At 40.4% G+C, this 144,179-nt stretch overlaps 1 protein-coding gene across 2 annotated transcripts; it reads right to left on the bottom strand.

Annotated features, from left to right (window-relative positions):
- Positions 1-2,774: 2,774 nt before the first annotated feature.
- LOC138595604 (cadherin-7-like) lies at positions 2,775-115,816 on the bottom strand. 2 transcript variants are annotated; one of them, XM_069666928.1, is made up of 11 exons: positions 115,577-115,816; positions 70,693-70,987; positions 59,694-59,813; positions 43,007-43,174; positions 40,968-41,155; positions 38,031-38,284; positions 36,667-36,803; positions 32,910-33,031; positions 18,818-18,935; positions 15,180-15,428; positions 2,775-4,235 (listed from the first exon to the last, which is right to left on the bottom strand). In XM_069666928.1, exons 1-11 carry the CDS (start codon positions 115,814-115,816, stop codon positions 3,721-3,723), a joined length of 2,406 nt encoding a protein of 801 aa, XP_069523029.1. In that variant the 3' UTR covers positions 2,775-3,720. The 2 variants fall into 2 exon arrangements, with proteins under 2 accessions (XP_069523029.1, XP_069523030.1); XM_069666929.1 differs by lacking the exons at positions 59,694-59,813; positions 115,577-115,816 and having other exon boundaries at positions 70,693-70,720.
- Positions 115,817-144,179: the final 28,363 nt, after the last annotated feature.

The following is a 144,179-nucleotide window of genomic DNA, read 5'->3' on the forward strand; positions in this document are numbered from 1 at the left end:
AGGATGACTGTGATTAGACTCTGGAGTTGGTGAGTATTAAAGTCAATAGTAAGTTTAGAGATATAAAGAAAAACTATTAACAGTTATGTTGTCAATACCGCCTTACATAATGCAGGTCATGGCTCAATCTGACCTCACAGATGGCACAATGTCAACACGAACCACAATGCAAACAAAAGGATATGAAGGTTATTAGATTTTTTTGGTGATTTTTTTCTATGTTCTTCCAATTTACAATGTCCAATGCACTGGTGATCATGCAAAGGACAATATCCCTCACTATTTTATTTAAGTATACCTACAAGAAAACTATCGTGTAGCATAACTTTTGTCCATGTAAAGAATAATATGAAATGATGTTCTGGGAGACAAAAAAATAAAGGGTTTTGTGGCGGTGCACTGCAGGACCATAGACTGTATAAAAAGATGGACGATGTCATAAACCCCGCCTCCTCCATGTCAACAGATGGGACATGAGTGCAACTATAAAATCAAAATACAGCCCAAATAAATGTTTCTCAAACATGGTTTCAGTCATTATAGTTAGTTCTTATCACGCTGATTTACGTCCAAGTGTTCATTTTTCTGACAAGTTTAGTTTTAATTAGTTATTAGATGCTGTAAAAAGGGTCTAACATTATGATTGACAGCTCGGGAGACAAATCCGGCTCCTGCAGCCGATCTGTTCTGGATTAGCAGAGTAGAGAAGGAACGGTGAGAGGAGACGTAACTAAAACAATCACTACAGTCATTGAAGTTTCAACATCTGTGAACGTCTGCTTCAGACCGACACAAGAAGCTGTTCTACTGTTAAACACGCCAACGTGGGTTATAGTGAAGTGTGTGTTTTGGTTAGCAGAAGGCGCGGGACATCGTAACTGCGGCTCCACTCCACTGCACAGAATCACATCACCAGGGCAAGATGGCAGCGCACGCCTCGGGGGTATTTTGACTTCCAATATTTACAATGAGAGCGCATGGCTTTTTTTTTTTTTACCTTTTATGCCTTTATTGACAGAGAGCAGCGGATAGAGTCAGAAACAGGGGAAGAGAGAGTGGGGGATGACGCGCAGCAAAGGGCCAAGGGCGGGAGTTGAACCCAGAGCTGCCGCATCGACGACTATAGCCTCTGTACATGGTCGCCGATGGTAACCATTGAGCTAAACCGGCACCCGACATCAGTTTTTAACAAGAAAAACAAAAAAGGCTACAGCCCTGGTTCAAGATTTGGTCGGGCCAACACTGAGAATGTTCTCTACACGATTAGTTTCATGCAGGTATATAATGCAGATGTAATTAGTAAAAAATAAAATAATTTTAAGACAAAACATGCAAAACAGAGGGAGTTGCATGTGGTTGCAGGGTTTGAGGGATTTTAACGTCATGAGGAAGCGTTCACATTTTGTAATGATAAACAAATTATGTTTTTAAGGATGAATCAAATGTCTGTAGATGTCATTCTTAAATGTATGTGAGCTGTGTGTGATGTGTTTAGGCACAAAGAGAACATTTTAAACATCATGTATCTTTCTGTAAGGAGATAAAGTTCATGGAAAATATAATTAAACTGTTAAATAAATAAATAAACAGGAATGTTAAGGCTTGCAGTAAAGACATTGAGATGTCAATGATGTCCTGGGTGTTTTTATGGGGTTTGGGGGATTCTAATTACATGCAGAGCTGTTTGCATTCTGCAGTGCCAATTTACTGTCGTGTTGTACATTAATTAATGCTTATTCATCTATGTTTAGGATCATTATTCTAACATTAAGCTGTTTAAATAGGCCGTATTGGTGGGTAGTTAAACTTTGTTCAGGAAGACGTTTCTGAAATCCGGGCTGGCCCTGGTTCTGCTCAAAGAAATGTACTCTGGCAAATGAAGATAGTGTTTTCACACCATACATGCACGCTATGTACACGTCTTTCTCTCTCCTCATAAGATGAAGCGTTTGAACGCACCTTTAATGAAACTTCTTTTAACTCCACGAGAGGCAGGCCTGGCTAGCTTGCAAAAGACTCCTCAGATGGCCGACGGTGAGGCTCCGAGTCATCACACATGCCTCTGTAGAGCGTTGACGCTCCGTCTCTATCGGGCCTTTCAACTACAAAAGCCTCATCAAAAAGAGATATAAAGAAAAAAATCTTTCCCCTCCTCCCTCTCAGACTCCCTCTCTGGTTCCCGGAGCTCCCCAAATGCACAGAGTGAAGCATCATTTTTTAAGAATCATTGATTATTGTCGTTAGATGATGGTTCTAGTTCGGCATCAGAAAGAATCTCTGTTTACCGACTTGTTTATGTTCGGATTGACTGAAAGAAGTCCCTTCAGTCTTTTAAGGAACTGAATGTCAATTTTATTTTCAGCAAAAGGATAAAAACATCATTTGCACAATTCTGCCTCTTCAAAATAAATAATAACACACATTGGTTGTACATGTCGACACCCAATCGTAACAGAATTTGTTTAAGCTGGAGAAACATAATCGGCACAATGCGGCGCATGATTATATCATACAGTGTGTCCTTTCACCATCAATGAACAAACCGTGGACATCATTTCTGAATAACAATATATGCTGGACTCTGCAAACTACAGAAGCAAATTTTATTTACTTACAAACTGCGACTTCACTCCCTCTCCAGTTCAGAAAAAAACTCTTTTTTTTAAGAGTCTTGTTGACGTGAAGTTCGCCATCAAACACAACAAGAACCGACCGTCCTACGACAAAGCTTCCTCGCGGAGCAGACGTTCCCACCCCCCCACCCTGACCACGTACAAAAGCAGAACTGAATTTTAGAGCTCAGAAATCAAACATTTGACTTGGAAATAGAAAGGCGGAAGATAAAACAGACTCAGACAAACACTACATTGCAACAGCTGCAAAATGTATTGTTAGGAGAAGAAGAGAAATGATACGCTTTCCTGTTTCGCCCAGTGGAGACATCAAACTGACGAGAGTGTCACTCTTTTTTTTTTATTATTTGCACAACTTATGTCTTCACATCACTTCCTCGGCACATCAACTACTTGTTTATACTGTATGTGTGCAGCTGCACGTCTCATATAGTGTTGAGAGGTATGACAGAGTCCATGAATAATGTGGCTCTGCGTTAAAATGTTTATGAAAAACAGCTTCTCATCAACCTGCTCCCAAACCGCCACCCCCCCGAAAAACAGAGACGGAGAACAAAACAACCCATAGAAAACGCTGTCAAATTTTATATGAACAGTCAAGTGACTACTGATTAGCCTCCAGGGACACAGCATTTCATGTGAAACGTTTCTGTTTTTTTTAGCACAAAGATAGCAAAGGAATGCATCAAAGCAAAGAGTGCTGGGCCCGTGCCCATCGCTGGAATGAAAGGAAAGGTTCCTCCCCGTAGAAATGCTCCAACATGTATGCATTCTGCAGTCAATGGTTGGACTGGACCCCAAACTCTGAAACCTTTAATGTCTTTTGCACACAAGGTTTCCTCCTCAGTCAAGTCACTTTTGAAGTCTGTGTCAAAACTCACCATGGCACGCTTTTGAAAATCCATACAAGGAGGTAAACAAACCGAAAAGCTTTGAAGTCAAAGCGTTTTTCTTTCAATCTCTCCTGTGTTGTCTTTGAATCCCTTCCTCCAGTTGCACTAAGGCAGACAAAATCATTTTCTCTGACAATAAATTACTTGTATTTTTTTTTTTCAGTCCAAGAAATGTTAAGAGAAACATTAAGGGGCTATGAGAAGACACTGGTGCTGTCGCTGTTGCCGTAGAGGTCGGCCAGCTTTTTGAAGCGTGGTCCCCAGTTGCTCAGATAGTCATAGTTCTGATCTGAATCTGTACTTAGTGACTCCAGTGAACTTAGCGACTCTGCTACAGAGCCGCTGCCTTCAAAAGCATATGTCTGCAGAGAGTCGTACGGGGGAGCTGACGGGTCCACATCGGCATCCTTAAGACGCTCCCAAATGAACTCTCGAAACACCACGTTGTCCGGCAGGGATTTATAGGCCGGGCGAGTGGTGGATGGGTAATGAAAGAAGGTAGGAGTATCTGGTGTGACATCTCGCCGCACGTTGGGGTCTCTGATGACGTTAAGGTTGCGGAGGGTGACCATGTCGAAGGCCTCGGTGTCCTCCTCTCCGCCGCCCTCGTCGTCGTAGCGGACAATGTTCTCCCTGATGTCCCTCTCCTCCTCCAGAATCAGGGGCTCCTTCCTCCTCCGACGCATCGTCACAATTAGCAGAACCATCACTGCAGAGAGAGGGAGATGTCTGCGTCAATACTGAGTGACAAGGTGCATATTGTCAGCGCCAGTAAGCTGAAAATATGCAGGGATGTGCGGCTTTAAAACACTATGACAGTAGGCTACTTGCAATCCAGGTGATATATGCTGGGATTGTAGGGTGTAGAGCAGCTCAATTAGTTGCATGGTGACTATAACTAATCGTATATAAGTAATACATATTACACACACATATATAGACAGTTCAAAGTGTTAGCTAAAAGTACTGAATTGCTGACGAGATGTAAAACTTGAGAAAAAACCCAGGTACAATTGTTAGCAGGAAGTAAAGGATTTACAGTTGAAACAGAGTGATGAATGGTTTAAACTTTTGGCTAAACCTATTAGCTAAATAGTTAAAAATTGTAAGCTAAAAGCTTTGGATAAATACTGAAAATTGTTAGCTAAAAGTATGCATGAATGTTAAAATAGGTTGCCTTAAGTACTGAATAAATACTTGGGTGTTTTTAGCTAAAATTACAGAATAAACAGCTGAAATAGCTAGCTAATGCTAATGAATGAAAAAGCTATTTAAGTACTGGATAAATAAATGAAAGATTTAGCTAAAGGTTTTGGATAAATAGTTGAAATGTTTAGCTATAGGTAATAGCTGTAACAGTTCAACTAGTTAGCTAAAATATAGGCAAAAACAGTCGAAACAGTTAGCTAAAACTACTAGAGAACCAGTTGAAAGTGTTAGCGAAAAGTAAACTTTTCGCTAAAGCTAATGGCTAAACTGTTCAAAGAGCTATTAAAGTATAAGATAAACAGTTGAATGATTTAGCTAAAGGTTTTGGATAAATAGTTGAAACGTTTAGCTAAAGGTAATAGCTAAACAGTTCAACTAGTTAGCTAAAATTAATTAATAAACACTGAAATAGCTCGCTAAAGCTAATGGCTAAACTCTTGAAACAGCTGTTTAACTGCTGGATAAATTGTTGAAAGATTTTGCCAAACGTTTGGATTAAAGATTAATAGTTGAAATGTTTAGCTAAAGGTAATAGCTATACAATTCAACTAGTTAGCTAAAAGTAAAGCAAAAATAGTTGAAACAGCTAAAAAAATAAAACAATTTGAGAACCAGTTGTAAGTGTAGTAACGGATGAATGTTGAAATTGTTAGCTGAAATTAATAAAAGTAAAAATTGCAGTAGTTTGCTTAACATTCAATTAAAATCTTTGACTGAATAATTTTACTGAAACATTGATGTCGAAAAATCACCTATAAAATTCACAGTGTTAATCGCATCCTGTTTGAAATCAATTCAAATGAACACATCAGAGACACGTACAGGGGTACCTGAGTTTATCTAGGCCTGTGTGGCAAAAAGTTTGGGAAGCACTGTGCCATGAATCCAATCAGTGTTTACACAACTAAACCTGTAATGTAATATCTTGTGCCCCGCTGTGGTTTCAACCACCTACGTTTAGCTTCAAGACCTGCACGAAACTCCACCAAACAGGAATCTTTGGCCCGGTGAGATCTTACCAGAAGTCCTCCTGGAGCCCCTGCTCCCGCTCCCATACATTATTGCTGAAAATAACTCTACGCCCAAGCAAACTGGCAAATGTCTAATGATCCTCTATCCATCAATGTCAAGCTGGTGCCAGTGAAATATCGTTCCGTGGGCCCATATTTCTTTTTCTTTCTCTGAGTCGAGCTACTGCAGGCAGCCGAGAAAAGAGGGCCCAGGAACCAAACTCAAACACCACTTCACACCCTCTAATAAGGGAGTAAATGGAAGAGATGGAAGGGAGGAAAGTGTCACATGGAAAGGCTGAAAGAGATGAATGGGCAGCTTTCGGTTGGCCATTTGCTGACTGCTGATACCCTACTACAGCAGCACTTTTACAGTCTTTGTGAAATACAAGTCCCTCCAGTCTTATAACCACAACTAATATCTATGACACTTCTTTTAGTGCTACATGCAGAACTGCAAACATTTCTGTGGAAGATTGTTTCCTCTGATTTGGGGAACTCGAGTCATTCTAAATTCTATTCGATTCAGTAGGGCTTCTCCAAAGTGAATTACAAAGTGGCACATTGAAATATAATATTCTCAGTGCTTTCCAGCAAAGCTCTTTAGGGTTTAATGCCTAGCAGGCAGGCACGATGCGTCACAGACTGGAAGCTGGCCAACATCCAATCACGTCCCACTAGGATGAGCAGGTGGACGGCCCGAGCATACAAAGTCGGTTTCTGTCAGGTACCAGGGGTCCTGTAAGAAAAGATTTCCAGCCCGGACAGTTTAGCAAACACAGCCGTGATTCCACAGGAGCTCCACTCTTCATAACAGATTTAGTGATGATGTACACTAAACGAAAAACAGGGATCAATTTAGCGTAACAAAGGCTTATGCTGTAATTGGGTTGTTTAAATGATCCACACGGTGCAATCGATAGCAAACAAGGTGAGTTTTCTGTGCTGCCCTTTTCTTACCAGCATGCATCATTGAATGAATTCTCATTAGAGCATTTTTGTCCACGTGCAGAGAGATTCTGGTGAACCTGGGACAGATTATTCACTCAGTTTTTCACCCACACAGTTCCTAAGTGTCTGTGCAGTGCAGTTTCTAGGAGAGGTATCAATCTATAACTGTGACTGTCAATAAAAGGAGCCTTTTTGTTCATACTAATTCAATTGTCATGCTTTTAGTCGTATGTTGAAACTATAAATGTTTAAAAGCCCTGAAAACTTTTTCTCTCAAGTAGTGTCTGACTAAAAGCTTCATGAATGCAAACCTTTATGCAAAAGTTGGAGCCGTTTTTGGTGATATTATTCGGTGACTTTTTGTACTTTTTCTCTAGGCATTTCTAAGGTTGTAAGTGGGCGGGGCTTAGTGAGTGCAACGTGATGTCACATACCTCCAAGCACCAATCAGGAACAAGCAACATTCATATCAACTAAAAGCTGACTTTTGTATTGTTGTTCCTGATGATGGGGGCCACTGTCAATCAATCAAATTGTTCAGTGAAATCTTAAAGGGGACTAATTGTAATTAATCAATTATTGTAATGTGTTTTTGAATCACGTTGGTAAAGTTTGTTTCCTTTTAAAAACTGTATACATATTTTAATTTAATTATTTTTCGGAGCCTCTCCTTCCTCCTGAAACGATCAAACCGTTTTTTTCCATTCAAAGGTCAGACCTCAGCCACGATTGGCTGACAGTATTTGGAGTCACTGCGTAGCCCCTCCCCCTTGTGTCCGATTCCACATGGGGGAGCGGTCGCTCTGCACTGTCACTCCAAAGTTGTAGAAAACATGGCTGCTCTAGGATCGGTTATTCGGCCTTATGTGTACGAGCCAGAATCACCAGGAGGTATCGGAATGGTAAACTGAAATCTTGACTTGACTACAAGCTCGTGCGAGAAGGCAGCCTGAAGGTGAATGACGATTGGTCGATTGCAGCAAAAGTGAGGTTCTATGTAGAAACCTGCAGCTGTTCTGAACGGCCCGTTTCAGAGGCGACCTTTTTAAAAATGTCATTCTGGAAAAACACGGAATTATGCGGTTTTCACTTTTTTCACTGTGAACAATAAACACCCAAAAGTGTGAAACCCATGCAGAATATGAGAGTATACACCCAAAAGATACGGCCCCTTTAACAAACTTTTTTTTACATAAAAACAGCTAAAAAACAGAGCAAGTAAAAAAACTTTTTATGGACTCTCAAACATACAACGGCTGCCGAAGTCGAACAGAATGTCCCGCAATTCATTAGTACATCAGTAGCAGCCAAACTGCATTGAATGGCAGATGTCTTGGCTGAGGCGAAATGAATCCTGAATCGAACTGACATTAAATTGAATAGAATTACAGTGGTACAGTGGATTGTTCCTGTGAGGCCATTTTCACCTCTTCATCTGCCGCCGCAGCTCAGGTTCTGATTGAAAGCTTGGTTTGATGGGAGATTAATTCAGCAGCTGTTCGGTGTCTGCTGGACGCATTACAGCAGAATGGGATACTTTTCATGGCCAACATGGACACAAAGCCAGGCAGAATCCTTTCACATATGGTGCTTGGGATTTATAGAAATTCTGGAATCGATTTTTGGGAAACCACTTTTATTATTTATTTACTGTAGAAATAAGATTGTTTGTGTAAGTTATACTAAAAATAACTCACAATGTGTAGACAAAATCCAGTCTTTTTACATACGTACACTAAATTTCTATCCTTGTTGTCATTGTTAAGGTGTTTCTTGTAACACAAGAATGATGCTGAATGTCCACATTTCTCCAAACATAAACTCCTCTTCCTCCCCCACAAATTCAAATAAATATAATTCCTCTGACTTGATATGTCAGTATTGTTCTTCCCTTTTTAACCATGTGTCATGGTTGATTCGCGAAGCACTAAAAAGTGAAATCTCCACTTAATTTCAGTCTTCTGACAACACTTCAAATCTTCAGAACATCACACATTTTCTCTCTCTTTCCAAACAATTTTTTTTTAGCTACTGGGGCTGCAAAAAAAAGATTATTGTGATTAACGTTCCAAAATGTTTTTCAGTTTTGTCATGCCTTTGTGGTCTGCAAAATGTGACAAAATAGTGAAGTACACGAGGTTTTCAAATTGCTTGTTTTGTGCAATCAACAGGCCGAAGCACAGCTCACAGATATTCAGTTTGGAAAATGACTTCTCTCCATAACGGCGATCACTTTTTCTGGATATCATTTAAGCTGTATTTTATTCTATTTTCAAAGCGCTGTAATAAGGAATTTCCTGAGTGTAACCGAGCTACATGAACAGAGAACATGCACACACTGAAAGGGGAAAATAAAGGTGTTGGAAAAGATATGACAGATATCACGCCTACACCGACAACACTGTGCGTCACAACTCGATAAAGTGCATGGAAACAATCAGAATCATCCATTATCTATACCGCTTATCCTGTTCGGGGTCGTGAGGCGGGGCTGGAGCCTTTCCTGGCTGTCATTGGGCGAGAGGCCGGGTACACCCTGGACTGATCGCCAGTCAATCACAGGGCTGACACACAGAGACAGACAACCTTTCACGCTCACACTCACCAATGAACCTAACGAGCATGTCTTTGGACTGTGGGAGGAGGCCGGAGTACAACACAACTCCTCACAGAAAGGCCCACTTCATCCAAACTGGGAATCGAACCAGGAACCCAGCTAGAAATGTTTTGTTCTAAAAACGACAGTTCTGGTAACGTTTTGAGCGGGAGGTTTTTATTTGGTTCCCAGAATGTTCCTTTTAATAGTCGGAGAACGTTCTCTGAGAACAGTTTCAGAAAGTTGCACATTTCAAGAACGTTTTATAAATCACTTTCTGATAGTTCAGGCCGAAATTAACATCCTGAAAAGATCCTCAGAATGTTGCAGTGAGCATGTTCTACCTTTGTTTTTATGTAACGTTGAGCAAATGTTTTAGAAAAGGCGTTCTGACATCCGAGGCCTCAATAACATCCTGAAAATATCTTCAGGATGTGGACGGTAAAACATTTTGTCTTAGTTTAAATCTACACGTCACAAGAACTTTATTTGAAATGATAAACATCCTTAAAACGTTCTTTGAATATTAGATTAAAACGTTTTCTTTCAAATGTAATTAGAACTTGTAGGTAATGTTAGACATGTTATAGGAACGTTCCCTGCTAGCTGGAAACCTTGTCGCTCTGAGGTGATGGCGCTAACCACACAAACAAACATGTGATTGGCTAAAGTGACTAAATTATCCTGCTGTGTGTTTGCTGCATGATTAAAATAGCTTTAAACGGCAGCTGATGTCTGTTATAATGTCTGCAGTTTACTGTCTATCAACATTTCTGTTTTTATTTAGTTCTAAGTATCTCTGTGCAATTGTTCCGTGTTCCTTTTTCCCTCTTAACTCCCTTACAAGAAGTCTTTTTAGCTCTTGTCAGGCTTTCTTTATGAAGACAATCTTCTCTTAATTGCTCAATTCAAAAAAGAGCTGAGTTTCTTTTCCTCTTTTTTTCTCTTTTAAGTGAACTAGTGATAGCAAACAATTACACAGATTACACACACAGTTGCGATGCAGCGGCTCGCAGGTTACGCCGCGCGCGGTCGAGCTGAAAGATCATATCTGATGAAGAGATTGTCTGCCGTCTGGGCGCAGACACATAAATAGAGACGCAGACAGCGGGCTAAAACAGGAGACGGACAGAAAATTAAGAGACAGATGAACGGACATGAAGATTTATAGAATGAGTCTGATACGCCGTGTGCAGACAGAAATAACTGTCTGGAGGATTGGAGTGCTACGTAATGTCCTAATTGGGCCTCTGGAGGATTGAGCCATACCTGACCTGGACTGGGGAAGAAAGGCTCGGGTTCGTAACAAGATAATGATCCTCTCCGTAGTTTGGATCCAAAAGTGAGTGTATCATTAAAAAAGGTTTTATGTGACATTTACAAAAAAACAAAGTTGCGCTCGAGCTTTTTCAGGAATATTACCGCGAGGAGAAGAGGACGAGCTCGGTAATTAAATCTAAAAATATCAACCTATGATTAATGAGCACTTAGCTTATGAGCACGTGGAGACAAAGGTAATGTGCACGCAGCTGTGTCTGCTTTAAAAGCAGCCAGGTAGAAAGCGCACATTTACATTGGGATTGAAGTTTCTCACACACTGATGAATCCTTGGAGGAGGAGGAGGAGGAGGAGGAGTGGTCGCTCTGAAGAGCTCTCCACACGCAACACGCATTGTAGTTATTAGGCTCGGTCATGACGACAGATGACTAGAATCTGTGTGTTCTTCTCACCTGATGAGAAAGAAAGAGATTGATGGAGGAGAGAAAAAAGAAACTGACAGCAGCCAGACGCGGCTCTCGTCCTTTTTTCCAATCGCGCCTCATCCGAAACAATACAATCACACGCAATCACGGCCTCGATTGCTACCCAGGAGATTGAAAGAGGTCTTGATGGAAGGCCATCAAGGAAGATCAGAATAAAGGATTGGGCCGAGTGGTCGCGCATGAGCTGTTAATACAAGAAGAAGGCGGGGGATATGCACAAAGAGGACACAGAGAAAAGAAGGGAAGAGGATGATCCAATTGAGCCAAGCAGACTGATGGGGACAGCTTAGGACACACACTCACACAAACACAGAGACAACATTGAGGTATATTAAACTGGAGGCCATTAGTTCTAAGCCTGTGGCCCGAGGCCATGCTGTGCAGAATAGACCCAGCTTTCATTAGCGATGCCGGGTTCAGGCTTGTGCGGCCACGTATTTCCCCCTGTTGCTCTTTTGAAGTTTTCATTTATCACACAGAAAGTATTCTCTGTTGCAATAAAAGAGGAAAAACTTCAAGGGGACTGGAATAAAAAGCAAAGTCTGACCCCATCAAAGATCTCATTTCAGTTATTGTATGTGCTGTGCGGATCCTCCTCGGCTTTCAATGAAGATCACCTGAGCGTTAAACTATGACTCCTGATGCGATCACGCTTTGTCTGCGGCCTTTATGAGCAATAACGCAGCCAGGAGGTGACGGCTCACAGCTGCAATATCTTTAAGCTTATGTTAATGAATTCTCATTTACAAGTGTCTGTACTAACATCTTAGCATATGGTGTTGCATTAGAAAACAGAGCGCCCGTCCTTGACTCGCAGATCTCCATACAGTACTCATCTCGATGACCTTCAGGAGATATTATAATGAAGTTTATAAAATACACTGACACGTATCTGAGGGAGGCCATCATGAGAGCCTCCTTTAGAGGGGAAAACCTCATCAGTGACTCAGGCTGCCTTCAGGCACTGTTTTCTCTTGATAAAATGCACATTATTACACTTTATTTTTTCAATATTGTGTGCTCAGAAGCTGCCAAATTAATAACAGATAATAATATGAGGCAAAATGAGGTTTAAAGAAGCTTCTGGGGAGTCAGAAAACAAGTATAAAAAGCTTGAAAATAAATAAAATAAGCACGTTTTTTTGCCTGATGTTAAATTAAATATTTAAAGTGATTTATACACGAATGCCGTCACAGCTGCCGCATCTGTCGTCGTATTGTTTTTTTCTTTTTTAAAAAGTTGGACAAAAACAATTAAATATTCGAGATAACGTCGAGGTAACAGCCGCAGGTGTCCGCATACTCCATCAGTTCTCCACTGAGTTTAGCAAACAACTCACAGAATGAATTTCACCACCTGCCGGGTCCGGCTAAACACTCCGGCTAAATAAAAAATACTCCAAAAGTTCCCCCCAAAACCCAGTATACAGACTCTACTACTTAATTGATCCTGTTGGCAGGATTTCAGTAAACATCCTGGCTGCTATTCAGAGCCGGCTGACCTAGGTCACATGTATTTACCGAAGAGGAAATATGAGGGGAAGATAACTCCCCCCAGGTTTGACATGTGCAAGACCTCAAGATGTAACTGTGTTTTAGCAAAAGCTCCTCTCACACATCCGACAGCCTGGAGAATGAATAATAGCACAGATAACTTGGAGATGGGTTGCACACACTGAGGTAAGTAGTGTTTTGTAGCGCAGCGCTGTAGATGCACTTTAAATCCACTTAAATCTGAACTTAAATCTGAACTGCAAAGGCTGTTAGCTGGAATTTATTCCCACTGCAACTTAACAAACAAAGCTAGTTCAAGCAGGCAGCTCCAAAGTGATGCTATGCTAGCGTCTGTTTAAGGTGGTAATGCCCTGCCGGCGCTTTCGCGTTACTAAGGGGCCGTGCAAAATTATTATAAGGTGAGTTCGGGTCAAAACAGAGGGAGGGTTTTATTCCATTTTGTTTAGCTTGAAGGAGTTTTTTTTTTTTGGACAGAAGGGAAAAGGTTAATTTTTAACTTGTGAGATTTATCGTTAAAAAAGAAGAAGAAGAAGTATTAAAAGACAAAAATGTTACATCACTGAGAAACTTTTCTGATCTAAAACAAATCAAACAATAGAATCTGATTTCATGAATTTCTTTAAAATAATATTTTTGTATAAAATATAAAATGTAGAAAATAATTATCCCTGTGGAGGGTCTTGTTTTTTGTTAATAAAATGTAATATAAGATTCACCTCCCTCTACCCATCCGACAATTTTCATACAGTCCCTGATGTGATGCTCATTTACTCTCTGTAACTCTGCTGAAAAAGCCTCCTGCTATTACCCCCGCTGCTTGTTACGCCACCTCGCCTGCATGTATACATGTATAAAATATGTTTATGTAGTGCTCTCTTTTGATTTATGTTTTTCCTGTTGTCCCTCAGATAAGCAGTTACAGCTAATTGGCTCGGCCACACACACATTTCAAGCCAAAAGTGTAGTTTTCCTGCTCGGTAGTTTGATGACTGCAGTGACTCTCTACAAGTCTGTATTTGCTGCTTGCGCTGATGGACAGTCGATGTCTCGGCTCTTTTGGTTGTCGATCTGCTTTGGGGAACGTCTTAGCTTTTGCTTTGTGTTAACTTGTCATCTACTCTTGTGCTGTTAGTGCTCAATGATAATTATATTTGACAATAACTACAAATTAAGACATTTATAATAAGGTGAGGTCGTTTTTTTTGTTTTTGCTTACCATAAAATTTGGTGTATAAGGCGCAGTTTTTCATCTAAAAAGTGTCCTATGTACCGGTGCGACCAAACAACCAGTATAAATGCAGAGAGATGTATTTTATTGTGTTGTGTGCAGCCGCCATCCTCACAACAACAGCAAACTATCAAAAGCCAGAAAGGCATCAACCTTTGTGAATATTTAACTGAATAACTTAAACATCTTTGATTTGTTTACATTTAGTTTTTTTGTTCAAACTTTATTAAATATTACTTCAATATATGAACATTTGTTTACATTTAGCGGGGGGTTGGACGATCACATTTTTATATGTCACCAAGTTGGCTATGAACTCTGGGTAACGACCAAAGGAAAGTCTGCACGTATACGGACTCGTTTGTAGGACCTGTCGTTTTGACAGTGGCACTCACACGCTTACCGGGAATGCGCCTCAAAGTCTGTGAGTCGTCAAGTGTGGAAACTGGGATTTAGCCAGTCAAACGTTACCATAGGCTGAGCTCAGCTAGCGCACCGGTAGCTAGCAGGATTGAAAACTCGACATGGAGAAACCAGATGGTAGGCTGTAATTTGTGTGTGTTTATATGTGTTTCAAATAAATAAAATGAGTGTTGAAATAACGTTTGTACACTTTTTTTTTTTAATAAATAGCTATAGAAAACCTTTTCCCCCTCTGGGATACCACCCAAAACACACTGCAACTTATATTCCAGATTTGACGGTAATTGTGAAATACTTAAGACCAATGAGCTGGGATGGGATGTAACATGTGAGGTTTGAATATATTATTTTATATTCCTTTTTAATTAGAGATAAATATTAGGGATAGACAGATAGATTATCGGCCGGGCCGATTATCGGTTATCGGCCTTCTTGACTACTAATAATCGGTATCAGTATCGGCCCTGAAAAAACCCGATCGGTCTATCTCTAATAAATATTGTTCTTTTTATCCACTTTATAATAAATATATGTGTACGTGTTAATTATAATTAACAACCAAACTATGTATAAAAACAACTACAACAGTAAATTCCCAAAGCATCAGTAAAATAAACCTATATTAGACTTTTTAAACTCATTATGATGATAATTCTTTACTTTAACATAAGTACATTTATGAAAACAATTTGTAATGGACCTTTCTTCTCCATTATGGTATTGTTATGTTTAAAAAAATAAAGGTTTTGAATACTTCCACGACTGCCAGTGAAGAAAGAACAGCAATATGATCAAACAAGTTGTGAAGAAATCTCAGTCTATTTAACTGGTGAATCAATGTCTTTATATCTGACAGAAAAAGTGGCCCCAGCTACAAATAAAATCCCGTCTACAGTGTTGATCATTCTGAGCTTCAAACCGAGCTCTCCCTCTGACACTGAGTTCAAATCAAACTTACACAGGAGGGTGATGATGCAGCCTAAAATAGCCATGAGGGCGCCGGTGCTCAGGCCAGTCGCGGTGTAGGCCACGGCTCCACAAGACAAGGCCACGCCGTCAGAGTCGCAGTCGCACACACGCACCGACAGTGTGTTTGTGCTGCTGAGGGCAGGACTTCCACTGTCCACAATCAACACGGGCAGACGGTACACAGGCTGCTCCCGTCTCCTGAATCCACCTCGCTTCGTCAAAATAGATGCCGTGTTGTCTGAAAAACAAAGTAAAATAAGGTCAAACTTGTTGGAAAAAAACCTGGAAAGCCGCCTTTTGGCTTCAAATGAACAATGATCTGCATGTATATGATGAGCAGGAGGCTTCACTTGCATTCGGTAATGATTGTCGCGCTCTGCTTGTGCAGTTTGAAATTGTTTTACAGTATTAAAAGCAGGAATGCCAACAGATGGTGTCATTAACACAATTCATTACATGACACACTGTGGCGTCTCTCCCTGATCTTGACCACCTGTTGGCTAATAACAGCTTCGGTTTGATGATAAAATCTTATATGAAATCTGGCTGTATGAGAGAGACGGAGCCAGCCAGAGGAGAACAATATGCCATTACAGCAGCTAAAAAAAGCCCCTTCATGACAACTGTTTCAATAGATTTAAAGGCACTTTCAAACTGAGCAGTCACAATTGAAATGTAGATTTTGCCTTGAAGGACATCTCTTTTGTTTTTCAGAGCGATATTCAGATTACTCTTAGCTTTGCGCTGCCTTAGAACAAGGTACAAATGAACATAGAGATGGCTTCTCTTGTAAGTGGCACATTAGTCAAATCAGCAAAATGTTCTTACAGCTGCAAAAAAACCACAAAGTTGGTTTGTAACAACTGTCACGAGTTGAAAATAAAACGGTTATATTGTTGGATAAATATGTTCCGGTGCTAAATGGGACAGATTTGGTCATGAATATTTCTGTCCTCGAGGGAAATCTGCATTCAGCAGGGCAGAGTGAGATAAGACTTTAAGGCATTTAGCTGCATGGCAAAAGTACGTAAGCGCCCGAATGTAACTCTTATGTGACTGCTAAATAATTCATTACAAAACCATGGGCTGCAACAACAGCCTCCTCAATTCTGGTTTCCACAAGACAGTGGAACCTGGCTGCGGGGATTTGCTCCAGTTTAACTTTAGGACTGTTCGTGAGGTCACTTGTATTGGCGGTAAGGCCTGGCTCCGGGTCTTCGTTCCGGTTCATCCCAAACATATTGGATGCTGGGAGTTGAGGTCAGGGATCAGGTCAGTCAAATCTCCCATAGCAAACTTGGAAAATCATTGCTTTATGTAGGTGGCTTTGCTCTGGGGCATTGTTATGTTAAAACGGGAAAAGGCCGAGCATCCAAAGGAATTGCGTTCCAATGAGAGGGAAAACTGTGCCCTTTGTGTGGCAAAGTGAGAAGGGCAAAGGTGTGTCGACTTCCAGAGTTTGCCTCATATCAGTGACCAGTAATTAACCAATCGTACTGCTTCTACTATGTATACTTAGCACATTGGAAGCAGTTAACACCGTATGTTCTGTCTTTAAAAACCGTCTTCCTGCCAATTTGCTTTTAATCTTCTGAGAGGTTACCTCAAACATGCAGTGCATCGTGGAACACAGGTCCGCACTCACTCTTATTACTGTTGCACAACCTGGCTGCTTCCTCCTGAAATGTAACATGGCAACCTGAGCTGAGCACCCACACGTGTGAACAAAACACTCAACAAAGGGCATTGCCTCAGAGAGTGTATGAGCTCAGCACATGTTTTTAAAGAAGCAGGATTTCATCTCAATAACTGATGATGGAGTCAGGCACAATTCTGTCTTTAAAGCTATATGCAAATGAACGCTTAAGTTTTCCTGTAGGGAAAGCTAATTTTGTTCTTTCGCCCACTACTTTGCGTGTAGGTGGTGAGCAGATCATAATGATAGAAAGGCATTTTCAGTATTTGCGTTAAGGTTAAAGTTATTCTGTGATCTAGTACAGAGACCTTGTGCTAAGCGGGACAAGGTTGTGGCACGAAAGGAATTATCAATGACGTGCTCCAGTTGCAGCGGAAAGTTTGTTTTTGCATTCAGTTTTGATGAACAATTATACAAAAGGGCAGCGAGGGCAATGTCATGGCAGAATTATGGCTTCATCTGGCACGGCTGGGCACGCCGCGAGGCACCGGTTACTCTCTACTTCTTCTCCTGAGTCAGATTGCAGAGTAGATTGTGTCCAGATGGGGGGCAGATACAGAGCTGGAGTGAGCAATAGCCGAAGTGTCAATTGCACTGCTGCAAGGCTCAATCTGAAGAAAGTAAGCAGCAAATAGACCGCACCTAACTTGACCAACACCTTTTACAGACTCTAAAGGCCAGTGGCAGAGAGTTTTTGATGAGGCAGCTGCATGTGACAGGATTGATATAGCACTGGAGCTCTGATGAAGTCTTAAACTGTAATTTACTAAAGAGTTTCCGAAATTAAATTAATGTCTGTCTCATAATCACACTGCACATAAAGAAAGACAGAAAATCAAAAAAAGGCCTAGACTGACGTACTATCATTTCTTGATATTTCCTAGCAGTTTATATCAATCACTTCTTATGCAATTATTTGAGGACAGATTCATTTAATAAGTCTGTCCTAATACAAAAGTGCCCATATAAACATCAAAACATTTTTTTATCTGTAAATTAGGGGTGCACGATATTATCGGCACGTTATTGGTATCGGCCGATATTGGCTTAAAAATCAACTATCGGATATCGGCCAACACGTCGATATCCGCCGATATAATTAACCGATAAAATAATGGGCTGCTGCATACTTGATTAAATGCCCGACCTCGGCGCGAAGAAGACCTGCGCGGTGCAGCGTGATGAGGTCACGTGTGTCTACCTGCAGCATGAGAGAGTTAGAAGCCAAAATGTCCGTGGTGTGGAAGTTTTTCAAAGTGTCCAAAATAGAGAGCAAAACTGCTATTTGCAATGACTGCTCAGCTTCGGTGATGCGAGGAGGAGCCAAGGCAAAGTCTTTCAACACTACAAACTTGATTAACCATCTCAAGACCCGTCACCCCGACCGTTGTAACAAATGTGGTAAGAGTATCACCATTATACTGTACGCTAATTCCAATACAGAAGAGAGTTGATGTTGATGATATCGGTATCGGTAATCGGCTAAATGAGTTGTAAAATATCGGCATATCGGATATCGGCAAAAAATACAATACTGTGCATCCCTACTGTAAATATGTCCTCTGTTCATATCACCCATTAAAAGATCTCTTCCCAATGAGGTTTCAATTTAAGCGATGTGAGGACAAAATGGACAGTCCTCATTTTGTACATAAACGAGTTTGAGTGTGTAAAAAAGTTTGTTCAAAGGTTATATGGGGACTATGCATTTTTTTTTACATCATCGCTTTAAAAGGACGTGTCATAAAGGAACATTTTAATGGCTATTTATTTGAAGGCCTTTTTGAAAGAAACTGATTTCAATACTTTTCACTTTACCTAGTATGTTTTGTATGAATTATTCTACCAGAGAGGGAAAAATGAACACAATATAAGGAAAGACAGTTGCATAACAATGGTTAGACGACCAAAACAACAGATATTTGCTGCACCTTTGTTATCTCGTAAAGTGAAGTTCAGATTGCCAGCAACAGCTGCAGCCAGGGCGAAGTAAAAGCGATGGCCGCTCAAAGGTTCGTCCTTATCCACCGCGCTGATGGTCTGGATCACCTAAAGGCAACAGGGCGTACAAACAGAAAAACAGACATTTAAGATTAGTTACCATGCTGATCTTTATCCAATCTCACTGGCTGATTAGGTGTGAACTCAAGCTGTTAATTGTGTAATGCGTGCGCGCAGTAAGAGCCATGGTATTACTTTAAGGACAGCGTTGTCGTCAAGCCTTTGTATAGGCATCACTTGGTCGTCTGTCATAGATTTATGTAAATTGAGACATAAATCTTTCTTAAAAGGCCACCAACAGTGTGAGCGACTGGGAGAAAATCAACTTGATCCTGATTGATGGCAAAGATTTGTTTTATGATGTTTGGCTGTGCTTTAGTGTCATTTATCTCATGAAGTACAGTTAAGTGCTTATTTGGCAAGAGCTTGGCACCATCTTAGGGATGAAGTGTTTTCTTTTGGGAAGTGATTTCTCCTGAGCAAATCATGTCCGGCGACTAACATCCATAGTTTCTTTTGGGAACGAACAATAATAATGTTTCTGTTGATGTCTCCATAGTTGTTAAATTATGGACCTCTGCCAGACAGTAGTAACAGTGTGTAGGGATGTCCCATTACAGTAGACATATAGAAATAAAGCAATGTACATGTTACATACAACATTTTAAAGAGGAATTAATTAAAGATACCCATCCAAAAAATATTATTACTACTTTTTATTACTACTGTACTACTATAACTATTTGAATTACAGTTCAGTCTTCATAAATCTGAGTCATTCTTGCCAATCTACAGGGCCGATCCTCAGCACTAAAGCTTTTTTAGCCATGTATTCTCTTCTTTTGCTTTTCTAAAAGCCACTTTTGGCTTGTTTAATGAAGCATCTCTGCTACACCTTAATTTGGACACACTCTCAGGGCAGTACTTGCATCGCCAACGGCAGTCTTACTGATGACCGTCGCTGTTAAAAACTATTATTGTGCGTTAAATATTGAATCATTATCAGTATCACTCAGGATTTCTTTTTTTAAAGATTAGCTTTTTTATATCGGAAAGCTGAAGAGAGACAGGAAATACAGGGAGAAGAGAGTTGGGAAAGACAGGCAGCAAAGGGCCGAAGGCGGGAGTCCACCAACAGCCTCTGTTCATGGGGCACCTGCTCTACCCACTGAGCTGAACTCAGGATTAACCTCATGAATTACTAAAAGTGTTATTTTCATGTACCTTCAGTGGAAAAGTCCCAAATAAATCCTGTCATACTAACTTCACAAATATTACGAAAAGCGTATTAATAATGACAGTTTCTAAAAAACATTGTATTATATGAACATTTTCGGTTTTTGGAACATTAAAACATGTTATAACAATTCTACCTTAACCGTTAATGGACATTTATAAATACTGATGATGAATCTGATTAAAACTAGAGTCAGAAATTTAAACTCTGAACAGGTCTGGTTGTGAAAAGTGCTTTTAAATGTAACGTACTTCAACCAAGTGCTAGGAATGTGCAATCGTGTCGAGTTCAGTAGAACCAACTTTTCAACGAAATATTCCATCTGAAAATGTTCGCTGTTAAAGGTTGAGAAGATTAAAAAATCATGAATTATTACAAATTATTACAAAATCAGTCTTCTCACTGTAATATCTGCAGCCCTGGTTCACAACTGGTGGGTCGGGACCCAAAAGTGGGTCGCAGAGCTATTTTCAGTGGGATGTGTGCTTGAAAAAAAAAAAGTTGTGGCAAAAATTCGATGCTGCACTTTTATTTTGAAGGACATGTGTTTCCTATGACGTGCGAGCAGTAGTAGTGTTGTTTAATCACACTCCATGTATCCACTGATTGGTGTTCCCAGCTACAGTCACATTTACATTCTTGAAACTTGATGAGCCCTGCGGTAGTTTCATTTGTGTTGCACTTTTTTTAGTCGATTTCTGTTGAAAAAAGGCGGCTAATTAAATAAATTCTAGAGGGAATATGTTCTTGCACTGCCGCCTTCTTGTCACTTTGACTATTATACTGTTGTGCTTTGTGATGGCATCCTGTGATGTTTCGTTCCGTCTCAGGTCCAAAAAATTGGTGGTTAAAAAGATGTGCGATTCGTCATTAAGGAGGTGGTTGTGGGTCCTGAGGCGAGAGCAGAACCACTGAGTAGCAGCACAGTCGGATTCACCTGCCCACACTGATCACCATATAGTAAATATATTCAATGTCAGGTCAGTACGTCGAATGTAGTCACACTAATGCTTTCAAAATAAATGCATATGTTCTGCAGTCAGGCATTCCCACTTCATTAGAAGTATGAGAATGACTCATGATAAGAACTGCTCTTGCTCGAGGCTATGCAAGACAAGCAGTCATTTCCAAGAGTTAAACAAGTGAACGCTATTTGTTTCGGCCCACTTTATTCTGCCTGTGAACCCAAGACTAAACAGACTCTTACTCCCTTTCATTATATACCAGTGTTGACAACTATAAATAATGCAAGAAATCAAATTACCAAATAAACCAATTTATTTACACCCACCAGCATGAGCTGTAATGACTTTTTTATTCATACAAACGTGTTATCTGCAAATCAAGTTATCCCTTTTAAGCAAAAAAAAAAAACACTAAGCTTTAATTTCAGCGCCGTCTGTGCAGCAGCACTTAGCTGCAGCGAGAGAAAAAAGAGAAAGAAATCAGTCGGTACATGCTGTACAGGAGAAGCATATCACACACAAACATGCCATATGGACGACAAATGATAGCCACCGCGACGACCATCAAAGTGAGTGTTACTGCAGCAGTGTCCTTATAAATTTACATCAAACCTGCAGGATCCTTTGTAGGCAATCTAGAAACTCAACCTTGTGACAACTCACACCCGTGGACGGGATCCAACAGATTCTTAAAAGCAATTCACACTAAATTATCACATCTCCCAGCCCTAAACATCTCGGTGTCTCACATCAAGACAAAAAAAAAATTAAAGAAATAAATAATAAAAAAGGGCGAGGAAGAAGAAAAAAATAAAAGCCACTGATCCATCAGTGCCGAGACATGGATTATCAGTTGTCAGCTGTGATTAAATGCTGCTGGTTACAAGCTGTCAGGTATTAGGGGTTGGTGTAGGTGGTAAACGACATCCTGCCAATTATTAGAGCTGGCAGGCGGGGTGAAAATTCATGAATATTTTACTCTGTGTCTAAACAAAATTAAAATAGTTCCTCTTTCATCAGCAAAAGTAATCACAAAGTATGCTTTTTTGGTTGTTTACTGTTTGGTATTACAGCGCAAGGGAAATTTATGTGCGAAGCAGAAACGCACAAAGGTTATCTGCTCCAGTTGGAGCCCATCTGGGATATCTGTAAATACAGACACAAGTGATGTTTGTGTCAGCGACACATCAGTGACAGGTAGACGACACTACTGAGCAGCCAGACATGCAGCGTGTGCATGCTCGGGTGCATATCATGAAAGCTGCCATTGATTCTGGGATCATAATAACTCACAAGCCTCTCACTCTGTTATGGAAATTTCACATCTGATAGAAAGCTTTCTTTGTGGTTCTTACAGCGACACCTCCTATACACAATTTGAACCCTTTGATGTCCTTTGAATATTGCAGATGGATCCAGAGCTTATCTCGAGGAAGGTTTCTGTTCCTCACTGCAGAGGGAAAGGACTGTAAATCATCCTTAAATCAAACACTTTGTAATGTATAATGCCTTTCATTAGTGTGGCTCTGATGCAAGGCGTTCCAGCGAACCTTTGGTGGGGAATTCTCTAATGGGTTGAGTAGCAGACAGGAGGGGAGAGGCATGGTTGAGGCATAAATTCTCGCTGAAAGACATTACCAGCAGCAGCAGACTGGTGCCTGTCGCGCTGCAAGACTGAGGAGGCCCATGAATCAGAGAATTAAAGGTTTTCGGAGTTTACACAAGGCTGCACGTCAGATCAAAAAGGGATATAAAAGGACAAAGGTGTCTGTATTTGTCGCTTCAGAGGAGGACGAGCAGGAGGATGTGCAAACAACAGAGGCAGGCACAGACACAGATCCATACACATTCACTGGTGCTAAAACTGTGAGGATATTTGTCAGCTTGCAAGTACCTGCTTTCAATATTCAACTTTAATCTAAAACAGAAGGTTGTCTGCTGTCTCTTCAAAACATTTGGACGTGAAGTACAGGCAAAAAAGCCGAACAATATCAAATGGAAATGGGAATCTATCAATGCATATTTGATGCATATTGGACATTTTGATGTGGATCTCTTGTATTTCATTATTTATTCGACTGTGACCAAGATGCATACTGAGCAGCACATTTTACACTGTTTTTAAATGTCCTAAAGGCATTTTATTTACTGTCACTTTTTAAAATACTGCAATAAGTCTTTTAGTCTGCAATAAGCCTATTTCACCTCGGAAGATTCTGACAGTCTAACTCAAATGTCCACCTACAAACCCTCATCCTAAGTTGTATACTTGTACTTAAACTGACAATCTCGAAGATTTTCAATTTGTTCTCTTTGGCGCCCCCTAATGGTGATATACGGTAGTTTCGGTTAACCAGACATCCACGGTTGGCTCCGGTTGTAACTCTTGATTTTCCTGGCTGACGGTCGCTTTCCTTTTTAGACTGTTTGCCTTCATCTGAGCATTGTATTTGTTTCTTCTTCTTTGGATTTTCACTTATTTTTGGTATTGTATAATTTTTTTTTGGCTCAGTCGGAAGGTTGGCGGTTCAATCCCTGACCGAAGACATGGGCTGTGTCCGAAACCGCATGCTAACAAACCGCCTACTACATACTCAAAAAGTATGTACTACCCACTAACCTGACTATTCGGATGCCGTTCGCATCATACTCAGAACCGTCTTCTCCGTATCACGTGACTTAATCGTTAACGTATGTCCGGTCTGATCTCCGGTCTATCTCCGCCATAGTAGAAGCTGAATAGCCGCAATGCATTTTGGGGCGGTTTAGCACATCCAGTGAGCTCCCATCTCATACTCAAATATCCGGGCCGATCTAGTATACACCCGGGCATTTCTCGCATACACAATATTGCATACCATGAGATGGGAACGCATGACATACTCAATTTTACGTCACGGTTACTATGATTAGTATGATTAGTATGATAGTATGCGGTTTCGGACACACCCATGGTCATCGGGTTTGGATGTGTGGGAATGGTTTGCTGATTGTAGATTGGCACTTTACGCAGCAGCGTCCCACCAGTGTTTGACCGTATTTGTGAATGGGTGAATGTAACATGTATATAAGTGCAGCCCATTAAACATTTAAATTAAGAACTGGGACAAGGAATTTGAAGGATGTTTAATTTAGGAGGCTGGGAACTATTATGTTGCATCATGGGAAATGTAGGATCCAGTGTTTTTTTAATCCTTGACCAATGTTAGGGACTAAGAGTTTGTGTCTTAACTCGGGTTTGCCAATTTTTTTCCCCAAATACCTTTCTTTTTGTCGGCCCTAACTAAGTTGCCCAAATATCCCTTTAGAGGTTTAAGTGAAGTATTTAAACCAAAAAAGATTTAGAAACAGTAAAATAGGTTATTAATGTTGTTAACGCGTTAACTTTGACAGCCCTAGTAAAAATAGACTCGATACATTCAGTAATAATTAAACAGTGTGAGTGATAACAGTCAAACAGAAGGAAATCCAGAACTCTCTGCAGACTTGAACAGCAGCAGAGGTGACAGACCTTGCAGTGTCGCACGTCAAGTTGCCTCATCTTTGTTGTCATCTACTGATAAATAAATCACAGCTTCCAACGAGGTGATAAAGTAAGAAGGTGCTGGCGTCGCCAAAACGTATAGATGACACACTGACAAACAGTGATTCACACTTTGCATTAGCAGTCTAATTATGGCGAATGCCCCGTTTTAACCCTGTAGGACTCGTCACTATACAGATGCTACACGATCATTAGAAAGGAACGTTAGAGATATGAGCAGGCTGGGCATCAAACATCAAATCTATCAGAGTCAGTGTATCTGTACCAGCATCTATTATTAAATAGTGATTTTAGGTCTTCTTTATCAATTATTCATGAAGATGTTTTCCTGATCTGAAACATCGAAAACTTTTAACCTGGTCTGTATCTTAGGTTGTTAGATGCTTAGTTTGCTATATTTTATGTATTGAAAAAAGAGTTAGGAGTCAGTTCTCAATACTTTTTGATTACCAGATGAAATGTGTAACAATGAGTATTAGAAAATGTGTCAAATTAGATGCCTACTTCTTTTTTATATACCTGTATTTTTAAATTTTTTGTGTTCTATGAACATAGAACAATTGAGGGGACTAGGACTAGACTAGATGTCCACTGCTTGTACAGATATTTGGTATTGTTTATTTATAGTTTGATCAGACACTTTTTTTGTTAAAGATTTTTTTGGGCCTTTTATGTCTTTATTTAAAGAGAGGACAGCGGATAGCGTTGGGAACAGGGGAAGAAAGAGGCAGAGGCTGGGAGATGAAGCCCGGGGCTGCTGCATCGAGGACTCCAGCCTCTGTACATGGGCCTCCAATTTAACCGCTGAACTAAACCGACGCTGAACAGACACTTGAAAATAAATCAAACTAAACTATTTAGCTTTTTGGCTAAAGAGAAAGAGAGAGTTACGACATCGCAATGGCGGATCATGGAGCATATTGGACCTCCGCTGACGCGACTCTCTCTCTATGCAGCTCTGGATACTTTGTTCAGGGAGTAGGCGGGGCTGCGCCTCCGCTGCTCGTCCGCTGTCCTCACCTACGTCCGCAGCGCAACACGTTGTCGGCCTCATAAGGACAGTCCTTGTAACATATTGCACACAAAAGCGCACATTGACCCAATGCAGTGAGCCTCATACTAGGCTTTGACCTAGCCTTGTTTCAACATTAATGCAGTTGTTGTAGCGTAAATGAGCATAAATTGTAATAAATGGAAAAAGGTTGAATGTCAAAAATACTAGAATTTTTTAAAATATTAGATGGAAAAAAATCTTTGTTTTTTCTTTCAGTAAATATTTCCTGTAATAAGAAGGATAATGAAATATTATCTAATGGTATTTTATACAGGCAAAGCTTGACACTGATGCAATGATGATTAAGCACGTACTGTGTATTTTATTATTTATTGTATCTGGGGACGGTGTTTTAAACCTTTCGCATGCTTTTATTTGTAAAGCACTTTGTGACTTAAGTCTGTGAAAAGCGCTACATAAGTACATTTTACTTATTTACACTTATTTCCCCTCCCCCACCCCTCCCTTTTGTTTTTTTATTTCTACTTTTGTTGTTATTTTTGGTTCCTTTTTTTTTTTGTGCCTTTTTGCTTGTTTCTTAATTGAGAATTTGGACTTTAAACGTTAGTATGAACTGTACATTTGAAAAGACATGAAAATAATCTTAAAAAATACTTATTTCTTACATATAATCTTCACACTCAGGATTTGGTAGAAAACTTACCAAAATGTTTCCAAAGATACCCAGCTCTTGAAATAAGCTTCAGCCATCATCAAAAAAAGAATTCTGTCTTTAATCTGAATCCAAACACTTTAAGACTTTTCTCCAGACATCACAGCACCTGGACGATTGAGCCGAACCTCCACAGACCAAACGACGACTGCTCACTGAGTGCTCGCAGTATTTCCACAAATAACATCCTGCCAGCTGAAATATGTCTGTTCTCACCGGTTTGCACTTCAAGCAGTCAAGATTTAAGTCTCCTAAACACCTGAATTATGTTAGTGAACTACAATGACCATAATTCACTGCAGCTATAACAAGCAGCATCTGTGCTGCTGTGTCTGCACCGACTGTAGCTGCACAGACGGATAGAAATGTGGCCTCTGTAATGAGGGAAGTTATATCATCTAATGTAGCATGGCTAGACTCTGAGACTGGAGAGAAATCAGGAGGATAATGAGGTTGAATAACATTTTCTCCTCTTTTACACACATTTCTCTCCTCTTCTAGAGTAAACACTGCAGTCGAAAATCTCCTTATTTTGCCTTAAAAGTGCGGTTATCAGAGAGTCGAGCAGATGAGTCATGCGATAAGATCCAGCCAGCCACTTGAAAGTTGAACTAAGTGTATAAATAAGCCCCGCATCGAATAGGTGGCACTTGTTGCTATAGCGATAAGACAGCTGTCACCAGGGGTTGTGTTGACGTAGGAAGTGGTGGTCCTGCAGTTTTCACACCCCTTGCTCTACGCTGCACCGCCGCAGCTTCTGATGACACAGACGCCCCAAAACATCACCCACATGTGACACCCGCAGCTTCGCAGACAGATCAACACCCCCCGCCCCGCTCACCTGCTCACCCGTGCCACAAACACACACACACACACAGATCCATTTCAATCAACACATAACATTCAGCATCTCTCAGTCGCTTCTTCTCGTCGTTTGACTACCCGGATCATTTGCTGGGATTAAACTCGACACAAGCATGTTTGTCTCCATGATCCTGACGTAAAGTGACGTCTTGGAGAGATCCGAGATGATTCCATGTTTCCTCTTTTTATAGAGCAGCAACGCTAGATGTTTTCCACGTTCCTTGCACCTTGACATGTTTGTTTTTATCTCCCGCCTCGATGCAACACCTCTAATAAACTGATAATTTGAATGACGAGCGAGAGGTTTTTTTTTGTTGTTTGTGCGATTGATGCGACAGCTGAGGTGGTATGAAGAAGTCAGTGAGGTTATGTGATCTGAATAGTTTAGTCCTGATTTGTTCTTGACCAGACATTTTTTATAGTCTGATACTGTCGGCCTCTCCTCAGACAAAACTGAGGTCAAATAAATTCATATGAACTGATGAAGTGAAGCATTCCAGGGGTTTAAGAATATAATTTTCAATATTTATACTCTAATAAAGTGTCTTTGCCTTAGTTTAATCTTCCTTAATTATTCTTAATTCATTGATAATAAGACTCTAAGTTTTAGCACTATTGTTCCTGTAAATTTTTGGGTAACAGGAAGTCAAACATTGCTATGGAGTCAGGTAGCTAGCTGTGGGCTACAACTTGATTTTTTGTATCCATATTTGTTTACATTTTGGCACCATTAAAAGTATGCCCAATTAGCTTTAAACATCCCGTGTCCAGTGTGTTTATGGATGTTCAGACAACTGTTGCTGGATTATGTGATTTGAACAAGACTTAGGGTGCTTTCACACCTGACAGCTTTGGTCCGGTTCGCTTGGACAGGTGTGAACACGCGTTCAAACCCTGGTGCGGACAAGACACCACGGTCCGGTTCGTTTCAGGTGAGAACATAATCAGACTTAACGTTGGACTTAATACAGGAAGCATGCCAAAAAGCTGTGCATTGTGGGTTTTTCAGCGGATGTTGACACCAGCCAGGCAGCAAGATGAGTAGAGGCCAGACGTGGGGGAGCGACGAGGAAATAGAAATATGGATTGAGCTGTTAAACACTGTCGGTTACATTAAAGTCTGCGATTGTGTTGAGTGTGATTGAGGAGTGTGCTCTCTCTTCTTGGAGTTTATCACATGGAAATTCTGACCAATCAGAAAATAGTTTCCTTGCACATCAAAACTTTTGGTCCGCTGGTTTTGGTCTTTTGATTCAGATCAAACACGCTAACTTTAGCTGTGAAAGCACCTTTAAATACTTGATGATTCTCAAGCAAGGTTCTGTATTAAAAGGAGCAACTATTTTTCTATCATTTACAAGCTAATTTATGTCATTTTTTTGCATGAAAGTAAGCATGTAAGTCAAACCAAATTTGAAAATATATGTATCATATTTATTTCTAGTTCTAATTCGGCTGAGGTATGACCCCTAGAAGGAGCGCAATGTTTGGCGCAAATTACAGCGATCGGGTACAAAAGGTTTCGCACCTCAATTGCCTTATGAGCTGTGTGTTACGGTCAGTAACTAACTTCCAGTTGTTAGAACATCTAAATAATATCTCTTTCGTCTCGCACAGTATTTAAAAATCCCTCTTCTTGTCTGTCCAACTTTGTCAAATCTCTAAAGGATACTTGAGCCTCCTCTGGGACCTTGCAGGCCTGCAGGGAGGGGCAGAGGAGCAGATTGGGGGCAGCAGAATGCCAAGGCTACTCATGTATGTAATGGTTACACTGAAGTGATTGTACAACCTGACCCCCTACCATCCCCACTGACTGTGCCCCCTCCACCCCATCATAATATCAATTAATATTACGGCAGAAGACAGACGCACCGATGATCCGTAACAAGTGGCATCTCCGGAGAGAGCCAGTGCCACGAGACTGCCTTAATTAGGCCTGAAAAATGGCAGGTTATTCCATCCCTGCACTCCCTGTTAATCTGTGCTACAGAGCCGCAGAGTCAACCCTGGCCCCGACTGGCAAATGTTATGATTTCATCTTTGTCGCAGCTGTGAATAAGCCAATGGGCGTGACAGCCAGTGGGCGGCCTAAGATCCTTAACAAAGCTTTGCAGGGATGCAGACACAGTCAGTGCAGCCAACTGTTCCCTGCTGCAGCCGGACATGCAGTACACAACAGGAGCATTTTAATTAATTAGAAATCAGGAGGTTGGTGGAGCGCACATCTGACAGGTTACGAGTCCACCCAGTCTGTCTGCTAACAGACAGCCGACACCTAGTTGTAATTCAAACAGGGTGTTGCATTCAAATGTCAACCTCTCTCCTTCCCTTTGCTCTGGATGTGTTTTTGGGTGTAAATTTCATCATGAAATTTCCATTTTGCCTGCCTTCATTATTCAGTCTGGAGGTGCGATCCCAGTGGAACAGCTCAGTGTTTCCTAAGCAGAAGGCTTTATTTGAATGGGATTGAAAGGAGATTTAGATTAGTGGAACACATAAATGAGAACAAGCACTTCTCATCTGTAGTGGTCACTCACTCTAAGAGGAAAGTCCAGAGGAGAAAAAGTGAATGTAATATGGGAATGTTTTTGGATATTTCTCATTAATATTTCTAATTTTTCAGATCATTCACAGGTGAAAGCGAAGAACTCCTTTAACAACTTGTCATATATTATTATAAACAAACCACAGTGCATGCTTACATTAAGACAACATGGAACATGTGTCTTTGTCTTTATTGTAAAAATAATCAATGTTTTTATCACTTTTGCATGCAAAATATTGTGAAATTTGAAAAAACTTTATCACTTTAGAAAACATTATCTTGATTGATTTTTAAGTTTTTTAAAGACAAAAGGTGATAAACAAGAGCAGTTTATTAGACAATATTCTTCTTTTCCCTAACCAAATTTTTTACCCATTCCTCTTTATATTAACGTAATACAAGACTGTGTTAAATACTTGATTCTGATTGGTTAATAACAGCATTCCGAGGTCTGTTATTTCTCGATAACAGACCGTTACTATGAAGAACAGACCGTTGCTAGGCATGCGGCTCTAATCACACAATGCGGAGGACTAACTGTCATCATATCAATATCCGGGATACGGCGGAGTTTAAAGTTGGTGAATGGAAAAGAAAACAGACTCTGAAAGTGACGAGACAGGTGCTGCGCTACTTCCTGTGGTCCGGTTCAACTTGTCTTACTTCACTTTAATGTGAGTAATAACAGCTAGCTTCGCTCATTTTAATGTGAGTAATAACAGCTAGCTTAGCTCACTTTAATGTGAGTAATAACAGCTAGCTTAGCTCACTTTAATGTGAGTAATATCAGCTAGCTTCGTTCATTTTAATGTGAGTAATAGCAGCTCGGTTAGCTAATTTTAAGAAGGCTACAGAGTTAACCGTTGCTATGGATGCAGCTCTCCCCTTCTGTCGGGGTTCCATTATGTGATAACAACCTGTTCACTACATTATCCCTTACTTATATCATTGGCATACATTTGCATGAATACATGCAAATTGCATGAATCAGATATTAGTAATACGATGTATAAAATCCAATGTAAAAACAGTTTCATGTTACATCATGTTTAAAACACATTTTGTGATGAGGGATCTTTTAAGAATTTAACATGTTGAAATGGTTAATATAATTTCAAATATGAAGTACTGTTCATTTCCCACATAAAGTCATCAACTTCACCTTTGATTCACCTTCACCTTTTCTGTTTTTCCTCCATCTAATATAAACAACAACATACGAGAGGGACTTTAAAACCCTGTGGGCCATTAACAAGCGAACTAGCTAGCAAAACAGCATGCTAACTAAATGCCTGCATCCACATCTTCGGGCAAGAGCGGCAAGTAATGTTTCTAAATTCATCAGTATTCACTGCAACAGTTCACTTCTGTTGAATATAAAGGAGGTAAACGTTTCCACACACATACGCGCTCACAGACACACTCACACAAATATGAACTACTTTAAATGTTGCCCGTGTCTTGACTATTAGCGTGTTAAAACTAGCTTGTAGCTATATCAGCTATTTTTATGACTGCACCAGGCTGAATCTGAATGCAGCACTTCCTCTCGCTGGGTGAACGAGGACAGAGGCCTCCGTCACCAGCAGACTCTCGCTTTACAGCAGAGTAGCTCTTAGCTACACCTAAGGGGGGACCTCACAGCTCAGCTATCACCGGCATTGAGTAAGCAATCTGTCTGCTTCAGCTGAGTAATTACAGATCTGCTGTACCTTTTCCTGCTGATGATGCTGTCATGGGCCACGGCTGTTGCTATGTCCTGGGGCCCGGTTTGATTGTCGGGGAATGACTTTGTTTCAGCATTGTCATAGAGTCTATACCATAATTTATCAGGCGCTGGTGGGAAAAATGAACAAATGATGTGTTGTATTTGAAAGTCAGGGCGTATTGATGGGTGATAGATAGCGTTAGAGTGTCTCTAAATTTGTTATCACTGAGCGACAACAATAATCTCAGGATAAGTGGCAGCATCATTAACCAAAAATAGACATTCAGCTCTGGTAGAATGCGTCTTCAATAATGATGGCATCTTATGTAGAGGGAGCGTTTATTCCAGCAAATACTCCACACCCCAAGGCGAAGATATGATTAATTAAATTTTGATTCAGCAATACTTTAAAATAGCTCAAGGTAGGTTGATTTGTACGCACTGAACTTTAGTTCTTTTAGTTGTGATTTTAAGTCTGAACAAAGCAAATAGGACACAGAAATACTTCTAAACCCTCCACATGTATGGCTGCTGTAACCTCATTTAAACAGAGCCATATTGCGGTCAAGCATCATGCACACAGGAAGAAAACGCACACATGAAATATGGTCTCTCATATTTGCAAATGAAATCATTTGCTATTTTAGTTCACCCTCCTGTGAGCACGGTGACAAACAGCTCCCAAATATGAATGCAAATAACATATTTAAAAGGGGCCTAATAGCCATTTCCAATACAATGCATCATTCTGATCAATTGTACTTATTCAGGTCTACACGCCTCCTTTACCCTTCGCCTCTGATTGTATTTTCCAAATGCCAAGAGCAGACGAATCGCCGCCGCAGACACACAAGTCATTTAGCAACAATGAGGCCAAATGCTAAACACAGAGGGAATGCGATGCACGGCTACAGCTTCCTTCCCCGGACTAAATCTCCAAGCTCCGAAATCTCTCCAGGTTCCTTCTGTTGTTTGATATCATGATGCATTCTCTGCCCCGCTACCCTCCGTGGTGATCATCTAATTACACCAGGTCTTCAGAACGGGAAGTCAAACCGCGGCGGAGAACCACTCCATAGCAGCATGAGATATCACATTACCCCACGATGTTATTGCGGATTAGGACCACAGGCAGAGCTGAGCGCTGACTCATTAATTAGGTTGCTTTTGACAGTATGGAATGAATTGCACCTACAATACCTGCTATTAAATCTTAAGGATGTGTCTCGTACTAATGATTCCGACTGCCTGGAATGACCGCAAGCTGCGAGGCCGATATGTGCACAGCGAACTTATTTTGAGAAACAAGAAAGAGTTTTAATGGCTTTGGGAGTCAGCGGGCCGCCTTTGTGAGTCAAACCTCCAGCGAGCGTGGAGAGAGCAAAGGGAAAGGGGAAGCTGGACCGACTGTAGAGACGCTGTCGGGTCTTACCTGTCCTGGCATGGCGTTTTCACAGAGGATGGTTTCATAGTCGATGGCAAACACCGGGGCATTGTCGTTTATGTCCAGCACTGTGATGAGAGCGACGCCTTTCCCAATCTGGGCTGGATCCTCTGAAAGAGAAAGAGAGAAGAAAGTCCCCCGTGTTCATGTCAGCCAACTTTCTTTAAACACTTTAATTCTGCCTTAACTCTGCGTTGATGCACTTGGCCAAATTATGGAATATTGATCTTTCTCATGTGTTTTAATTAATCACAAAGTGCTGCTGTAATGAAATATGCAGCGTGCTTCCAACAGCTGGCTCTGCTGTGGATCAGCCAAAGTGATTACGCTTGTTGTCGGGGAAGGCTGCGCGTGCGGGGCGAGCCATCCTGCTCTGTGGGCTTCACGCCTCTGTCCGCCTGACACACACTGATGGCTAAATGGCCGCGTCTGAGTGCAAGATGATGATTCAGCCTGGCGTGGCTGCCACGCCGGCCACAGATGACGCGCTGACATTCGGGCCGGCTGATTTGATGGTGATAAAAAGGACGCGCGGAGCCTCGGGCCGCAGACTTCTTGTCATTGGCGTGGTCAGGGGCACAGCGGATGAAATGTGAGTGACTGCAGCTCAAATGCACAACATCCCTCAACCGACGAGTCCCTGCTCTTTTTTCAGTTACAAAGAAGCCATTTACTATAAATACTGTCATAAGGCACACGGGGCAGTAGATTTTGTTGCCAGTGTGTGAACTCAAAGATGTTTTCAGCTGGAAACAAGGCCAGAGTGTCACTGTGTGTCACAAGCCAGCACCTCATGCATGAAGCACCGTAGTGACATTTCATATGGCTATTATTATGCTGCCTTTTCTTTGTTGCTATATCAGGCAGGCGCTCTCACTCGGGAATCATAGGGAGTGCGTCTGTGTGCCGTTAGATGTAAATAAAAACACATCTTTGAAGCTAAGAGTGATAAAAGGTTCTGAAAAAAACTGCATATCCTTTTTTCGCACAGTGTTCAGTCTGAAGATGTGAGGCAGAGGAACTGCCGCGCTGACAGGCTGGTTGTCTTTTTTAACTTATACTGATGTGACGCAGCTGTCTAGAGCGCTCTGCGAGATTGTGTGCCGATGATTGTTGCCCGTTGCGTTCTCGATGATAGCAGAGGAATGAAAGGAGCGCGAGGAACAGAGAAAAAAGAGGCACTGGTGTCCTTTGAGTCATCGAGAGATAAACAAAAAGGCAGGCGGCACTTTTTCACATCACATTAACATAGATCACCCGTGGGTGAGATGGCCCACCCTTAGTCAGCATCTTGTCCCCACAGCTCGGGGACGCGTGGAGGTCAAAATGACCGTCCTGTACGTGAATTAACATTCCCCCGGCAGCCCTACAACAACCCCAACGACTGCATTGTTCACAGCTCTGAAGGTCATGGGATATTATGAAGAGGATAACAGGACAGATTAGATCTCAGGGTCCGCATACTTTCTAACAGTGACACCAACAAGTAAACTGATGTTTTGCTTTGATTTGATCTTCAAAACTCTTGCTAATTCTTTTAATGGGTCTTTGACTTCCAGTAGAGGACAACAAAAACAGTCAGCATCAAATTTCTAGCCAGAAACCATCGATTTTTCAGGCTAAAATGACAGCTGTTGCTAGCAGCTAGCTAATATAAGCTAACATTAGCTCCATTAGCTAATTAAAAGCACTGTCATCCGGCATACTGTAATTTTTTAAGCTTGACTTCAAGTGAGAATCTTATATAAGGAGTAAAGACCACTTTAAGGAGGCTACATACAGTATTGAGCTAGAGCAAAAAAATGCTAAGGCTAAAAGTTAGTATCCTCACCAGCTGATGATTCATGTAGAAAACATCACTGACAGCACAATGTAGTATTTAATGGTTAAACAAGAATCCAACGCCCACCAATCAGGAGATCTGTGGTTCGATCCGCAGCTCCTCTAGTCCAAGCGTCCTTGGGCAAGATACTTAACTACAAATTGCTCCCAAATGCATCGCCATTGGTTTGGACGTGTGAAAGTGAGTGTATGAAAGTGTGTGTGAATGGCACCCTGTAGACTGGAAAGGCCATATAACAGCAGCTATTTAATCCATCCAAACATAGCTCTGTTTTGTTGCTTATGGCTCATATTTTCAAAGTGGACAGTTTGTTTTCACGTATTAAGACTTGGCTTTAAACAGTTAAAGAAGCATATAATATATCAAAGGTGAGTCTCGTTAAGCTCCCACTAAAATTTAAGTAAAAACAAAATGTTATAATAGTTGAAAACCTGGAACAAAAGCAGCTTATATTGCTGTCTAGGTAATTCGACAAAACTGCGTTGGCGTTACATGTTGGCAGACATCTGCCTCGTTCTATGTGACGATGAGAACAGTGAAGCTCTTTGTGTTTGAGCCGTCCGAGTAAGAATCAGAACAGTGTTGGAGTAATTTTTCTACATAATATCTTCCTTGTGTGACCTTCACTTTAACTCCCAGATAAGTTGTTTTTTTTCACCACCGGCATGTATAAAGACACGCTCAAAGGGAGACTTTTTACTTCTGCTTATGACTCTGTTGTGTGCAGCTGTCCCCGTGCAAAGGTTGTGATAAAACTCACAAAGACAAACTCCTCTCTTGTAGCGTGCTTCATTTGATATTCAGATTTCCACCACAGCGGGAAGCCGAAGCTCTGCTGAAAATATTATCACTGAAAATAGTATTTCTGTTCACATTACCCTCATTCATGTCATAAGCGCTAACGCGAGGTGTCTTGAAGTAGTGAGTCAAAATTGGAGGGAAATCTGTTTAGTGCCTCGTATATTTGTAAGTTAAAATATCAATATTTGGCGGCAGCCTATTGATAATTGTATTGCAGGAGTCAGGACGACGGTACATTGCTGTATCATTATTTGGTCCAACCGCTACACTTAACCTTAGCTAAGATGCCCCTTTTTGTTTTGTTTGCTACGAATGCAATGCTAACTGATGCCGCCGTACCGTTAGCTAGTGCTATTTTATTAAGGAGCCGTATTTCCCAGCACAAAAAAACTGCAGCTGACAAAAGACCATCAACGTATCTCACTAAACTCCAAGAGTCAAAAATAGTAAACCAGGGTCGAAACTCAACACCTGTGGCTGCCATTAAAATCGGCCCTTGGACGATGCTAAAGCTAGTGGTACACAGCTAACTAGCTGCCGTGCGACTTTTCCTATTGACAATGACAATATGTCGAATTAGACTGAAACTAATTTCTAAGACTTTAAGATGCTCACTATTATGTACATAAGACCCTATATCACATGGTAAGAAGGCTATTGTGGATTTATATCTTGTAACTATATCTTGTGTACCATTAGCTGTGGATTTTGGAGGTCCTCAAATCCAATGAATTACAGCATACTAGATTTGCTAACATTGAAGTAAACTCTGACAGTGTCCACCATGTTTTAGACACGTGCATGTTTTAAAAGTAACTGTAACCCCACAAATTACAGTAGCAACTTAATGAAATGCCCTTTGGCCTTGGGAGTAAATTACTCATGTAGGTTGTAAGCTGGTTAGCCAGACATGCTAACAAATGTAGCATATATTACAGCAAATAAACACACTGTTTAATCCACAACTAACACTTTTGCGTGGTCTTAAAAGGAGAATTACTTTTTCTAAAATCCACATGGAGAAATACAAAGTGTTTTTTTAGTAACAGCTAATAAGATATGAATGGAGAGTTGCTGTTCAGGGGAAGGTTTTCAACTTACGGCTCTCGATGGCGAAGATGGTGAGGTTGTGGACTGAGTTGGCCTCTCTGTCCAGAGGCTTGGCTGTGCTGATGACCCCGCTTAAAGCGTCCACATTAAAGAAGCGCTCCAAGTCTGTGTTTCTGTCAATGGAGTACCTGCACAAAAATACACAACAAAACACACGATCGACATTCCTCTTAAAAATTGCTTTCGGGAGGTGGTATTGATTTGACATTTTGATGTTTCTTCTACTTGTAAGAAAGGATTATGATGGTTTTCTTCCAGCAAAGTGAGCAACAAAACACACTGAAGATTTTCAGTTGATCCAGAGATTACTTCAATCAATAATCAATTAATTTTGTTCACAGTTTAACACGTGAGAGTGCAGGGACACAAGTTCAAAGAGGACTTGAAATCAAAACTTTTTCTGTATTATGAGTGAAACAAAAGCCTTTTAAATTCTGTTCAAATCGAAGGCTGTCTTCTTGTCCCTCAGCACACAACGCTGATCAAACCCGTTCAATACACAGCAACTCGTATTTCTAGAGAAAATTACAACTTCAATTAGCCTACATCCAAAGGGTATTATTGCAGTGTAATTTGACTCTTGTGGCTGCATTAGTTCCACAATAATTTTAATTTCAACAGATGTAGTGAAATATATTGCAGACGCTGATAACAGTCACAGAAGCAAAAAGAGGCAATTTACAGCAACAATGGAGGAGTAATTTGATTTTCTGATTAAGATTACCAACAATCCTCACAGACCAACCATGAATACCATACAATATTTATTCAATTAATGCAAAGTAGGAGGGGATCTCGAGAGCGACGCCGAACAGATTGGCGGCGCGAGTGCTTGTTTTGAGTCGTAAATGCCACAAGTGCACAAGTGTTGCGACTTGACCCTCCTGAAGGAATGCCCTTCTCTCGTTCAAGATGGCATTTTAATTCTGCAAATGCTGCACTCCTTGGTCCTCACACCATCTGGCATCGTCTTTGTGACAGCAAGACGGGGACTTCTGTTGGTCTAAGGGCTCTGTCTCTATAGATAATGTGGATTAATGGATTTGCCCATTTCTAAACAAATGTATATTTTGAGGGGAATTTTGGGAGCTTTGTTGTTTTTGGGGAAAATTCTGTGGATTTATTCTTGAACAAACCACCTAAAAAATCTGTTTGTAATGCTTTTCTTGCTATTGTGGATTTAGGTTTCCAATGGCATTAACGTCATAACAGCTAACACTTAGAATTGTCGAGTTTGTCAGATGTAACTCTATCGTCTGTACCATGAGCTGTGGAGTTCCTTAAATACAATAAATTACAGCATACTACATTTGACAACATTGCTGGGAAGTGGCATGCGGGCAATGCATAAGTACCTGATTGCATTGTTGGTGGTGTCCGGGTCATGGGCAGAGACCCTCCCGATAGACGTGCCCATTTTGGCGTCTTCCGAAACGACCATCTTGCTAAGAGGTGCGGAAAAAACAGGCGGCTCGTGCACATCTTCCACCGTCACCTTGACTGACGTTGTGTCGCTAAACGGGCCCAAACTCAAGAAGTTGGAGTCGATGTTCCTGTTAGTGGCTTCGATTCTCATGGAAAAGCTGCTCTTTGATTCAAAGTCCAGAGGCTGGAGGAGAGACAGGAAGAATACACCATAGATGTTAAATTTGAAGAGAAGAAGAGAAGCTACAAATAAAAATCAGTTCTTTGTTGGGAATGAAAAGTGTAACAGCTTTCCACATTTTCAGCCCATCAAAGTAAAGAAAAATCGAATTTACGAATGTAAATCTGTGGATCATCCGCGTAATGCCGAGATATTGATCCCAATTGAGGATTTTAAAGAACCATTACAATTTAACACTGAGTCAGACTTAAAGTAATCTGCTGATGGATTATAGTAACTTTGTGCTGTGAGAGCAATAATATTGATTTTAAGAAAAGCACACAGCGTGGTGAAAAGCGTTCTCAAATGAATGCCTTTGAAACATTTTGTCATTTTGTCTGGAACTCCCCATTGCAACATGTAATATACTGCAGGAGAACATTGATTTGACACTTTCATTGTCAGCGACTCTCTCCAATGGTGTAATTGTCTGAGTTGGGTGCAAAACAAACAAAGGATCAAATTGGCCCATCTGACAAGAATTGCTTGTGTCCAACAATGGCTCTCGCTCGGCTACAAAGAAGCGGCAGCAATGAACTGTCACATCCATGTGGCCCGAGGAGCCCATCTGTAGTCGTCTGAAAGCCTGAAATGTAAAGCATGTGCTGTGTTTGCTCCAAGTGAGGCAAGAGTGTGCAACAAATTTCCTGTGTGAGTGAATAAGCTGCTTTGTTACACATTCAAAGTTTTATTTACGCATGTAGGCGGATATCAGTGACCATATTTATACCATCTTGGTTCCCATGCTGAGAGGAGGGTTTTTTTTTAAGTGCGTTTATCCCTACAGTGATCTGCAGTGGCAGTTAGCCCTAAATAGACTATTGTTTACTTCAATCAAAGGTGTTAGAGAGTCAATTATTTGTGCCATTAGTGATTATCACTCAATCCAAAGGTGCAGAATGCATTTTGATATGTGCACACATGCGTACAGGTGAGGAGGAGAAAGGGAAACTGTCAGAGGCAGTTTAACAAGCCTGGTGGGATTAAGAGACACGTTTCTTTCTCTCTGTTACAGTATAACCAAAGAATGCACAACTTCTTATGCTGCACCCAAAAATCTCATGAAAAGACCGAAATCAACAATGCTTGAGTCTGTCTCTTAATCCTCTATGACTCCCAAACCCTCTCTGTGCACTGTAAAGCCCATTCTTTCCCACTAAATACTGTAAATATTTAAATACAAGTCGCAAATGCGACGTAAGAAAGGCTAAGTGTGCTTCTGAAAACGCAGGCCAGTGTGGTTCTTGGCAAACATTACTTAAACAAGTGTAAATAATGCATTTGTTGGGGACTATTTTCAGCTGTGGATTAATACACATTCGGTGCTATTGTAAATATTTACAGCAGATGGTGTATACAGGACTCAAATAAACTGCAGTGTTCATGGTAATGAAGGAACACGTCGCCCAGTGCATGGTGTGTCTCACTAATGTGTTTTTTAGTCTTGGGCGGCGATGGAGCTGTGTGGATCAAAGGAATAAAAAACATCCAGATGATTGTGTTTTTCTTTTATATATCACGATAATAAACTAAATAGAACATTAAAATGTGTTTGTTTCTTTAGGTTGACTGCTTTCTTTTTACTGGGTGGTTAAATGTGAGCTTCTGAAGACACAAATAAACACATACTAAAACTAATATTTATTATTTTATTGCTACAATATAACTTCTGCACTTTTTCTTTCTTACATCTAAAAGCGCCTGTGAGGAACTTTTGGTTCGATTTTGGCGCCCCCTGTGGACAAAGCCTCTGATCTCTTTGCTGAAAATGTAAACAAAGGCAGCGTGCAGTTAATCGCTTTGTCCGACACCTACGTCGCGCCGGCAGTTTCAGGTATAAAAAAGAACTGTATAGAAATAAACAATCTTGTCGCTGATGGTCTGGTTTGTTTTTGTAGGTCATATAGAGTAATCAGAATTAATTTCGGTCTGTTTCAAGACCAGTGAAAAACTCCTCACAGGAGCTTTAAGTTATTAGTTTCCTTGATGTATGAGCTGAGAGACCGAGAACAACGGATTTCCAATAACTGATTTACTGTCTTGTGCATATGGGCTGCACGGTGGTGCAGTGGTTAGCGCTGTCGCCTCACAGCTAGAAGCTTCCTATTTCGAATCGGACAAAGTGAGCCTTTCTGTGTGGAGTTGCACGATCTCCCCGTGCATGCCGGTACTCCGGCTTCCTCCCACAGTCCAAAGTCATGCTCGTTAGGCTCATTGGTGACTGTAAATGTGAGCGTGAAAGGTTGTCTGTCTCTATGTGTCAGTCTGTGATTGACTGGCGATCAGTCCAGGGTGTGCCCCGCCTCTCGCCCAGTGACAGCTGGGATTGGCTCCAGCCTATCTGCGATCCTGAACAGGATAAGCGGATGGATGGATGTTGTGCATATGACAAATAAAGAACTTAAACTTACAGTGTAGCTTTTACAGATAGAATTGGCATCCATAAGGAAAGAATTGTGATATTGTTGTATTTACTAAAGGGATGAATTGCATAGATTTGACTGTATGTGGATGCTCAAACCACTGAAATCCATATTCCAAAAAATGTTCAATGCCAAACACAAAGGGCCGGAAGATATGTCGTGCCAACTCAATGAATGTCACTGTTCATGTACAAAATGTAGCTGGCTGTTTTAATATACAGTACCTTCAGAAGGATGATGACCCCGTCTTGTGTGTCCTCATCCGTCGTTATGTTGAAAATGCCAGGCCCGTCGCCGTCCATGATCCTGTAGTCCATCTCCGCGTTGGAGCCTATATCAGAGTCGGCCGCTTTGATTTTGGCCACCACAGATTGCACGGGCAGCGACTCCCGCACCGTGTACTGATAGTTCTCTGGAAAAAGGAAGGGAAAGGAAGCGGATGCTGGTAATGGATGTGCTTATTTCACCACCAACTCACCTTCAAGCAGCTCAGCTTTTGTAATACCCCTTCGGCTTTGATTCGGCCGTGTGGCTCCGCAATAAATTCATGTTGCATAACAGAGAGAGGCAGCAGCGGTGGGGACACACATGGTTTAAAACACTCTGCTTCCACTTTACACTGCAGCACAGGCAACGGAGAAAAGTAAAATAAGCAATTAAGAAAGAAAAGACCAATTTCAGTGGTCTGACTCCTGCAAGTTTAAGCTGGAGGAATATATTTAGCAAACATAGAACTCCATAAGTCCTGCCTGGATGTGATGGGTTATCGCTTGGACCAAAGGAAGATAAAGCGAAGGGGGAAAAGTCGGAGTCAGGCTTAGACCCTCTTCGGTAGCTTTCACGGGATGAAATGTCCACTTGAATATTCTATTACTCCAAAAGTCTCCATTGTGTTCCCTTAGCTTTTGTCTGACCCCTCGGATTTAAAGTACTCTTATAAGAATAAAGAAGGGAATCATATTCATAATCATAATCTCTCCAATCACCATGGCGGAGCTCATTACCAGACCTTTCTGTGTTCCTCATAGTGTCTCCCTCAGCCACCGTCTAAATGCTAATCTGCCTGACATTGTTTGCCGCCATGTAATCTTTATAATGGCTTTTTAATTTGCCGTGGAATAGCAGCTCTTTAAAAGACCAAAGAATCGCTTTCCTCCCTCCGATTTGCCCCTTGCACCTACCTCTTTTCCTTCCCTCCACCTTCCCCCCCGTCCAGGCTGTCCTCTCATACAGCTAACCTTGGCTTCTCTCCCCTCCTTTCTTCCAAGGACTAGCTATAGCCCCTGACTCTATCAGGTCTGATGCTCCATAATGGTCTATCGATTCTGACCCATGACCCTGTGAGCGCCACGGTAGGAGCGAAACCCCCAAACTCCTCCTAAGTCCCTTTCTTCCCAGCTTGACAGCGCTGGGTTAAAACGCCATTGATGACTTGTTGTGCAAACTTGAACCTTTCCCTTCCCCCGGGGGCCGGCAAATTGACTCTGCCGCACGGCAGTCCGGTGACGAGTGCACCGGCCAGACAGTGGTTGGGCTATCAGCGGTAAACCGATTGCCGGGGCTTCGGATTATCATGAGAAGCACTGCATGCCTTTGAATCCCAAAGCTCGGCCTGGACCCCATTAGCAGGCCGTGAAATAGGCTGACAACAAAAAAAGGAAGCCTGATTGATCCTGGTATCCAAGGCCGAAGCGGCCCCCAGCTCTGATGAGGAGCAAAGCAGGGAGGTGCACACCTTGCAGGAAGGCTGTTTTTTAATTTGGTCATAAAAGTCCAAATGTTTACTGGAAACACAAACGTGTGGAAGTTACAAAGATAAAGAGAAAACAAGGTAAGGAAGGCGGTTTGCTATCCTTAAAAAATCGATAAAATAAAGTTTAATTATGAGCTGCGTTTTGCTTTTAAGATTCCTGACTAACTTTTGTTCTTTACCTCACCATACGAGAAAAATGTTACAGATAATGTAGCAAATTAAATATATTTCATGTACGTTTTTAGCGTAGACTAATTGCCCTACCTCTTTTGTACCACTGCATTCATTGTATACAGTACAAAGTGTACCTCATTTAGTTCACAGAGTTCAAGTGTTTTTCAGCAATAATAGATCTTTAAAGCCTAATTCATCTCGAACAAAAGAACATGCGAGCAAAGCACAGAGCCAGTGGTTTTATCCTGATTGCTGAGTAGCTATTAAAACCAAAGCTTGTATTGTACATGACAAGCTTAATAAACCCTCTTAGGACAATCAGGAACAGGGTCTTACTGTGAGTGAAACGAGGCGGGTTGTCGTTGACGTCAGTAAGTGTGACAGTGACGGAGGTTGTGCCGGAGAGGCCACCCATCTGGCCGACCATGTCTTTGGCCTGGATGACGAGTACATACTGGTCCCTCGTCTCGCGGTCCATGTTGGGCAGAGCCGTTCTGATCACACCTGAAGAGAGAGGGAGAATTGGAAGCTTTAGGTCAGTGGTTCCCAACGTTTTTATCCTATAATAATATTTCCATACATAACTATCAGTGTTGGGTTTGTTCAAGTTAGAACTTTACAGACCACAAGCACCACTTTGAATAGCTGTGCTGTAAATTTCAACCTCTTTCAAATCCCTTTATTATAGTTTAGACAGTTTCAACCATTTAGCTAACAAGTACGTTTAAGATATATATTTGAGCTATTTACTCACAGCATCTTTTTAAAGTATCTTTTTCAGCATATATTTCAAGGACACAATTATTTATCCATTACTAGCTATGAACAGCAACCGTTTATTTAAACCCTTTAAAGAAATTCAACCATTAGCCATGACTTTTAGCTAACAAGGCTATTTCAACCATTAATCAATAACATTTAGCTAACTATTTAAACTGTTTATCCATTATTTTTCCTTAGCTAAAAGTAACCTACTTTAAACAGTAGAAATGGCTAATATTTCAACTGTTTATCGATGTCTTTTAGCTTATCATTTGAAAGCTTAGAAATGACTTTCTTGCTAGTTTTATCAACCATTATTAGTTTTATTAGTTTTTACCATTGTAGCTATTTATCCAAAACCTTTAACTAGCTAACTATTTCTACTATTCATTTATTACTTTCATGATCAATATTAAGATTTAATCTACCTATTAAAGCCATTTAGCTAACACACATTTTATATCAACTTTAGCTCACAGTTTCATCAATTTATTCTTCAATTTTTATCAAATATTTTGAATTTATAGCCCATTACATTTAGCCAGTTATTTAAACCACTTAAAGCTAACTATATCATTTACCCAACTACTACTGCTTTAACCATTTAAGCTAACAACTATTTTTGTGTTAGCCTACTTTTAGCTAACAGTTAAATACAATCTTTTAGCTAACCAGCCAATTTAAACTGTTTATTTAATACTTTTAATATTTTTCAACCATGTATCCCTTGCTAAAAGCTAACTGTTGGCTAGTTTGCTTCCCTTGCTAGTTTTTATATACTCTTGTAGCAAAATGTGTGCTACTTTTACAGCTGACTCCGTTCAATATATTTCCTTAAATCAAATAATTTCTGGTTGTTTATTATTCCAAATTAGTTTAGCTCTGTCTCTGGGAATCATTTCTCAAAGTGACTGGTGTCATAAATGTTTTGTTCCTTTTATCTGTATGTTTTTGCTCTTCTAACTACAAGGTGATGGATTGTGGTCATATTGTTACTTCAGCAGAGCCTTAAATGTCTTCAATTCACTGCAAGTGTCGGCTTTTCATACAAAAGCATGAAAAAAAGCTTTTACAGGACCAGAAAACAAAATTATACTTTATGCCCTGGAATTATTTCAACTACTGAGCTGCCTGACAAGAAGAATACTGAAGCAGTGGAAGGATTTATTCATGTCAAAATTGGTCTAAAAATGTGAATTCAGACTGGAAAAATCTGCTCACGTCAGTGCTTCATGTAATTACACGACTTAAGGTTAATAAGGGATGTCCATAAAGGCTGCTAGCTTGTTTACTCAATTTATTGTGACTGTTGTTTGCCCTAAAAATGTGCTGTCACTCCAAATAGTTTAGTGGTGACATGATGAGGTTTATGTTAAGACGGTGCTGAAAAGTGAGCACATGCAAATGGACACTTTAGCCGCCAGGGGAGGTATTATCTGTCAGTCCTCCTGTCATGATTGATCTGAATCAGAGATGTGACAACGCTGGCATCAAATGACTGGCATTTGTCTGCAGGTGTCTGTTTGCACCTGAGCCTCTGTATGAATCAGTTAGTGTTAAGCCAGGATGTGGTGCACACACGAAATACTAAAAAGCTGCAGAGGAATCTTTCATTAATGACATTTTTTCCAATCTCGACTTTATCTCCTGACAACAAAGACGATAATTCCAGAAAAATTAACGCCACGCATTTAAATGCAAAGAAAAGTGTCCTAATCCTTCAAAAGCAATCACTGTTGCTTTCAAAGTTAATGAGTTACCACACAATGTGTTTCATTCATTAAATGGCACTTATTAAAGATTCCTACAGAAAATGGGAGATTACTCATTAAGAGGCACCACATAGCCACAGCACACAGTTCCTGAATAAATGAATCATTTTGAGTTGCTTTATCACATTCACAGCCTGATGAAGCAGATCAAAGGGAGGCTGTTGCTCATAGTCGGCACCTGAAGAATTTCTCATAATCCTTTAAATTACTCTGAAATTTGACATGTAATTGAGGCCCGCTCTCACGAGAAAGAAAAATAGGCCCGCCGTAGAATTCTCAATCAGCTGTGCCCTTGACGAGGAGCGTGTTGTTTTTGGATGCTGAATCTCCAAGAATGTTTGTAAAACATTACTGAGAGAGCAAGAGTAGGTTTATGTTTGTTATTTCTTCACCCAAAGCTGCACTGTAATCCACATTTTATGTTAAAATAGGTCAAATGACAATGTGATGCTTGTTTTGTTACAGTCACGTCAACCTTGTGTTTATCCACAGTAGGCGGCCTCTGAGTGAACCTACAATACACTTCGTGTGCAGAACCAAACTGCAGACAAACCAAGGAAGCGACTAGCTGAATTTCGCAGAGTTGCTTCTCTCTGGAGTTGGAGGAGACCAAAACAGAGCTAAAAGAAGAGTGAATGGACCTACATTTACCAGGTGGCCTGAAATAAAACAAATAAGTGTTGATGTTGCCATTGTGCCTTAAAAAGTCAAACAAGAGGCAAAAGCAGAGAGAGGACCTGTGTTCACTGACGGTGTTTTTTGCACTGGCAGTGCCCACAACCTCAATTTCAGAGCACCTTTCACTGGCGCTTATTGTTGCTAGGTTACAAAAGTTGTCCTTGGTAGTGACCCTTAAGTCTGGGGAGAAAACATAAAAACATGAGCAGCAGCTCTACACCCTGAAACTGTACCCTGTCAAAAACGAAAGGCTTCTCCTCCGCCAATGTTATTAACATAGTTGTTATCGGAAGACCCGCCCCTTCTTCTTTTTGATTAGTCGGTGAGGGAGAGATGACATTGACGAGCGCGGCGGTTTTCCAAAGGTTGAACTACTTTCAACTGAGAGAAAAAACAGGGCGCTGCATTGGTTTTGTATTGAAAATAGGCGCTGCCATCGCCATCAGTGGACACTAGCCCTGAATGTTATGAAGGATCTGTCTTTAGTGAAAATGGCAGGTCTCCTGTTCAGTTCTCATACTCTTTAACCTCCTGAGAGCCGAGCTTTTGTTTGGTATGCATTTTAAATTTCTCCTACCTTTTGAGGATCAATAGGACCTAATAAGTATAAAACCTAAGAATTGTCTTTGTGTTACATTGAAAAAGTCCCAATGTCTTCATGTGAGTACCCAGTGCATAACGGTGTTGTAGCTTGTTGCTATTGATAAAATTAGTCAAATTTGTCTGCCATATCAAGCTACAACTACAACAAGTTTCAATCGTAAATTCTGAGGAGGTTTTGTTCCTGGTTGAGTTTTCTGTAGAGACCGACTGTATCACATTTTGGTCGGGATCACGGCCATCTTGAATGTACACCGATCAGTGTAATTTGCTTTTGTGACCACAGGGTGGTGGACAAAGTGTCCATGAATGAGACCAAAGGGTCTAAGTTTCACAGAATTAAATATTATGATGCTGTGAAGCCAAAATGTAATGTCCCTGTATGAGGACGCAGGGTCTTAGGAGGATACCCAATAAACCCTTGGGTGTTCACTGCCTTAGATAACATAGCAAAATAACCACATGTCTATACACTAGCCTACATTCTATATATAGACATTTTGTATATATTCTATAAGATACTTGTACAGAATATACAACGAAATTCAGGTGCACTTCAAGTACCGAGCTCAAAATATATATATATGAAAATAAATAATAAATAGAATAGATGCACACATTCCATAAATATATACCAACATTTTTAAAATGCACTCATTACCAACATATGCAGTTAAAAAAAACATGGTATAAAAAAGTCCATATTGCACATGGTGAGGATAAAGTGCGTTGATACTATTGCACATGAGTAGTTATTGCACATTAATGCTGACTGTATTTGGGGGTGTGCTTCCAGGTCAGAGGTCAGTATGGTAATGGCTTTGGCTTAAAAACTGTTCAGAAGTCTTGTGGTGCGTGTTTTGATGGACCTGAAGCATTTTACAACTACAGTTCCCAACATGCTTTGGGTGTTAGTACACCATGGAGTCAGCGGGTTAGTTGGCTGTAGGCGCCTGAACCCGTTCTTTTAGCTTAAATCTGTTTGCATTAAGGCTAATCTGCAACAGGGAAATTAGCTTCCTTCAGTCCCCACACACACTGTAACCATGCATGAAAAAAACCCATCAAAAACAAGTTAATTTGATAACGAAGAAAACGTCTAAATTTGGTTATTGTGAAATAACCACATAATAAATACATTTTGTTAATTATAAGGCAGGATGTTATGACAGACGAGGCTCCTTTTTTTATTAACTCAAAATGAGTTTATTGTTGCATACGTCCCAACAGATTTCTGATTAACTGCTACAAGGTTTGTGGGCTTGTGAGTTATGACTCAGAAAAAGACACTTCCTTGTTATTAATGCTGCTAAGGCTCGAAATAAAACACAAACCTCCCAAACCCAAAAGCACAACCGTGTCCAACTGATCCTCCTTCTTGCTTTTCTCTGAGAGAGGATTTCCTAACATTGCAAGTCCTAGTGCTCACAGGAATATAACAGGTGCATTCACACACACACACGCTATCTCTCTGTGTCACACACACACGCACACACGCACACACAGGGTTCTTGCAATTAAGCTCAATCCAGGAACAAAGCAGGAAGGACAAACAAATCAAGAAAAGTGGGTCAAAAGACTTCAAGAGAAAAATGAAGATGCCTTTTGACCGCCAACGCGGCTGTACTTGAAAATAAACAATTCCATTAAGTGTTTAATTTTCTCTCCCTGCCATCCTTTATTAATGTCATTACAGTCCCTGCAGCTGAAAACTGTTATTGGCTGCTCTAACTAAAGGGCTCGGTTAGCTAAATTATAGTGAGCTGTCCGCTTCTGTTCCCCAAAGACGCTGCCAGTGGGCTTACAGGGAGATGACGCTGGTCAATAAAGCAATAATCTTTGCCTGTTGCTCAACAAAACACGCCATTTCAGTCCTGCATCAAATAATGAAGCGCGAGATGTTGTCATCCAGCACTGGAGGGGAAATACACGGCCGCCTTTCTCTCCTCCCGACGACAAAGTCAAAACATGCCGTCTTAGCTTTTTATTCTTAGCTTAATGCTTTTATGCTGAATGTTAGGCATCTATCTGCACTGTGGATATTCACCCATCTGCTTCACTTACATCCGTCCTCCCTCCACCCATTCATCACTCTCTCTGCTGCTTCTTCTACAGTGTAACCTCGTAGCCAATTAAAGAGCACCACCACTGCTCTGGAGCCCGCTGCGGTGACACCTGTGAACCCTGTTTACTGAGTTGCATCTGAAAGGTTTCTTCAAAACCTTCAATCCAGCCAGGCTCCCTTAATACCAGCGAGGTACAAACAGACACAAACTTTTCTGTTTTCTACTCCATGTAACATCACCACAGGGACGAAGCATGCATGTCTAGACTTGAAAGAAGCATCCTTTAAACATTCAGGAAGTAAAGCTGAGCTGGATAATGGGCGGATTATAATAACAGCTGCAGCAGATGACTCCTCAAAGGTGAGATAAAGCAGAAAAGTTTGTGCAGCCAGCAGTGAAACAAATGAATGCTCTCTTTAAACCATAGATAGGCTTCACACACAATTGATGTACTTATTTAATATCTGCCTGGTGTGTTGGAGCCTGAGAGATATTGGCTGTGGTTAATGATGCCATGAATCCTGATTCCAGCTCGCGTAAAAAAAAAACACAGACATGTTTCTCCTCCCGCCTGGCCAGAAGCACACATACTTCTTGCCGAGCGACACTGCTAATCCACACGGCGATGTTGCGAGGCTGTTGTTTGTCTGCTGGGTGCCAGTCCCCCCCTCCCCGCTCTCTATCTCTGTTACCCCGTGCGGCGCTGGTGTCATTCCTGGGGAGAGGCGATGATTAAAATCCTTCTGTCGCTATCGCGGCACGGCCTCGCATTGCGCCGTGACTCCTCGCCTCCGGTGCAAGCCAGACGCATTGTAGCCGCGCATTTATCTAGCTGTCTGCACACCACTGGCGGCAGACGGGTGGGCCACGCTCCCTGCTAAAGCCCAGATACTTGACATTTGTCTTGGGAAGAGGAAATAAAAAGTGCAGACTTTGGAGGAACCCTCTGGCTCTGCGTGCAGCGATGAGAGGTGCTGATGAAGGTGATGAACACTTAAACATGAAGGGTGCGCGATGTGATTTGCTGGGCCCTCAGGCGGTCCACTTACAAGGAAAAAGAGCCCATAACACACAAAAACAGGCCATACAAACAGGGAATAAAAGCTCCAGCCCAGGTAGTTTATTACCCAGTGACATTCACGCATCATGCTCTAATCATGGGTCACTATACCTACCCAGGGAGTTTGAAAGGGCCCCGTGGTACCACAATACAAAGGACCCAAGTGTTACAGAAGCACATCATTATGTCAGACATGTAACACAACAAAATATCCATTAATTTGTAATGTTGCGCTCAAAGGAACTGTGTTCATCTGTGCACAAATCCAGGTGTGTGTGTGTGTGTGTGTGTGTGTGTGTTTGTGATTAGAATTGAAAAATTGCCTCTCCCGTTCTGGCAGCCAGATTTATATCTCGCCTTCAGCTGTAATGTTCTCGATTTAGTGCCGTCACCACAACAGGAACCTCGCGCAGAGCTGAACAACGCAGGAGGGTAAGGAAAGCACAGAGGGATTTAAAAAGGCCAAACTAATATCTTAATTACAGGCTGATCACAGGGAGCCCCTCACCTACTGACCTCGGAGCAGCCGTAGATTACACAAGGATTGGACGTGGCCTTTTTCTTTATTCAAGCGTATTCGCTTTAATTAGATTCCCAGGCTGAGAGGAGACAAACCTCCGTCTGCCCCGCCTCCTCTCACCCGAGTACCTGTCATATTCAGATGTCATAGCCGCGTCGCTCCGAGAGGCAAGCCGTGTCACATCTTAAATACCCCCTCCAGAATGTAATTAATCCTCTCATTCAGGCACCTGGCATGTTCTGCTAACTAAATTCTTCTCTTGTTATTGCAGCCATTGAGGTTTGCGAGCATGCATGCATGCTTAGCAGTGCTAATGTGCGCGGATAATTGTCTCTAAAGGACTTGCAATATCGCCAAGGTGTACGGAGCTGGAGGCAGCTGTTCAAACCTCCTTGAGCCTGCCATCAATTAGAACGCAGTCCTCGACAGTGCTACCAATTCAGCTTCACCTTCAAACTAAACTACAAGCAATCAATCAATATATATTACAAAATACTGTCTTAACTGAGCCCCTTTAGGCGAAGCAACTTATGTATTTTGCCGACATTATGCATTGCTTGTAAGTTAGTGGAGCTATTCAGGATTAAGTACTTTTCCCAAGGGCACCTTGTAGATTCAATTTGGGATTAAGAAGCAGAGTAAAGAGACTTGTTAGGCGAAAAAGAGCAGGGATGCTACCCACCTAACACCGGGTCACACACATCCTCCCCCCCCCCCCGACCATTAGCCTTCTGCCACTTAATCGCTGGTGCAGTATTGCAGTGTGGAGCTTAGAGTGTATTTCAGCGCCGGTACTTTGTCAAAGTCACCCTCTGCTATGGCCCAGGCTTGTGCTGCAAATGGGACTAATTAGTAACTTGCAAAGACAGAAGCACAATGCTCATCTCACAACACTCAATCCTGGGCGGCTGTCTGAGAGCCGGTGTCTCACCCCCTGAGTGTAGTCTTTAAGATACATGGTATTGACAATATGTTAAAAACTAACACTTAACACAAACTATGTGGTCCCTTTCACGACCAGTAGAGCAGGTGGAAACAATACTTAACACTTGTAACATTAATTTAATAAAGAAACATCTGTAGGATAATAAAACAGTAGGCCTACTTCTCTTATAGAGTCAATTCAACACGCTGCTACAGCTTAGCTTGGTTTGGTACAAGTGCAAACCTCTGGGGCTGACAGATAAAGCCAATGTGATTGAGTATCAAACTGCAGTTCCCCCAAATGGCCACTTGAGGTTGGCTCCAAAAGCGAGTCAATCCCCATAGAGGCCCATATTAAAATACCCAACTCGACAGCACAATGGAGCATGTTTACAGCCCGGTCCACAAAAAAGGTTTTGGTCTGTACAGCTCATTTCCTCATTAATGTCATCAGTCAGGGAATGAATCACTTCATGGCCTCAAGAGTTTGCCTCAGAGTCTGCGTCACCTCAGCCAATGCGACCCCACTGAACTTAAATGCTCTATTTTTCATGCAAATTTTGGACATTTGGCTTGCAGATTTTCATGTAAATAAATGTCTGTTAAGTCTCTATCTATCCCTGAATGAGGTAACACAATGGTGATAGAGCCTATGGCCCACTGATGAAAGCCTTTGCATTTGCAGTATTACAGACTGGGTGTCTGTGGCGACTTTCGCAGAAAAAATCACAAGCTGCGCCCAGTTAGTGACGCGTTTTCCATCAGCCAGCAGTGGTTGGTCTGCCAGAGAGGGTAGGCGGAGCTAAGCGGCTGCTTTTCCGCTCTCTGCAAGTGTTGTGAGTAAACAGTAATCTACTGTGGCTGAACAAACAAAGAAAAGATGGATGACTACAGATACAACTTCAACAATAAGTGAAAATCCAAAGAAAAAGAAACAAACTCGACGCTCAGATGAAGCAAACAGTCTGAAAAGGAAAGCGACCGTCAGCGAGGAAAATCAAGAGTTACAACCGGAGCCAACCGTGGACGTCACACATGAGACACTGTCTGGATATCTGGGAAGTGTGCTCCCGCAATTACTGTTTATCGCCACTGGTGCCGCCAAAGAGAACGATTACCACTGTAACTGTTGTAACAGACCATCCAAGAAGTCTGTGCTTCAGCTTTTCTTTTGTTCTGGTAAAATCTAATGCATTGGTAACCACAAGCTACTGGTCATGTTTTTAAGGCATTTACTGCTAATGAATTTGACGTCTACTTAAAAAGGGAAAATTGGGTAATGTCCTTTTTCCAAACTCACAATGTACAGCTTTAAAATATGGTCCTCTGCCTAATTTATACAGTGTAGTATTACGTATGTGTGATTTCTCCAGACATACCTGTGGCCTCACCCAATTGTTTGAAAACTCTTTGAATCCTTGACTTTGGCATTCATACCATTGCCATCTTGTTTTTTTGGAACCAGAAGTGACCATATTTGGACAATGGGGTAGAAAGGAATTATTACATCTCTATCTTGGTTTACAGGCCAATGTAATAGCAGCTATTCAATCACAGGTAGCCATGCCCTAAAGAATACCCTACTTAAATGTAAGCTTAATGGAACCACCAAATTTACATCATGCTATATTGAGGAAGGCGGTTTATTAAGAAAATGTTTACTGAGTTAATAAATCACCTGAGAATTGGGTCATTTTACTTTCTGGTTTTATACATTGGTTTATTTTTGCAGCTAGCCGTCTTGCCAGCGGGTGAACGGTGGTGCAGTGGTTGGCGCTGCAGCCTCACAGTCAGGAGGATCCTAGTTTGGGATAGGCTCCAGCCTCCCCGAGACTCTGAACAGGATAACTGGTACAAATAATGGATGGATGAATGGTTGCCCCCTGCTGGCCAATCAAAACAACACACTGTAAATGCACTCCCACACTGGCTTTACTTTGGAAACTAGAGGCTACTTCCTCTTCTTCGATATATCTGTGAAAATGTAGAAGTTTCTGTGACTGACACTTTCCAGCAAAGTTACTAAATTCTTCTGTGCTAGAAAATCTGCAAAGTAAAATGCTGTCAAGATGCAGACAAATGTCTACATGCATGTGACTGTCACTGAAGATCTGAGGATGCAAAGACACGCTTTAAACACAGTGACAGCTCAACACGAAACAGAATGAGAGTAGACTGACATTTGATTTCTCTGCCAACATGCTGATTACTCCTGCTGCACACTGCATGGCACAGAGCAGAGAGCAACTCTACTGTAAGTGAACACAGGCCATTTACAGTAAGCATTAAAAACTATAAAGCTTTTCAAATATCAACAACTGGATTTAAAAAGTCTACTTAGCTTAATGAAAAATAGGTCATCAACTGAAGCAGTGAAAAAGCCAGCTCGAGCTATTGAACTGAACGGGGCTAAGAAAACATGAGTGTAATGGGGACTTTATGGGGCGCGCTGCAGTTTGAACATCGCTGAAATAAAAAGCCGCTCTCGCTCTAATTGGTATTGGTGTCATGAAGTCTCACTTGAGACTCATCGATGGCTTCAGTTGTTCTACTCGCAAACTTTGTTAAAGATCGTTGAACAGCCGGAGGCAGGTGGTCAGATTTCTATCAGTGCCGTCTCGTTTTGGAGAGTACTGCCGGGCACGGCGTGATAAATGAGCCACCTTTAAGTTCTTCATGATGGGAATTTTAATTTGACTTAACATAAGAAGCAGAAATGAGGAACTTTTACATAACAAGGAATCAACAAAGTCCAACTACTTATTTCCAAGTCGCTTGTGAATAACTCGGCTGATACGTGTAGTTAAAGAAGTGCTGTGATTTTCCTAAAACTGTCAGCTGAAAAACGCCACAAATAGACACCTAGAAACAAAAGGAGGCAAGTTTGTAAAAGGTGCCTCAGTTTTAAAAGTTGATGACACCACAGGATCTTTCTCCAGGAAACTAGTGGAGCATTTTTAGTGGTATAAATTTTTATTTCCCTAAGGTAGTTCTTCTTGAAAGGTAACTAAATTAAGATGAAGACGAAGGTAACGGAGTGAGCACTTCCTAATATTTCTCCCAATTACAGTTGTGCCTCATACTTTTTCAGGGAGCAGCATAGAGGAAAAAAAGAATCTATCAAAACCCGCCTATAAACCAAGAGAGACTTCCAGGCAGTAACGATGCTGCTATAAAATCCTGCAGGATCTCCCCCTGACACACGAGTTACTCTTCTGTAAGCCGTTGTTTTACACTTGGTTGTTATTAAGGTTAGCCCTGTCAAACAAGAGAACATGTCTTCATGCTTCCCTGCATCAAGTCCCACATGGAGTCACACCTCTCCGACAGCCGTCCAAGCTATTCGATTCTGACACCAATATTGCATCTCATAACCGTGAGATCCAATCACCTTCTACGTGGATGGAACGAGAGCCAAGTATAATCAGTCGTGGTCGGGCAGAGATGGGCAGCAGAAAGTCGAGAAGCTGGCCGGGGCCCAAGGGCTGTATTTGAGTGCACATTAAGGTGTGTGTGTGTGTGTGTGTGTGTGTGTGTGTGTGTGTGTGTGTGTGTGCAGCTTGTTTTACAGGTTAATAAACCAGCCGTTGTCCTACAGAAAGAGTACAAATGAGGGATTAATCATTAAACTTAGAGTTTCCATAGAATTAAAATAGATGTTTTCCTTTTTTATCAAGTCTAACCTTTAGGCCGACCGTGGTCCAAAAACGACAAAAAAGTAGGGTTGTAGGTATTCTTCATAATAATTTAGAGTTTGTTACATCACGACGAACATAAAATATGTTAGTGATCATCCTGCATTAGGGGATTTATACTAATTTGCATCCAATGAAAACATTCTTTAATATTTATGTCCCCTCTTCCATGCCGCACAGGACCTGTACGCTAGCTAGCAGTTGCAGGTCGTTGCTGTGTTCGTGCTCTGTTGGCTACCGGAAAGGCCAATCAATATCTGCAACACGTCCCTCCCTAGCTTCCTGCTTTTAAAGGAACCACGTAAATATGAGGTATCAAATAGCACTCTGCTAACCATTCCATGGGATTTTTAACATTTTACACTCAAAGCTACGCAAATGCTAAGCTAATCTCTTTTCCCCAAATGGCCTGCTATTCCCCAGACATAAGTCGGTTCAGTGCTTGCTCAAGCACATTTGGACGAGAAGAGACAGGGAAAAAAAACGCTAACCCTACAATTAAAGGCCAACCTGTTCTACTAGCTGAGCTGTAGCTTCCTCATTAGCATGTGTGGCCTCCACAAAAAGGCAGCGACAGTATAATTTAACAATATTTAGTTTTACAGTTAATCAAACAAGTAGCTGTTAAGTGAAAAATCTCTAAAAACCCCCACTGTTAGCTAAATGTACAGCATCAAACAGATTACAAACATATTCAAAGCTAGCAACGAGCTAGCTAACATAGTGGCACATTTAGTAGCTAAAAAGTCAGATAGTTGGTGGAGACTAATCCAAAGTTTGAAAGAAAACGGAATACTGCACTTTTGTTCATTATTTGGCTAGAAACATTAATAACTTAAACTGTTTTTAGCTAAAGTGCTCAAGCAAATCCACTGAATGCTAGCTTCACAGAACCAAACAGCAAAAGTTAGCAGCTGGCTGGTGAACATAATAAAGTATTCAGCACCTTAAAATCGATATATTTTCCACAGAATTTGGTGGAGACATTAATGCTACTCCCAAGTAGCCAAAAAATCAATCAGACTTAAGGAATGACAAAGGCAGAATAGCTAATATTTAGTCTTACTGCTAGCCTTAGCTAACATTGTCCAACTTCACTTTAAGTGTTAGCTTGCTCTGTCAGGAGACATCGGGACTAGAACTTTAAAATACAATGAATCTTTGGGGTAAGGGGAAATATGAAGCTTTAAGTGTTTATTCAAATAAAGACACCGTCCGACTCCCAGCAACATGAACAACTCATTTACTAAAAGTCCTGGAAATATTTGAAATCTTGGTTTCAGTTCAATTAAAAGACAAAGAAGAAGCTTCTTCAGGGATTAAGCATATATGGACACTAAAGTATCTATTAAACTTGGTGTTTATACAATGCAAACATAAGTTTCAGATAGCCATCTATACAGGAGTCTGTCTTAGCTTCTATTTGGACTAAAGTAGAAGCTATCTTGAGGCTTAAATGTTGACAACAAATTAACCAACATCCTTGGATTTCAGGTGCTTGATCATGAGCTGAATTAATGGCAAAGAAGAACTGAGAAAAACACTGCGGCACAAATTCCCAAGTCCCACCCCAAACTCATCTTAGGGAAGGTGATTGCAGCATTTTAACACATTAATTAGCCCACAGAAGTTTTAGCTTCTAAGGAAATCAAAGATTTACAGCCTCAGAGACGTCCCAGTGGAACTGTCGGAGCTTAAAGAGTATCCATGAGGAACCTTTTCATTTAGAGTGTATAAAACATGTAAATGTTCGCCCCAAAACATGGAAACATGGAAATGTTCCCTAATGAAAGCTGCAGCAGGAGGCTTCATTAGTTGGATGTCTCGAGAAAGTGAAAAACAACACAGAGATCCTGTGATACTGTGCAGACTCCACAGCTAAGTGTGCTGGAGTTTTCATGCTCACTACATCTTTTCCTCCTCAAACACCACATCCATAACGCCAACACAGCAAGAAGTCATTTCCTTTCTTGCGATGTACATTCATTTTTCTTGAATGCTCCATTTTCTTCCGGTGGTTAGGCTTATTGAATGTTTACAGAGAACCTTACAGGTCACAGAGGAGTTTTTGTTGTTGAGCATTCCTCTTATGTCTTGTGTCTGCCTGACTGTGAAAAATAAACGACATAAATCCCCGCATTGCAGTGGCTTTCAACACTTCATGAATTAAAACTACATTCATAAAATAGCAGCATGTGTGTATGTGTTGCTCTCGAAGCAGGGAATGAAGCCTAATATTATGGGATGGCCCATATTTTTCTCTTTTCTTGCAAGAGTGCTTTGCATGAAGTAGCGGAGCCTCGGCAGGGCAGTGTCTAATGAGCCAGCTATGAAGATGTAGCGAGGGCTGCCGCTGCACTTCTCAGGATGAAACGCCCCACAAGTCAACAAACTACCTCACATCTTATCCCGCACTTTATTCCAGCTCTTTTTCTCTGGCTTTATAAACTGTTTTTTAATATGTCTGCTGTTATCTTTGGCGCATATGTGAAATAATTTGGTTTCCCGCTACATTCTATGAATCTCAGCACTTTAATTTGTTGATAGCGTAGTAAAAATGTCAATGGTGGATTTTTTTAATCAGCTTCAAAGTGTTTAAGTTAGGGGTATTTTCTAGTATGAGTAAGAAAAACCTCATGAAAAGTTGAATTTGTAAGCTAATAACACTCTAGGTTATTGTAGCGACAGCTTTACATGATCTGGTATGACTGTTAGCTTATGTTAGCTAACTTTAAATCGATGTTGCAAACTAGCTAACAATCCTTACTTTATGGAGCTACTTTACGCTACATTTTATCATCTCACAGATAAACATTTTGTTGGTTTTACGGGTTAAAAGGGGACATAAACACAGCGTTCCCTCACCAGACATGTTGGTTGTTTGATCCCTGTGAGATTCTTCCTCTGGCTCTCAGTTCTTAAAGGGACAGACTCAAGGGAAACAATCAGTGGCTATTTAATTAGCCGCACCTGTGTAGTCTAAAACAGTCTATACAACTGTCTATTTCCACGATGTGTTTCATGTTATGCTTTTTTTCCTAAACTCTCATAGAGGTTATAATTAACAAAGCGTGTTCCCGTGGTAACGGGTAGGACAAAATATTAGAAACACCTCTATACAAAAGTCCAGTGAGACACCACCTTTCAATATGACGTCAGTAATAAAACGAGTCCAATTTTCAGCAATGACAAGAAAAACTGAACTCTGTAAAGTTTGAATTTATGGCCGAACTTTAGTCTTGAGTTGTTAAAGATTAAACAGGTGAACCTAATGAAGTGGCCATTGAGTATAAAGAGAAATTTAAAGTGCCCATTAAAACTATAACTACATCATAACCATAGAAAATTTGATTTATAGTCTTAATAGAAAGGATTTACTATAACAATGAATATTAATGACTACATTTTAAAAAATCAACGTTTTAACAAGAAAAAGTTCAGCTAATGTTGGCTCTATCAAGTGTCTTTGTCTCTATCCAGCTCTTATTTTCATTATGACTCTCTGGAAAATTGACTCGATATAAATAATGATTCTACAACGGTTAGTTCCGACAAAGTAATCTGATTGGACAAGAGGAATTCCATGAGTGCTGATACAGAGAACGACATCACTGGGACTTTTCACTCTGTGTATCACTCCGCCTCAGCCATGTGTGCCGAGTACTGTTAATTACAGCAGACTGTGTATCTCGACACTGATCAAGCTGGTACCTCTGAATCACACAGCAGACTCTTATTTCACTGTGATACGGCCTCATGCCTACGACCGAGTCACAGCAGTGCTGATATTACAACATCCCTCCCGCTTGTGTAATATTGATTAAATATTTAATATCCAAGTTGAGTTGCTGAAAAAACACTTTCATAACTACAAGAACTACCTTAACATAACACAGCTCATTTTGCAGTTCGGAACATTTCTCTAAACCACGTAGGCATGGCAGATCCCAGCTAGCACGGAACGTTCCCATAACATTGTCTAACATTACCTACAAGTTCTAATTACGTTTGAAAGAAAGCGTTTTAATCTAATATTCAAAGAATGTTTTAAGGATGCAAATAAAGTTCTTGTAACGTTAAAACTTAAATTAAGACAAAACGTTTTAGATGCAACATCCTGAAGATATTTTCAGGATGTTATTGAGGCCTGGGATGTCAGAACGCCTCTATAAAACATTTGCTTGATGTCACATAAAAACAAAGGTAGAACATGCTCACTGCAACATTCTGAAGATGTTTTCAGCTATTAAAAGGAACATTCTGGAAAAACTTCCCGCTCAAAACATTAGCAGAACATCTCACGTAACATTCTAAGAACGTTCTTAGAACAAAACATTTCTAGCTGGGATCAGATTTTGATTGACATCTTTATCGTTTTGATTGACATCTCCCTGTCTCTGCACACAGCAAAGGCACATGAGAAAATGCACAGTGCAGCCCAGTCGCTCATGATATGTGAAAAAGGGCGAATAGCTGCTGTGTGACTATTCTCATGATTTGTTCTTGGAATTAGTTCTGGAATTGTTGTAATAAATATCTGGACATTGGCGAGCCCAATTTAAACCACATATTAGGAGATTTAACAGAAACTTAAGAGACAATAATATAAATTTGGATTGAAAATGTATTCTAATGCTTTTACATGCTGACTTTCATTTCCATAAGACTCTCAGTAACACAGAGAGAAGGCTTTTGTAGATTTGGGTTTCCTGTTGGAGAAGCGTCCAGGACAGTGTGAGTGTATGACATCACCTTTTCCAACAGAGCCCCGCCCACTTCAAAGATGAGCGAGGAAAATGAATAAAGTGCTTCAACTTTGGCCGATAATTGTGTGTAAGTGTTACCTCATCCCTTATACTCACACCTTTTCTCGGGCCTTTAAATGACACACTGTGGCTACATCAATTACATCACCACCACTGTCCTCTAAGGAATGTTGCACCCACCTGTTTTAGGCTCCACTGAGAAGTACGGCTGTCCGTGGATGATGCTGTAGATCACTCTGGCGCTGTTCCCATATGTTGGGTCATCTGCATCCGTGGCTGCCACTTGTACTACCATGGTTCCTGTGGGCAGACAGGCCGTCATTAGTTTCCAAGACAGCATGCTGAAGCCAAGTCTAACAGGGCTAAATGTGGAAATTATCATCATATCAAGAGAGCGTGTGACCAATTCTACCTGAAAGCAATGAAAATGTGACATCTGAAGTGGTAAATCATCTCATTAGTCAGAAGTCCTCTGTTGTTTGGGCTCCTGTTTACTTTAGTTTTGCATGATGCATCGAAACATTCAGCAGCATTAGAGATCTGACACGTGCTGTGTGCGAGCTACAGGCCTCAAACGCTGCTAATCAAAAACACTTTCAGTTGTTGCCATTGTTTGCAGGGAAGCTGCAGCAGTAATAAAGTGTAACTCCAACCCTTTAGAGATTATTTCAGTGCCATTGTTTCCGTTTGCCTCTCGCAGATCAGTTAGCTGCATCTTTTCTGCTCACTTCAATCTGTTGATTCAAATTCAGCAGCCAAATGGGTTCTGAAACCAATCTGTGCTCTTTTAAAGAGGCACTTCAGCACCACCAAAAAAGGCAAAGCTAAAGTGTTTCTCATCTCATATCATACTGATACTACAGCTGATAACTTTTTTGGAAAGGGGGGTTTAGAAGAGACTTTGAATTTGTCCTCCAGCGATATCAATGGAGGACAGCGTGTCTTTGTGTGTGCGCTAATTAGCTTCAATAAAACTTGATTAAAGCGTTTTTTTGCACAAAAGTTCAACAGAAAAATGTAGCAGGGAAAAACATTTTTTCCTCCCTGTACCCTTCTTTTTTAAATACTCATACTATTTTATTTCCCTGTTAGAATCTGTGTTAACATGCACAGATGGTAACACACACAGTTACTGATTTAGGGTCCACAAACTGCCTCTGAAGATGTTGATCTACAGAGGGAAAAATGTAGCTATGAAAACAAAATGATATCTGAAGGCGAGAGGCAGGATAGTGTTTCTGTTGAACAAACATCTGACGTGTTTGTTAAGGATGCTCTGCCGTAATGTAGTGTGAGTACACAGTGAAAAGCAGTAATTTACTTAAAACACTGTTCAGAAACACAAACTGAGACTGCCAGTCTAACGTATAAGAGAGAACATCTTTAAATTACCCTTTGAAGCGTACATCGTAATTAACATGTTAAGATATAAATAGTAATTTGCAGAAAACAAACCTGTTAAAAACACCGGAGTTCGGATAAACCATGATCGACAAGTAGGCCTACAGTATAATTGCTGGGTACATGACCTTTCCTTTAATTTGAAATACCTGACAAACCCTCCTATTATCAATTTAAGGTGTTGTGAAGAAATAAATGAGTTTCTCGAGGAGCAAAAACTAAACCAGACGCTTAAAGTCGAGGTGAATTGAAAAATGCCATTTTAATCCTTTTAGATCACATCCCCGGTAACATTGTGCATCCGTTTGACAATATAGGCCCAAAAAAATACAGAAAATCCATTTCTTCGTATTCTATCAAAATCCGATCATTTTTGCTTAAGTAAGTTAGCACCAAACAATTTCAACCAATCAATCTGCAACATTTAGAGCACCAAGAACGCTCGGTCAGTTAGCTAGCTACTGCGCTGTGGAGAATGTCTGTCTACGCCCACTTCTCAACGATCAAATCAAATCCCTCTAATGATATGTCCCGCCTGCACGTCCTGTTTCACTCGGAAATACGTCACGATACGGAAGCTAGATACTCTCGAAATGCAGTTTCAGCTCAATTTTAAAACTTTGAAACTTAATTTAAAAAAAAACAATTTTAGTGGATTTATTTATGTAAAATTTCTGGTTGTTTTCAGAGTTACTAATTTTTGTGTTACTCACTTCTTTAATCTTCAGTATGAAGGTTAAGAATTTGGCTTTGGTTATTTAATTTAAAAAAAACAAGATACAAGCTGAAGTAGAAAGACTTAAAGATATGAGTCTCTACCTGTATTGTTTTCAGCAGGAAACATCCAACCACCAAGCTAAAAAGTCTGTAATAAGCTACTCGCTAACAGCTCTGCTACGCTAACGGCAGATGGAAGCTAAAGATAATGGTGTGGCGAAAACATATTCCACAGTTAAAAATCAATCAACTAAAATTAATTCATTTTTAAAATCATGTTCAATTGTTAAAGTCAGTAACATGGACTCTGTGTTTTGTTTTTGGCAGTAATGACGAAGCTACTGCTTTGCTAAACGCCTGACTAGCCTCTGTGACAATAATACTAAGGCTCATGGGTATTAACGTATACAGATCTGTCCTCCATTCTACTGACACCATAGTTACAATATTGTAAACATTTTATATCACCATGGCAACTCCCGCCCTTCAATCCCCTGCTTGTTACTTTGTAACTTAACGTTAAATTCTGATGGTGTCACCATTTAACATGTCATTGTGATGAACAGAGATGAGCTTTAAGGAGTTTAATCAATGCTAGGAGAGGAACACACAAATTCATTAATTCCTTATATATACAAGGCCAAATAAGATGTCCAAAATCATGTGTTGCGTACAGTTAGCCATAATGCTAACTTAGCTAACACATCACCATGCACTGGCTGTAAGCTACTGAAAGAAGACAATAGCTAAGGTTTTATTTAAAGGAAAGGAATCTGAACGCAGCGTCAATAAGCTCTGTTATATTTTGTTTTCTGTAACTAAGTAAAGAAATTAGTGCCATACAGTAACGTCAAAACAGTCTCAAGACATTAACTGCCCACTTTTGCCCCCAATCCCCAAACTTCCCCTCAGCTAACAAGAAGGAAATCCACTTTCAAACTCGACTGTGAACTCTGCTGACAACTCTTGTCTGTATTGTCCTCTCCCACTCTTCCTCCAAGGCACAAAGGAAGACATCAGACACTACTCTTTATGCATTTCTTTCTACATACGGCAGAACGCGGCTGATGTGACTTGAGCTGACAGCGGAGGCTCGGAAAGGTAAGGCAGAAAAGGGTTTTGAAGATATTCTCTGAGAAAACATAATCAGCGACAATCAGTGCCAATCAATTCAATAGGTCATTCATTATCGTATAAATGAGCCTTGTTGCTCCAAATGGGCTCATTAAATGGAGTTTTATTTCAGGCAATTTTGGTTAAGAATATATCCATTTCATAATAGAGAGGAGAAGCCACTTAATTGTTAAATTATCAGAAACAACCTCTCACGGTTCACGCTATTTTTTGCTGTTAGACTGTGCGTCAGCGTTGGTCTTAAAGCTGAGGCCTACAACACTCTTGGCAGCAGTGAAATCATCAACAATAGGCATTGTTTTAATAACCTTGAAAAATGAAGAAGCACCATTTTTCCGTGAATAGAAGGTTTATGCTAAAACATTTCACTTTAATGTCTGGGTGCACATTTCTGACTAAACGTCAGCCTGCTTTGCGGCATCTGACACAAAGTGCTGTCTTACAAGTTGGTGATATTTTACTTTGAGGAAAACATCCTAATAAAAATCTCACTTTCTAGCATTGGATGTATTTTACAGGCTTTTACAGAATGAAGTGATCATGGAAATTGAACATTAGAGTCCTCCATTCTGGCCGTAAAGCTGAATTAACAGGCTCTGGCCCTGGATGGGAACAATATAATATAAAAAAAATAAAAAGCTGGATGAAGCCGGAGAAGTTATCACCAAGCTGGTTGTAGAAGGACACCCAGATTATATCATCACCTCTTAGTCATGACAGGTTATATTACAGGTAGTTTAAAACACCAAGGTCAAAGGATGACTGTATGAAAGAGAGCTCAGGCGACGTCTAAATCTCTATTACAGGTTGATAGTTAAAATCACTTCTCACGGCGGGCAAAGTCGTAAATTAACATTCAATATGGAGCCGGGCGGAGCACAGCTTTTAAAGGTCTTATTTTAGCTTCTTCTGCAGGTTATGTGTCCTGCGAGTCCAACAAAACATCCTGTTCTTACAATATTGTCAGAATGAAATGTAATACTAGTGGCGTGAGCTGGATGTCAAAAATAAAAAAAGTGACAAACACCCGGAATAGATTCTCTCTGCTCCACGACGCTGTCATCTGCTACTCAATTTGCCCCCCGTCCGTGTCCCTTCAATACGTGTCCGTCTTCATCGACGTGATGGATCCGATCTTCACGTTCTACATTTTTGTGTTTATTCCCCCGCAGCTGTGTACAAAACAGGGTTTCCTAATCAATTCAGCATCTTGGGTAGAACAACTGTCATCTGCCAGTAATGAAAATAAATGTGGCATGCTTAATCTGAATGGGAGACAGGTATTCTTCAGCCGCTTGCATATACAAGCCGCATCCGGCTGTCAAGAACAATATGCGTTCAGGAGTGCACACTTGCAATGCAAATTTGTCGTCGCTGTTTGTTTTGAGGAACGTGACCCCGGGTGTGACTTAAATTACTTTAGTATTAACACGATTATCAAATAAAGGGTCATCTTATGCATGTAGGAAGTGAAAATACATCCTTATGTGACATAGAAGAACAAATTTATGACTTCCGCAATAAAAAAAAAACATTATTAAAAATATTCAAATGTTCAGTTTAAGCCCACTAATTTTGCGATGCCTCCATGGGTATTCAAAGCTGCCACCGTTGATTAAGTTGATTATATTCATGCACAATCACACCTGCTCCCCGCTGTTTCACATAAGCAGGGATTATTGCTTAGAGATCAATGCAGTCGCTGAGTGAAAATAAATTACAGCACTTTAAAAGAAACTTACTTTCTGCCTGCTGTTGTCTTTGTGTTTTTACAGCTTTAACAGTGAGTGTCGACTTTATCAGGTATATCTGAACAGTATGATCCATTCTAATTCAACTTCTGTCCTCTTTTATGATGCATTAGATGCCAGAGAGATGCATTGACGTCAGGCTTTGTGATTGGACACTAGAACCACTGTTGCAACCTCGCCAAGGCTCAAACAAGGAGGTCAAACATAAGCACAAGAGTCTGAAGGGTTGGCAGTGCAAGAATTAATTTATTTAATGTCAACAAAATAACCACGAAAAAAAACAACAACCCGTAGCCAAACCAAAACCAAACAAAGAGCTGAGGGGCTGGCAGCACTAAACGAAAACAAGGGGAGACAGCCAGACCAACCCACAAACGTCGTGTAGGATCTGGGTGCTCGCCTCTTAAACCCAAAAACTAAACCCTAACAAAAATAAAACTGCGGAAACTAGACTACTAGAACTATGAATTTTGAATGTATTAATTTTCCTAAAATAAAACCCAAGTAACTGTTCTTTTATGCTATTGCAAATCTAGCTTTATAAAGGTGAATGTTAAACTACCTTGTAAAAATCCTCCCGAGGCATCTCCTTCTTCTCCCTCATTAAAAATTTCCGAATCTGCATAGGCCTCGCCCCCTGTGTACTACGTTTCGCCTTTTCGTAAAATTACAGCCCAAAACAAAACTCGTCTCTGCCATCGTGAATCGTTGAAACTTAGCTTAGTAGTAACATTAACGTTAGAAGTGAGTTTGCAAAAAATTACGATGACGGTAACACCTGGCTTGCGCATTGCCAAAGTTGTCGCCATAGGTTGCGCATAATGATATGCATCGCGTCACCCCGTCCAACAAGGGGCTTGGCTCCTTAGGTTTGTGACATCACAAACCCTGCCAATCTGAAAACGCCTTGTTCAGCCTGTCCTTGGTACACTGCAGTTTAAAAGCAGACAGGCCCAGCCATGGAGATGATGCTGATGTTGTCCCTGATATGTCTTATAGCACATGAAGAACACCACATGGAGGTGTTTACAAGGTTAAACACTTGATTTTCACTGGAGGGGGGCTTTAAGTGAACCCGTTTAGAGGAGGGACATTTATTTTATTATTTATTTATTGTGCTATAACATTTTAGCATCATTAGAATTTTACTGCATGTTTTGTCTACTTCTGCTTTTTTTCCCAGCATTTTCGTAAATGTTTGTTATTTTCCTATATATTGTTATGATAAAGTTATTATAAAGTTATAATATCATATATTATATATTATTATAAATATATATGAATTTCAAGTCCAGATGTTAATTATTAGACTTTCTGAGGTGATCCCCATCCTTACATAACAGATTAATTTATTCTTATTATATCTATTATTGAAATGATGTATTGGACAGTCAGAATGACCATGAGTAGTTTTATCATTCTGGTACTTTAAGTTAGAGGTGTTTACAATATTTCCTTATGTTTGTAAATTTGTACGACAGAAAATAAGAAACGCCTCCCAACATGCAGTCCAGGCAAAGCCACTTTTAACTATGACCTCAGTTATTGACACATCATTTATTGAACAGATCTGGAGAGATAATAAAGAGAAATGTTACGGCACAGCTGGTGTCCTGAACTGCAACAGAGGTACTAATGCCTAATAAAGTGGCCACTGAGTGTAGATTTATTTCCCACAATGCAAAGAGGCACTGACGTGATGAAAAAATCATGATACGGATGGACTTTCCCTAAACCGGAACACCTTCTTCATTTCCAGAATGAAATGACTATCCCATCGTTGATGTGGGCTCTCATGAATTAGACAGGAACAAGGACAGCTGGATATAGAGCTGGTGAGTAGTAAATTCAAGCGCTGTGGCCTTGGGTTGACATTACATTCTCTATGCTTGTAATGAGCCCTCAAACTGCTCCTTTGGCCCGCCGCTGTGCAGCAGGAGAGAGCCAAGCCGTGCGATTGTCACTCCTCCAACTGTCCTCAAGCTCTCTCGTCTTTTATTTGACATCCCGGTCTTGATTAAGACAAAAGCCTTTAGAGATCCCCGGGCCATAAGGTCGCCATGTGTATGGACGAGCACTGCCTCTAATTACTTTAATTAATTAAATTCATGATTTCCTCTAAATTGAAGCCATTAATCAGCGGTGCAGAGCTGTGACCATTAATGATTTAAAGACATCTATAAAGGAATTATTGAGGACAAGAGGTGCTTGGCCCCTTCCCTGTTCTTTACTGCATTGATAATCGCTTTCAGCAGATATTTACAAAGAGGGGCCATGCATTATTCTCCTGTTGTTTTCTCAACTTGTGATGAAGACCTTCACAGGAGCCGGGAAAGTAAATAAAGTGGCGAGGGTGACCCTGCGTCCCGCCGCTCGTGGTGTGAACGCATCCTCCTCTGTGGTTGATGTACCAAGTTGCTGTCTTATCTCGGGTTGGACACGAGACTCGGAGCCCTTGTACTCTAATCCTCTGGTTCCTTAAGCCTGAGCTCTGTACCCCCCGTCGACAGTCGGCTGTGTAATCCTTCAGAGATCTCCGTGCCTGTGTAGTAAGCAAAGCACTGCTTCCCTTGGAACGACTTCCACTGCCGCTGTATGCCTGCTCACAATTTCATTTTGACTTTGAAGGTCATAAAAAAGCCATAAACACCTTTGTTTTCCACTAATTTCCATCTCTATGGTTGTATGCATGTTTGAGGTCCTGACGTGATGCCGGTACAATAAGCTTCTCCGTGTTGTTAGTGTTTACTGGTGTGGGGAAAGCGACATACTTTCATTTCAACATACTGGCAAAACCCTGCAGTTTGAAATGGCTTTAATCAACTCTGCTGTTCCAAATAATGAATTTTATTGTCTTTCAGCTCTTTTTGAGGGGGGTTTCCTGACCAGCAATTTCCAGAAATAAGATCTAAGAAGCCACCGTGTTATTCTTTCCCAGCACCAAACAGCAGACAGACGCAGTTATGGACTAGCTGGTAACATTGCGGAGCATTAAGCAGCTAAATAAGCAGAGATGTCCCTTAAGGGGATGGATGGGACAAACCCGAGCTAAAAGAGAGTCTCATTAAAAGGGGCGGGACCAAAACAGAGCTAAAAGAGTCTCATGAAATGGCGGGGACCAAAACAGAGCTAACAGAGAGTCTCATGAAATGGTGGGGACCAAAACGGAGCTAACAGAGTCTTATGGGATGGTGGGGACCAAAACAGAGCTAACAGAGTCTCATGAGATGGTGGGGACCAAAACAGAACTAACAGAGTCTCATGAGATGGCGGGGACCAAAACAGAACTAACAGAGTCTCATGAGATGGTGGGGACCAAAACAGAGCTAACAGAGAGTCACTATTGGACAATATTAATGCTGATGTTCCCCTGTATCTGCTATATCTGCTAGTTATGTATATTGTTTGCTAAAAAGTTCACCACACTAGCTTAAAATGGCTTGTTTTTGCTGCCCCCAAGTTACCAAAATAAATGTGTTATCGCAGGTTTAATGGACCAAACACCCCCTTAAGCTTCAATGTGTGTCCTCCAAATAAAAAACATTAAATCCAGAGCGGCTTCCCACAGCTACCACATGACCGATTGCCTGTAAGCTAGTATCTGACACAACAATGATATCATTCCTTTAGGTATTCGTTAAAAAAAGTCCTTTAGAGTTTTTTATTTACTAGAAAACAACACCTGGAACACGCCTGGAGCGCATAGCCAACAAGCTAGCTAGTGGATTAGCATCCACTGCTTGCTAACCCTTTTGATTTTCCTGCCATCCTTCCCACTGTTCTCCTTCAGTTTCAATTACCAAGATTTTTTTCCCTCCACATGATGAAACTTCAAAATACCCATCCACTCTATAATCTACATGTACTTCTAATCTCTTCAACCTTCTGAGAGGATTGATAGCGTGTTCCCATTTTACTAATGGATTGTTATTGAGACTGTAGAGTGAAGCGCCTGAATTATCAATCTCTCTTTATGTGTGGGTTTGGTATCAAATATCTGGAATTTTAAAAAAAGGTTTATAAATTAAAGTTAGGTTTATAAAGGTGTACTAAGAGTAATTACCACCTGAAGATAAACATTAATGGTTTTATCATTCACATACAAAAGTCTATATATTGAAAATGATCTTAAACTTTTTGTTTGTATTTTAATTAAAAAGGCCACATCAACTTTTCAGTTCATTTCTGTCTCCATCCCATCAGGCATTGCTCCCTTGTGATTAGTCCGCAGCTCCCAGCATGCCTGGGAACGCCTCGAGATCCCCCTAGGAGGAGCTGGAGGAAGTTAAGGATGTCTGGTTTGCTCTTTTTAATGGATGGATAGAAATGTATTTGTCTGGGTCAGACATTTTTCAGAGACATTTTCAGCAGAGAGGTACCTATAAGTACCGGCTAATATGAACTCTGAGCCCAATTTGTGGAAAACATGCCCATGGCCCTCATGCCTGATTCAGACCTTAACTTTGCTTGAGTCAGTTTTGCGTCACTCATCAACATTTCTGAGCCTTAAGGTCTGTGCTGGCATATGTGAGGTGATAAATATGTAAATTAAGGCACATCAGACCTCACATTACACTGAGCTGAGTCTGACTTAAAAATACCATGAAATAGCATATTGATAGCATTTTATGCTCTGTACCAACCATTTCTCGTGAACCAAAATGTAGAATTTTAGTAGCCTTAATGCTAAACTGGACAACTGAAACAAAGAAAGCAAATAAAAACCTAAAAAATAACCAAAACCAGCTTTGGCAGACTGATTTAAATTCTCATGCGTCATATAAAAGGTCACATAGATCATGGCTTATCAATATGGACGTCTTTCTGTCTCGCTCTAGCTGCTTTCTCATACAGTACACCTGCTCAGTTCAAGAAGCCTCAGGATGTTGTTTGGGCTCATTTGCATTTACTTGCATTTTGAGCTTGAGCGTGACCCGTTCAAAACCTTGGAGGAAATCTTGACCATGCAGCAAAAACAGTCAGTCAAATACAGAATCTGATATAATGGCTACCTCCAGGACCACATTTAAAACAGACAGATAAAGAAGTACCTGCTGAGACGACTACGGTGGTAAAATGTTTTAGCCATGAGAGCAGTGAACAACCTTTTCGGTCAAGTTTCGGTCAAGACTAAAATATCTCTGAAACTTTTGGATGGATTGGTTTGAAATTTGGTGCAGACATTCATGTTCCCCAGAGGACAAATCATAATGACTTTGGTGAACTTTTGACATGTCATCATCATGCCACCATGAGGTTAACATTTGGGTTTTTGAGTAAAATATCTAATTAATTACAAAGTCACATTTATCCAATACGTTTGTCAAAAAATACCAACTATGACATTCTTACCAACCTTTGCTGTACTTTGCGTTTACTGATAACTAGCAGATGCTAACTTTCTGACACAACAAAAGTTAGCATAATGTTAGCATTTAGCTTAAAACACAGCTATACTAAAGTATAGCATTACACAGCTTTATACTATTTTGCAGTAAATATTTGAAACTTAACCTTCAAAAGAATTATTAAATACATATTTAAGGTTTCTACCGTGATCTGCTTTATTGGATTCCACATTTTTGACTCCTTTCCCTGTCTGAGATATTCTTTTACCCTCACTGTCTTTTGTGAATGACCTTGAGTTTCTAACTGTGCTACACGCATAAATTGCCTTGCCTTGTCCAAAGTTCCAAGGGCGTCTTGGTAGTTCAATCTTTGCAGATCATCATGCTTTCAAAAGTTAAATAGAGGAATTTAAAAGCTCAAAGACATAAGGAGGAGGAAAATCCATGGCGTTATTTATTAGCATAAAGTATTAGTGAACAGAATAAATAGGCCTACATGCTCTTGCTAAGAGATGGCAAAATCCAAGAGGTTTAACCTGAACCTCATTGATGTGCTAGAACTTGATGCAGTTTAAATTGGGCCCATTGTGATTAGCATGTATTGAGTCTTAAAAAGCAAACGCACTGGATTCAAATTAATATTGAAAACCTCCCGATCCCTGAAATGACCTAAAGACTGAAAGAGATGAAGACTAATTCACTGAGGTGGAAAATTATCAAATGCAGATGTAGGCGCGAGGGCAAGTCGTAGAGAAAGTGAGAGTAAAGAGGATGGGAAAAAAAGGGAGCTGTTATGGGATTATCTTTAAGACAAATGGGGAAGCTTACCTAAGGGTGACATCTCTGGTACTCCTGCCAGGTACGGTCCATCCAGAAACTTTGGCTCATTATCATTGATGTCCTGGACCTTGACCACAAATTCAGACCTGGGCTCGACGGGTAAATTGGTGAGTCGGTCCACAGCTTGGGCTTGGAGGGTGTAGTAGGCTTGTGCCTCCCGATCAAGGCGCTTTGTGGCGTGGATGTCTCCTGTGTTCTCATCGATGGTGAAGATGGAGGTGGCGCCCTCGCCTGATAGCACATATTTCACCTTGCCGTCACCTTTGTCCACATCTGAGTGTAGCTGTGGGAGGAAAAAAGAACATCTGAGTTAAAAACACATCATAAAAACATAATAAAATAAATAATTTATTGGAGAAGAAATATGTTTAATATTTAAGTGGTAATAGCCGACTTAATAAAGAATAACTTGTGGGTTTTTTTGTTCACAGGATTCTTCCACTTGCCATTGTTAAATAATAACACATGTGCAGTTGAGTCTTCACATTTCCTATTCAGAGATAACGAGCAAAAATGTAATTTAAACTTTGCCTCTATTTTATTATATTTTATGTCAATCATTTTGTTAAATGTAATATATGAATATCTCATATAACATACTGCTAAAATATGTAAATGTATGAAATATTAAATATTTACACCATGTAAATTCCCCTGTCATCTTTTTGCTGATATATACAGCACGCACACACAAAACAAGCGAATACATATCATGTTTATTGGACAAACATCTAAAATCAGATCAAACGATCAAAACATCCGCCATTAATGCATGAATTAATTATGTTACAAAATCCCCTCATGATTTGCATTTCGCTACAAATAATGGAATGAATATAAAATGGTGCCATTTACTGTAATGTCACTGTGACTTGCTAATTGATCAAACTTGCAATTTCCATTGAAACCTCCAGCAATAACAAAATGTGTTTGATTCAGTGAAGCCAAAATGAACCTTTCTGTTTCACTTATTTTCTGTCACTAGGAGTTCCTGGGTAAGATTTAACGGAAAGCTTTCCTCATTTGGCTGCACTGGGAAACATTTTATGCAAAAAAAGCCTCAGCCAAAGTTGCGGCCCTATCCAGTTTGTATGCTCCAATGATAATGACGTCAGGTGTGGATACTTCTTTGCCTGTAGGTTCCAAAGAATGTAATATTGAAAAACCCACTTGACTGGCAGTGAGTGGATGCTTTGTTGAGTGAAAGCTGGCCTCAATTTCAATGCTGTGCTGCTTTTCATCCATTGCCTGCTCTTTGGAAGAAAAGGAGCGCAGTTGATTTAGTGGACCTGAATGTTCTTTGTGCAATTTTTCAATGACATATCTCTGTTACATGACATCTGAATATGAAAGTTCAAACCTTTTCAACAGCCACCTCTCAACGCCCTTATGAAAAGCCAGTATGTATAGCAGAGATGATCCGAGACATTTTTTCCCCAGTGCTCTTATTGTTCAACACCAAATACACCTCTAATACTATAAAAAAATATAATTATTATTTCTTAACAATTGTAAGATATGAATCCTGTATGGATATGATAAGTTTGCTATTATTGTTTAATGTCATGGCTTAGTACACTCAAGGGCTCCTAACTTAGAAAGAAGCTAAGCAGCTAAAAACAGGCTAGGCTAACTATAGCGGCAGCTCTGCTTAGTTAGCGCCCCTTCTGACGTCTTGTTTCTGCCGCAAGACCACCTTTTACTATAAAACTGCTTTATTTGTGTTTTAACCGGTCTTAATTATCTCAACAGAAAGAAAAAACAACTTTAAATCGCTTGTAGGAAAACACTGATTGCAGACTTTGTGCTAGCTTTGACCAACGTTACTAGCTAGAACTACATTGTTGTGTTTTGTTACTGTCACATGATAAATGACCTGAAATCAGTTCTTTGTTGTTGCTTTAAAACAGTAGCTGCTAGTTACAGCCAAAATGTATTATTACTGTGTCGGCTACTTTTGGAGAAGTAGAAACAAGTAGTTTTTTGACAGGGCTGATATTTTGCTAGCTTCAACTATCTTAGCTAGCACTGCACCTTTGTTTTTAGCTATCGTCACATTGTGAGTTACCTGACACCAGTTCATAGACGTTGCTTAAACACAGTAGTTGCTAATTGCAGCCAAAACGTGTATTATTGCTGTGTAGGATACTGTTTTGAAGAAAAAGAAACAGGTTCATTTTTGAAGGGGCTAAATAATTATGCCATTGGATCGGCGTATGCAGTGGCATACTCGCTGATTAGGCTTTATTAGAGGTATTTCTGATACAGGTATCAACTTCAGAAAAACACTAACTCATAATGTAGCTTTAGGTTTATCCAATTTATCCACTAATAGCAAAATGTGTTCTACAGGTTTTTGCTAATAGCAACAGCTGAGGTCATAAAGTCGGCTCAGAGACTTGCTTTCAGATCTGGCGTTTATATTAGCCATGCAAACCATCCATCTCTGAAACTAGAAGCACTATAAGGGTCAAGTTCATGTCACCAAATCAAATCTTTTTCAGCATCAAGCTCTTGGGCCAACGCTATAAAATTGGAGTGGTTTTTTGAAGTAGCAAAAATATTCATAGAAATTGTCATAATGTTACAGACACAGACATACAGGTCGACAAAGAAGTCAGTCAAGTCTGTGTGAACCTTTCTCACTACAACAACCTTCTGTGTATGGCAGAGTTTTACTCCCAGAAGAATAATGCATGAGTGTAAAGATGACTTTAAGACCCCTCCTCAAAGCACGACTCAAAAAATAATCCTTGAACAGTTCTATAAAAAGAACTCTTGAAGCTCGTAACCAACCTTGAATAATCCTGTTTGAAGTCAGAGCTGTCTGATGGCCGTCAACCCCTTCAATGTGCCGAACATCAGAGTGATCACAGAAAGTGCCACATATCTGAGGGGAAGGCCATTGTTGGGTATTCAAAGATGGACAGATGGACCATTTTCATCTGTCACCATTTAGCAGAGTGCATATTTCTGCCTTTACTCCATCACCTTCAACATGACAAAACACCCCAATTAACAGTAATGCATGTAGAGCAAGCTTTTAGTGGATTTCTTCAGCGAATGTTTTTCTGATTCTCGATATTTGGTGTTTAAAGTGTACAGAAAAGACGCTTCAATTGCTTTAAATGAAACAGTATAACTGCCTGTCTTTAAGTGAAACCCAAACAATATTTGTCTCCGCCATATCGAACAACAATAAACACTTTTCATTTCAGACATGGTCAGACAAAACAACTTACAAAGTAGCTCTGAACTTGGAAAAAATGACAATCTTAACAAACCAGAGATACCATCTGCTACTTTCCTAGGCTGTGAGGCTTTGTAATTGGTGACCATGCCTAACCCTCCCCAAGAACTCTTTGAAATCTCTGCTAGAAATGCTAACACAGCTCTTGCATTGGTTTATAACATGATTTAAAGGACAGGATATTATATCAAACACGCAATTTCTGATTAAAACATCTGGAGACAAGAGGGGCACTCAGAGAGCGAACAACCAATCCAAGACCAATCGTCCAGGCCTCCATGATATGCCAATCTGCAATGTTTAACTATGCTATGCTAAGCTATGGTTGAACCTAGTTGAAGCATCATTACCTCAGTTGTGGATTTATTATGTTTTCTTAAATTGGAGATGTTTATACATTGGTGAGAGGCAGAAATCACTTAATCGTGTCCTCATATCAAATGCTTGGCCTGAAATAACATTATTCAACATGGCCGCTTGTTATCAAAGCAGTTGTTACAAAAAAACTTCATGGTTACAAGGAAGTCGTTCTTTACTTCTTTGTGAGTTGGATCCAAAATAGTTACAGTGGAGTGTTAATTTCATAAAAATGTTGACGATATTAACGACCATTTTTCCATGACGAAGACGAAACATCAACGAGCTAAAAATAGATCTTTGATCATAAAAAATTAGACGGCTGTCGGACATTCAAAATCATGATGATGATCATAATATTTTAAAGCCTCAATCCAAAGTTAGAGATCAAGCCAAAGCTAGAGATAAATAATAATCAAAAAGGTGGTTATGAACTTTCTCTGAAGGGGCTTTTAACGCATCATTTGACGATTGTTCTGCACAAAATGGAGCGATCATCGTCTGTCTGCCTCTAGTGTCTTAAGATGCTGTGCCCTCGTCGTTCTTTTACTGTATTGATGACCTGCTAACATTTAGTTTGTTATTTAAAGTGTTAAGTTTATCTGAAGCAAACAAGTAAAAACGAGAAGAGGGAGAGTGGGGGGCTTTTTGAAAACGTTTTGAGTTGTCGTCGACTAAAACTAGCGTAAAACTATAAAGGGTAAATATGACTGAAACTAGCATTTTCTTCTAAAGACTATGACGAAGACTAAATCTAAAATAGCTGCCAAAAAGAACTCTGTTACAGTGGTGAATATTATTTCTTGTTCATGTGTCAAAACCGCTGTTGCTGCTTGTAAGTAATTTGGATCCCAGATCCAAGATTGCTCGTTTGTGAGTTGGACCTGGTGCGAACGTTAACAGGTTTATCCTTGGCCCATGCTTCAGCCTCCCACCCAGTTTCATAAAAATTGGGTTAGTATTTTTATTATGTAATCCTGCAAAGAAAAAAAGGATCTAAAGAATGTGTTTGCATCATTACAACAATGAAGATTCATATGACTTATATTCCCTTCACTAAAAATGTAAAAACCAAAGTAAGCAGTATGAACGTTCACAGCCCGACAAAAAGGCAGAGAACAATTGTACACCTTTTCTCAGGTCTCAGATTATCCAAAACATCACTTCTGTCCTATCATTGTGTTCCTCAAAATAACAAACAGAGCTGTTGTCGATGCCTAACCTTTAATGGAAATGCTGCTAAATCACTGCTGGGAATGCAAACAGAGCTCCCGCCTCGGTTCAGATGACTCCAGCAGCCCACGCAGCGACGGTGCTGCTTTTTAACTACCTCAGTAAGGCTTTGAACGAGCCCGCCGACACGTCTTCCCCTTGGATGCTGTGACATCTGGGTTCACGAGGTCTTCCCTGTGTTTCTTCCTACCACCGCATGATCCCGATTCGAGGTTAGCAGCTAACTATCTGTGATGGAAACAGTGGGAGCAAAGGCCTGCCCTCTCCCTTCCAGAGTCGCCTGATGGTGTGAGGAGCTTTATTGACGTGACGTGATTTTTAATACCCTACGTTCACCTTATCCGGCGCAACAAAGTGCAGCTACTGTGCTGAAAAAGTTCTTAAGGAGATTAGGGAGTAATTTAATTATTTTTCCTTGTTAGGATTATTTTCTCTTGTCAAAACACAACAAATGACTTAGCGCACACTGTGTTCACGGCTTTTCAATTATGTACTCCCCTCTATTTGTTGTTTATTCTACAGCATTTCTTTCATATTACAATGTACTCACACAGGATTGTTGTTTGGAACTCTTCCTTCAATTTATCTGTAAATGTCAACATCTCATTATGGGATAAATAACAATGGTATTTCAGGTTGCAAGACTGCGCTGCAGGGGTGGAGAATGATTAGGTCAATATTATATCGGTGGCACTGAAGGAGTACACGCCGAACAGAGGATACAACACCAAAGGTCTTTTATTAATGGAATCCATCAACGCGCTGATGGATGCTGCGTTCGGGGCGCGATGATTGCATTCGTCGTGTCCTCGAGCCTCTGCGTGCATATGGAGCTCGCCGTGTTTATTCACCATCTCCTGCTGTCGGGGAGCAAACTTGAGCTAAATTGTCGGTGGTGGAAAGAGTCAACATTTAATCTCGAGGAAGCCATCCGTGGTGCTTTTGTTTCCGGTGAATGCCACGGACAAGAAGGACAAAGCCGAAGGGTCACAAAGCATGCAAGCCAGGGGTTAAAGGTCGAGCGCACTATGTTGTCTTTTCACTGAACTGTTTGCTTCATTTCCCAGTCTTTCCCTGGCAGTAGAAGGCTCCATCTCTAAATCTCATCAACATTAAGGACTACATAAAATATGTATAGCTTGGCAGGGCTTATTAAAAGTACACCCTGGTCAAACGCTTTCCTCCCCCATTAATCTAACCCATTTTAAAACCGTCACTGCTCATTTTAAGGTGCTATTTGAAGTTTCAACTCTTATTACTTTTAGCGGGCACCATAGTTGCTTCACTAGCAAAAAAAATCCCTAAAGTCTCCTCCTCTATAATTCTTTTCTTTGCCTCCCTCGAGGTGAGCGTAACAGCAGGCAGCGCGGCGCCGCAGCTCAAAGGCGCTCCGAGGGATTGTGAAGGAGGGGTTCGGATGTGAACGCGAACCCTTCTGAAATCAGCGCTGACACTTATCATCGCTTTGTATGCAGGCAGATCTCCAGGGACCCGCCTGTTAGCTTTGTGTTTGCTTGTTTACCTTGTAGCGAGGGAGAAGGGTGAAAAGAATAAAAGAACCCAAAGAACCCGCTGATACATGCTTGTCATATCACCACAACTACTACAAAATGTGTTAAAAATGTTCTTCCATTTGAATTTCCTTTTACTCAGTCTCTCCTGCATGAAAATTCATGTTGGAAGGTCTGTTTTGTTCCCCTTTAAGCCCATTTGGCTTGGATCACTACAAAACTGCCTGTAGAAAAATACAGAGACCTCAAATACTACAAAATAAAACCCTAAGATGCACGTTTCAAGCTTTGTGTGTCTCTCTTGAGAAGACTACAATTCCTCCCATTCAATGGACGGTGCACAATCCAAAATGGATACAAAAGTCCGTACCTACAGGCAACCTGTGAGCAATACTGGATCCAGTGCACCAAACCAGCTTCAAGAGCCCTTAATCAACAATCGCCCTCCAGATATTTCAGCGAGCTGCTGGAACGGCAGGTTTAACGGGGTCTCTGGGAGCGAGGCGGTATACTATGCTTCACAAACAACCCAAAAATAAAATGTGAAACATGGACGACGGCACACTCTGACATTGTTTCCTGCTGGGAAATTGATGCTGCCCAAGAAACCTGCACATATACAATCTATAATCCTTCCCACTGTGTATTTCATCTACTCTATTATATTACCTCCAATGTAAATTAATCTCAGAGTACAGGCAATAACTGGACACAATACACTCAATACTCAATACTCATTTGGAAAGCAAGCAGGAAGTTCAGTCTCATTAAATGAAACATACATGAAGCTCACATAAAGAAAGGACAGCGGGCGGGAGGAGAGAAGGGTCATTCTGCTCCCAAAAAAAGAGCTTAAAATGCAGACAGGGTTTTCGGTGCAGCTGTCACTGACACGCTTGGCTTTTCATCCATTCACTCGGCCATGTTCTGGTGAGTAGCCATGGAGCTGAGAGAGGGAAAGAGACGCTCCTCTTTTATTTCAAGCTGGGAGGTTTGGAAGTAGCATCACCATGGAGAAGCTGTTAGCAATGACACAGTGGTTTTTAGCTGCATGGGATCTGTACACATGGGCTAGTCCTTATCAGCTTTAGAATTAATTAATGACTCCTTTATGTTTCTCTTTTGATCTCGTGTTATATTTCTGGATAACTGGTCACTTCTTTTGAGTAGAGACGCAAAATTGTGGGAGCTATTGGCGGAGCAGGAGTGTTTTTAGCTGGTGCTAACGATTTCTGACACAACAGACAATAACAAGTATTACCACTAAAAAACAAGATTAAATTATGCTGCTTATATGATTTAAATACACAAAAACACAAGCACAAGCAAAATGCTAGAGTAAGATATGGTAAAAGCAGATATATTGAATGTCCGAAAACAGCAACTCAAAACCTGCTAACTGTAGCTAACGCTAACATAACTCCAAGTCACACAGCACCTAGCTTAACAAAAGTAGCTTACTTTTCATGATGACAACTTGACGGATAAATGCAGCTAGTTTACACAGTCCTCTTCTGCTGTATTTCTCATTACCCTCCATGTTTAGCATCACGTATCCTCAACCACGTTAGCATTCTCCGATCATTGCCAACAGCATCGTCTACTTTCCCACATTTTTTTAGGAGATAACAAAAGTTAAGCTGTCCATAATTAGCTAATTAGCTTAAACACACTAGAACACACAGAATTATTGTACTTCCCTGAATGATTTTGACACTAGTAGTAACTGCTAGCTTAGAAACTGTAAGACTAAATTTAGGACGTTAATGTTTACCAGCAATGCGACAAGAAATCTTAATGCTTTGACAGCATGTGTGGGGTCCAAAACACTGTTACACGTTTAAGCATTATTGTCAAATCCACTCAGTCTCATCCTGCACATATGTGTTTTAACACAGAAAAATAGCACAATAGCGTGACATGTTTTGCTTAGACCAGACACGTGTGAAATGAAGTCATTGAGATGGGGAAGACTCTATGACATCGACAGACCGTTCATAAAAGCAAAAACCTATTCGCAGTTTGTGAGGCAATCTAAGAGGTTTACAGAAACTAAAGTGCACTCATCCCGCCAACAAAACCTCATGTTTGTTTTTAGCAGCTGTATTCTTTTCTGACTCATTTGCAGTAAACGAGTCAATTTCCCCACAATAACTTTAAGTTATTTACTTTCCAGATGGAAACATTCGCAAGCAGACAGAAACATGATGCAGGTGGAGGAGACATTCTGCTTTTTAGCTTCACTCCATTAACTAACAGAGGTGTGTGTGTGTGTGTTTGTGTGTGTTCTTTGAACTCTTTTTGAGGCTGCTGTCATCAGAGACAAGTGACAGCCTGCTGTGCTAAATACTAAACTACCGAGACAACTTGCTGATATTGTACAACCCTGTAAACAATAGACACTAAAGTATGTTGATGTCTGCGCATTAGTGACCATATATTGCGTATTATAATTGCGTATAAATTTCTATCAAATGTTTTTTTTAAAGTGGCCCTTTAGAAAGAAATTGCAAATGTAAAACTGCAAGAAAGTTAAAATATGTATTCTTTAACTGAATATAAAAGTAAAAAAAGTAAAATAAAAGTATTTTGAATCATATGAAATATTGAAAAACCTTCTTGTACTTATACTATTGCACAATAATAAAAAACATATTCAAAATGGACAGTTATATTCTTTAAATTTTTACTGAAATATGTAACCAAAATGAATAAGGCTCCTGTCATTAGAGAAAAGTTTGAGTAACTGTTGTAACTAACCTCTTTGTGTTGCTACAAATTACACCTTGTGTTAAATGATGCAGTAATGAGTGACAGAAACATAGAAATAAGGTTAACACAAGTTGAACACATTTACACGTGGTCTTCTACAATTTAAACATATGTAAGAACATTTCTCACTCACGAATTTGAAGCTTTAACGTGTGTTAAAAAGTTTGTTGCTACAAAGTGGCTAAAGTAAGCTACAGTGGTTGTCACAGACAAGTTTGAAGCTTAGTGGTGGCGAAGTTGAAGTCACGCTATAACCTCTGACGATAGAATACGATGCAAACGTCAGTTAAAAGTGACGTTCTTTTGTAAAGATTAGCTTCCTGAAAAAAACATGCATGTTATAAAAAATGGTCTTTTAAAACATTTAATTTGTTTTCTGCTATAATTAAAAATACAAGTGAAAAATCATGTTGGCTTTTTGACCAGTAGGATGGTAACTTCGAGGTTAGCTGACAAAAGTACATGATCCTTGCATCCCTATTTTATGCTCGGGATGTATTTACAGAAATGGATAGTTGAAAAGTTGTAAGGAAATCATGTTGATTTGGCAGTATGTTAAAAGAAATCTTCCTTTCCTGTATAGAATGAAAACTTTTAAAAGAAAAGAAAACATTGTCTTGAAAAGCGAATCCTTTGTATGTGATAGATTATAAATCAGCTGCATTTAAAGCTGAGAAACTCAAAGGAGTTAACTTGAAGTTGAAACACTGAAAGCTTTTGAAGTTGATGATTTATCAGTGAAGCTGTAAAGGTTGTGAGAAATGAAAGCAGCTGTACTGTCAGTTGAAGGTAAAGATCTAGAAATAGTTTGAGTGTGTGCACCTCAGACAGTTACTCTGACAGTGACGGCAGATAAAATATAAGTTGAGTTGTCACTTTAAAGAATGAAAAGCAACACACTTTTTGAAACTGGTAGAAGAAAATTTAAAAAGCAGAATCTCTTTTTCCTGTCCACAATGAGCTGATTCAAAATGAGTGAAAACGGCGTTTAATACATGTTAAATCCACACAAATAGACGACTGATGGTTTGACAGCAGGCACAAAGCAGGTGTCGATAGGTTTTTTTAAGCAGAGGAGGAATGTGAAAATGCAGAGCGGCAGTTTTCAGCGGGGTAAGGCAGGGTTCACTGCTCTCTCTCTCCGGCGTAGAGACTGTTCACATACGGGAATCGGCTTTCAATCAAAGTCAGGAATGATTTTTAGAATCCCGGCTGCCATTTACACACTTTGTCTCCATCAGACAGAGGCAGCTCCTATCTGCACCTGCTGGCTGAGATAATGTCTTTGTCTGTGTGTGTGTGTGTGGGGGGGGGATTTATCTTAGAGAAATGGGTCTCAACAATTTAACACGAGATCTCACAGGCATGTAAAATGTCTAAACACTTTTTTTCAATCTGAATTTTTTCAAACTGAAAAAGATTACTGAACCTGTTAAACATTTATAGACTTACATTAAACATATCTGTATTACAGCTATGATAAGTTAGTAGTAGTTAACTTTTATTCAACATTTCTTTAATTTATGGCTGTTTATTTAAATTTTCAGTATTGATTAATTTGCCAATTTCAAATTTTGCCAAAATCAAATTTATACCAATTTTTTTTTTAAATTTAAAAATCTCATTACAATTTCCCAGAGCCCAAAGTGACGTCTTCAATTTGCATCTTTAATCGAAAAAGCTGCATAAGACCTTCTTTAATTATCATAGATTAAAAATAGAGGAAGTAAATATGGACATTTAAAAAGCTAAAACCATCCATGTTTGACTTTTTCATAAGTAAAACATTGAAATGATTAATCAGTAAAAATATTTGGTCATTAGTCTTATTTCGCGATAAGAAATATCTAGCGACTGATGTTCGCAGCTCCTGTCGAACAGACTCGATATTCATTATCATAGATTAAGAGTAGAGGAAGTAAATAATGACATTAAAAAGCTAAAAGCACCAGAGTTTGATTTTTTGTTATATAAATAAACAACTCAAATGATTAATCAGTAAAAATATTTGGTCATTAATTCAATTCTGTGATCGATCAGTCACTTGACTGACGCTTGCAGCTCCTGTCAAACGGACTCTATAAAATTTATCATAGGTTAAAAAGAGAGGAAGTAAATAATGAAATTTATAAAGCTAGAACCACCAAAGTTTGACTTTTATTTATTTATTTATTTATATTAATCAATTAATATATTTGGTCATTAATCTTAGTCGTGAACAATCGATCACTAGACTGATGCTTGCAGCTCTTGTCAAATACATTCTGACAAGTAAGAACTGATCCATGAGTAGATAAAATAAATATCTAAAGTAGATTTTATTGTTAAGTTATGACTTTTGACTCAAATTTTGACTCAAAATTTCAATAAAATTCACGAATACAGCTTCAGAAAAAATTAAGAGACCACTGTAAAAAAATATTTTTCTCTGGTTCTACTTTTTATAGGTTTGTGTTTGTGTAAAATGAACTTTTTATTCTAAACAACATTTCGCCCTACTTCCAAATAGATTATTCTTATTTAGGTCTTTTATTTGCAGAAAATTAAGACTAGTGAAGAAAAAGATGCAAAATAGATGTTTTTCAGAACTCGAATAAAAAGAAAACAAGTCCATGTTCAAGTTTAAACAACAGCATAGTAATAAACAGATCAGTATTTGGTGGAATAATCTGGTTTTTAATTACAGTTTATTCATCTTGGCTGCTCTCCACCAATATAAATTCAAGCAGCTCGGCTTTGTTCGATGGCTTGTGAGATCTATCGATGGGGTCAGATAATGGTCTAACAAAGATTTTGAGCTTGCAAAATCATGTTCACAAATAATTTCACAGCTTGCAGCTGTGTTTCATGTTTTGTGTGCATGTGAAAACAAATTCCATCCAAGTATAAGTAATTTGGGGATGCGTAAAAACACCGTGTCCTCACACATTCAGGTTTGTGTGTGTGTGGAGGGGGGGGGGGTTGTAAAATTTTTGCAGGAGTAGAAATATTTTGAGCACCCAGATAAGATTTGTAAATGTGTAACATGTTTTTGTAGCTGCAGAAACTATTTGTGTGTGTACGTAAAATTTGTGCCACAATATTTTCAACTTTGAGATTTCACAAAATCTGAGTTTCAGACAAATTTCCTACCTGCATGTGAGAACCTGAAGTTACAAGCTACGAGTTACAAGCACAAATTTTGACCGTTTATTTACGCCTCAGCCAACAAGCCAATCAGCTCGCCTCCACTCTGTTCACTGACCATCCAATCAGAGGAAGCTAAATTGTCCGAACACAGCCCAACTGATTCTAGATGTCAATCTCGTTCTTGATGACATTCAGGAGGTTTTCAGAGGGTTCAGATCTAGACTGGGCTGTCTCAAATTTAAAGTTAGATAAACTGTAATAAAAAATATTGGAAAATGTGTGTTTTGTACAAAGAATATGTAAGTGACAATTTTATGTGCTGTAAGTTTAATAACTGATATAGAAAAACACGTTTTCTGTGATGTTATTTTGGATTTTTTAAACAATTTCAAACACGTCTGTAGATATCTATTGGACAGTATCTTGTATTGTTGTTCTTCATAGTCAGAAGGCAGCTGCAGATAAGGTGAATAACATTTCCTTAGAGAGAAAATGCATTTGTAGATGTTCTAAATGTAAATACAGAAGGTCACGTGAAAAGTACTGGAGGTTAAAAAGGTTTTAGGTTTTTTTAAGAGTTCTGTCAAGAAGTCAGATGCACATAGCGTATCATCAGCGTAAAGACATATAAAACTATTTATAAAACTGTAATAATACTGCATGTATAGACAGATTAATGCACATTAGACACACAAATGCAGCTACAGGTGTAATGTCTACCTAAAGCTGCTCACCCATTGCCCATCATAAACTTTTAAGACATTTCGAATGCAACAAAATGACTCTCATTTACTTCAGCACACTGCAGCTGAGTTTGTAGTAGCCCTTGACGCACACACATGTTAATTAAAGACATGCAGGAGCGCTTCCCAGGCCTTCCAGTCTCCTGCCCCGCTGCCTCTTTCTGCTTCGCCAACCTTGCCACCATGCGGATTTGTCATCCACATCAATGAAAGTAATCAAGCTAGCAATCAGGGCGAGCATTCATTTTATTTTTTATTTTGTGTCTGCGTGCGTCTGTGTGTGGCTTTCAGCTGCCCTCATCACAGAGATGCAACATAAATGGAAGACAGGAATAGGCATCCCTTTCAAAGCATTATGGGTGAGGGAATCAAAGCGCTTTTGTCACAAAAAGGCTCTTTAGATGCTATCGTTGTGGTTTTTTGTTGTTGTTTTTTCATGTGCGAGAGAGTACAGGAGAACTGACAGTCTATTGATGGACCAATCTAAATAAAAAAAGAGTGCGGAGGAGACTGTATTTCCATATCGGGCGGTATCAATGCTAGAAACTGTCTTTGCATGCTGAACCTGTGATGGTTGGTTGGTGAAATGAGAGAAAGTATAAATAAGTCAAATAAAAATAATGAGGCCAAACAACTAATGAAAAGTAACTTTTACTCAGGTTTAATCTGTAGTCAGTAATCTTTATACTTACAGGGGTCAAGGGTCATCTCCTAGAATGCAAGTAACCAATAAATACAAGACCTCCTATTTGTTCCTACCATATCATACATAATTTTTTTCCTACCCTTTATTATGAGCCAAAGGAAGGTACATATTTTTTGTGCCCCTACAAATGACAGGGTTTAAAGTTTTGTTATGTTTGGATACCAAAACTACTTGGTTAGTTTACCAAAGAACATTTGTTCGCTTACCACATGTACTCCAGCTACATTGCTGAAATGATCTACATGGGATGCATTACATACATAATGTAAGTGAGGTGAAAGTAATAATCTTGAAGATTTTCATGTAAATAAATGTCTGTTAAGTCACTATCAATAGCCAAATGAGGTAACACAACAGTGATTGAGCCTATGCCCCACTTATGAAAGCCTTTGCATTTGCAGTATTACAGACTGGGTGTCTGTGGCGACTTTCAAGGAAAAAATCACAAGCGGTGCCCAGTTAGTGACGCGTTTTCCATCAGCCAGCAGTGGTTGGTCTGCCAGAGAGGGTAGGCGGAGCTAGGCGGCTGCTTTTCTGCTCTCTGCAAGTGTTGTGAGTAAACAGTAATCTACTATGGCTGAACAAACGATGGATGACTACAGATACAACTTCAACAAGAAGTGAAAATCCAAAGAAAAAGAAACAAACTCGACGCTCAGATGAAGCAAACAGTCTAAAAGGGAAAGCGACCGTCAGCGAGGAAAATCAAGAGTTACAACTGGAGCCAACCGTGGACGTCACACATGCAGCACTGTCTGGATATCCGGGAAGTGTGCTCCCGCAATTACCTTTTATCGCCATGAGGTGTCACCAAAGAGACCCAAACAGAGATGTTTGAGATTACCACTTTAATTATGCGGTGTTATGAAAGTAAACAACTTAAAAGAGGTTAACATTGGTATTTGGTCACCCTCCATCCATCACCAACCTCAGTTGACGTGCTCACTCTTTCTGCTATGTCACCTGAATTTCCTTTAATATTTTATAATTACTACAGCCACTAGAGTTCCCCACCTCACATTATTTGGAAATATGGGTATAAACAATCCATACACTATACAACCTACACGTAATAACTTCAAGTAAAATGGATCACCAAATTTTGATACTCACAAATTGTTGACTCATCATAATGACACACAAGGAGGGGTTACAAGTGAGCGTGATAGCTTACTTTGTTGAAGAAGAATCAGGGTAACTGATATAGTCACAGTGAGTGAGATCAACTAATCCGTGGACAGTGGACACAAACTCCGGCATTCTGCAGGGACCGACTGGTTTACAATGCAAAGGAGGCTCAAATAAATGGGGATTAATTTGTTGAAGTGATGTTGCAGCAGAAATAAAAATCACACAGAGACAAAACTACAACGAAAAGTGACAAAAAGAGTTAGTTTTACTGCTAGGGACGAGTGCAGGACAGAGAGTACAGTATAAGAGGCTGCAGTGGGCTTTAAATATCACCTGAGATACTGTTCTGAACTTCTGGACCCAGCTCATCAAACATTCTCAGTTACAATGCATTCAATACATTTTTCTGCAGGATTCCTGTTGACGATGACTCATGTTATATTAAATTATCACATTTTGACACATCATATAGAAACGCTATACTTTTTATACAGAATGGTAAAGCTCAGTATCAATGTATACCATTTGCACAGCACTTTGCTTAACTTATCTGCCTTTTAATGTGCTCGGATAATACATTTAATTGGTGCACTTACTGGACGTGTTCAGATGGATCTGAATTCAATGTAAAATAAAGCTAACAAAGACTAAATGAGTCTGGCCTTTGTGGAAGACTCAGACTGAAATGATTAATTTCGTGACAGCTTCATAAGTAGGCTGGCTGTACTCAAAGGCATGTGGCAATAAAGAATAATAATTAGATTAGAGTCAACATTAAAATATAACAAGTGTAATATAAGGAATGATCATAATGTGTCCCCTGTGTGTAGGTGGGCTGTTTCCTGCATTAAACTTCTAAAATAACAAATGTATCTCTGCGAACAATAGAAAGGTTTTTTGTAAAAGGATAAAACACAACACTTTCTTTAACTTTCTGTTCAATCTCAAGGTGTTTAAAGTCTTTCCTCCAGCCTTAAGGAGGCCATATCAAGGCTAAAAATGTCACTTTTAAATATGCAGTTTGGAAGACCAAATGAGAGCAAAAGCTTACTCAACTAAATCTATGTCAAAAATCTAAATGTGCAATATTCCAGCTTCTTTAGGAGCCATGAAACTAAGAGATACCCTAATTTCTCAGAGGTTAAAATAAGCAAAGGAGTGAAGGTTCTTCTGAGAGCATAGACTGTATAAAAAGATGGACGACATGACGGCTCCCTAAAAGGGACGCCGAAACATCTCTATAACCCCCCCATTCTGTCATTATGGTTAGTTATCATCTTCTGATTTATGTCCAAGTGTTCATTTTTCTAAGAAGTTTAGTTTTAATTAGTTATTTGATGCTATAAAAAGGGGGTGTAACGCTATGATTGACAGCTCTGTTGACAAATCTGGCTCCTGCAGCTGATCTGTGTTTCGGATTAGCAGAGTAGATGTGGACCGGCGAGAGGAGACGTAACTACCACTAACACTACAGCCATTTAAGTTTGCATATCTGTGACTGTTTTCAGACCAACACTGTGCTGCTGTTGAATGTGCCGACATGAAGGATCCTTGACGTTTTTTGGTAAGCAGAAGGGGCAGGACATCAATACCCCGGCTCACCAGCCGATCTCTGCGGCACAGTCTCTGGGCCCTATTTAGACGGCGGAACGCGCACAGTCTAAAGCGCTTGGCACTAAGTGATTTAGGGCTGTTTAGTGTCTGTCGCACTTTTGCCAGTTACACGGCACACAATCTGGGCGCAAAGCGAGGCGCGAGGCGCAAAGAGGTTGGCTTAAGTCCCTGGATTATTCAAAGACATGGTTTCGGCATAACATGAATCAAACCAATCAGAGTGTCAGCTGTCATTCCCTTTAAGAGCCCAGTGCGCCTGAGGACTTTAGACCAGGTTTTTGTTGGACTAAGGCGCAGTCGCTTTCTGCGTCCTCTAGATAGCAACGCGCCACCCGTTTGCCTGAACGCACCTCATTTCAAAACCAACACGGCCAGTGGCGCTAACAGTGGCCCATGATCACTTGCTATTTATACAACGTGGGCGCTGGGCATGAAAATGACGACTGCGCTGGGTGGAAGATAGCAATGACACTTGCACTGCGCGTTTTGGCGCTTTGCGCCAGGTGGACGATCGGGCCCTCTGACTCCAAATGCGCAAGATGGCTTCACTTACTTGTACAATAAGAGGACGCGTCATCCATCTTTATATACAGCCATTGACTGAGAGTGTTACAGAAATGCATACAGCAAGTTCTAATTTTGCTAATTTCAGAGTGTGGGGGGTGTCGGTTTAGCACAGCGTTTAAAGCAGCGGCCCATGTACGGAGGCTGTAGGCCTGTAGGGTTTGACTCCCACCCTCGGCCCTTTGCTGCGTGTCATCCCCCATTCTCTCTTCCCCTGTTTCCAACACTGTCCACTGTCCTCTCTAGAAATAAATCCTCAAAAGGCCAAAAAAAAAATCAGTGTGCATGGGTCTTTATCTTTGCCTGCCTTTTTTAAAGGCCTATATTTCTATGTTAACAGATAGAGATGATTTGCTATAGACCAAGCTCACTTTCTGGCCTCCATCGTGAATCACTTTGAATGGATTTTGTCCTGAGTCCCATCGAGCTACATATATTAGAGGTTTATACAATCAGATTGAATATTAGCGAGAGAGGCAGAAATAATCTCGAAGACTATGGATGTTCAGAAAGAAATAAAACACTTTTGCACGTTCCTCCAGGTCAGACTGACATTTTCCCTTCAGAGTGCTAATGGTGCTTTGTGTGTGAATGATTTATAATAGAATTTTTAAGTGCAGGGACTACTGTGACTTTCACATCAGGAATGAAACAGAGTAAGGTTAGCCTCATTTGTGTTCTGGCTCTCTATAGAGACAATCTTCTATTACATATTGTGCAGATAATAGGAAATAAAGTGAGACACAAAAGGTGTTCAGCCGTCAAAGAATCAACAGCGTCTTCTATTGCTATCATATTGTGCCAGCTGTGAAAGGTAAAGCCTCCAACACGTCTTCCCTGTGATTAGTCGTCTCACAAGAACAGCAGTCCACTTTGTGTGGTCGCGTCTGTAAAGTTAAAATGTTCTACAACTTTAGAAAGTGCTCTATTCTGCCAACAAAAATGACAACCCTCTCCAAAGTGGCTGCTTTCCATCTGTCTTGCAGCCACTCCCCATTGGCTGTCACAAGAAGAAAGGCTCTGGCAGTGTTAAAGCTGGAGGCTAAAATGAGGAAGTATTTCTACTGTACCATGAAGAGGACATTCACTTAATTTGTTGTGTAAATATGACAATAAATCAGCAAGCAGCAGTGTAACAAGCCTTGTTTTTTTTTTTTTTAGATATCTAGTAACTAACTGGTCCAATTGACTGATAATCATGGAGGCTTTGGGGTCATTGCGATCACATGGGAGGTTGCATGGTGCTCTTGAGAGTCATCAGATTGTGTTAATTAAACCTCCTCCATTGGACTGTAGAGAAATAACTACAGTTGGATGAATGGCCACACGTTCTGTGGAGACATTGATGTGTCCAAAGGATAAATCCTACTGACTTTGATGTCTTTTGATGTCTCCTCTAACACCGCCAGCAGGTCAAAACTTCTCCTTTGAAGTATCTCCATATCTACTAAATGGATTGGCACAAAATCTTGTACTGACATTCATGGTTCCCGGGGGATGCAGCCCAATGACTTGGTGATCCCTTGAGTTTTGAGGCTATGATATAAATGTCTACACATGTTTTGGATGGATTGCCGTCAAATCTGGTTGCTTCAACTCCCCCAAAGGATGAATTTTAATTTTTACTTTTAATGAAGCTCCATCATCTTTGAGTTTGATCGATTGAAAATGTTAGCATGCTAGTGTAAATCAAAGAGAGTGACAGTGGGAGCAGTATAACAGGTAAACATCAACATGTTAGGTGTCTGTCTGTCTCATCCAGGTCATGGTATTTCTAAGCTTAATCCAAAAGGCAACTGGACTTAGTTGAAGTTCTTGAAGACCTCTCATCCGAAAGGTTTCTTCAGTTCTAAACAGACTGGTGAACGGAGCTAACAATATAACCCTCTGTAGGTCATTAGTATGCTAATAGATGTGTAATGAGTCATTACCCTGAGCTGTGGCCTAGGAGCACAGGCCGTCGTTAGTACCCCCTGGTGTTGATGGGTCGTAAACAAATCAACATTTCGAATTGAAAACAATTAGAATCAACATGTTAGCATTGTCATAGTGAGCTATTGGCATTCTGATGTTAGCATTTAGCCCAGAAGCAATGCTGTACTTTGCCTTAAAGCTTCTAGCATGAAGTAAAGAGAATACTATGAGTTTAAAGCCCTTGTAGGAAGCTAAACTTCCTTAAAACTGAACACAAATATTTTTCAAATTAGTGCAACTTCCTAAGGATATTGCATGCTGTTCATGAACTCCCATAAACTTGTTTCAAAATCATATGAAAAAAAACTTTTAGCTACATTAGCCTACATTAGCAAGGGTAGCTAATAGCTAATTTGCCAAATGGTAAACAAATTGGCTATCGTCGAAAGACAAAAGGCTGTAGTTCTTGCTCTACCTTGCTGTAGTCAATTGCCAACAATTATATTTACTGTTTACAAGCCCCAATAGTTTGGTACACATAGGAATATCTGATAGCATTAGCATGTTAGGATTGTTGTTGTGAACATCTAAGCATTGAGCTTAAAGCACCACTATGTCGTAGTAGTCCTAAAGCCTCACAGAGACTCTGTTGTGATTCTAGACTCTTATTCTTGTTAAGATATGAAAACTATGATGTATCTAGAAAGCAGTGTATTAATTCCTACTCCTAAATGTACCCTTTGTGCCCTGTTCTGTCACTATCATCAATGAAACAACACTGATCGAGTCGTTGGAAACCCAGTATACAGATATCCAGCAGGTGTAGCTCAGCAATTAAACAAACAAATGTGAACAATGAATTATCAGAACACACACGTGTGTGCGCTTAAACTTATAATCTCTCTCTTAAAAGATAATATGAGACAAAAGGTTATTTTTAAAAAAGATAAATATAACAATGACATATATTCTTCACCACCATTTAAATTCCTCTATTTCTCCTGTTTTCTTTGGGGATTTTGATAAACATCGCTTTCATGTCATTCGTAGAATGTTTCAATGCTCTGGGAGGCATAATTGCCTGTGTTTGTTTACCCTTGTTTTTCACACTCACTCAGGCTCTCCACAGCAAACAGGTTTCGATGGTGTTTGACACACATTATTTTGATTAAAAACCTGTTCAGTGAAGAGTACTCATCGCTCCGAGCACTCGGAGGTGACCGCCTGATGACAGTGACATCAATAATCTCATCCAGGGCACTTGTCACCTACAATACATGGATGAAGACGACCGACAAGGACAATGAACAATCCAAATATTGATGTGGATCAGGAGAACTATAACCACTATATTATAACCCATAAATCACACAATTTCAACAACTGGAGACTGCTGTTACTTCACCTTTTATGACTCTAACGGACAAAATCTGTCTCTTTGGTGGCCTCCTGTTGGCCCGGGGCTTTGGGACATTGGCCACGATGTCATAAAAAGGTGGCTCAGCCTTGGACATACAGTATATTCTATGTCATCTCCCATCTCTCCGTCCTCCCTAATTTCCTGTCAACTCACTTAAAAAGGAAGAAAAAAGCCCAAAACATACTTTTGTCCAAAAATCTGACCCTCAAACAGGTTATCAAAAGCATCAATTTAAGTTTGACCTTCTAGACTCAAATCTCCATTCATGTGCACATTTTAAAACGTACAAACACCCATACATAAAAGGATGAAATAAATGAACAGAAATTAAAAATAAATGGCAATAACATGATTTTTTAAAATGATAGTGAGCAGAAAAAGTCGTTTTGAAATTCATTTTGAAATTAAAACTTATTCCGACCCACCAAAAATGTACTTACAACTCAATACTTTGACCTCCACAGCTACCAAAATTAGCCCGCTTGCTTAAACAGTTAGCTGCCACTAAAGATTCTGATAATGCACTCTACAATTCAAAGCTCATTTCCTTTAAAAAAGAATATTGTCAATACTTGTATGAAAGCTCAAAGTGGCCAATATTTAAAAAAAAATCATATTGAAAATTGCATTAAATACATAATCACATTAGAGAAATAATCAATAAACATATCTTTAAACTTCAGCTCATTATTATGAATTTTATTAATTTAATTAGGACACTCTTTATTTCAGGATTTATTTTGTTAGTTTTTTATGTTTAGTTTTTTTTTCTTTTTGTATGAAAACAAGATACAATTTAAAACGCCACTTCTCCCTACCATTTTTATGTCCGTCAGTTAAGACACATATTATTGTCTATATCCATGTATATTAAAATGCATATCTATTTCATAATGTCTCATTTATTTGTTTAATACTGAACACTTTGGGTCTCCATACACTTGATTGCAATTAATATGAGATTTCTTCAAATAACTACGTACTCCTTAACTTTACTATACTACCTTTGTACTATTCTATTTTATACTCTTAATCACAGATCAACCTTAAATGATCTTAATAGTATAATATAATAATAAATTGTACTCCTACATATAATTGCAGTATAGGTATCATTATGTATTCACATGCCAGTCATTCAGAATTAATATCTCAGTCTAAAAAATTCTTGCTTTCTTTATGTGCTGTAAGCGCTGCTTTGAATTTGAATACATTTTATTTGAATAGGGACGATGCAATTTAACATAGTTCCAGTACAAAGCACGAGACTGATGTGTTGCACAGAGAGTTTATAGCTTTTGCTAATTTTCAACTCTTGTCCCTAGTTGGGCCTTTACATATACAATATAATACAAAATAAAGCAGTCTGTATCATAAAAAAAACAACATAGAACTACAGATTTTAAAGTACAGTTAAAAATATATGCTATACCATAACAACACACAAATACTATACAATAATAAATAAGTAATCTAAAGTTTGGAAAGTTTGGAGCTGAAGGAAAATGCACTATTCCCATGCTGGATCGCAGGTACACATCAAACGCTACACTCATAACTGTGATTTCATCTTAATATCTTACATAATGGATCAAGATTTCCACACATCTTGCCTTCTGAAGAATATTCCACCAGAGTTATGAGCCGCTCCTTGCAGAGCTGCGCTTTGTAACTGGAGTGAAACGATTCCCTCTCAGTGATGGGATGGGGCGGGGGAGGGGCTCAGCGTTCAGAAGTGAAAGGGCAGGCCTCCTCAGTGGTGGGAATAAATACTCTCGTCACCAGTGGGAAATGATCCATTTGTTTAATGTGCCATTTCCGAAGTGGAACCCTTGTAATCCTACAGACAGAGCAACCTCACCGTGTATATCAGCCCTCTGGAATTTGATCAGAGCTAAAAGTGTTTACCAATGTTTGGAGCCTGACATTTATTGAAAGTGGCCTTTAGTAAAAGTCATAGCTAAAGCGTGAAGAGGTTTTCTGATGAGCCTGTGAAGTTTCTCTATCTTCTGAGCCAATAAGACGGAAACCGGCATGTTAATGGAGCCATATATCAGTCACATCAGCTGCAGGCCTAACCTGTCAAACACTTAAATCGGTGTTTACTTTGACATGTGCAAATCAATAGTGCAGCAAATTTAGAATGAACTGAGGGTGCAATATAAGGCTTGGACTTGCACAAAGACACAAGAGTGGAAGTGATGGTCTAAGTTGGAAAAAAATACACTAAAATGTTTATGTGTATCTACGTTTTTTTTTACCAATCTGGTAGGTATCGGTAGAGTTACTCGGTAGGTCCACTTTGTTCCAAAATTGAAATACTTCCACAACTACTGGACAGATTGCAGTGTAATCTTGTACAATAATCATGGTCCTCAGAGGATGAATCTTACTAACTTTGGTGATCCCCTCACTCTCCTTGTGGTGCTACGATGAGGTGCGCATTTATGGTTTTTATCTAAAAATTACAACAACTGGAGGGATTCCTATGAAGTTTGGTACAACCATTTATGTTCCCTTCAGGAAAGCTGTAAATACTTTTATCCACTGATTGTTCATCTAGCGCCATCATAAGGTCAACATCTCTGTTTGCACGAAGAGGTTGGCAGGGTCAATATTATGCCTGCTAAACTAAATATGCCCCCTAAATTTCCCTCAGGATCAATAAAGTATCTATCTATCTATCTATCTATCTATCTATCTAAACATTAAGATTAGAATTTTCATTGGGAGCCTGTAAGCATGCTAGTGTGACCACTTAGCTAACGCAGCATTCATTTCCCACCAAAGTTATCGTAATTTTCGACTTGTAAAAAGCATTTCCATTAACGTTCAGTCGCAAAGTGATTGGAAAAACAGTTTTAGTTCTCTGCGCCATGCTTTCACAATTAGCATGTTAACATTTAATCAATCAGATAACTCCCAAGCTAGCTGCTAGTTACCCTCAGAGTAACTGTGTCAATTGGGTGGCTACTGCAACGTTGGCTAGCATAATAGATAATTGTGTAGAATATATATATATATATAATATCTTGGAATGAGGAGAGACAACGTTCAAAAGACAGGTATAGTGTAAGACATGCCAAACAGACTTGGTGTTACAGCCCATATGCACACTTAAATATTTGTAAATTTAACGCACGTCTTATTGCTATCGTTATATTGAACGATGTTCATGGTGTAGACCGATTACAAATACGCTTCTACCTGAAAATAACTACAGATATATGAATACCTCAGCCAAAGCTCTTTCAAAGTAAAAGCCCTAAAACAATGGATATGGCACTATATTGTAAATGCACTGTATACATCTTTACATGACCAACTCTTAATTATACAACCGTCTTGATGATGAGAATGATAAAATGTTACCAACATCCAGGCTCTGTCATCCAGCCCATATAACATGAACAGTACAGCCAGCAAGCACATGTATCGGCGCTCTGTCTTGTCGCTAATCAACCAGCAGAGACTGGGAGATTGTAAGGATCACACAACTTAACAATTATCTAACAACATTTTTCAACTGACTCATCATCTCATGCAGCCTGATGTGTCAGTGGTTTGAATGAATAATTTGTTGAACCTTCAACTTGAGCCACTTCTCATGAGGAGACACTGTGTTTCCTTTGTGAGTAAACGTGGTATTACGGGTTATCGTGTTCCATCCACTGCTCACATGACATTTGGGAATCTTGCTGTCAAGAACAAGTCAACTTTGATTTTGTCTGCCGCTTGTGGGAAGCCAATGTGTTGTTCCTGTTGCCGTGCTGTTGCCTTAAGAAGCCCAGACAGCATAAGAGTGAGTTGACATCTCTGCTACATCTGCCACAGCCTGCTGAAAGACCCCGAGGCCAACTGAGGAAGAGTCAGCAAAAGTTTGGGCAACGGGGGGATGTCATGACTCCTGGTCTGCGGTCGCTCCAGAACTGAATGACTTGGCAACTTGTGCCTTCTTATTACTTTAACAATTACCAGAAAAAAGGCATTTAAACATTCCCAAGCTACAGACACAATTTTACTGAAAAAATTAACTTTTAAGAAAATTATGCAAAACTACACTTTCAAATCACAAGTCCATGACAAGTAATATTCTGTAAAAATAAAGAAATTACACCTCGTCTAACATGGAAGTTATATTTTGCGAAGTTGCTTTCTGAATAAAATGATCACTTGGTGTCTCATGTCTTACATAAAACAACAAATGATGCCCTTTACAAGAGCTGTCATCAATTTGAAAGGCATTTTATTTATTTAAATGTAACAATTTAATGTAAAAGATATTGAAAACATGCTTGTATGTAAAATAAAATTGTTTTCTTTATAAAAACATTGTTCAAAAAGTCTTTTTTGAAAATATTGGTCTTAAAACTTATAATCGTCGTATAATCGGACCAATACAGTGCTTCTGTTTCCTTATTTTCTTTTTGAATGGTATAATAGACTTTAAGGGGGGTTTTAAGGGGGGGTGGGGTATTGCTAATTTCAAGCTTCATATTTCTCTCTGTGATACCTGTGGAGTAGCTTAGCATAATTCACAATTTAAAAAAACTAATTTTCTCACACTGGTGCTCTGTGCAGGCCCTCATACAGCCTCTGCCTGAAACGACTCAGTCAGCTCTGTCCCTTTAAGAAACCCCACCCATACAAACCCGCTTTCTTCTGATTGGCCAGCTCACTGAAGCCAACTGAGGATGCACTTTGTGACGTCACAAAGTGCAGCGTGGAGAAAAAACTGTGTGAAACCTGGGCTGAGCTGAGAAGCCTGGAGATTACTCCAACATACTTTTACCTACAGATTTGAAACTTTGGACATATGTCTTAAAATGTGAAACAGTATAATACCCCCTCTTTAAGAACAATGTCTAATACTGAATCAACACAACAATGTAACATATAAACATTAAGCATTTTTAAAGTTTAAGATGAGACGAAAAAAGTTTAGAAACGGACGATGAAGACAACAAAAAGTCATAATCTGCATGCACTCTCTGTCTGGTGGTGAAAGTGCTTTTTTAAAGGTGTTGGAGACATTCGCTTGTATGAGGGTATAGCCTTTAATTTTAATTATTAAAAAGTAATTACACTGTTTGGGGTTGTTCATTTACATCATTATAATTCATGGAACCAAAATGAACCCATAAAAAAAGATGATTAACTTTTAGCACTGGACAATAAACATGTTATATGCCGGGGACGCTAACGCCCGAGAAGGTCTGACTCTGACCTGAAGTGTTGCGGAAACATAATTCATTTGCAACACAACTCAAGATGTGCTCAAAGGGACATTATTCTAAACACTGAATACAGCGCGAGTGAATTGAGAATTTTGTTCTCTAATTAATCAGATTTAAACTACGTAATTAAAGCTGAATAATCAGGAAAAGTGCTGAACACAATGCCCGACATATTTACATGCAGGAAACCTTCAATATGTGCAGGAGGCAGATTCAGATCTGTTGCTGACTTATATTTAGTCAATAGAGGTCAAACATAAACATCACCATGTTTATCGTCCATTATTCATGTTCAGTGAAAGAGCTGTAAAAGGACTTTTAATCTCAGCCTCTCTTCTACTCCACTTAATGATCTCCTACGTCTCCCATACTGCACCGACTACACACCTGAAGCTGCTGTATGAATTGAATGTGAAGGTAGAGAGTGTAGGAGTCTCTTGTGTGCGTTCTGCTCTTTACTATCTCTTTATTTTATTTTTCCCAGTAAATTCTTGTGACAGTTAATTTTTTAGACCTTTATAAAAAAAAAATAGGAATCTGTAAATTACATTTTTAAAGTTTCTCTCAAGGTGCTGGTTTTGCATTAAATCCTGTCAGTATTAATATCCGTGGAGATTGTAGATACATTTTAAGCTCATGACAGTTATGATTAAATTCACAAACTTTTAACCTAGAGTGGGAGGTGAAGAATCTCATTTACATGCAATAAAATCAGCACGTCTGGAGAGCGTGACTCGGACAGGGTAATAAAATTCACAAGAACGGAGGCATCAGAAGCGCTTACTTTTCCAACACATGTTCCGGGAGCTAACTTTGTTCAGTGGAGCCATATGCTGAATGTCAATATGTCAAAGCTTTATATGATGTGCTTTAATTGGTGGGATGCCACGTTAAGTAGATCTAATCATCTATTGGAAAATAAAACTGATGCAAATGACCCCACAAAGGCCTTTACCCAGCTGTGTTACACTACACAGCTCATTACAATGAGAGCCTATAGCTGAAGTTGACAGGCTGATGCATGTCCACACTGCACTGTATCAGAGGGCGTAGGCGCCAGTCTCTTAAATAACTACTGTTTGACACATGGGCTACATCATGCCGAGCTATATATTCTCCACATGCAATAAGGTTGTAAAATAGTGACAATAAAATCCATCTTTTACATACTTTATAAAGATTACAGTGTTAGCAAAGAGTCAACATAGATGATGTCACTTTTCATTTCGCATTTTTTTGCATTTAATTTGGTTTGGGGGAATTTTTCTGACACAAAAAAATGGAAAATTTTACCCAAAATAATCTAACTCTTAACTTTATATTTGTACAAAATATTTATTCACAATAAATTTGGATTTCATTTGGATCAAACCTTTGAAACTGTATTGTTTAATCCAGTGGTACATTTTTCAGATAAATAATCCTGTCTGGATTATAACGGATTATTTATATATGGTGAAAAACGTCCCAAAAATGTTTAGTTTCAAAAGTTCAAAATGTAACAAAAACGTTTTTTCGTAATATAAAATGAACAGAAGCAGGATTTCTTAATATGTGAGAGGCTGAAAACAGTATTTAATGGATGAAAATGGCTCCACCTTTTACTTCTATACATATAGTATATAGTATTTCAGTCGATGCTCGAACATCTGCACATTTAAAGTTCTCCATGTCATCTTCATCGTGTGCTGCAGCTGTCACTTAAGAAGCATTTCCAGGTGAGGAGCACAGTCAAGTATAACATGTATGTCCTGAGCTTATTTGAAATGGTTGACACGTTTGCCAGCTGGACTTATACTGAAGTCAAACTGTTTCTGTATGTCAGACAGCCACGTGGGAATCAACCCCTCCAGCCCATCCAGTTATTGCTGCAGCCTGACCTCTGTATGTTTTGAATGTAGAGTGGAATATGTAGCGTCTGAGTGGAGCCACAATCCTCTCTCTTATCACTGTTGTTATTGCAATTATAATGACTGTGACTAATAATAATAAGAGTTATTATAATATCAATCAATCTGATGATTATTTTCTTCATTATCGTTCAGAATACAGAAATTTTCCCATTATAGTTTCTTGCTTGGTATTAACTCATTATGTAAATGACAATAATTTGATTACTTTAAACATATTGATTCATGTACTAACCTTTTAATCCTTGAAACTAATTATAATTCTTTATCAATTTTTACTAATTAAAATCATTTTGCGAACATGTTATATTTCTGAAAACGTGGGGATGCACGATATTGGATTTTTTGCCGATATACGCCGATACTTTCCAACCCTTTCTGCCAATTGCCGATTTCAATACCGATATATTAGGCACATTTTTTCCACCTAATTTCAAAGAACATAAAGTCTCCCCTGTAGTGGATTGGTTTCATGCCTACTCTTATTGTAGTAGCCCACTGGCAGATGCAGGCAGGCTTGGATGATGCTCTCCCTGAGATAATCCTGACAGTAGCAACAACTAGGGCAACTAGTTGTGCAGAGTTAGACGTAGTGCTAAGGGCAAAAAATACAGCGTACACTTAAACTGAAATGTTTGTTTAAATGTAGGACTCTTTTAAGTACCTTAAGTATGTGGTACTCTTGACTCCGTCTGCAGCTTATCTTCCCTGAAGGAACTCCAACCGGCTCCTCCTAACAGGGGCCGTGCCGACTGCTTACTATTGATAAGTACCTCAAACAACCCCACTTCACCCTGTTGAGCTTGTAAAGGTTTTCAAATTAAACGAAATAAGAAGATAACTTCTTCCCTTTCACAAACTGTTTTAGGGAGCCAGAAGTTGTAGATATTTTGAACTGAGGGTTAAAGAGGTGAAGTGGATGGGAACCACAGCTATGACCTCCTGGTTGGTTGCGTTCCTTGAGATCACAACATTGCAAATATTTTTCTGTACTGACCTTCAGCTAAACCCAGCGCAGCTAATACAAACAACCACACGGTGTTCAAGGACTTCAGCCATGTTGTGTAGAGCTTCTTCACTTAAATACCTTTGATTACACTTCCAGGTAGAGATGTAACATCGTCCTTGCTTCCTGTTTACCCTCCATACCTCCTTTATAATGTAACCAGCAGTCGTGTCGGTCGCCCACCACTGGCATTGAAGGAAATAATACGAATCCTGAGCCCTGTGACTCAAGCCTTCCTCTAGTTCTTTGGGGAAAGAATGAGAAATTCCCACCTGGATTAAACAATGTAACCAAAGCCCAGTGCCAGCGAGAGAGAAGAGAAAACACGAGGATAACGCCATCTCTTCTACACCAGCATCCAAGGGGATTATAAACAACTCAAACAAGCAGTACTACTTCAAACAATAAAATACCTTATTAAACCCCAACATGAGAGGGCCGTTGGGAAGGAAGACTTTTGATGTGTACACAATCCCTCCAGTAGTGAATATATTTAGTCCCTCACCAAGAAAAAGAGCAAATCATTCTCCTGACTCCATTCTTCATTGTGAGGGATATCAGGAGCCAAATTCAATAACAACTTTAGATCACAGCCCAATCCATCTCTGAATCATCCCATAGTCTTTGCATAGCCTTAGCCCCTCGGCATAATTTAACACTGTCAGACTATGAACTCATCTCCTCCATGGAAAATGAACGGGCCGGGTTCCAAGAAGCAGATATTTTCACAGAAATCCCTCAAACTTCTCTGGAGCGACTAAATCTAACCGAATTCAGGCTGTGTCAAAGTGAGATCTACTGGCAGCGAGAAATGGATGGGAATGGAGTGGAATTTGGTCTGAATGGAGTGAAAATTATTTGTCTTGCACCTTTAGTTTACATTGTATAAAGGCCCTCGCCGATTATCAGCTCACAGCAAAAAGCCCTACTGACAGAAAGTGAAGTTTAATACAGGACAGGTAGTTCTGAATTCGTCATCAAAGGAGTTACTTTTCTTGGTGGGAAGTTAAAATTTAATGAAATTGCATTCATTTCATAAGAAGAAAGGAACAGGAAAGAAGAAAGGAAGATGACAAAAGGGATCAAAAAGAACTTTTGTAGTAACTACAAGCTAAAAGATTCAAATTGTAGGCTTAGATCTGACACAGAGAAAATGTCCTTGGTTTCAGGGGCAAGAGTCCAGTTTGGGAAAATAATTCCTACTTAACATTTTTGGCACAATCTAAGATGCACTTATCCCTGTTGTCCCTGAAATTGAATGAAAGCTTTAGGGAAAGAGAATGCAAAGGAAAAGAATTGATTCAGCCAACAGTTCTTTCCAATAAAGTTATTGTGCTGATGTTATTATGAATTAGCCTTGGGCTCCAAAAGTCCAAAATCAGTCATGTCGAGTCAGTAATGAGGGGGGCTACTTTTGTTCAGTCAAGCAATTATGATTTACAGCCACGTCTGTACCTCAGATGAAGAGCAAATGCAGCGAGGGTCGCGACTTGCATTCTGATTTTTTAGTTGGAGAGCTCAATAATCATTTGAACAAAGTAATACAACCTTCTGTCCTCTTTTTCTCTAATGATGAGATGCCTTTTATTTTTATAGATCTTTTTCTAGGGATGGCAATATGAGGCTGTCAATCCAGGCTGAGATATCTCAACATCACTTGGATACATTGGCACAAATTTAAGTTGAGACGTTCGTTATTTTAAGACAAATAATCCTTTGGTGACTTTATTGAACCCCCAATTTTCCCAATAGCACTACCATGGGGTCGAAAGTTCATATTGGAGTGAAATTTCTCAACAACTACTGGATGGATATCCATGAAATTTGGTGCAAACACTCAGAACCTCGTTAGCATTAATTGTGATAACTTAAGTGATCACTTATCTTCTAGCGTAATTGTCCTCTTGGGTTACGACCGAATACAAGGACATTTATGAGTTTACCATAAGCCTTAATGTTCTCCCATGTTTAGTGCTAATTAGCAAATGTTAGCATGCTAAACTAAGATGGTGAACATTGTAAACATAATACCTGCTATACAAAAGGCTGTTAGCATTGACACTGTTAGCATGTTAGCACATTGATGTTAGCATCTAGCTCAAGTACTGCAAAGACAACTTAAAGTGCTGCTAGCAAGTTACACCTGGCACAAGTACAACCTGTATCTTATCCAGTCAAAGAAACAATGGGGTCTGCAGGCTAACAGTGTAATTGGACATTAAGCAAGTTTATACACAAACTTTACATTGTTGAGAATAGAAATCTCCCAATCAAGTAGAAAGATCAACTCTACCTCTTCTTGCTAGCTTAGTCTGCCCAGCAAAAGCTACGTGTATGTGTTGTGTTAGCTAGCAAGTTTTAGCTCACAAAGTCTAATTTAAAAGTTGACACTTGTGACATTGCTTCCCCTGACCGAGGACTTGCTACATCTGCTGTTACGGTTACAAAAAATGCTTATTCTTAGTTAGCACGAAGTTAGCCAGATACAGTTTAAAAAGCTGCATCGAGACAGAGAAGAAGTGGAGGAGCGTATGTAATATTTACCAAAAAGGAAAACTACCATCCTAACTGCTAAGATGAAAAATGTTTTCCAAGACCAAATGATTGATATCAGAGGGCCATAAAATGTTGAATTAAAAGCTGCAATTGTAAATTATATGATGCAATTAGTGATTATGTGTAATCAAATATAAAAAAGACGCTAATGAATCCGACATAATGATCCAAACATTTGAAACTGAGATAGAAATGAATGCAGTCCTTGCACTGCACCCATAGTGCACTATTTCTTCTATCTGTGGCCTTTCACAACAGAAAAACAAAGTACGCATTATCTCTGTGTTCTCCTGCTGCCAAGTGTATTTTTTACACAATGAACGGCTGACAGTATCTTGGGCTGCAACCAACATGGTCTGCAAATGATAAAATACACCTCCAAGAGCAAAGGTGCAGAGGCACCATAGTGAATCACCAACATTAGTGCGATGACTGGCTCATACAATACCCTAATTGCCTCGAGTTACTATGCACAGATTTCTCTGCACTGAGCAATGACACGTTCCACATCGCATTGCTATTCAAGACACAAAACAGGAGCTGGAGCCCTAAAAGTTTGAAAAAAAGATGATGATTTGACCACATTATTAAGATATGATTGCACACTGTAACATGACTTGCTATGAATCTTTTGAAGTCCCTACCTGATTTAGGTAACTACAGCCTGTGTGATATATAATGAACACTACTGATATGGAAACAAGCACGCTGCTCTAGTCGTTTACTTTCAACCCAGCTCAAAGTGAGGTTTGTGTGTGTTTGTCATGCTTTCAGAACAGATGCCAAGTAAGAAAGCCGTAGTAGAAAGCCTATACTAAGAGCTTTTCCCAGTACATGTAGGTCATTTCTCCTCCCTGTGGAAATATAGCCTGTTTTAGGATTAGGGGCTATGATTCATTATGACTGAATTTAATTACAGCGAGAGGTGGCCAATGCATCCCTGGTTTTAGCATATTAGGGTCCCTTCATCCATTGGATGGGAAATGTCTGGAGGAGGGTGTGGGGGCTGGGCTGGATAAAGAGTGTGTGTGTGTGGATGGAGGAGAAGGGGAAGTAGAAGGCTTCAGGTTACTGCAATTTAAACACGTTTACATGCGCACAAACACACACACACGCATAAAAGCAAATTACTGAGAGAGTAATCAAGTTAAGGTGAGAAAGTCGGATAATTCGTTTACGTGTTTCCCTCTAACATTTCCAAAAAAACAGCCTGATGTCAGGAACAGCCCTCAGAGCGCTACTGTAAACAATGAGCGCATGTACGTTACTATAAAGAGCATCTACCATTGATATAAATCACACAAACTACCTGTTTGTTAAAGCAATAAATTACTGCCACTGCTTCCAAACCTTTTCTGTCTGCTGCGCTGTCATAGACCTGTCTAACGAGCGTCGGTATCACTGCATCGAAGCAGCTGTTGTGTTTGATGTTTTCTTACATTCATTATTATAAAAGTTAATATTGTTGTGATATTATTAATCATGCTGGTGGCACAGCTATATGGGTGTAAATATTGCTCCACTACTTTGGTCTAAACTGAAATGTTTGACGATTTGTATGAATAGAATTTTGTACAAATCACGTCAGGATGAATTTTAATCACATGTTGACGCTCTGATTTTCCATTTAGCGCTATCCTCAGCTAAGATTGTACTTGGGCAAATATTTCAACACATTTAACTCAAAATATATTGTTGCAAAACTAAAATTTAAATAATATACATGATAAAATCAGCATTTTTGATATCAGCATGTTAGCATTACGATATTTTGATATTAGCATTTAGCTTAGACGCCGCTGTGCCTTGCAGCCTTACAGAATCATTCGAGGCTTTCAAATTGAGTTATGGCTCCTTCAGTTAGCAAACATTATCACACTAACACTATACTAATATTTTGAACATACAAACATTATACAAGCTGAAACTTTTGTTGTCTTTGTGAGCATGTTAGCATGCTAATGTTGGCACTTAGCTTAAAGCAATGATGACTAGGCCCTACAGCCTTACAGAGCTGCTAGCCTAGCTGACTTTTGGTATTTTGTCAGCAGGTTAGGTACAACATGAAGACATTTTGACCATTAATCTAAAGCTAATTTTCACACTCTCTCTTTCCCATATGGTGTATAAAGTTGTTCAAATGGCTCAAGTTGGAGGGAGTTTATTGGTTGTGACAGTAAATGTAGGCCTACAAAGTTAGCCTCATGTCTATTTGTGAGTTATTTATTTCCCCCCTAATGTTATATATTCAAATTATACATATATGTTTAACCAAATCTTAGTTTCTGCCCAAATTTTCCTACACTCCACAGTCGTTCCTACTACTGGTACTGGTTAATTCAGTGGTACTTTCCAACACTATGTCTCATACACCAACTCCAAGATCCAAAGATAGCATTATAGCATACCTCCTAATTGGGTTTCACCTTCACAAATCTGGCTCAGCTAATCAAATCATTGTTCCTCTCTTAACCTGAAAAAGGAAACCACATTTCTCACTTAAATGGATGTTTCTGAATTTAGACTACTGCTGAAAGTGGGGAATAATGTGATTACTATGGAGCTTCAGTGTTTGTTAAATCAATGGAGGTTTGATAGCCTTTAAACCTGGGGGTCCCATGAGCAACAGAGGGTAATTCATAATGAATCAATCTTAGCGCACACTTGACACAATGAGAAACTCTCTGAAGGTGTCTGTAGTAAAAGGAAAAATAATAGAGATGAAGAAACTCAATATCTCTATAATTGTACTTTAAGGAAACATTTGTAATGCCTCGAGTGTCTTGTCTGGTGGTGAATCATTTGTGTGAAACCCAATTTCAGGTAACTGAGATCAAACCGCTTTCATTTCATACCCATCCATGTGAAATGTAATTAGTCAGACCATGAAAAACGAGCAGCGTTTTCTCGAGCCTCATCACATTTTGAGAACAGTCGGGCAGCCTCTACACACAGATGCCTGACCATTATCTTTCTCTTGGGTCTATTACATCCAGGGGCGTGTCCAGGGGGAGGCCTGGGGTGGCATGGGCCCTACTGAAGTCTGATTGGCCATTCCGGGTGCCACCCCGTTTTTATAAACTATGATTGGCTATCAGTCATGTCAGAGCTGGGACTTATGTTCAAACAAACTTAGTGGACTCAGTTGCAACAAGCTGCTTTTAGTTTTTGTGGCAAATTAATATGAGACACTTTCTTTTGTTGGTACTAACTATAGGTGGAGTTTGGAGATAAATATTCTTAAGGAATTAAAGGATTAAAAATGGAAGATTTATGTTGATACTGTGTTGTGTTATTTTAAATTAAGAAAAGTGTACACGGGAATGTATCAATTGTATGATTAATTGCGACAGAAATGGGGGCTGCATGGTGGTGCAGTGGTTAGCGCTGTCGCCTCACAGCTAGAAGGTTCCTAGTTTGAATCACCGTTCAGACAATGTGGGCCTTTCTGTGTAGAGTTTGCATGTTCTCCCCGTGCATACGTGAGACGGAAATGGTGAATAATAATATAGTAAATGCTATTTCAGCATGCGTGTGCACACACATTCATAAAGCCCCCCCAACCCCCCAGCATATGGCCACCCAAGTCCCAAAAGTCTAGACACACCCCTGCTAACATCACGTCTTGTTTCTGCTCTCCGACTGACTAAAAATATATTCAAAATGGTCTCATCTTTAAACAACAGAACCTTCTTGGGTGAACAAGTGGCAGTGTTAATCCAGCTCCATTGTAAGAACTTCCTGTATGTGGTTGAGCCCTGCCATGCTTCCATTATTCATTGAACTGGAGAAGAATGCACGATACCGCCATGATACCAAACACAATAGTCTCCGGGCCACCTGTTATCCACTTTGTAGAGGAAAAATGGAGAGATCTAAAAACTTAACTTTTGTGTGTATTCATAGTACGTCTACCCTCTCAGCACAGGCTGAGGATCTCTCTTGAATTATTCAAGATCAGACCTGTTGGGGATGTTGAAAATTCAATACATCAGCACTTCAGGAAACTTCGGCTACCCCATGTTGAGATGGGAAAAAAAGCACATAAAAGTGAATACAGACAGAAAACATAAAATAAAACACACAGCAACTATTTCAAAGCCCCCTCTGCACACAATATTCCCTCAATATTTAATTAAATTACAGTATTATTAGCTGCAAGAAAGAGTATTTACCTAATACAGTACATCCAAACGCCACATTGATTTACCTCCTGTTTTTATCAAACCATCAACAGGGCGCCATAAATTTGAAGAAGCTAGCCGAGGGGCGAGACAAGTGGAGAGCGAGTAAATCCAAGTCGTAAATAATAACTTAAGTTTGCAAAAGAGACAAACAGCTCCTGCTATAAGGGCAAACACACCAGAAGTAAATCACCGTATAAGATCCATGACTCTTGCCAACTTCAAGTTAACATGTTGTAAACAAGAACACCACATTTGAAATGTTCTATGTTTTATGCACTGTATCTGGAGAAGAATTCAGTTTGACAGATTTATCAAACTTCGAATGAAGTCAGGCTACATTTTATCAAGAAAAATTGTCTCTATGTCAACTTCTTCCCAGCATAGCTCCCAAAGACATCTATCTGACTGGAGGACAAGTCATTCCAGCTAAACCTCAAGACATCTTGCTTGGCTAAATTGAAACATCCTTTTTATGGGGCGAAAAGCGGGTACATTTTATGGTATTAACACTTGATCACAGCTGTTTTGAGGTCAATGCAATTTCCCTGCATTCGCTAGGATCAATAGGATGCTTTGCCAAAATTGAGGCAATTTCGAATGGAGTCTGGTCGTCTCAAAGTGAATCAATTAGGATGTAAGGTAGCTTCAAAAACTCTGAAAAGACAAGATACACATAAATAAGCATTTCTTTTGGCTTCCTTTGAAAATTGTTAATGTAAGACAGAGCCAGGCTGACAATCGCTCTGTCTTTCCAGGCTTTATGCTAAGCTAAGCTAACCGGCTGCAGCTTTAAACTTAGCAGACAGGCTTGAGTGTGGTGTCTATCTTCTAATTTGACTCTCAACAGAAAGAAAATAAGCTTATTTCCCAAAATAATAAATCAACACTGATACTTGAATTTTCAGCTGCCTGAGGTGGACTCCTGGTAAATATATACAGGGACTATAACTGAGCTTTTTATTGCACATAGTTTAATGCAAGTTTCGCTCTTGAATCAATCTCAGCTTTAACCACACTGTCCTGACTTTGCCCTGACCTCCGTCTGGACTTTACTAGACTTCATCTAAAAACCGATGTTGACACCAGCCTTGGCCCAATATGAGAGGGTGCAAGTGTAAACAATGCTCCTCTTCTGTCCTTTCCCCCACCCCGCTGATAAGCACCCTCTGGTCTAGTTTACACTGCTGTTTTCATCCTCTTTGATTCCCTGGCTCAGATAAAGGCTTTCCCACCGTCCCAGAGGCCCCCAGGATGCTTCATGAGCTCCCCCCCCCCAACTGTGAGCTCCTGTCCCTGGGTACCGTGTGTATGATGTCCCCCCTGTCAGCTTGAATCACCCTCCTCCGCAGCTCAACATGCTGCTCTCACTACTCCCCAGCTGCGTCGATGTGTTTGCGGCAGCAGCGAGTGTGAGTGGATGCTATTGAGACTGACCTTTGCAGCGGCGCCCTGTGCTCTATGATTCTAACCCATTTGACAGTGAACGCCTAATAGAATGCTAATGAAGTAGCTTGCATAGCTCCCTGTTTTGTTGGCTCCATTGTAATTATCTGTGGGACTATCCCTCATGCCCATGATGCATATTGTTTGATTATTAAACTGAATTACTGTCACGCACAACACCAGGTTCTTGCCACCAGGTCAGAAATTATCCTCATGATGCATGCTCATAAAAATGTCTAATGATTGCTGCCGTGAATATCATCATGAAGTAACACTTGTTGCAATTACAAGGCAGCCATTCTCCTCCAATGTCATGCTAAGAGTAGGAAGCTTTAAATGCTATTATTATCATACTGCTGCGTTCCATGATGTAAATTGTATTAATGAAGGGATTCTTACAAATCGTTATCATTTCATTGCTTTCAGAGAACTTAAAAGACAGTGGATATTCAATTTTTAGAGCAGCATCTGGGCAAATGACAACGTAAAACAACGTATTTGATAACCTATTAGAAACTGTTAGCATTCAACCACTTCCTAGCTTACATTACAGTAAGCTAGGAAGTTGTTAAATGTTAACAATACCATTTGATAGTGTTATACAATACAATACGAAGGGCTTGAATTCCAAGCTAACAGTAACGTTAGCTAGGAAGTGGTTGAATGCTTACAATGTGGTTCAATAGTGGAATTCCATACAATGAGAATGGCTTAAACTAGCTAACAGTAACGTTAGCTAGGAAGAGGTTGAATGCTAACAATGTTGTTGGATAGAGTTACAGTAAGGTACAGAAAGAAAGCCTTACATTTGTAGCTAACAGTAATGTTAGCTAGGAAGTGGTTGAATGCTAACAATGTTGTTGGATAGAGTTATAGTATGATACAGTAAGAAAGGCTTACATTTGTAACTAACAGTAATGTTAGCTAGGAAATGGTTGAATGCTAACAATGTTGTTGGATAGAGTTATAGTATGATACAGTAAGAAAGGCTTACATTTGTAGCTAACAGTAATGTTAGCTAGGAAGTGGTTGAATGCTAACAATGTTGTTGGATAGAGTTATAGTATGATACAGTAAGAAAGGCTTACATTTGTAACTAACAGTAATGTCAGCTAGGAAGTGGTTGAATGCTAACAATGTTGTTGGATAGAGTTATAGTATGATACAGTAAGAAAGGCTTACATTTGTCGCTAACAGTAATGTTAGCTAGGAAGTGGCTGAATGCTAACAATGTTGTTGGATAGAGTTATAGTATGATACAGTAAGAAAGGCTTACATTTGTCGCTAACAGTAATGTTAGCTAGGAAGTGGTTGAATGCTAACAATGTTGTTGGATAGAGTTATAGTAAGGAACAGAAAGAAAGGCTTACATTTGTAGCTAACAGTAATGTTAGCTAGGAAGTGGTTGAATGCTAACAATGTTGTTGGATAGAGTTATAGTAAGGAACAGAAAGAAAGGCTTACATTTTTAGCTAACAGTAACGTTAGCTAGGAAGTGGTTGAATGCTAACAATTTTGTTGGATAGAGTTATAGTATGATACAGTAAGAAAGGCTTACATTTTTAGCTAACAGTAATGTTAGCTAGGAAGTGGTTGAATGCTAACAATGTTGTTGGATAGAGTTATAGTATGATACAGTAAGAAAGGCTTACATTTGTAGCTAACAGTAACGTTAGCTAGGAAGAGGTTGAATGCTAACAATTTTGTTGGATAGAGTTATAGTATGATACAGTAAGAAAGGCTTATATTTTTAGCTAACAGTAACGTTAGCTAGGACGTGGTTTAATGCTAACAATGTGGTTCAATAGTGGGTTCCGATACAGTAAGAAAGGCTTAAGAAAGTAGTTGAATGCTAACATAGTCTGTAGTCTGAGAAAAGCTAATGAATTTTGTTTAACTCAAAATACAGGCCTAATTACTTTTCAGTTGCTTATTAATCTGAAGGTGATTAAATAACTACAATTTGTCAGATTCCCTACATTTATGTGCGTTATTATGACATACAACAGCAGTACGACATTATGAAAGCTTTTGACTCTCTCACCCCTGAGTTTGAAGTCAGAGGAAAATGGCCCCCATGTGAAAATGGTGTATAAAAAAATCTCCTGTTTCCTATTTCGTTGCAATGTTTGAGACAAGATTTTGAAAGCAATCCATAAGAGATTCTTCCATCAAGAGATGTTTTCCATTTCCGTGCTCCTCATCGAGGATCTTTTATTTGTATGGGAAGAAATCCTTCTGTGAGTGTAGCAGGAGAGCCCCGCTAATGCTGCCTGAATTATAAGGTGAAAGAGGTCCATCCATTACTCTGATGGTGAGTCAGAGCGCCAATCTGAAGACGTGTATGAAAAAAGAGGCACGATTCAGCATAAGGTCCGTGTCTGTCTTCTGTGAAGCGGCACTCTGCCTCACAGGTTGCACATTTCTCCAGTCACTTAAACATAAATAGATCCATAAAAAGAAACAAATATACCTCCTTTAAAGAGAGTAACAGCAGCTTTAAGACGATATTGAATAGATGGAAATGTATTCCAAAGTTTAAGGCAAGAAGTTTTAACCCTTAGAAAAGGACCTTCTGCAGACGGCTTTAAGGGGGGTCATTTTTATTATTAAAACTGATCAAAGATAAAAACTTCAATAGCTAGAGACTTTATTCTATTTGCAGCTGTAAGCTAAGGATCCTGTCTTTTGCATCATCACATTGCACAATCATTAAAGATGTATTTATTTTATGTTACTTGAGGTAAAAACAGCATCAAAGAGGCTCCGTTTTTTCTGTCGAAATCAATCTCAAATGAAAATTAGAAAAGCTAAAGCCTTCATTCTGTTTGCAACAGAAAGTTCAGTCTTCTGTGTTTTGCGTCATTGTGTTGTATGTTCGCTGATGACATCATTACATCTGCCCAGCAAGATCTTTGTTTGCATGATTCTGTTTAAAATAGTCTAAAACAAAACTGTTAGCTGAACTTGCAACATGCAACCAAAATAACGTTTACGTCGGACAGATTTCGAGCATCTGAAGATGCTCCTGAGAAAGAGTCAGCAACTCCTTCATGTTTTTACTTTCAGATTTGTTTTGGATCGATGTGTTTTCAGCAAAATCTGATGAAAATTCTACTCTGATTTTTGCATTTCACATTTCTGACACAATTTTAATGCTTTTGAGATTCCAGTGATCTGCAGCATTTGAAGATTTTCCAAGAAATCACATCAAAACAAGCAAAAGCACCAATGTGTGCACTGGCTGACTCATGTCTTTTGCAGAGTTTAAAGGGTTAACAACGATCGAAACATGTCAGTTGAACGCCTACAATTTGGTACACCTGCACATCACATGAACACTGCAGACGATGTTCATAACAACATGTTTACCAGGATGTGTTTGTTAAGTGGATGAGCTGCTGCAGCGCTTGTTCAAACAGAAGCGTCGCCAATTTGCGGCGGAAGGCTGTGCAGTTTAAGGCCTTCTTTAATGTATGTTTCCACCGGCTTGATGTGACTGCAGCTGATTCCAGGCCAGTACACTTACCCGAGGCAGAGTGCCAAGGCATAATGAGACATTTGGTTGTGAAATTCGGAATCTGACAGAATGCATTAAAGCCAAGAAGGCTGCAGATGCGAAGGGAGCGGGCGGGCCAAAGTGATGACTTCCCATTTCATACCAACTGTATCATATTTCGCCTTCGCTTCAAGCCAAATAAATGACCGGAATGTGCAGCGAGTGCGCCATAGTTTTGACACAGATTCCTTTTGTTTGTCATATTAGAATCATCCGACTGGAGCAATTACTGCTCGTGTCATCACCTGCTGAAATTTTACAGCTGAGTCTGAAAGAAGGCGCTTCGGCTGCACGTGTCTGTCAGTCGTTTTTTTGCAGCAGCTACATAAAGAATTCATTTCTAGTAAGGTCATTTTCCTGACATGGCAGGGACCTTCCGTGTCGCTCAAACTGGGGTCACACTGTCCCACTTGGACTTTTTACAACAGCAGCGTGTCCTTGTGATACCACGCAAACGCACACTATATGACAACTATGATCTCAGGGAACAAATAATGTGACAGCTTCACAAGCTCCCGGGGAAGTCTGCTCTGCCTGCAGGGAAGAAACGAATCCGATTTTTCATATTTGTGAAATGTTTACGTTGAACTGGGGGCATGAGGTCAGATGTAAACATGTTGCCAGTCTGCTTTAACATGCTTGTATTGTGTGCTGCTGCTAAATCCACAAACGTCAAACAAAATAAGGAACAATCAATACGCAAATGTGAGGAAATAAAACGCCTACCTGTTAGGAAAAAAAAGGGCTTGCAAATGAGTTTGTGTATATTCCATGTGGATAAGCAGATCTCCACACATCTATGAATAAGTAATCAGCTCGCTCGCGTCCTTTGGGATTTACTAACAAGAAAAGCAATCATACACAAGCATGTGTAAAAGAAAAGAGGCTCTTGAAATTCCTCTCTACTGTACTCGCTTCTCTGCTGTAACTTTCAAACAGGCGACACATGCAGGACAAGGACACAACATCGGAATCAGAGAACAGATGTTCACAAGCAAAAAAACACTCGCCAAAAAACAGTCAGGTTTAGTAGATATCTGGGGCCACACAGATCAGACAAGACAGCGCTTAAGACACGAGGGACGCTCGGACAAGAAATGACCTTTATGTGAACTCCAGCAGTGTCACAAATACGCTCATTCTGATTTAAAGCTTCCCTCCGACAGCCCTCTGGCAAAAACAGAGAGGGAGAACAATAGGACAGTGAAATGTATCCTAATTCCAGCTGGAGACGCTAATCCAGTTCAGAGACAGCAAGGAAATGGGCTTGTGAGAGCAGACCCGGCAAATACATGCAGATGAGAGTGATTATCCTGCAGATGAGCGGAAAGATGAAAACTAATTTAATAATAAGACCAGAAAATTCTCCAAGATAACAGGGATCTAGAGACCAATCCCAGACCCATCTGGCCCCGCACAGCACACACCAGAGCCAGTTTAACAGGCAGGAGCTGTCCGTTCAGACAGTGGTGCTGAAAGCTGAGTGTGCACCGAACTCCGTGGAGGAAACCGACGATTTAACCAAACAGTTTTTTAAAATAGAAGTTGGTGTTAATTAGATCCAGAAAACATAAGAGAGGTACTTTTTTTAAATGCTTGAAATTCCATTGTGTTGTACTTTATTTCCATTCTACTTCATTTACAAGGAAAATACTGGCAGTTTGACCTCCGCTATGCTAACTAGTTGCCTACACTTATGTGTAATGTAACAAAGTGATACGATTCAGACTTCTGTTTCTGTTTCCTCTCACGGCTTTGACGTGGGCCGGGCTGAGTTAAAATTAAATGCAACAAAACTAAGTGGGTGGGTTGTTTGGTTGCTGTCAATCAAACCTGATCAAAACACACCCACACAGGCCTTATGAGGCATTGTTTTTGTTTGTTGAACTCTTAAATAATACCTTAAATTCGTTTGGTTTTTACATTTGTTTGTGGCTTTTTGAGTCATGAATAGTTGAAGTGAAATACCTGTAACTTCTACTTTATTACATACGCTACTTTGTACTGGCAAATAAAGGGAAATGCTTGAACTTTTAACACCACTACATTTACTTAACATTTGCTCCTGTGTGTAACTTTCGGTTTGTGTTGATTTTGGCGCCCCCTGTGGACAAAGCCGCACCTCTTATCTCTTTGCTGATTTTGTCCTGTACATGCTCAAGTGGTGGTTTTTAACAACAAAATCTCACCCTGCTTTCTTAACAGTCATATGTATCACTCACTTTAAATGTTTTCCCTGGAAAATGTAAACAAAGGCAGCGTGCAGCTAATCGCTTCGTCTGACACCTACCCCCCCGCCAGCAGCTTCAGGCATTAAAAATAACTATATAGAAACAATCAGTCTTGTCGCTGATGGTCTGCTTTGCTTTTATAGATCATATAAAGACATCAGAATTAATTTCAGTCTGTTTAATGATCAGCAAAAAAGTCCTCACAGGAGCTTTAAAAACAGTTAGTGGCTTATAAAATACCAACTGCTGTTTTACACTCAACATCCCGGCTGTGTTTAACAGTCTCTCCAGGAAGTTGCGTTTCTGCGAATTCACAAAAAATTCAACCAATTGCCGCAACTTTTCCGAAAATTTGTCCAACTTTCCTGTTTTCCTGTGCATGTGAAGTCATTTACGCCATCGAACCTCACTCACTGATCCCCCGAGGTTTGCAATGTTGTATAAACATCAGAGGGTGTCTTTAACTGTATTATTTACTCGTTACTGATATCCTGGAGGGACTGCTATAATGCAGTTCAAAGCAGCAATACATTTTGCCCACAGTACTCTTGTACTTGTACTTAAAGTAATAATCTTGAAGATTTTCATGTAAATAAACGTCTGTTAAGTCTCTATCTATCGGCGAATGAGGCAACACAATGGTGATTGAGCCTATAGCTCACTGATGAAAGCCTTTGCATTTGCAGTATTACAGACTGGGTGTCTGTGGCGACTTTCACGGAACAAATCACAAGCGGCGCCCAGTTAGTGACGCGTTTTCCATCAGCCAGCAGTGGTTGGTCTGCCAGAGAGGGTAGGCGGAGCTAAGCGGCAGCTTTTCCGCTCTCTGCAAGTGTTGCGAGTAAACAGTAATCTACTATGGCTGAACAAACAACGAAAAGATGGATGACTACAGATACAACTTCAACAAGAAGTGAAAATCCAAAGAAAAAGAAACAAACTCGACGCTCAGATGAAGCAAACTGTCTGAAAAGGAAAGCGACCGTCAGCCAGGAAAATCAAGAGTTATAACCGGAGCCAACCGTGGACGTCACACATGCGACACTGTCTGGATATCGGGGAAGTGTGCTCCCGCAATTACTGTTTATCACCACAGGTGCCGCCAAAGAGAACAATTTTGAGATTACAACTTTAACTGAGATTCTGTCTGTCGGAAAATGACCGTGATGAATTGTTGAACTGGAGAAAAGAGCTCATGTGTTCTACATGCAAAATATATAATTGGCTTATAATACAGTTTGTGCTGCACTGTTGCAGTGCTCAAAACTTGAAGCAGTGGTTACATGTATTTAATGCATGTTGGACACTTACTGCCCTTTTGTATTAAAACGTCTACAGACATAAACTTATTAATTACACCTCTGTTAGGGACAAACATTATAAGCAAAACACTTCATGTATAACACACTATATAATAACAACACAATAACACTGGACCTTGAACATGACGGTGTTTAGTACCTAAAGTACTAATTCATGTATTTGTCCATAATTTTACACACTCGCAGTGTATTATATATAATTGATTCACACATTAGATAACCTGCTGTTATGCTGCCTATAAATGCTAATGCTATAGAGGGATTATAATACAGCGTTACAGGTTTGTCACTTTTGCTACTTAAGTCCATTTTATCGTTTCCTGAATGAATGAAGGACATTAACTCGTGATGGAGTGTTTCTAAACTGTGGTAGTCCTACTTTCATGTAAGTGAAGCACTTCTTGCACCGGTCTGCGCTCACTTTCACCTGAGGGAAAGTCATGCATAATAGAGAAGCGGCGTTAGTGTATCTCACCAACGCACAATCAGTCACTTTGTCGGCGTAGCCTCACGTTAACTCCGCCATTTGTGTCATTGGGAGGGTTTCGTACTTGTTTATCTGCCAAAACACGCATTACTTTGATCTATCGGCTTGTACCCTGGCAGAACACCTACTCCACAAAGACACGTTTGAGTAATATGCACCTTTTCTGGGGGAATGATTGCAATGCAAATTACCTTGTCACGTCGCACGCCGTCCTCTAAACTCAAACTGCACATTTGTACAAGCACGTACTTCAGCCTGGACGGAATAAAATGCAGACTGCCTTCCTTCCTACACTGTCTGTGTTTATCTTTTCGTTTGTTCGCTACACTTCATGTAGGGCGCTGGGGATACGTACAGCTCTATACCGCACTTCTGTGTCCCAGATTCTGTAGGTCATTACGGTAAGGGGTTATTGATATGTGTATCACTGTGCAGGTGTGTTAAAGTCTCGTGCAGGATCTGCAGAAGTAGGTTATGTGAGGATGTGGGAATCAGTTTGTCATGAGGGGTTCGTGTTGTTGCTACTTGTGCATGTAACGACACATTAAGCCGCGCTAATGCCGCTCCATTAACAGTCACAGATCGCTTACCTTGCCAACATACAGCGGCTCATTTCCTGTGTACTCCTCCAATACGAAGAACTGGTTCCATACCCAGCTGCGTCTGTGCCTGTGCAGGACCTCCCAGGGGTCTGGATCAGAGTGCGGGGACTTCTCCAGATCCCCAGAGGTGGGGTCCAGCCCCCAGCAGCTCCCCCTCTCCCGCAGGGGGAACAGGAGCGCCAGGAGAGCCAGGGCGCTGCACACGCCTGAGCGACACCACCCCATCATCTGGGCGCTCTCCAAAAGGCGCCGAGGCCAGAAGAGGAGCGGACGCTAAAAAAAGACAGTGAGGCTGAAATGTCAAAACCCTCGGGGGTTTTTATCCACACAGTCCTGACCCTGTGCTTCACCAGACAGCAAGAGCAGTCAGACCCGCTGCAAAAGAGTCAAGCTCTGCATTTTGCTGTGTTGCTCTTCTTTTTTTCCCCCCTGATTGGAGACTAAGAGTGGGGTAATTCCCTTCACTTTGGAGCCAGGGAGTTGACATTAAAGCCGGCTAACAGGGTCAGCGGCGACCGGGCGGCTTCAGCGCGCAGGCTGTATAATTGGCACCTATCAGAAGAGAGAGACAGATAGAGAGAGGGAGGGGGAAAAAAAGAGAGAGACAAAGACATAGAGGGGAGAAGAGAGAAAGTACCGTCAGCAAAATTGCCTGTGTGACCGCAGTCACTTTAGACAGCGAGTAATGTGCCTGCTGATGCAACGATAATGACATTTTTCAGCAATCATAACGAAATTGGTCAAAAATGAGGGACAGTAAATAAGCTTGGTACAATCAACAGAATGTCCTTCACTTTGGGCGAGGTCAGAGGTGTTAATAAGGGTGAGATGGAGGAGAAATGACCTGACTTTTTAATGCACATAAGCAAAGAGATTCCTCGCGCAGAATAACAATCAAACTCCGTCCGTCTGGCTCCCAATTACCCGAGCTTTACCTCACCAAGGTCGTTATTTTGTCACATTTTCTTTGTATAAGATCAAGGCGCGATGGTGCAGGGGCCTCGCCACTCAACACTAACAAGCCACATGATCTGTGTGGCGAGCTCTCATCACCCGAGATTAAAAATAAATCTGAGCTGTCAGCAGCATGATGGCCCGGGCGCTCCTGACCTCTACTCCCAGCAGTCTGTTCGCCGGGCCCGGCACATGCGAGAGGGGGGATCTGTCTCCCTGCCGTCATGCCGTGACAGATCCCCCAAGATGCCAGAACATGAAGATGTGTCAAAGCAGAGAAAAGCATCGGCTGACAGATAATGTTCTTTATGTCACAACACATCGCGGCAGCGCTGAGCACTTGAGCAATTACTCAAACTTCATAATATCGCTGGTATCATCCGACTAATTTGAGACGCAACAACGGACTCGACGTCTCAACCGGATTTATGCAACATCTTGGAGAGATTCTGACTCGCGCATTTCAACTTCAAGTGCTCCTCTGAAAACAAGACATCGGGAAAAGCGAGCACTTGACCGCACGTTTATTTGTTTCCTCCCTGACCTCTCTTTCTCTCTCCTCCACGCTAAATATTGGCAGGGCCCTGCATGAGGAAGGTAATTGCTTTGGCATAAAGCGACCTCTTTTCTTCCCACACAGACTCCGACAGTTCTCCTTTTACTTCCTCCTCCCCCAACAGCAAAATAAAAACAGCACCGCACACATCCTGTGGGAAGTGATTAGCTGTACTTTCGCCATAGCAGAGTCATTACCCAGTGCTAATAATTAACACCAAGTGCATCACGACAACATGGATCGTCACCTCTGCAGACACCTTCATGTTTGTGACAAACATCCTGAATGTACGAGGATTTATTTGAGGAAATTCTCATTTTGCGGTCGAGGTGCAAACAAACCCCTGAAAGGCGAAACTTTCCCCAAGACGCTGCGAAGGGGCCGAACATAACAACCTCACACGTTACGGCTGCAACGCGTGCACGTGCGCGGACAAACACATTCAAAGTCACAGCCTCTGCATGACAATTTAACGGTCGAGGTGGAAAGTGGAGCAGATCTGGCTGCGGGGCAGCACGACTTGTGAAGGCAGGTTGCAGCGGTGGGTTTTTTGTGGGGGAAGAGAGGAAAAAACCGGCGAGTGCAGGGTCAGTTTGAGCCGAGCGCTCGACTTAATGCTTCTCGTTTCCCTTGACCCCGAACACTGGGAGAGATGGGAGTCAGATACAGGGTGCAGATAGCGCTAATGTGGTTGCAGCGCTCAATAAGGCTGATATTGGCTTGTTATTAAATGAGTTCTTACTGATTTACTGTCTAGTTGATTTGTCTGTATTATTAAGTAACTCATGCTGCAGGGGGAGCAGGTTTTTTCCAATATATTTTAATTGTTAATCAGTTTAAAAATTAAAGCGTCAAATCTAGCTTGAAATTAGCCGCTAAAGACACAAACACAAAGAGGCTGATGTGACAGGAGGCTGTTTCTTCTTCCTGTCGGTGTCAGGTGATTGACAGTAGGCAGAGCTGATATGAGAACACTCGAGTGGAGCCGCGGCGGAGTGACAACGAAACAGGAATAAAAACTTCAGGGGAAACAAATGAAGGGGTCGTGTTTCCTGTGATGGATCATCTCGCTCCGTGGGACTTGTTTTACAGCTAGGCCTGATGTCTGCGAGTGTGATGAGTGACTGAGGAGCGGGAAGGAGGGAGAATGTAAAGAAGAGGGCGATCTCGAGGGGGGGAAAGACAATGTGCGGATATTAAACTGTCTATTATTCTTATTTAAAGGCAGTTTTAACCCTCTGCCTTTAAGCTCCGGCTGGTGCCACACGCTCGAAATGCTTCGCTCGCTTCTCCAGCCTGCAGAAAGAAATCAAACTTCCCCTTCAGAATATTCAAATATCATCACAACACTTCGTCTTCTGGCACTCCTGCAAGACCAGCCGTGTAAGGAAAAAAAATCCTCACTTGTCTTCCTGTTGAGAGACTCATCTCTGGGCCGCAGTGTCAGAGCGACGGCGCCAAATTAAGTGAAAATGTGAGATAAAGCCGTGAATGTAAAGCCCCCCTAGTCATCCCCCGGCTCTGTTTCTCTTACACACACTGTGTTCTAATCCCATTTGCCAGTCTCACAACAGGATTACCAGAGCTACAGTGCTCGCTAACCAATCACACGCTTCCCCTGATCCATATTCTCCTCAATCATCGTGTACGTGTCCTCACTCGTGGGCCAGAATCAACAACACAAACTGCTGCCATCGCAAGTTAATTACGCCCTGAGACGCTTCATAGAGGCTGTTGATGCTTTATAATAGATTCTACTTCATTTTGAGTGTTTTAATGAAGAAGAAAAGGATCTAGATCAGGCTTTTTGTGCCATTTGAAGCCCCCGAAGAAAGCCTCATGAGCAGCTCTCATACAAGAACATAATAGCGTGGCACTTAGTTGATTTTTCCTGGAACTTTCCTCTTTGTTTGCCTCTCTGCAGGTGACTCAGAGTGCAGGGTCAGCCACAAAGACACACAAACAACACTATAGCTGGAGGATCTTCAAGGACACTCGGGGGTACGTAAAGGCAGGACTCGTGCTGATGCAGGTGCTTGAACCTGCGTCCTCTAGTTGCGTGCTAGACTTGCATTGAATTCATGAAAGCGTCTGTGTGTGTGTTTGGCACGCCGTGCGGAAAAGACACAGCGCAACATCTGCGGAGAGTTCAAGCGAATGTTTGACGGAGTTCAATGTTTTTTTGTTGGAACACTCCAAAGCTGCAGAAGGAGCCGGAAAATGTGACGCTGAAAGATTCCTTAAAACGCTCATTCCCCGATTAAAGCGTAAAACGATGTTCATTTCATGTTTTTCTTTTGGAATCATGAGGATAAAAACTTGGACCTTAACTTGCACACATTTAGAGAGGTAGAAACCCCCCCCTCCCCCTCCCCATCCTGCAGCCACATGATATAATTTATAAATGCTGCTGATGGGTTCTGCAAAATACTATATCATGCTCCCCTCGCAGTGCTGACTACAGGGCTAACAGGCAACAAGAAGACAGTTTAGCGTTTTACAAGGTCAGAAAGCTCCAATCAGTTCATGCATTTAGCTTGAATTTGCATCATTCTGTTCACTTTGTATTCTTTATTCTATCTTTATATTTATTGTCATGCAGGAGAACATCGAGACAATCGCTTGCACGTGCAAACCTACAGGGCTTTAAAGCCTGATTCTGAAATAAACTCGCCCCGCAGGAAATATCCACCTTTATAAGTCATTTTATTCTCTATCGATCCGCATGTCATCTTTTGTTTGTCCTTAAACAAAGAAGAACACTCTGCCTCCACTTGCTCCCACTGCAGTCATTAGTTTCATGGATTTTCTCCAAACATGTGGGTGTACATTCACCTGCGACAGACAGACTCTTTTAATTTGAAATGATCCATATTCCTCTTTTTATTGATACACTTCTATAAGTTTTTTATGCTTGCTTGCAGTTTTTATGCTTCTTCTAAGGAAACGCTGAGATTCTGCAGCACAGTTCTGCACTCGCTGACTCTTTTGACACGGTCTCTTTGCTGTGTAAATCAGCAGGTACCCTTCTGGCCAGCCGATGTGACCTGCCTGCTTTGACCCTCCTGTTAAGTATCAATCATTGCGCATTAGCTGTCAACACCTGCACAATGCAGAGGGAAAAAAAGTTCGCAGGACGCACCTGTTCCCAATCAATAAGAGACGTTTGTCTCATAGAAAAAACACTCCGCATCATTAACACAGATCGATTTAACATGTGAACAACTTCAGGGTTTGGAGGAATAAAGCGGAAGAGGAGAGAAGAAGGTGATGGGAGTGAGGCAGCTCGGAAACACCGACACTAAAAATCTCTGTGAGCGACCGCCGCAGGAAACCTGTGTCCACGGAATACTAATCACTAAATAAGCGACGGGACACACAAATGCACAGAATACCTAAGCAGACCGCGAATTAACTCAGATGCATTGTGGGAATGGGTAAAGTCGACACATGATTCGCAAATGTCGCTGTGAAATGTGCCGAAATGTACTCACCAAAAGAAGATGAAATAACTTCACCGCCGCACAGATGGTGTCTGCTGTTAAAAGTTGTGGCTTTTTTTTCCTCCCCACGCAACACAAAGAGGAAATCGGCGTCTGTCAAAATAAGAGTTTAAAAGTTTTCATGGTGAAATTAGTCCTGATGGAGGAGAAGTGCTGCTGGAGATCGGCGGCTGGATCGCGCGTAAAATGCTCTCACCCTTGGCAGAGATGTGGCAAGTCTGATCCCCTCTTCTCTCCCTCTCTCTCTCTTTCTGTCTCTCTCTCTCTTTCTCCGTATATCCTGCGCAGTGCCGCCTCTGTGCTGTGCAGGGAACCCCAGCTGCAGGGTTTCGGGTATATTTATGTATCCATCTCTCTCTTACATAGGCAACAGGGGACGCGCAGCAGCGAGGAGCACCGGACGAGACGGGGCTCTCATCTGAGCCAAACCCTTAGCCGACTGAAGATGGAGATGGAGCGAGGAGGAGAGAGTCTATCGAAAAGAGTTTGACCAAAATAAGTTGGTGCTGAGGGAGCCAGAAAAACACACGCAGCGTTTTGGCTCAAGGAAAGAAGAACCGAATTTTTCAAACCTGCCAAGTTTTTGGCAGCAGATGGCATGTGTACTGTTAAATGATTGCGTTTGCTTGTGAAAAGAAAACCACGACAAAATTCTTGACACTTTGCAACCATTGAGAGGAATTCAACACCCCACTTCACCTTGGAATTAATTAAATCTTGCAAGTCACATGTGAAGATAATAGAGAACTCGGTTTGATTCTTAACCCTTAATCAAGGTTCTTTAATTTTCTTTCTCTTAGTTTATTTCACACCTCCCACTTCACACTACCCTTATTTTGAAAACGTGTACATTTGGCCTCCAGTTCCTGTTTGTTTTCTTCCAATTAGCTGCAAACTGAGCTTCTGTTGTGACAGGAATGCAGCATGGTGCTGCCCTCTCCAAACTACTGCACCTCTACCAAGCAGTATTAGCTACACTCCTAATTAGTGACAGTAAACATACAGCCAGCACTAGCATCTCCTGCTAATCACGCGGGCATGTGCACAGTAAAACACTATTATCTTTAAGCCTTGTCAGTGTACAACAGTTTGAACTCTGAGGGTTTGTTTTTTTGAAGTATACGCACCTGTTCTCATATTAGAAAACATTACATTTATTTAAACACCGATCACGAGTCACCCGAGGATAATCCTCTGTGTGTTTTCCCCCTTGCTATTTTGCATTTCTCTGACAGATTCATTTCAATAGTGCAGCTCCTTTTGTCTCCTCTGTGCCGTCATTTAGGAAGGGAGCAATGACCCAAACTAATAGAAAGAGCAGCCTCTGTCTGTCATACCTGGAAGAGCAGTTAGCAAAGCTAAAATTGGAGACTCGGGACAATGGAGAGGTAGAAATTAGCCCACAGTAAACTAGGGGGGAAAAGACGTGGAGGCAAAGGGAAAGGAGCTAAGGAAAAGGAAGTCAATGCCAGGAAGATAAGAGGTAAGAGGGCATAGAAACAGGACTAAATAAGAACTAAAAGGGAGATGGAGTACAGAGGGAGAGTGGGTGTGGGATAATAGAAAGAGAGGTGAAAGGGAGGAGAAGAGGGAGGTGTAGCAGGAGGGAGGGGAGGCTGCAGTTCAGCGGTGAGAGTTATTTAATTGGAGAGTGACATTGGGAGCCCGGCTCGTCAGCTCTTCCCCATCAATCACGTGCGGTCAGGAGATGCCCGAGGTGATGTGGCCCGCGCACCGCTCCCTGAGGAACTCACGGCCGGCCCCGGCATTTAACCGCCATGCCTCCATTACAGCTCCTCCACCCTTTCCACCCCGCCCTCTTCATCAGGATGCTCTGACCTCCGCTCACCTGGTCTACTGTTATCTGCTCCCCTGTGACACGCTGCTTGATGGGTCTCTTTGTTCACAGACTAACAAGAAAAACAGTGAGGGGAGACTGCAGCATCTCGTGGAGCATTAATAACATATGACCTCCAAGGATAATCAGGTCTGCATAATATAGCCAACATGTACCGCATCTCAGTGACCGTTTAGTTACATGAATAGTTATTGCTCTAAGACGTACATCCGTCACTGGCACCACACATCAAATCTGTTCAGGTGAATTAAGTTTAAACACGAGGTAATTTTACCATACTGACTTTATAAAAGACGAGTTTGTGAGCTTACAATACTTTTTATACAGATGAATTACAAGTTTGCATTTGTACAGGGCTACTATATCTGACTACATGATAAATCTAAGGCTACACATTTTCGTTAGCTAACAATTTTAACCATTTATGCATGATGTTAAGCTATTTAAACCATTCATAAAGTAAATGTGACTCAGTATTTCAACTCATCTATTAATTAATTGAGCTATTTTCTGCTCATCCATTTTTTTAAATCTGTTTTAATAGCAGACAATTTATCCGCTACATTAGCTAACACTTTAACCATTATTTTAGCTATTTCTGCTGTTAGTCCACTAAGCCACGTTTAGCTAACAATTTATTTTTACAGGTCTGTTTTAATAGCATACCTTTGAAGGACTATTCGCTATGTCTATTTATCCACAACTTTAGTTAACTCTTTAACCATTATTTTAGCTCCCTCTGCTAGCTACATTTAGCTAACAGTTTATTTTTACAGGTTTAGCCTCTGTTTTGATAGCATGGTGGGATATTAGCTATGTCAATCTATCCACTACTTTAGCTAACACTTTACCCATTATTTTAGCTATCTCTGTTAGTGCACGCAGCCACGTTTAGCTAACAATTTATTTTGACAGGTTTAGCCATCTGTTTTAATAAAATACATATTCGTGGGCTATTAGCTAGGTCAATTTATCCACTACTTTAGCTAACTCTTTGCCCATTATTTTAGCCATCGCTGCTGTTTTTCCACTAAGCTACGTTTAGCTAACATTTTCAGCTCTTTTTTAGCAGAATGTAGCCTGCTGTTTATCCATTTCTACTGCTAGCAAGTGATTACATTTTACATTTTCTTTAGCTAACAATTTAAATTATTTTTATTTTTAGCTTACAGTGTTATCAGTTCATCTATATCGTTTAGCCAACAATGTTAAATGTTTTATTCAGTTATTCCTAGCTTACAATGTTAACTGTTTTTATATAGCATTTTGCTAACAATATAAAGTCTCTTTTTTATTACTTTAGATTACAGTGAACTGTTTGCCCTTTACCTGTAGCTAACTTTTCTTCTTACTTTAAGCTACAAAATGTCAAAATTACTATTGCTGTCTATTTTAACACAGTAAAGGTTACTTTAAGCCAACAATTTCAGCCGTTGATCAAAATTTTTAAGTGAACTTTCCTGCTACCTTGTTAGCTAGATTTCACAGTCTCAGTTGTGACATACTTGAGTTTTGCTGTTACAAACGAATCACTTTGGATATTAATATATATACTGTATGTATTTTTATTTGTAGAGCTATCAACAATCTTTTCATATAACTCTTGACAACTGCAGAGAACCCCCTTCAGAAATACGTGGATCTGGTTGGAAATAAATATTCTAACATGCATGTAAAAAGTATACCGATTGATAAGAGCTAAATAAGTGGATAAATCTATCAGTGATGCTTGTTTCTGGTCAAATCCCTGAGCGACTAAAAGACAGCTGACATTATAATTCCAGTAACTACCTTTCACTGTCATTGGAAACAGATGATTGTAGCATTGACTGGCCAATTTCAGCTCTAAACAAGGTATTGATTTCCCTGGTGGACGTTTAAAGAAACGATGTTGCTGTGCTCACAGCTAAAGAGCTGTCATAACATATGTTATCTTTTGTAGAACAGCACTCTGCACACACAAAGCACAGCCAGGCGCTGCGACGAGAGTTAGAGAACAGCGATGAAACAGCCACACATGATCTGGTTCGTCTTCTTATGCAAATGCGGATTTTAAAACAATCCAGTAAAAAATGGAAATGCCCTTACAATTCAAATTAATTAAATTTGATTCAAGTTTTTCAGTTTATGAAAATCAAATTCGCCCCACTGTGTCGGCCTTCGTGTTCTTTGGTGCTGGCGGAGCAATGATTCAAAGCGAGTGACCTTTTTCACACCGTGATCTTGACAGTGGGATACTGATTTATCATCAAACTGAATTCCATTTGCTGGTTGTTCTAATTCATCTCTGACTCCTTCTCCGCTCCATAATTGCTCCGAGACATTTGAAACACAAGTTAAAATGCCCCTTTAATTGTTTTTTATTTTACTCTAATCCTTTTTGTTGATTGATTTTTCTTTCCGTCGAGCCCAGACGCATTAGCAGCAATGTTTCTCTCGGCCCGTGTGGGTTTTGCATAGCATACAGTGTGTGACCATGCATTTCACCACATAGGCTGCGCAGAGCCAGGGATCAGAGGCAGCAGAGGGGGCCTTGATGTTCAAGGGACAAGGCCGCGGAGTTGATGTCCTCTGTGACTCCGGCACCATGACCAAAATACAAAAGCCGGACTTATTTGCATACGCCGCATCAAAACATTCCTGCTCCTCCTCTTTGAGTAGCAGGGATTTGGACTAATCATCCAGGAAGTATTGAGCGATTACATTTTCATCAGATGCAATGTAAGAGGGTCGAAAGATCAAGTGAACTAATGGATGACCTAATCATGGGGGATTGGCTGTATCGATTCAGATGGTCATATCCTCATTGTCTGTCAGGCCACTGAGGCCGGAGGCGGATACAATCCCTCACTGGCTGAAACCACCATATTCAGGAAAACCTCATTCAGATTACACTAATTTAGCCCATACCTCTCCTGCTCCCCTGAGGGTTAAATAGATTATGGAGGAGGAATAGCAATCTTGCTGAGTTGCAGCTTAGAACTTGTCTTCCAGAGGGTTAGACTTCGAATAATTTAATGTAACAGGTTTTAATCATCCCTACTCCCATTTTGGGTATTTTTTCCTCATATTTCCTCACAAGGAGATTCTGCAGCTCCTCTGTTTGCACCCTCCATATAAAAATTGTCTTAATCCTCATTGATATACAGACTGTTGAAAATGTTGTCATGCTTGCAGATGCAATTTTGCACGCAAGCAAAATTATGACTTGGCGCTCGGTGACACTGACTGCCAACGCCGCAGAGACAGTCATTCTTCAAGGACAATCTTCTGCATCTGTGTGAATAATCAATGATACTGAGAGTTTATCATGAACTCGTGGCATCTTCCATATAGCATCAGGCGATATCACTTCTGCGAAGCACATCTACGAGTGACATTCATTCTTTCTCAGGAAGATCGAGGCGGAGAACCCTTAAAAGAGATAAAAAAATATCTAGGTAAATACTTGAGATAGATAACAGGAAAGTACAGAGGTCATTCTCAGCAATTTCCCTCCAGACGCGTTACAGCAGGTTCTGAAAGAGAAACGTCTCACTGCAGACAGACATGTTCATTCACCTCAGTTTGTGTCGACTGAGACAGCATCCTGATCCGAATCCTAATGACACACCAACTTGCTCGCATTCAGTGGTCTGTGTGTCACAGAGCGGAGGAGCCATGGCAGCTCGGGCTGTGCTCTCAATTCGCACTCAGATCTGCACCTACGGAATCTCTGCAAAAGGGAAATAAGGCTGTCAGAGGAGATCCTCCTTGTCAACACCAGCCACCGTAATGCTCTGTAATACACGCTGCATGGAGGTAGGGCTGTGTGAACCTCAAGTTAACTTGAAAATGCATGATTCATTGTTGTCATTTTTCCTACAGACCATAAAAAATAAGAAATACTTAAATGCAAAAGTTATACACAGTATTCTAAATAGTAAATTATCTAATGTTAGGTGCAATAAGTTTGCTTTTAGCCAATTTGGGGGGGGGGTTGTATGGCCTTGAAACTCCTATTTAATCCATCTAATTTCCATCAGCAGAATGTATTGTCACCAAAAAGCCCCTTCAAACTCTCTGTGCACTACCTTCCAAAAAAAAAAGAAGATCCGACAATGTCATTGACAAGCTAGTAAAGTAAGAGCCGCTAAATTGCTGAATATTTCCCCGGTGGAGACCAAAACAGAGCTAAAAGGAGAGCGAATAGTTAAATTGCATTGGTAGGGTGGTCAAAACTACGTAAGCCATGAGGTGTGCTTATGTGTGTAAAAGGGCAATGAATTGTCAGAGTTAGCATAACAAACTTAACAAGGCAAGAATAAGCATGAATTTTATTTCATCGTTTTTCAATTATTTTTTTCCGTAAGTCAACAGAAATCCTGTTATTGTAGCTTTCAACCTAACTGTGATGCTACCAGTTGGGTTGATTTAAACTACCAGTAGCCTACAAAGCTAGCTATGTTGAACCAATTTTTCCAACACCCAAAATCTGGGTATCAAACACTTCCTGTAGTCTATTGCTTGTTTTCTCCCCAAAGGCAACAGTAAAATTGAGTTCACCGCAGTTTATCTAATGGTGAGCCAGTTTTATGCTGAAAAAAGATGCATCTTGAATCCCTCAGAATAGTCCTCTGTGTCTACCACCAGTAGGTTCCAAACACCGTATTTGTCTAGCTAGCATATGGCTAAATACCACGACTGTTCACACATAAGCCTATCCTTGACCTAACACATTAGCTAGCTTGAAGCTGTGTGGTCAGACCAGATTTTGCCAAAATGTTCTTGTGTGGTAAAAAGCAGGAATGATAGGAAACCGGGAAGGAGCCAACATTGCCTTAAACGTCAGTTGCTAATGAGGCTAACAGGCCAACAACAGCAGTCGACTCAGAGGTGAGTCAATCTCGGGGACAATTTTGCAACCGTCCTTATTGATAGTAGCAAAATAGAGCATGCTCTCGTATAATTTGAGCTAGGATAAAGCTTCAATGGAAGAGGAGAAGGAAAGTTTGATTTGAGGTTTTAGAGGGTTGTTCTTTAAGTGCGATTAGCCTTGTAGCATTAAGTTATAAGAATGAGTCTTGAAGGGAAGTAAAATGAATTTTGCTAGAAGAGTAGTTAGAGAAGTTTGTATGGGTGCTCCTATAATACATTTTTTAATAACCTGGATTGATTTTACCACTTGTAAGTGCCGTAAATCCAAGGTTACTACAGCCACAACCTTTTGCTCATACTTTCCTCTTTTATATCTACGAGAGGTGATTGTTTGATATGAAAAAATACTTTTTGTGCGAAAAACCACTACAAAAAAATGTTTTTCAAACTGTTCTTTTACGGAATCCTCTTGCAAAAATGTTTAGCCACAGAAATCATTTAAGGAAACTGCTTGTGGGCGCATATTATATCGCATCTGTATTCATTCCCAGTTTACACATTCCTAGTTTATATGTTGTTCCTGCAGAGCCAGGTTTTTCAATTAGGATTGCCCTGAAAAGGTGGCAAATGTTCCAAGCTTTTGACAGCAAGCCTTGACTGCAGATCACCCAGATTCTTTTCTTTCCATTTGTAAAGAGGGAAAATAATGTCACCTTGTGTTATATCGCCTACAATGAGAGAGAAAGAAAGAGGCAAAAGCACAAACAACACAGAAATGAGGACAGGATGAGACAGAGACATAGATGAGGAGCAGGAAGGGACAGTAAAAGACAAAAAAAGAGGAAAAGGCATTGGCTTTTTCATGACAGGCTCCTCTCCCATGGCGGGGAAGATGTGTGTTCACATGCTCCAGTAGTCAGGCTGAAAAACCCAGGCCTGTTGCATTCACTCCAGCAGAGAAATAGCACTCATGGTTGCCTGGTTGGCAAAGAGCTTGTTATTCCACCATCCCTTCATCTGCTTGCTCCTCTTCTTTCCACATCCCCTTTTCTCACACCACAAGCATCCGCATTCTGTTAGCTTCAACAAGGCCCCCGTGTTCCCTGACCACCATGTAACGAGGAAACAAGCAGCACCTTTTTTATTCTTCTCACAAGACACAGGTGAGCACAGCCAACAGCACAGGTGGTGTTTACGTCAGGCGAAGCGTCCTGATCCTTGAAATCAAATGCGGTCCTGTCAAGCAGAATCTGGCGCTCCTGCCGTGCCCGAACCGTCCTGCTGGTGACAGAAGTGAGTCCCCAGTCTGCAGAAAAGGAAATGAACAGTGATAATCTAATGGACTCGATCAACCAACAAGTGTCAAATGGGAAAACACGGGCACGCATGAGGAGCTGGGTTGACTGGATGCACTGGGTAATGAATACTGGCAGAAAACTCAGGTATTCCTCTTTTTATCTGGCATATTTCAACCGCTTCTCATTAACTCCAGGAGTTTCTATTCTACCCATTAATTTTTCCTTCCGTCTTTATGTGAATTAGATTGTATGAGCCAGCAACACTTGCTGAGTCAGTTAGTGGAGGGCAGGCAGAACGAAATACATTACCAATCAATTCTTTTTTCTTCTTGAACACAGAAAGAGAATATCAAGGTACTGTTGTAGGCATAGAGTAAAAATAGACCTTAGAGCGGAAGCAGATTGTGTTCAAAATGGGGAAAACAAGGACAAATATTTGCTGTCAACGGTGTAATACCTCAATTTGTTAAAATAATGCATCTTCCCAAAGCTGCCTCATAATAGTGTAAACTTTCTGGTGTCAAAGCCTGATTACAAAGCTACCTGTGCTGCTTGAGGATCAAGGATGAAACCGGCAAAACTGTCACTTCCAAATTGTTGATTTCCCCTGTGGCCTCTGGTTTTAGGGGACTGTTTGCTAAACACCTCACAAAGCAGGAAACTCTTGTCAAATTATAGCTTTGCAGCTATAACTTGGGAGGGCTGTCAAGGTTTAAAAATTCTACACGTTAAAGCAGTGTGCATGGGGCCTGTTATACAGGTTATGTTTAACATTACAGATTATGGAGGGTGATGTCATTTTTTTTAGCTTGTCCAAAAAATTAACACAAGAGCTAAATAGCAAATAATAGAGCTAATAGTTAAGCTACATGTCACTACCAACAGCTAGCTTACAACCCAGACTGGTAAGTTAACTGTATGTAGCTAACTACTCAAAACAGCTAGCTTACTACCCAAAGTGGTAAGTTAGCTGTAGGTAGCTTACAACTCAAAACAGCTAGCTTACTACCCAGAGTGTAAAGTTATCTGTAGGTAGCTTACTACTCAAAACAGCTAGCTTACTACCCAGAATGGTGAGTTAACTGTAGGTAGCTTACAACTCAAAACAGCTAGCTTACTACCCAGAATGGTGAGTTAACTGTAGGTAGCTTACAACTCAAAACAGCTAGCTTACAACCCAGAGTAGTGAGTTAACTGTAGGTAGCTTACAACTCAAAACAGCTAGCTTACAACCCAGAGTAGTGAGTTAGCTGTAGGTAGCTTACTACTCAAAACAGCTAGCTTACTACCCAGAGTGGAAAGTTATCTGTAGGTAGCTTACTACTCAAAACAGCTAGCTTATTACCCAGAGTGGTGAGTTAGCTGTAGGTAGCTTACTACTCAAAACAGCTAGCTTACTACCCAGAGTGGTGAGTTAGCTGTAGGTAGCTTACAACTCAAAACAGCTAGCTTATTACCCAAAGTGGTTAGCTGTATGTAGCTAGCTGTAGCCTTAAGTAGCTAGTAAGCTTTCATACCACATTGTTTGCAAAGTTAAATGCTATGTTCGTAAGTTAACAGCTATGCTCTTTCTTGCATCTGGAGACGTTTTTTTGGAGTTGGCATTACATTCAACACATCAGTAATCCTAAAAGCTATTTTTTCTCTCTTAACATTAAAAGTGAAACATACTATATGAAAATTAAAACACTAAAAGATAAATATCAGTAAGTGTGTTTCAATAAATGACAGCTAGCACTTATTAGCTTTGAACTCCAATATAAGAACATTGCTGTTTCTTTACTTACATGATCGCTATGTGGATGATCAGTGAGAGAGGGGGCTGACTTTTTAACTGGACTACTTTAGTCTCAGTTTGTTAGTATATATATGAAGTCATCAAGTGCATATTTCAGATCCTTTTATGGACTTCCTCCTTAAAAACATCAGCTGCAAACATTACAAATTCAGCCACAGAGAGCGTTTATCATCAATTTCAGGAGTTAAGTTAGCATAAAGTTAGAATAAGTTGCAAGTTCAGCTGACAAAATCAATGTGAAACCCTGTTTTATCTACTGTTGTCTGCCACAGGAATCAAGGTTTTTATTCTATCTAGGAATTTAGGCTTAAGACGCATACATTTCCAGTAGTAAATTGATTAGCGTTACCATCTTAACACTCGATGCGCCAAGCACAGGCAGAAAGTTGGAGGCCTAGCCACAGTTTCTAACGTGGGCGGGGCTACTGAGCGCACAGATAAATTGGAACAATCAAGGGCTATGAAATATCAATTTTTCAGTTTGAAAATGGCAACAAATGTACAGATCTAAATTTATGAGATTCTTTGCACATAGAGACAAAGAAAGAGGAAATAATCACTTAAAAAATGAGCATGACAAATAGTGATTAAATCTTCTGTATGAAAAATGGGTGCAACCACTTTATGAAATGCAGATTACGCAATAATATTTACTGTTGATTAACTCTGTGACCAGAAAGAAAAGTCTTATAATTTCCACTTTCACTTAATTTCTCTCTGTTACTTACTTTTGCACTCTCTTTTTTGAGGTCAAGCCCATGTTTCAAGTGAGAAAAGTTACACACTGGAGCAGCAGCAGAGCTCAGTCCAGAGTGGCACAAGTTGATTGAGCTGATGGTGTGAGTGTCTGAAGCCCTGGAAGCCTTTTTTTCGAGATAAGTCCCCAGTGGGCTTTCCATGGTTCAGGAATGTGCCGCGGCCATGTTGGCTTCAGCTGACAGGACCCCCCTCAGGTCCCGGCAGCTGCCAGGATGAAGAGAATACTCTGAGCGGACACGCGGTGACAGGAGCTGATGTGGTCGTCCGCGTCCGTCACAGCTTTCATTTCCAACGCCATGCCATTGATTCCCCGGCCGGGTGACATTGGTGACACTCTCTTTTAATCTGTCACAAAGAGCCTGACCTGTGGAGCACGTCTCCTGAGGATGAGAACAAACTCTTGGATACTGAAGCCCAAATGGAAACTATCACTTTCTCCCTGGTTGTTTCAAGGAAAACCTCAATGCAGCGACATTTCCTGAACTATGGGGTTGTTTTTGCTTTCACAAAGAGAGAGTCCCATGGGGGAAATATAAAAGCGAAGCTACATGGAAAAGAGCAACACTGAGCAAATTGCGAAAGGTAGTGGGCTGAAAAAGGAGGGTTATCACTCTCATTGATGACTTATTAACAGAAAAAAGTCAGAAGCTATTACTCCAAAAGGGAGGCGCTGGCATATCATTTTCTCACGGATATTTGAAATCTAAGATCGACTGCAATTTGAGCTTCCAGACACTTTGCATTGAGGAACGGTCGGCTTCTTCCCCGCGTTGTCAACGCCGTTTGACATATTGTTTCAGGAGCACGAACGGGAGGGTGTGTCGGTGTAGACACAAGCCTGCATTTGGCGAGCGAAATTAAAGGTCATTTTGAGAAAGTGAAAATTAATGTGAGCTATCAATTTCAGCCTTTAAAAAATGTGACACATTTCAGCCTGACACATTTTAATTAGGCCATCAATAGTGTGGCAACAGTGGCTAATGGTGCAGAAGACACCACATAGGATAAGTTGCCTTCACTTTAACTGTTGTGGACACATTTAAATGGCATTTAAGGAGCTGTGTCGGCACGGAAAGAGAATTTCAAGACATAAAAATACTCAGCTTGTGCTGATTCTGCTACTATTGGTAAACTCTGCATATCAAAACACCCCTAACAGAAGAATATCAGTATCAATGCTGACTTGAATGTAATCTCCAGTCTTTGGATTTCATTTTTATAAGTAATTGTGAGAGAAAACTGGGCCTCCTGCATGGATCTGGGCTACTGTACGTGATTTAATTACCTCTTTTTTATAGAAAGGAAAAAACAATCTTCCACTGGCAGATTTCGGCTTTCCAAAAGGGGGAACCTTCTTCATTAGCGACACACTCTTTAAACTGTTCCTGCCTTTGTCCCCCTCCTCTCCTGCCCGGCGAATAAATAAGATAAGGGAGAGCAATGAACGCATCCATCATTCAAAGTGGAAAAGGGTAATTTAGCTTGGCCCTCCTGACAGCTTTACAACTTTGCACGCTATTCTATTTTAATTGGCAATCATGAATTAACTGAATGAAAGCCCTGTTCACTGCCGATGTCTTTCTCATTGCAGCTTTTAATTGGGTTGACTTGATGAGTTCCTGAGATAAAACCAGACAATATATTCTCATGATTGGCAACTCGTTTGTTGCCATATAATTAGGCTGCAGACAATTCAAGCACACGACTGTTTCCTCCTCAGTCAGGCCTCATCCTTTCATCAGACGCGTCCCGACAGCACAGTGAAGACTTCCGCGTGACATGACGGATATCTGTGGCAGAATCCGTACGTGAATCTGTGTCGCTTGAGACTTTAATCTGCCAATCTTGTGTCATGTATTAATTTGTCTCCAGCAATTATTGATCCTTTAGAAAGCAGACGTAGAAAAGGAAATACTGAAATGTAGCAATAAAATGAGTTGAATATTTAAGTCCACTCCAATGGAGCATTGAGGGAGTTCTTTTTTTTCTTGCTGCTGGTTCTTAATGATTAAAACAATCCCTGAGGCTCCTCAGACTCACCCTACACTTTTACATATAAGGTCAAATGTTCAAAGCTTTCCTCCATTCTCCCTCCATTTTAAAAATAGGGGGGAAAAAAGAAGGAATTAAACTTTAATGGGCTGATGAATAAATATTTTGTGTCTCCAGGACTCAGCACTTTCTCCCATTCCTGCAGCAGGCTTAATTAACTCTTCCTCAAGCCTTTTGTAAATTAACACATCTCTTTCAGTGTCCTTCGACATTGTTTTTCTTTTCTTTTTTTTACTCTTCTTCTACTTTTTTTTTTTTTTTCCCGGTCAAAATTTGTTAGACAGCTTTTTTTCTCGCGCACACGGAAGGACGCATAATTATTCGACCTAGAGTCACTATTTTAACTTACGGTGCAGATTTTCCCCTTCAGATACAAGCGAGACCGTTCGCTTGAGGCAAAAGTACACTTGGGATGTTTTTGTACTCGCCAAATAGTATGCGAATCTCTTCAAAATACAAGACTTTAATTTATGATATTCAGAGTACCGCAGGCGAGGGGCTTGGGCAAGATTTTGGACACCTCAGTATCTCAGTCCAAGGAATAGAATCAGTTAGTCTCAGTTGGATTTTACCCTTTGTCTATTTCTCAGAATATTCTATAAGCCGTCTTGTTCAGAGACACAGATATCTTCCTTAAGACCAACATATCTATTATTAAATATACTCTCCTTTACTCTTTACACAGACAGGCAGTTAGGTAAGAGGCTAAAGCTGTGAGTATTTTTATGCTTAACTCTCAAGAGGAGGAAAATCTGTGTATTGTAGTGGTCTGATTTCAAATACAATGGTCTATTTGCTCAGCCTGCTCAGATACTGTTGCGACGCCTTTCAAGCTTTCTGTTTACATCAGTGGTGGAGCTACATCACTTGCAAATATTCTTAATTGTCTAATTTGGTCCTTGATTTCTGAGAGTGAGACAAAAGCACTTCCTCTTTCTCTTCTTCCACCGCTGATTTTTGTTGCTGAGCTAACATCTGTCAGCGGCAGATTTTAAATTCTGTTACTAGCTAGCTAAGTGAGCTAATATGAGCTCCATGAGTTGTTTAAAAACTCATCTCCAGCTGACGTCTAATATGATAGGACAGTCAAGAGTGACTGGTGAAGAGAGTGGGGAATGAGGTGCAATGAGTCGAGGACTACACTTATGTACATCGGGCGACTGCTCTACCAGCTAAGATAAACCAGCGTCGCTTTAGCTAACTTTATAGTTGGAAATATGCACTTTATGACTTGACTGAAAATAATTGTCCATGTAGAGATAAAAGCTTTTTGTTCTTTACATTACAGACTGCTAGTCTCGGTAACAAAAAAAATCATATCAGACTAGCTAACAGGGTTTTTTTCATTATTTTTCAGTAGCTTCTAGCATGAAGAATATCCAATGCTTAGGCAAACCTAGCACTTGTAAGAAACTTTAGCTCAGATTGTAGGATTGCTAGCTAGATTGACCAGCTTCTCCTGATCCAAAAAAGAACAGGAGAGAGCCACTGACACTTCCCTAAAAGTCTCGATGGCATCCTGAATCCGTTTTTGAACAGTGACACACCACATAACCATGTAACTAATGTTGCTAACTAGCACCGGTAGCTGATTTGCTGGATATGCTAACGAATGCAGCTCTCGTTGGCATATCTTAATCCATTCCTTATACAGCTGCGTTTAAAAATAAAAGCATCCTACAAACTGTCGCTCTAATATCAGGACCACTGACATTCAACATGTTAAGAAATCCAAAGCTTGGGTTTTCAAGTTAAAGTGGCCAAGCTATAAGTGGGCATAACTGGCTGTCCCTGGGAGGGGTTTAGTGATGAGTAAAAATTGATGCTGTATCCGTAAGATAAAAAAAATAAGGCATTTAAAAAAGAATTGTCACTAAAGTGGAGACGTTTGACTGCTCGGATTTACTTTTCCCGGCCACAATACAATTCCTGCCTATTCTGGTTAGATCCGTCCTATTCAGGTGCCTTCAGAAGACATATCTGCACAGTCATTTTGTGGACTTTATCCTGAATTACTCCACGTCAGTCAGAGAGCAGCTCCCCTTCATGGCTTATATTGTTTGTTTTTTGCTTTGGCCTGCGCTCGCCCCTCAGATTCTGCCCCGTCACATCTGCCGGCGAGTGATAAATGTGACGTTACTCCATCAGTGCATCATTAAATGTCAGGTCCTGCCGTGACAGCGGAACGTCATGGCAGAAAGTCAATGGGCGTGGGGGGAGGGGATGTGCGAGTGGAGGAATCGCCCGGTGGAAGAGCCTGCTGGGAACGATCAATGGCTCATCTAACACCCGCATGCCTACTCCTGAACCAGGCAAGACCACTCACACACTCCCTGCCTGGCAATGAGCTCGTCCAGCTGCGAGAAATGAGTACGCACAGTCTGAAGCAACCACTTGTGGTGATTTGTTGATGTATTACAAGGCAGGGTGGTGACAAAATGAGGAAAGTTGACTTTGCACCCGCCCATTTTGAGGGTGCAAGTGTTCTCAGATTAAAATTAGCTGTCTGGAAATGTCTGTAGTGAGACAAAGTGGCGGATTTAAGGGGAAAAATCAAGAGAAAACTGCAAAGAGACATCTGCTTTGATAGACGCACCAGGCTTTAGATATTTTATACTCTCATCCCTCTGGTTTACTTTAATATAAAGAAATGCTGTGTGAAGTTTACCATCATATTGATTGTATTAGAAGTTTCAAGCACCTCTGGCAACCATATGGCGCCTCTAACATGCAAAACTGCCTTGTGTGGGTTTGAGCGAGACCTCACTCAAACCCTTTTTTAAGAAGCGCTATTTATAACTATTACATAGAGAAATACAAGGGTGCCAATCATGCTGTCACCGTGTGAGCAGAAATTAGCAAATGTTCTTTTTTATGTCACTGACTCTGCCTCCGCTCAATCGCAGGTTGTAATATGAACCACCTTTGTTTTAAGATGCAGCTGTTGTCAAGGACAGTCGGATATGTCTTTCGTTAAAGAATAAATACAAAGCAGTAAATTCAACAGCTCCACATTTGTACGCTTCTCACACCTTGTCTTTGCATAGATGAATAAAGGGCACACTAGGACAAGAGATGCTACTGTAAAACAAGGTGCGATATTAATTTTCAAGCAGAATACAAATGTGTAAACCAGTTTTCCTGTGTGACCTTTCTATACAGATATTAAATCACTCTTATCGTTCAATGTCTTCTGCTACAATCATCTTTCAAAGACAAGATTGCAAATGTTTTTCTTGTTCTCTGTCACCCTATATTTCCTATTTCATGCACGTTCTCCTTACAAGAAGTATCACCGTAAGGTTACAGAGATAGTGAAGAAGACAATATATTCCTCAAAGACATAAATTGGGAACTAACTGTAATCATGCCAATCCTCTGAAAGAAGTCTGGTAAATTTGACGGTGAGGCAAAAACAGTTAAGAGAAAGCAATAAAGGTTAAACGATACAAAAGGTGAAGGCTACGACAGAGAGATCTACAAAACTGAAGACGGCACATGGAGTAAACATTAAACACAGTACAGGATATGGTGGTGTTCAAAGACGGTGAATGGAAAAGAAAATGTCAACAGACTGTGACAGTGACGAGACAGAAAACCTCGAACAGGTGCTGCGCTGATTCCTGCGGTCCCGTTCACTGTGTCTTACTTCACCCTGAGTGGAAACGTTTCAATTTAATGTGAGTAAAAACAGCTAGCTTAGCTCCTTTTAATGTGAGTAAAAACAGCTAGGTTCGGGTGAGACAAGACCCCATCACCCTGTTGGGGTTCCGCAATAACAACCTGCTCACTACATTATCCCCTACATAGCTAACAGCCATTAAGCTAAACTTAGCTCAAAGACTGAAAAGAGAGGGACACAGCTAGGCTCAGAGTCACATCAAGGAACACGATGTAACTTCATTTATGAGCTTTAAAGGTCTCAGTAGGTGGATTTTGTTACCATTAGACAGAGCCAGGTTAGCTTATTTACTCCTGCTTTAACTGTTTATGGTAAGCTAACTGGCTGCGTGATGCTAGCTGAGCACAAAGTGTAGAAAGGGAGGGAAACAGCGAGTACGGCTCTACGCCTCACTTTGAAGTTCGCTACACTTTGTGTGACTTTGTTCAATGTGTACCAACAAAGAAAAAAAGCCGATGTCAAAAAAGGCAATAATTTACAGAAAGTTACGTACTTAACTATTCCTGGGTAGGAGCCCTGAATGTGAAGACCCTTGGAAAGCATTTTAAGGTAAGTTTTTGTATGGATGAAAATAAACATGTTATTAAGAAAGCTTTAAAGGTTGTTTTTTCTCCTCTGCCAGAGCCAGGCTAGTTGTTTTCTCCTGTAACACGTCTTTATGCTAAGCAAAGCTAACATCCTGGCTGTAGCTTTATATTTTGAGGACTGACATGATTTTGGTAACAAGAAAAGTGTATTTTTCTGCTGTAATAATGAAGGCAAATTGGCCACACAGCTCATTTTATTACATGTCTTGGGGTGTTGAGAGATGACATGAAGGGAGATTGATTTTAAATGGCAGTACATTAAATTTAAGACCATGTGGTGAAACGCTACAACGATAAAACAGAATTTAGGATTCTGTGTTTGATCTACTGATGGTGCACATAAACATAAAACCGCTATGTAATTAATAAACACTGATGATTTCACCCAGTCCATGCTTCATTTATCCAGCAGTGCATATTATTATTTCTACCGTGGAATCGCACGTAGGACAGAAAGGACAATGCTCATTGAAAACAGCGTCGTTTTTTTTCATGCTGTAATAGTCTAAAGGCTATTGAAACAGTAATGTAGCTCGCCTCAAGGAGTGCAAACAGCCAGACAGGCAGAGGAACAATAGGGATTCATCAAGCAGCAGTCTCTAAAGCCCCGGATCGTGACAGAGTTAAATGAATTGGTCTATCAGTGCGACACCTGAGAGACAGTCTTTGGGAGTCTGTCAAGATAAACTCTTAAGGATCTTGCGGAGGGTGCATTGCAGCAAGGTCATCGTCACATTGCATCAAACAGGGCGCTGGGAGGAGAGCTTTTGTTCTCTTATGTGAAGTCCCATTTGCCAGAGGTAACAATTAAGACTCATCTGTCAGCACAGGCTAATGTGTTCATCCCTGATTCCACACTGGAAGTCTTCACTTGCTCATTTGTGCTTTCATTGCCATCATTAAAGTCCAAGGTGTTCCGGCGAAATGTTGCACCCAGATTGCAGCAATGTCTGTCATTTGGAGCTATAACATTGTTTAAAGTAAGGGTCTGCTGCCGCCTTTGAGGTCTTTTTTCGTCTTTATACAGCTTGAAATGATCGTCTGGTGAGAGTTAAAGGTGCATTTCAGTGTCACACAAGTTTGGCACCAACCAATCTCCCGGTCTCCCTGCTGTGCCCGGGTCGCCCACTCAGTTACAGTGAGCTTTATCAGATGTGACAGCTCAGGTCCAATAAAGTGCAGGTCTTTAACAAGTGTTCTTTTACTTGAATTCGTACAGAGGACGACTTGAAGATCGTATCGCCCCATCTTGAAGCAATTTCTGTCTCAGATTCCAGCGTTGTTTGATGTTTTATCATAGCTGAAGGTCAAGGTTGACCGTCCGGGGTTATCATACCGTTAACTTTACAGGCCATTTATTGCTACAGAAAGAAACGCCGCTGTGATTAAATGTCAGCCTCGTGTAAACTACATTATGATGCAAGTGTCACACAAGCCAAGGATTATAATAGCTGTGTATACTTGAATCCGAGAATATTTCAAGCTGTAATGAAGTTGCACTTGAATGAAAAGGGGAGCTGTTTGTGATTCAGGCTTTTGGGAATAACAGACTGCGAGTCAATTCCAGCAGGTCCGCCGGAGAGTGTGGCGGCAAGATAAAGGCAAGGCGACATTGTTTAAGTCTTGATCCTGATGCAGCACTCCTCTGCCGGCGGGGATTGCACATTTACAATGTAGAAATCAGCCTCATCCATTGTCCTCTTACCCCCACCGCGCCAATGCTGAGAGAATCCAAACATTTTCCCTCCATCTCAAGATTACACTCCGGCTGCTTTCTTGCCCGGCCTCGCCACCCCTCCCCCGGCCTCTTCTCTTTGAAACTCTTTCATTTCACAAACATCTGTTGGCAAAGGGGAATCCCTAATCTCTCAAGGGCTTTCTTTCAAATTTCATTATTGAGACTGAATGCAGATTTAAGTTACTGCAGAAGCTGCTGTGTTTTTATATCATTTTTCATCCCTCATATACTTTAATGGACTTATGACAAAAAATGATCTAATGCCCACCATACACTAAATTGCAAAGCTTTATATACTGCACTCACAAACAAACTCTTATGGCTTCTGCGATAATTTTTACCTGATTGCTGTCTGCTCAGGCTGCATGACCATAACCATATTAAAGAAGGATTATATAAGGAGTTAGGAGCTGATGTGAGGGTAGTAATGCACTATACAGCTTAGAGGGATAGCTTGACACGTAGGGGGGGAAAAACACCTTTTTGCTTTCTGCAGAGAGTTACTAAAAAAGACCAATATTACACGTTTGTGCATTTAATATGAAGACAGAGCCAAGAGCTGATTAGCTCTTGAGGAAACAAACAGCCTGTAATCCTCAGCAGAAACACAACTTGTTGTCTTTGCAGTCACGTTTGGTAGGGATTGGACAAAGTAGTAATGTTTTACAATATGGAGGACAAAGATATTTTCAGTTACTAGAACTACATAACAGTTGATTGGTCATCAAATCTTTCCTAATTCTTTCCCAACGTATTCGTGGGCAACTTTCATAGAATGTTACAACACGTGGGTGTAGCTACTCTAATGTGAGCCGTTGGTTTTTATTAGGGATGCACGATATTGGATTTTTGCCGATATCCGATATGCCGATATTTTACAACTCATTTAGCTGATTACCGATACCGATATTTTTTTCCCGCACACCTAATTGCAGAGATCATCAACTCTCTTCTGTATTGGAATTAGCGTACAGTATAATGGTGATACTCTTATCACATTTGTTACAACGGTCGGGGTGACGGGTCTTGAGATGGTTAATCAAGTTTGTAGTGTTGAAAGACTTTGCCTTGGCTCCTCCTCGCATCATCGAAGCTGAGCAGTCATTGCAAACAGCAGTTTTGCTCTCTATTTCGGACTCTTTGAAAAACTTCCACACCAAGGACATTTTGGCTTCTAACTCTCTCATGCTGCAGGTAGACACACGTGACGTCATCACGCTGCGCCGCACAGGTCTTCTTCGCGCCGGGGACATTGCGCCTAGGTCGGGCATTTAATCAAGTATGCAGCAGCCAATTATTTTATCGTTTAATTATATCAGCGTATATCGGCGTGTTACCCGATATTTCATTTTTAAGCCAATATCGGCCGATAACGTGCCGATAATATCATGCATCCCTAGTTTTTATCATAGACTGTATAAAAAGATGGACGACATGACAGCTCCCTAAAAGTGAATCCAAACCCTCTCTATCGCCCCCTGCTGACTGGCTGCAGTACAGGTCATAAAGCCCGCCTCCTCCATGTTAACAGATGGGACATGAGTCAAACTATAAAATCAAAATACACAACAAATACATTTTTCTCAAACATGGTTTCTGTCATTATAGTTCGTTCTTATCATGCTGATTTACGTCCAAGTGTTCTGGGAAATTTGAACAGGAGGTGTAACGCCATGACTGACAGCTCTGTTGACAAATACTGTCAACCGTCTCCTGCAGCATTCTGTCCGAAGTAGGGGAGTAGAGGAGGAATGGCAAGATGAAACATAACTAACACACTACAATCGTAAATGTGTTAACATTTGCTTCAGACCAAAACAAGAAGCTGCTCTGCTGTTAAATACGCTGACATGAGGGATCCTTGCCACATTTTTGGTAGTTAAATGTGTGTTAGCGGAAAGGACGGGACGTCAATACCACAGCTGATTAATGTCCAAGTGTCCAAGTTAAGTTTGTTTGATGGTATGAAAGAACCGTCACTCAGTCAGTCAGTCAATTCCTCAGTCAGTCACATACAGACCATACAGCTTGAAGGTTCCTTGTTAGCTGACCGCCAGTGTCAGCCCTACAAAGAAAGAGAAAGAGAAAGAGAGATCCTGAAAGAAGGTGAAGGTTGCCTGCGTAAGCAATGCAGCTATTGCATTGAAGGCACAGAATGTACTTTGCATTGGAATATATCAGTTTTTCTGACATAAACAGTCTCTATGCTGTTTACAGGAAACAATAAATTCAAATGGAAATGAAGCCTCTGAATTGAAATTCAATGTGAAATAAATGACAGAGCAGGTATTCTGGACTTTTATTTTCTCAAACCTGCTTTTTTTCTACACTTTTCTTATTGGTTTTGAGCCTATATAGTCAAAAGAAAAGCCCTTTATAATAATTTGACTATAATTTTTCAATTCAATTTGGAAGAACCCGAACAAGGATTTACATCTTAATGAAATCGCCGCTTCGAGCATTAGTGGTTTTACTATTCTATCTTTGGGAAATGCAGCAGTTCTTCATGTTATCACAGCAGCCTGTCCTACAAAACCTGAAAGACACATCTGAATACATAAATTGAATTATAGTCCAGTTAAATCTCATTTATAGGAGTCCTTGCAAAACTATCAGACTTTCTATAAAAAAAAAATGCAAAGCCTCACTGACTTCACTGGCCGCCTCATCGACTGCAACGAGGAGAAAACTTGTGAAAAGAGGAAGGCGGCTCCAGCCGGTGCAGACCTCACACTCTCCCTGTGGGACTGAACAAAGCTATGGCCTCACTCCCATATCAACGCCATCGCCTGGACTGGGAACATAACTGGAAAGGGAAGAGACAAACTGGAGGTGGGCAGTTATAATTGAGTCTCAGGGCATTTTGAGTAAAGTGACTTGATGAATGAGTACATTAAAATAACTTTTCAGCTAGGTATTTTTCATGTGAAGTATAAAAATGTGCCAGTATGTTTGAATATGTAAGATCATTTTAAACTATATCCTCATAACAACAAACCAGAGGAAACACTTCACTGCCAGAAAACATGAAAAATTATCCTTTTTGACTTCCCTCAAAGCTTTGATAAACATGCTGATGCTATTTATGCACAGCAACATGATTGAAAAAACTACTTTCCTGTTCGTTTGTGTTGATTTGTTCGTCTTCCAGCTCTGGCCGCATTTCCAATGCAATCAGCGTATTCCAAGAATGCTGCCCGGCTCATGCCAACATGGTAACACTTCAAATTCTAATATCAGTCTTGAATTAATTTGCTCCTTTCATCTGTCAGGACCCATTGTAGCTTCTGTTAATGACTGACAGTGACAGCAGAGGCTCTCGCCCGCACATATAATAATAATAATAATGGAAAAAAGACTAACTATAGCAGCAGCAGGAGAATAGCACAACACCTTATTGGGTAAAGGCAAACACGGATGGTTCTATTTCAAAGGGTTTTTAATATATAATAGAGACTGAGGCTGCTAAAATAAAAACACTTCACACACTAACAGAGGAGGACGACTGCCATTTAAAAGATTTAGAGTAAGTGTGTCGACCCTGGTGTCCCAGGACACCGACAGTGAGTGTAAACCGACTGAAAAGTTGGGAATTAAAGCGATAAAACACTCTTTTTTTGCAGTTGCTACGCTGTAAAATCCAATGACAGTATATATAGATGGACAACGCGTCTACATCTGCTCTCATTGTACAAAAGTGAACCTTCTGCTACCCAAAACACACATTTAACTTTCCAAAACAGGGCAAAGATCCCGCACGTCGGCACCAGCAGAACAGCTTCTTGTGTTGGTCTGAGGCAGACGTTCACAGATATGGAAACTTGTTTTAGTTACGTCTCCTCTCGCCGTTCCTCCTCTACACTGCTAATCCGGAACAGACTGGCTGCAGGAGCCGTATTGGTCAACAGAGCTGTCAATCATCCTTTTTACAGCATCAAATAACTAATTAGAAATAAACTTGTCAGAAAAATAAACACTTAACGTAAATCAGCATGATAAGAACTATATAATGACAGAAACCATGTTTGAGAAACATTTATTTGACGTGTATTTTGATTTTATAGTTTGACTCATGTCCCATCTGTTAACATGGAGGAGGCGGGCTTTATGACCTATACTGCAGCCATTCAGCAGGGGGCGATAGAGAGGGTTTGGCTTCACTTTTAGGGAGCTGTCATGTCGTCCATCTTTTTATACAGTCTATGGTTATATCAGCTGCTTCGCAGACGATGAATTGGTACATTGGACACAGGATAAGCGATATAGATAATGGATGGGTGATTAGGTCTTGTTTAATGTTACCTAACTGACTTCAGTACTCAGCATAACCAACACTAACCACAGCCGAATCTAGGCCAAGGTTTTACTTTGAAAAAATGAAAGATTTAAACATGTTGGTCTTGTCCAATTAATGGACGTCTAATTTTGGATATTTATATAAGCTGTAGGGATTCCTGTAATAAACCTATATATAATTTAAATGTTTATACATAACATAACATGTTTAAAAGATTAGTTTGAAAATAGCTCCACGACTCCGACTATGGATGGTCAGTGGTTATCGGGCAAAAGTCTACATTATCTGTTTTTTGAAAGTTTTTGTTAGTGCTTGACCTGAAAGTCAGTCTGGGGGTGGAGGGCAACAGCAGCTGAGCAAGTTGTTGACTGAAACTCAGTAACTGTGGAGAGTGTTGATTTACAGTGGTAAAATAAAGAAGAGAAAAGGGAAGGGATCCGGTGATGGAGGAGGCAAAGAAGGAGAAGAGGGAGAGTAATGAAAAGTGAAGTAAAACAAGAGTGAACTTTAACCTGCCTGCTTATTAATACTGTCTTTATCTTTGTTTCTTTTTCAAATTGAGACTCTTACGGATCTTTCTAGCTTTGGTAGTTTCTTGGTGGGAACGCTGTAAGGAAAAGGGTAAAAAACTTGGTTGTCCTGCAGCAGAAGA

The sequence above is a fragment of the Semicossyphus pulcher genome, unplaced genomic scaffold (assembly GCF_022749685.1).
Source record: "Semicossyphus pulcher isolate SPU_LCO1_2020_fin unplaced genomic scaffold, fSemPul1.0.p SCAF_18, whole genome shotgun sequence".
In the NCBI taxonomy this organism is placed as follows: Eukaryota; Metazoa; Chordata; class Actinopteri; order Labriformes; family Labridae; genus Semicossyphus; species Semicossyphus pulcher.

Excerpts from the sequence above, each read along its gene's own strand:
- LOC138595604 (XM_069666928.1), bottom strand. The coding sequence starts at position 115,816 with ATGATGGGGTGGTGTCGCTCAGGCGTGTGCAGCGCCCTGGCTCTCCTG. Across the intron at positions 38,285-40,967 it reads GGGTCATCATCCTTCTGAAG|CCTCTGGACTTTGAATCAAA; the intron begins GTACTGTATATT and ends TCTCTCCTCCAG. Across the intron at positions 36,804-38,030 it reads ACCACCAACAATGCAATCAG|GTACTCCATTGACAGAAACA; the intron begins GTACTTATGCAT and ends ATTTTTGTGCAG.